The sequence below is a fragment of the Chiloscyllium punctatum genome, chromosome 38 (assembly GCF_047496795.1).
Source record: "Chiloscyllium punctatum isolate Juve2018m chromosome 38, sChiPun1.3, whole genome shotgun sequence".
In the NCBI taxonomy this organism is placed as follows: domain Eukaryota; kingdom Metazoa; phylum Chordata; class Chondrichthyes; order Orectolobiformes; family Hemiscylliidae; genus Chiloscyllium; species Chiloscyllium punctatum.
In genome coordinates, this window is record NC_092776.1 from 65,125,508 (window position 1) to 65,269,686 (window position 144,179).

Genomic DNA, 144,179 nt, shown 5'->3' on the forward strand with positions numbered 1-144,179 from the left:
AGTAGAGGTAATCTCATACATTCAATGTGTAAAGCTCACCGTTTTCATTTAACGAAACAAACTGCATTCTTGATTCATTGAATCAAACTTTAATGATTGATTCAGTGAATCCAACGTTATTCAATCTTTCAATGAAACAAACAACACGCTTATTTCGTGAACGAATCTGCAAGCGTTCATTCAATGAAAGAGGCTTCAAATGTCTATTCAATGAAAAGAGCTCATTTCATTCACTCAATGTGTCAAGCATAAGGCTCTCATTCAATGAAACAAACTGCTTTCATTGAATCATTAAATCAAACTAAAATCATTGATTCAATGCATCAAACCTTATTCCTTGGGTCAATGAAACAAATCTATTTCCCTTATTTTGTGAACCAAGCCGCATACGTTCACTCAATGCAAGACGCTGCATGTTTCTATTCATTGAGCAGAGCTTCTCTCGTTCATTCAATGACTGAATGTAATTCATTAAATTTAATGAAACAAACTGCATTCATTGAATCATTGAATCAAACTACAATAATTGATTCAATGATTCAAACCTTATTCCTTGTTTCAAACGAACAAACCTAACTCACTTATTTAGTGAATCCTACTGCACTCGTTCATTCAATGAAACAGACTGCAGATGATAATTCAATGAGTAGAGTTACTCTTAACACATTGATTCAATCAAACAAATTGCACACGTTTAATTCATGAAGCAAACTACATTTGTCAATTCAATGAATACAGCTACTCATGCATTCAATGTCACAAAAGCTTCACGCATGTCTCAATCAAATTGAACACATTCACTCCATGAACCAAACTTGTAGGTGTTCATTCAATGAGTAGAGCTTCTATCATTCATTCAATGTTTCAAGCATAACGCTTTCATTCAATGAAACAATTCGCATTCTTGATTCATTGAATCAAGCTTTAATGATCGTTTCAATGCATCAAACGTCATTCAATGTTTGAATGAAACAAACTTTAACACGCTGATTTAGTGAATGAAACTGTACACGTTCTTTCAATGAAAGAGGCTGCACTGTCAATTCAATGAGTAGAGCTACTCTCATTCATTCATTGTGTCAAGCTTATCGCTTTCATTCAATGAAACAATCTGCATTCGTTGAATCACTTAATCAATCTATAATCAATAATTCAATGATTCAATCCTTATTCCTTGTTTCAATGGAACAAAACTTTCTCACTTGTTTAATGAACCAAATACGTTCACTTAATGAAAGAGGCTGCACTTTTCTATTCATTGAGTAGAGCTACTCTCATTCATTCAATGGCAAAACTTTCACGCATTGTCTTAATTCAATGAGCAGAGCTTCTCTCATTAATTCAATGTGTCAATTTAATTCATTCAATTAAATAAAAACAAACTGTATTCTTGATTCATTGAATCAAACTTTAATGATTGTTTCAGTCAATCAAATGTTATTCAATGTTTCAATGAAACAAACTTAACACGCTTATTTCGTGAATGAAAATGCAAGCGTTCATTCAATGAAAGAGGCTGCTCTTGTCTATTCAATAAGTAGAGCAACTTTTATTCATTCAATGTGTCAAGCTTAACGCTTTCATTCAATGAAACAAACTGCATTCATTGAATCGTTGAATCGAACGAAAATCAGTGATTCAATGAATCAAACCTTATCCCTTGTTTCAATGAAATAAAGCTATCTCCCTTATTTTGTAAACCTAACTGCATATACGTTCATTCAATAAAAGAGGCTGCACTCATACATTCAATGAGTAGAGCTACTCTCATTCATTCAATGCACAATTTTCACGCATTGTCTCTATCAAATTGCACATGTTCACGACATGAACCAAACTGACCGTCTTAAGTCAATGAGCAGAGCTTTCTCTCATTCATTCAATTTGTCAGTTTAATTCATTCAATTTAATGAAACAATCTGCTTTCATTGAAGCAATGAATCAAGCTGCAATGATTGATTCAATGAATCAAACATTATTCCTTGTTTCAATCGAACAAACCTAACTCACTTATTTAGTGAATCCTACTACACTCGTTCATTCTATGAAACAGACTGCACATGATATTTCAATGAGTAGAGTTACTCTTTAAGCATTGATTCAATCAAACAAATTGCGCATATTTACTTCATGAAGCAAACTTCATTGGTCAATTCAATGAATACAGCCAGTCATTCATTCACTGTCACAAGCTTCACACATTGTCTCAATCAAACTGCACACATTCACTCCATCAAGCAAACTGATGTCCATTCAATGCGTAGAGCATTCAATGTGTCAATCTTATCGCTTTCATTCAATGAAATAATCTGCATTAATTGAATCATTTAATTCAAATACAATCAATGATTCAATCATTCAATCCTCATTCCTTGTTTCAATGGAACAAACCTATCTCCTTAGTGAACCAAACTGCACACGCTCATTTAATGAAAAAGGCTGCACTTGTCTATTCAATGAGCACTCTCGATCATTCAATGGCACAAGTTTCACGCACTGTCTCTATCAAACTGCGCACTATCACGACATGAACCAAATTGACCGTCTTAATTCAATGAGTAGAGGTAATCTCATACTTTCAATGTGTAAAGCTCACCGTTTTCATTTAACGAAACAAACTGCATTCTTGATTCATTGAATCAAACTTTAATGATTGATTCAGTGAATCCAACGTTATTCAATCTTTCAATGAAACAAACTTAACACGCTTATTTCGTGAACGAATCTGCAAGCGTTCATTCAATGAAAGAGGCTGCAATTGTCTATTCAATGAGAAGAGCTCATTTCATTCACTCAATGTGTCAATCTTATCGCTTTCAATGAAACAAACTGCATTCATTGAATCATTAAATCAAACTAAAATCATTGATTCAATGCATCAAACCTTATTCCTTGGGTCAATGAAACAAATCTACCTCCCTTATTTTGTGAACCAAGCTGCATACGTTCACTCAATGCAAGACGCTACATGTTTCTATTCATTGAGCAGAGCTTCTCTCGTTCATTCAATGACTGAATGTAATTCATTAAATTTAATGAAACAAACTGCATTCATTGAATCATTAAATCAAACTACAATAATTGATTCAATGATTCAAACCTTATTCCTCGTTTCAATCGAACAAACCTAACTCACTTATTTAGTGAATCCTACTGCACTCGTTCATTCAATGAAACAGACTGCAGATAATAATTCAATGAGTAGAGTTACTCTTAACATATTGATTCAATCAAACAAATTGCACACATTTAGATCATGAAGCAAACTACATTTGTCAATTCAATGAATACAGCTACTCATTCATTCAATGTCACAAAAGCTTCACTCATGTCTCAATCAAATTGAACACATTCAATCCATGAACCAAACTTGTAGGTCTTCATTCAATGAGTAGAGCTTCTATCATTCATTCGATGTTTCAAGCATAACGCTTTCATTCAATAAAACAATTCGCATTCTTGATTCATTGAATCAAGCTTTAATGATTGTTTCAATGCATCAAACGTTATTCAATGTTTCAATGAAGCAAACTTTAACACGCTGATTTAGTGAATGAAACTGTACACGTTCTTTCAATGAAAGAGGCTGCACTGTCAATTCAATGAGTAGAGCTACTCTCATTCATTCATTGTGTCAAGCTTATCGCTTTCATTCAATGAAACAATCTGCATTCGTTGAATCACTTAATCAATCTACAATCAATAATTCAATGATTCAATCCTTATTCCTTGGTTCAATGGAACAAAAGTTTCTCACTTGTTTAATGAACCAAATACGTTCACTTAATGAAAGAGGCTGCACTTTTCTATTCATTGAGTAGAGCTACCCTCATTCATTCAATGGCAAAACTTTCACGCATTGTCTTAATTCAATGAGCAGAGCTTCTCTCATTAATTCAATGTGTCAATTTAATTCATTCAATTAAATAAAAACAAACTGCATTCTTGATTCATTGAATCAAACTTTAATGATTGTTTCAGTCAATCAAATGTTATTCAATGTTTCAATGAAACAAACTTAACACGCTTATTTCGTGAATGAAAATGCAAGCGTTCATTCAATGAAAGAGGCTGCTCTTGTCTATTCAATAAGTAGAGCAACTTTCATTCATTCAATGTGTCAAGCTTAACGCTTTCATTCAATGAAACAAACTGCATTCATTGAATCGTTGAATCGAACGAAAATCAATGATTCAATGAATCAAACCTTATCCCTTGTTTCAATGAAATAAAGCTATCTCCCTTATTTTGTAAACCAAACTGCATATACGTTCATTCAATAAAAGAGGCTGCACTCATACATTCAATGAGTAGAGCTACTCTCATTCATTTAATGCACAAATTTCACGCATTGTCTCTATCAAATTGCGCATGTTCACGACATGCACCAAACTGTCCGTCTTAATTCAATGAGCAGAGCCTTCTCTCATTCATTCAATTTGTCAGTTTAATTCATTCAATTTAATGAAACAATCTGCTTTCATTGAAGCAATGAATCAAGCTGCAATGATTGATTCAATGAATCAAACATTATACCTTGTTTCAATCGAACAAACCTAACTCACTTATTTAGTGAATCCTACTGCACTCGTTCATTCAATGAAACAGACTGCAGATGATAATTCAATGAGTGGAGTTACTCTTAACATATTGATTCAATCAAACAAATTGCACACGTTTAATTCATGAAGCAAACTACATTTGTCAATTCAATGAATACAGCTACTCATGCATTCAATGTCACAAAAGCTTCACTCATGTCTCAATCAAATTGAACACATTCACTCCATGAACCAAACTTGTAGGTGTTCATTCAATGAGTAGAGCTTCTATCATTCATTCAATGTTTCAAGCATAACGCTTTCATTCAATGAAACAATTCGCATTCTTGATTCATTGAATCAAGCTTTAATGATCGTTTCAATGCATCAAACGTCATTCAATGTTTGAATGAAACAAACTTTAACACGCTGATTTAGTGAATGAAACTGTACACGTTCTTTCAATGAAAGAGGCTGCACTGTCAATTCAATGAGTAGAGCTACTCTCATTCATTCATTGTGTCAAGCTTATCGCTTTCATTCAATGAAACAAACTGCATTCATTGAATCGTTGAATCGAACGAAAATCAGTGATTCAATGAATCAAACCTTATCCCTTGTTTCAATGAAATAAAGCGATCTCCCTTATTTTGTAAACCAAACTGCATATACGTTCATTCAATAAAATAGGCTGCACTCATACATTCAATGAGTAGAGCTACTCTCATTCATTTAATGCACAATTTTCACGCATTGTCTCTATCAAATTGCACATGTTCACGACATGAACCAAACTGTCCGTCTTAATTCAATGAGCAGAGCCTTCTCTCATTCATTCAATTTCTCAGTTTAATTCATTCAATTTAATGAAACAATCTGCTTTCATTGAAGCAATGAATCAAGCTGCAATGATTGATTCAATGAATCAAACATTATTCCTTGTTTCAATCGAACAAACCTAACTCACTTATTTAGTGAATCCTACTGCACTCGTTCATTCAATGAAACAGACTGCAGATGATAATTCAATGAGTAGAGTTACTCTTAACATATTGATTCAATCAAACAAATTGCACACGTTTAGATCATGAAGCAAACTACATTTGTCAATTCAATGAATACAGCTACTCATTCATTCAATGTCACAAAAGCTTCACTCATGTCTCAATCAAATTGAACACATTCACTCCATGAACCAAACTTGTAGGTCTTCATTCAATGAGTAGAGCTTCTATCATTCATTCGATATTTCAAGCATAACGCTTTCATTCAATAAAACAATTCGAATTCTTGATTCATTGAATTAAGCTTTAATGATTGTTTCAATGCATCAAACGTTATTCAATGTTTCAATGAAACAAACTTTAACACGCTGATTTAGTGAATGAAACTGTACACGTTCTTTCAATAAAAGAGGCTGCACTGTCAATTCAATGAGTAGAGCTACTCTCATTCATTCATTGTGTCAAGCTTATCGCTTTCATTCAATGAAACAATCTGCATTCGTTGAATCACTTAATCAATCTACAATCAATAATTCAATGATTCAAACCTTATTCCTTGCAGCAATCCAACAAACCTAACTCACTTATTTAGTGAATTCAACTACACTCGTTCATTCTATGAAACAGACTGCACATGATATTTCTATGAGTAGAGTTACTCTTAAAGCATTGATTCAATCAAACAAATTGCGCATATTTACTTCATGAAGCAAACTAGATTGGTCAATTCAATGAATACAGCCAGTCATTCATTCACTGTCACAAGCTTCACACATTGTCTCAATCAAACTGCACACATTCACTCCATCAAGCAAACTGATGTCCATTCAATGCGTAGAGCATTCAATGTGTCAATCTTATCGCTTTCATTCAATGAAATAATCAGCATTAATTAAATCATTTAATTCAACTCCAATCAATGATTCAATCATTCAATCCTTATTCCTTGTTTAAATGGAACAAACCTATCTCCTTTACTTAGTGAACCAAACTGCACACGCTCATTTAATGAAAAAGGCTGCACTTGTCTATTCAATGAGTACTCTCGATCATTCAATGGCACAAGTTTCACGCACTGTCTCTATCAAACTGCGCACTATCACGACATGAACCAAATTGACCGTCTTAATTCAATGAGTAGAGGTAATCTCATACATTCAATGTGTAAAGCTCACCGTTTTCATTTAACGAAACAAACTGCATTCTTGATTCATTGAATCAAACTTTAATGATTGATTCAGTGAATCCTACGTTATTCAATCTTTCAATGAAACAAACAACACGCTTATTTCGTGAACGAATCTGCAAGCGTTCATTCAATGAAAGAGGCTTCAAATGTCTATTCAATGAGAAGAGCTCATTTCATTCACTCAATGTTTCAAGCATAAGGCTCTCATTCAATGAAACAAACTGCATTCATTGAATCATTAAATCAAACTAAAATCATTGATTCAATGCATCAAACCTTATTCCTTGGGTCAATGAAACAAATCTATTTCCCTTATTTTGTGAACCAAGCCGCATACGTTCACTCAATGCAAGACGCTGCATGTTTCTATTCATTGAGCAGAGCTTCTCTCGTTCATTCAATGACTGAATGTAATTCATTAAATTTAATGAAACAAACTGCATTCATTGAATCATTGAATCAAACTACAATAATTGATTCAATGATTCAAACCTTATTCCTCGTTTCAAACGAACAAACCTAACTCACTTATTTAGTGAATCCTACTGCACTCGTTCATTCAATGAAACAGACTGCAGATGATAATTCAATGAGTAGAGTTACTCTTAACACATTGATTCAATCAAACAAATTGCACACGTTTAATTCATGAAGCAAACTACATTTGTCAATTCAATGAATACAGCTACTCATTCATTCAATGTCACAAAAGCTTCACTCATGTCTCAATCAAATTGAACACATTCAATCCATGAACCAAACTTGTAGGTCTTCATTCAATGAGTAGAGCTTCTATCATTCATTCGATGTTTCAAGCATAACGCTTTCATTCAATAAAACAATTCGCATTCTTGATTCATTGAATCAAGCTTTAATGATTGTTTCAATGCATCAAACGTTATTCAATGTTTCAATGAAGCAAACTTTAACACGCTGATTTAGTGAATGAAACTGTACACGTTCTTTCAATGAAAGAGGCTGCACTGTCAATTCAATGAGTAGAGCTACTCTCATTCATTCATTGTGTCAAGCTTATCGCTTTCATTCAATGAAACAATCTGCATTCGTTGAATCACTTAATCAATCTACAATCAATAATTCAATGATTCAATCCTTATTCCTTGGTTCAATGGAACAAAAGTTTCTCACTTGTTTAATGAACCAAATACGTTCACTTAATGAAAGAGGCTGCACTTTTCTATTCATTGAGTAGAGCTACTCTCATTCATTCAATGGCAAAACTTTCACGCATTGTCTTAATTCAATGAGCAGAGCTTCTCTCATTAATTCAATGTGTCAATTTAATTCATTCAATTAAATAAAAACAAACTGCATTCTTGATTCATTGAATCAAACTTTAATGATTGTTTCAGTCAATCAAATGTTATTCAATGTTTCAATGAAACAAACTTAACACGCTTATTTCGTGAATGAAAATGCAAGCGTTCATTCAATGAAAGAGGCTGCTCTTGTCTATTCAATAAGTAGAGCAACTTTCATTCATTCAATGTGTCAAGCTTAACGCTTTCATTCAATGAAACAAACTGCATTCATTGAATCGTTGAATCGAACGAAAATCAATGATTCAATGAATCAAACCTTATCCCTTGTTTCAATGAAATAAAGCTATCTCCCTTATTTTGTAAACCAAACTGCATATACGTTCATTCAATAAAAGAGGCTGCACTCATACATTCAATGAGTAGAGCTACTCTCATTCATTTAATGCACAAATTTCACGCATTGTCTCTATCAAATTGCGCATGTTCACGACATGCACCAAACTGTCCGTCTTAATTCAATGAGCAGAGCCTTCTCTCATTCATTCAATTTGTCAGTTTAATTCATTCAATTTAATGAAACAATCTGCTTTCATTGAAGCAATGAATCAAGCTGCAATGATTGATTCAATGAATCAAACATTATACCTTGTTTCAATCGAACAAACCTAACTCACTTATTTAGTGAATCCTACTGCACTCGTTCATTCAATGAAACAGACTGCAGATGATAATTCAATGAGTGGAGTTACTCTTAACATATTGATTCAATCAAACAAATTGCACACGTTTAATTCATGAAGCAAACTACATTTGTCAATTCAATGAATACAGCTACTCATGCATTCAATGTCACAAAAGCTTCACTCATGTCTCAATCAAATTGAACACATTCACTCCATGAACCAAACTTGTAGGTGTTCATTCAATGAGTAGAGCTTCTATCATTCATTCAATGTTTCAAGCATAACGCTTTCATTCAATGAAACAATTCGCATTCTTGATTCATTGAATCAAGCTTTAATGATCGTTTCAATGCATCAAACGTCATTCAATGTTTGAATGAAACAAACTTTAACACGCTGATTTAGTGAATGAAACTGTACACGTTCTTTCAATGAAAGAGGCTGCACTGTCAATTCAATGAGTAGAGCTACTCTCATTCATTCATTGTGTCAAGCTTATCGCTTTCATTCAATGAAACAAACTGCATTCATTGAATCGTTGAATCGAACGAAAATCAGTGATTCAATGAATCAAACCTTATCCCTTGTTTCAATGAAATAAAGCGATCTCCCTTATTTTGTAAACCAAACTGCATATACGTTCATTCAATAAAATAGGCTGCACTCATACATTCAATGAGTAGAGCTACTCTCATTCATTTAATGCACAATTTTCACGCATTGTCTCTATCAAATTGCACATGTTCACGACATGAACCAAACTGTCCGTCTTAATTCAATGAGCAGAGCCTTCTCTCATTCATTCAATTTCTCAGTTTAATTCATTCAATTTAATGAAACAATCTGCTTTCATTGAAGCAATGAATCAAGCTGCAATGATTGATTCAATGAATCAAACATTATTCCTTGTTTCAATCGAACAAACCTAACTCACTTATTTAGTGAATCCTACTGCACTCGTTCATTCAATGAAACAGACTGCAGATGATAATTCAATGAGTAGAGTTACTCTTAACATATTGATTCAATCAAACAAATTGCACACGTTTAGATCATGAAGCAAACTACATTTGTCAATTCAATGAATACAGCTACTCATTCATTCAATGTCACAAAAGCTTCACTCATGTCTCAATCAAATTGAACACATTCACTCCATGAACCAAACTTGTAGGTCTTCATTCAATGAGTAGAGCTTCTATCATTCATTCGATATTTCAAGCATAACGCTTTCATTCAATAAAACAATTCGAATTCTTGATTCATTGAATTAAGCTTTAATGATCGTTTCAATGCATCAAACGTCATTCAATGTTTGAATGAAACAAACTTTAACACGCTGATTTAGTGAATGAAACTGTACACGTTCTTTCAATGAAAGAGGCTGCACTGTCAATTCAATGAGTAGAGCTACTCTCATTCATTCATTGCGTCAAGCTTATCGCTTTCATTCAATGAAACAATCTGCATTCGTTGAATCACTTAATCAATCTATAATCAATAATTCAATGATTCAATCCTTATTCCTTGTTTCAATGGAACAAAACTTTCTCACTTGTTTAATGAACCAAATACGTTCACTTAATGAAAGAGGCTGCACTTTTCTATTCATTGAGTAGAGCTACTCTCATTCATTCAATGGCAAAACTTTCACGCATTGTCTTAATTCAATGAGCAGAGCTTCTCTCATTAATTCAATGTGTCAATTTAATTCATTCAATTAAATAAAAACAAACTGTATTCTTGATTCATTGAATCAAACTTTAATGATTGTTTCAGTCAATCAAATGTTATTCAATGTTTCAATGAAACAAACTTAACACGCTTATTTCGTGAATGAAAATGCAAGCGTTCATTCAATGAAAGAGGCTGCTCTTGTCTATTCAATAAGTAGAGCAACTTTTATTCATTCAATGTGTCAAGCTTAACGCTTTCATTCAATGAAACAAACTGCATTCATTGAATCGTTGAATCGAACGAAAATCAGTGATTCAATGAATCAAACCTTATCCCTTGTTTCAATGAAATAAAGCTATCTCCCTTATTTTGTAAACCTAACTGCATATACATTCATTCAATAAAAGAGGCTGCACTCATACATTCAATGAGTAGAGCTACTCTCATTCATTCAATGCACAATTTTCACGCATTGTCTCTATCAAATTGCACATGTTCACGACATGAACCAAACTGCCCGTCTTAAGTCAATGAGCAGAGCTTTCTCTCATTCATTCAATTTGTCAGTTTAATTCATTCAATTTAATGAAACAATCTGCTTTCATTGAAGCAATGAATCAAGCTGCAATGATTGATTCAATGAATCAAACATTATTCCTTGTTTCAATCGAACAAACCTAACTCACTTATTTAGTGAATCCTACTACACTCGTTCATTCTATGAAACAGACTGCACATGATATTTCAATGAGTAGAGTTACTCTTTAAGCATTGATTCAATCAAACAAATTGCGCATATTTACTTCATGAAGCAAACTTCATTGGTCAATTCAATGAATACAGCCAGTCATTCATTCACTGTCACAAGCTTCACACATTGTCTCAATCAAACTGCACACATTCACTCCATCAAGCAAACTGATGTCCATTCAATGCGTAGAGCATTCAATGTGTCAATCTTATCGCTTTCATTCAATGAAATAATCTGCATTAATTGAATCATTTAATTCAAATACAATCAATGATTCAATCATTCAATCCTCATTCCTTGTTTCAATGGAACAAACCTATCTCCTTAGTGAACCAAACTGCACACGCTCATTTAATGAAAAAGGCTGCACTTGTCTATTCAATGAGCACTCTCGATCATTCAATGGCACAAGTTTCACGCACTGTCTCTATCAAACTGCGCACTATCACGACATGAACCAAATTGACCGTCTTAATTCAATGAGTAGAGGTAATCTCATACTTTCAATGTGTAAAGCTCACCGTTTTCATTTAACGAAACAAACTGCATTCTTGATTCATTGAATCAAACTTTAATGATTGATTCAGTGAATCCAACGTTATTCAATCTTTCAATGAAACAAACTTAACACGCTTATTTCGTGAACGAATCTGCAAGCGTTCATTCAATGAAAGAGGCTGCAATTGTCTATTCAATGAGAAGAGCTCATTTCATTCACTCAATGTGTCAATCTTATCGCTTTCAATGAAACAAACTGCATTCATTGAATCATTAAATCAAACTAAAATCATTGATTCAATGCATCAAACCTTATTCCTTGGGTCAATGAAACAAATCTACCTCCCTTATTTTGTGAACCAAGCTGCATACGTTCACTCAATGCAAGACGCTACATGTTTCTATTCATTGAGCAGAGCTTCTCTCGTTCATTCAATGACTGAATGTAATTCATTAAATTTAATGAAACAAACTGCATTCATTGAATCATTAAATCAAACTACAATAATTGATTCAATGATTCAAACCTTATTCCTCGTTTCAATCGAACAAACCTAACTCACTTATTTAGTGAATCCTACTGCACTCGTTCATTCAATGAAACAGACTGCAGATAATAATTCAATGAGTAGAGTTACTCTTAACATATTGATTCAATCAAACAAATTGCACACATTTAGATCATGAAGCAAACTACATTTGTCAATTCAATGAATACAGCTACTCATTCATTCAATGTCACAAAAGCTTCACTCATGTCTCAATCAAATTGAACACATTCAATCCATGAACCAAACTTGTAGGTCTTCATTCAATGAGTAGAGCTTCTATCATTCATTCGATGTTTCAAGCATAACGCTTTCATTCAATAAAACAATTCGCATTCTTGATTCATTGAATCAAGCTTTAATGATTGTTTCAATGCATCAAACGTTATTCAATGTTTCAATGAAGCAAACTTTAACACGCTGATTTAGTGAATGAAACTGTACACGTTCTTTCAATGAAAGAGGCTGCACTGTCAATTCAATGAGTAGAGCTACTCTCATTCATTCATTGTGTCAAGCTTATCGCTTTCATTCAATGAAACAATCTGCATTCGTTGAATCACTTAATCAATCTACAATCAATAATTCAATGATTCAATCCTTATTCCTTGGTTCAATGGAACAAAAGTTTCTCACTTGTTTAATGAACCAAATACGTTCACTTAATGAAAGAGGCTGCACTTTTCTATTCATTGAGTAGAGCTACTCTCATTCATTCAATGGCAAAACTTTCACGCATTGTCTTAATTCAATGAGCAGAGCTTCTCTCATTAATTCAATGTGTCAATTTAATTCATTCAATTAAATAAAAACAAACTGCATTCTTGATTCATTGAATCAAACTTTAATGATTGTTTCAGTCAATCAAATGTTATTCAATGTTTCAATGAAACAAACTTAACACGCTTATTTCGTGAATGAAAATGCAAGCGTTCATTCAATGAAAGAGGCTGCTCTTGTCTATTCAATAAGTAGAGCAACTTTCATTCATTCAATGTGTCAAGCTTAACGCTTTCATTCAATGAAACAAACTGCATTCATTGAATCGTTGAATCGAACGAAAATCAATGATTCAATGAATCAAACCTTATCCCTTGTTTCAATGAAATAAAGCTATCTCCCTTATTTTGTAAACCAAACTGCATATACGTTCATTCAATAAAAGAGGCTGCACTCATACATTCAATGAGTAGAGCTACTCTCATTCATTTAATGCACAAATTTCACGCATTGTCTCTATCAAATTGCGCATGTTCACGACATGCACCAAACTGTCCGTCTTAATTCAATGAGCAGAGCTTTCTCTCATTCATTCAATTTGTCAGTTTAATTCATTCAATTTAATGAAACAATCTGCATTCATTGAAGCAATGAATCAAGCTGCAATGATTGATTCAATGAATCAAACATTATACCTTGTTTCAATCGAACAAACCTAACTCACTTATTTAGTGAATCCTACTGCACTCGTTCATTCAATGAAACAGACTGCAGATGATAATTCAATGAGTGGAGTTACTCTTAACATATTGATTCAATCAAACAAATTGCACACGTTTAATTCATGAAGCAAACTACATTTGTCAATTCAATGAATACAGCTACTCATGCATTCAATGTCACAAAAGCTTCACGCATGTCTCAATCAAATTGAACACATTCACTCCATGAACCAAACTTGTAGGTGTTCATTCAATGAGTAGAGCTTCTATCATTCATTCAATGTTTCAAGCATAACGCTTTCATTCAATGAAACAATTCGCATTCTTGATTCATTGAATCAAGCTTTAATGATCGTTTCAATGCATCAAACGTCATTCAATGTTTGAATGAAACAAACTTTAACACGCTGATTTAGTGAATGAAACTGTACACGTTCTTTCAATGAAAGAGGCTGCACTGTCAATTCAATGAGTAGAGCTACTCTCATTCATTCATTGTGTCAAGCTTATCGCTTTCATTCAATGAAACAATCTGCATTCGTTGAATCACTTAATCAATCTACAATCAATAATTCAATGATTCAATCTTTATTCCTTGTTTCAATGGAACAAAACTTTCTCACTTGTTTAATGAACCAAATACGTTCACTTAATGAAAGAGGCTGCACTTTTCTATTCATTGAGTAGAGCTACTCTCATTCATTCAATGGCAAAACTTTCACGCATTGTCTTAATTCAATGAGCAGAGCTTCTCTCATTAATTCAATGTGTCAATTTAATTCATTCAATTAAATAAAAACAAACTGCATTCTTGATTCATTGAATCAAACTTTAATGATTGTTTCAGTCAATCAAATGTTATTCAATGTTTCAATGAAACAAACTTAACACGCTTATTTCGTGAATGAAAATGCAAGCGTTCATTTAATGAAAGAGGCTGCTCTTGTCTATTCAATAAGTAGAGCAACTTTTATTCATTCAATGTGTCAAGCTTAACGCTTTCATTCAATGAAACAAACTGCATTCATTGAATCGTTGAATCGAACGAAAATCAGTGATTCAATGAATCAAACCTTATCCCTTGTTTCAATGAAATAAAGCGATCTCCCTTATTTTGTAAACCAAACTGCATATACGTTCATTCAATAAAAGAGGCTGCACTCATACATTCAATGAGTAGAGCTACTCTCATTCATTTAATGCACAATTTTCACGCATTGTCTCTATCAAATTGCACATGTTCACGACATGAACCAAACTGTCCGTCTTAATTCAATGAGCAGAGCCTTCTCTCATTCATTCAATTTCTCAGTTTAATTCATTCAATTTAATGAAACAATCTGCTTTCATTGAAGCAATGAATCAAGCTGCAATGATTGATTCAATGAATCAAACATTATTCCTTGTTTCAATCGAACAAACCTAACTCACTTATTTAGTGAATCCTACTGCACTCGTTCATTCAATGAAACACACTGCAGATGATAATTCAATGAGTAGAGTTACTCTTAACATATTGATTCAATCAAACAAATTGCACACGTTTAGATCATGAAGCAAACTACATTTGTCAATTCAATGAATACAGCTACTCATTCATTCAATGTCACAAAAGCTTCACTCATGTCTCAATCAAATTGAACACATTCACTCCATGAACCAAACTTGTAGGTCTTCATTCAATGAGTAGAGCTTCTATCATTCATTCGATATTTCAAGCATAACGCTTTCATTCAATAAAACAATTCGAATTCTTGATTCATTGAATTAAGCTTTAATGATTGTTTCAATGCATCAAACGTTATTCAATGTTTCAATGAAACAAACTTTAACACGCTGATTTAGTGAATGAAACTGTACACGTTCTTTCAATAAAAGAGGCTGCACTGTCAATTCAATGAGTAGAGCTACTCTCATTCATTCATTGTGTCAAGCTTATCGCTTTCATTCAATGAAACAATCTGCATTCGTTGAATCACTTAATCAATCTACAATCAATAATTCAATGATTCAAACCTTATTCCTTGCAGCAATCCAACAAACCTAACTCACTTATTTAGTGAATTCAACTACACTCGTTCATTCTATGAAACAGACTGCACATGATATTTCAATGAGTAGAGTTACTCTTAAAGCATTGATTCAATCAAACAAATTGCGCATATTTACTTCATGAAGCAAACTAGATTGGTCAATTCAATGAATACAGCCAGTCATTCATTCACTGTCACAAGCTTCACACATTGTCTCAATCAAACTGCACACATTCACTCCATCAAGCAAACTGATGTCCATTCAATGCGTAGAGCATTCAATGTGTCAATCTTATCGCTTTCATTCAATGAAATAATCAGCATTAATTAAATCATTTAATTCTACTACAATCAATGATTCAATCATTCAATCCTTATTCCTTGTTTCAATGGAACAAACCTATCTCCTTTACTTAGTGAACCAAATTGCACACGCTCATTTAATGAAAAAGGCTGCACTTGTCTATTCAATGAGTACTCTCGATCATTCAATGGCACAAGTTTCACGCACTGTCTCTATCAAACTGCGCACTATCACGACATGAACCAAATTGACCGTCTTAATTCAATGAGTAGAGGTAATCTCATACATTCAATGTGTAAAGCTCACCGTTTTCATTTAACGAAACAAACTGCATTCTTGATTCATTGAATCAAACTTTAATGATTGATTCAGTGAATCCAACGTTATTCAATCTTTCAATGAAACAAACAACACGCTTATTTCGTGAACGAATCTGCAAGCGTTCATTCAATGAAAGAGGCTTCAAATGTCTATTCAATGAAAAGAGCTCATTTCATTCACTCAATGTGTCAAGCATAAGGCTCTCATTCAATGAAACAAACTGCTTTCATTGAATCATTAAATCAAACTAAAATCATTGATTCAATGCATCAAACCTTATTCCTTGCGTCAATGAAACAAATCTATTTCCCTTATTTTGTGAACCAAGCCGCATACGTTCACTCAATGCAAGACGCTGCATGTTTCTATTCATTGAGCAGAGCTTCTCTCGTTCATTCAATGACTGAATGTAATTCATTAAATTTAATGAAACAAACTGCATTCATTGAATCATTGAATCAAACTACAATAATTGATTCAATGATTCAAACCTTATTCCTTGTTTCAAACGAACAAACCTAACTCACTTATTTAGTGAATCCTACTGCACTCGTTCATTCAATGAAACAGACTGCAGATGATAATTCAATGAGTAGAGTTACTCTTAACACATTGATTCAATCAAACAAATTGCACACGTTTAATTCATGAAGCAAACTACATTTGTCAATTCAATGAATACAGCTACTCATGCATTCAATGTCACAAAAGCTTCACGCATGTCTCAATCAAATTGAACACATTCACTCCATGAACCAAACTTGTAGGTGTTCATTCAATGAGTAGAGCTTCTATCATTCATTCAATGTTTCAAGCATAACGCTTTCATTCAATGAAACAATTCGCATTCTTGATTCATTGAATCAAGCTTTAATGATCGTTTCAATGCATCAAACGTCATTCAATGTTTGAATGAAACAAACTTTAACACGCTGATTTAGTGAATGAAACTGTACACGTTCTTTCAATGAAAGAGGCTGCACTGTCAATTCAATGAGTAGAGCTACTCTCATTCATTCATTGTGTCAAGCTTATCGCTTTCATTCAATGAAACAATCTGCATTCGTTGAATCACTTAATCAATCTATAATCAATAATTCAATGATTCAATCCTTATTCCTTGTTTCAATGGAACAAAACTTTCTCACTTGTTTAATGAACCAAATACGTTCACTTAATGAAAGAGGCTGCACTTTTCTATTCATTGAGTAGAGCTACTCTCATTCATTCAATGGCAAAACTTTCACGCATTGTCTTAATTCAATGAGCAGAGCTTCTCTCATTAATTCAATGTGTCAATTTAATTCATTCAATTAAATAAAAACAAACTGTATTCTTGATTCATTGAATCAAACTTTAATGATTGTTTCAGTCAATCAAATGTTATTCAATGTTTCAATGAAACAAACTTAACACGCTTATTTCGTGAATGAAAATGCAAGCGTTCATTCAATGAAAGAGGCTGCTCTTGTCTATTCAATAAGTAGAGCAACTTTTATTCATTCAATGTGTCAAGCTTAACGCTTTCATTCAATGAAACAAACTGCATTCATTGAATCGTTGAATCGAACGAAAATCAGTGATTCAATGAATCAAACCTTATCCCTTGTTTCAATGAAATAAAGCTATCTCCCTTATTTTGTAAACCTAACTGCATATACGTTCATTCAATAAAAGAGGCTGCACTCATACATTCAATGAGTAGAGCTACTCTCATTCATTCAATGCACAATTTTCACGCATTGTCTCTATCAAATTGCACATGTTCACGACATGAACCAAACTGACCGTCTTAAGTCAATGAGCAGAGCTTTCTCTCATTCATTCAATTTGTCAGTTTAATTCATTCAATTTAATGAAACAATCTGCTTTCATTGAAGCAATGAATCAAGCTGCAATGATTGATTCAATGAATCAAACATTATTCCTTGTTTCAATCGAACAAACCTAACTCACTTATTTAGTGAATCCTACTACACTCGTTCATTCTATGAAACAGACTGCACATGATATTTCAATGAGTAGAGTTACTCTTTAAGCATTGATTCAATCAAACAAATTGCGCATATTTACTTCATGAAGCAAACTTCATTGGTCAATTCAATGAATACAGCCAGTCATTCATTCACTGTCACAAGCTTCACACATTGTCTCAATCAAACTGCACACATTCACTCCATCAAGCAAACTGATGTCCATTCAATGCGTAGAGCATTCAATGTGTCAATCTTATCGCTTTCATTCAATGAAATAATCTGCATTAATTGAATCATTTAATTCAAATACAATCAATGATTCAATCATTCAATCCTCATTCCTTGTTTCAATGGAACAAACCTATCTCCTTAGTGAACCAAACTGCACACGCTCATTTAATGAAAAAGGCTGCACTTGTCTATTCAATGAGCACTCTCGATCATTCAATGGCACAAGTTTCACGCACTGTCTCTATCAAACTGCGCACTATCACGACATGAACCAAATTGACCGTCTTAATTCAATGAGTAGAGGTAATCTCATACTTTCAATGTGTAAAGCTCACCGTTTTCATTTAACGAAACAAACTGCATTCTTGATTCATTGAATCAAACTTTAATGATTGATTCAGTGAATCCAACGTTATTCAATCTTTCAATGAAACAAACTTAACACGCTTATTTCGTGAACGAATCTGCAAGCGTTCATTCAATGAAAGAGGCTGCAATTGTCTATTCAATGAGAAGAGCTCATTTCATTCACTCAATGTGTCAATCTTATCGCTTTCAATGAAACAAACTGCATTCATTGAATCATTAAATCAAACTAAAATCATTGATTCAATGCATCAAACCTTATTCCTTGGGTCAATGAAACAAATCTACCTCCCTTATTTTGTGAACCAAGCTGCATACGTTCACTCAATGCAAGACGCTACATGTTTCTATTCATTGAGCAGAGCTTCTCTCGTTCATTCAATGACTGAATGTAATTCATTAAATTTAATGAAACAAACTGCATTCATTGAATCATTAAATCAAACTACAATAATTGATTCAATGATTCAAACCTTATTCCTCGTTTCAATCGAACAAACCTAACTCACTTATTTAGTGAATCCTACTGCACTCGTTCATTCAATGAAACAGACTGCAGATAATAATTCAATGAGTAGAGTTACTCTTAACATATTGATTCAATCAAACAAATTGCACACATTTAGATCATGAAGCAAACTACATTTGTCAATTCAATGAATACAGCTACTCATTCATTCAATGTCACAAAAGCTTCACTCATGTCTCAATCAAATTGAACACATTCAATCCATGAACCAAACTTGTAGGTCTTCATTCAATGAGTAGAGCTTCTATCATTCATTCGATGTTTCAAGCATAACGCTTTCATTCAATAAAACAATTCGCATTCTTGATTCATTGAATCAAGCTTTAATGATTGTTTCAATGCATTAAACGTTATTCAATGTTTCAATGAAGCAAACTTTAACACGCTGATTTAGTGAATGAAACTGTACACGTTCTTTCAATGAAAGAGGCTGCACTGTCAATTCAATGAGTAGAGCTACTCTCATTCATTCATTGTGTCAAGCTTATCGCTTTCATTCAATTAAACAATCTGCATTCGTTGAATCACTTAATCAATCTACAATCAATAATTCAATGATTCAATCCTTATTCCTTGGTTCAATGGAACAAAAGTTTCTCACTTGTTTAATGAACCAAATACGTTCACTTAATGAAAGAGGCTGCACTTTTCTATTCATTGAGTAGAGCTACTCTCATTCATTCAATGGCAAAACTTTCACGCATTGTCTTAATTCAATGAGCAGAGCTTCTCTCATTAATTCAATGTGTCAATTTAATTCATTCAATTAAATAAAAACAAACTGCATTCTTGATTCATTGAATCAAACTTTAATGATTGTTTCAGTCAATCAAATGTTATTCAATGTTTCAATGAAACAAACTTAACACGCTTATTTCGTGAATGAAAATGCAAGCGTTCATTCAATGAAAGAGGCTGCTCTTGTCTATTCAATAAGTAGAGCAACTTTCATTCATTCAATGTGTCAAGCTTAACGCTTTCATTCAATGAAACAAACTGCATTCATTGAATCGTTGAATCGAACGAAAATCAATGATTCAATGAATCAAACCTTATCCCTTGTTTCAATGAAATAAAGCTATCTCCCTTATTTTGTAAACCAAACTGCATATACGTTCATTCAATAAAAGAGGCTGCACTCATACATTCAATGAGTAGAGCTACTCTCATTCATTTAATGCACAAATTTCACGCATTGTCTCTATCAAATTGCGCATGTTCACGACATGCACCAAACTGTCCGTCTTAATTCAATGAGCAGAGCTTTCTCTCATTCATTCAATTTGTCAGTTTAATTCATTCAATTTAATGAAACAATCTGCATTCATTGAAGCAATGAATCAAGCTGCAATGATTGATTCAATGAATCAAACATTATACCTTGTTTCAATCGAACAAACCTAACTCACTTATTTAGTGAATCCTACTGCACTCGTTCATTCAATGAAACAGACTGCAGATGATAATTCAATGAGTGGAGTTACTCTTAACATATTGATTCAATCAAACAAATTGCACACGTTTAATTCATGAAGCAAACTACATTTGTCAATTCAATGAATACAGCTACTCATGCATTCAATGTCACAAAAGCTTCACTCATGTCTCAATCAAATTGAACACATTCACTCCATGAACCAAACTTGTAGGTGTTCATTCAATGAGTAGAGCTTCTATCATTCATTCAATGTTTCAAGCATAACGCTTTCATTCAATGAAACAATTCGCATTCTTGATTCATTGAATCAAGCTTTAATGATCGTTTCAATGCATCAAACGTCATTCAATGTTTGAATGAAACAAACTTTAACACGCTGATTTAGTGAATGAAACTGTACACGTTCTTTCAATGAAAGAGGCTGCACTGTCAATTCAATGAGTAGAGCTACTCTCATTCATTCATTGTGTCAAGCTTATCGCTTTCATTCAATGAAACAATCTGCATTCGTTGAATCACTTAATCAATCTACAATCAATAATTCAATGATTCAATCTTTATTCCTTGTTTCAATGGAACAAAACTTTCTCACTTGTTTAATGAACCAAATACGTTCACTTAATGAAAGAGGCTGCACTTTTCTATTCATTGAGCAGAGCTACTCTCATTCATTCAATGGCAAAACTTTCACGCATTGTCTTAATTCAATGAGCAGAGCTTCTCTCATTAATTCAATGTGTCAATTTAATTCATTCAATTAAATAAAAACAAACTGCATTCTTGATTCATTGAATCAAACTTTAATGATTGTTTCAGTCAATCAAATGTTATTCAATGTTTCAATGAAACAAACTTAACACGCTTATTTCGTGAATGAAAATGCAAGCGTTCATTTAATGAAAGAGGCTGCTCTTGTCTACTCAATAAGTAGAGCAACTTTTATTCATTCAATGTGTCAAGCTTAACGCTTTCATTCAATGAAACAAACTGCATTCATTGAATCGTTGAATCGAACGAAAATCAGTGATTCAATGAATCAAACCTTATCCCTTGTTTCAATGAAATAAAGCGATCTCCCTTATTTTGTAAACCAAACTGCATATACGTTCATTCAATAAAATAGGCTGCACTCATACATTCAATGAGTAGAGCTACTCTCATTCATTTAATGCACAATTTTCACGCATTGTCTCTATCAAATTGCACATGTTCACGACATGAACCAAACTGTCCGTCTTAATTCAATGAGCAGAGCCTTCTCTCATTCATTCAATTTCTCAGTTTAATTCATTCAATTTAATGAAACAATCTGCTTTCATTGAAGCAATGAATCAAGCTGCAATGATTGATTCAATGAATCAAACATTATTCCTTGTTTCAATCGAACAAACCTAACTCACTTATTTAGTGAATCCTACTGCACTCGTTCATTCAATGAAACAGACTGCAGATGATAATTCAATGAGTAGAGTTACTCTTAACATATTGATTCAATCAAACAAATTGCACACGTTTAGATCATGAAGCAAACTACATTTGTCAATTCAATGAATACAGCTACTCATTCATTCAATGTCACAAAAGCTTCACTCATGTCTCAATCAAATTGAACACATTCACTCCATGAACCAAACTTGTAGGTCTTCATTCAATGAGTAGAGCTTCTATCATTCATTCGATATTTCAAGCATAACGCTTTCATTCAATAAAACAATTCGAATTCTTGATTCATTGAATTAAGCTTTAATGATTGTTTCAATGCATCAAACGTTATTCAATGTTTCAATGAAACAAACTTTAACACGCTGATTTAGTGAATGAAACTGTACACGTTCTTTCAATAAAAGAGGCTGCACTGTCAATTCAATGAGTAGAGCTACTCTCATTCATTCATTGTGTCAAGCTTATCGCTTTCATTCAATGAAACAATCTGCATTCGTTGAATCACTTAATCAATCTACAATCAATAATTCAATGATTCAAACCTTATTCCTTGCAGCAATCCAACAAACCTAACTCACTTATTTAGTGAATTCAACTACACTCGTTCATTCTATGAAACAGACTGCACATGATATTTCTATGAGTAGAGTTACTCTTAAAGCATTGATTCAATCAAACAAATTGCGCATATTTACTTCATGAAGCAAACTAGATTGGTCAATTCAATGAATACAGCCAGTCATTCATTCACTGTCACAAGCTTCACACATTGTCTCAATCAAACTGCACACATTCACTCCATCAAGCAAACTGATGTCCATTCAATGCGTAGAGCATTCAATGTGTCAATCTTATCGCTTTCATTCAATGAAATAATCAGCATTAATTAAATCATTTAATTCTACTACAATCAATGATTCAATCATTCAATCCTTATTCCTTGTTTCAATGGAACAAACCTATCTCCTTTACTTAGTGAACCAAACTGCACACGCTCATTTAATGAAAAAGGCTGCACTTGTCTATTCAATGAGTACTCTCGATCATTCAATGGCACAAGTTTCACGCACTGTCTCTATCAAACTGCGCACTATCACGACATGAACCAAATTGACCGTCTTAATTCAATGAGTAGAGGTAATCTCATACATTCAATGTGTAAAGCTCACCGTTTTCATTTAACGAAACAAACTGCATTCTTGATTCATTGAATCAAACTTTAATGATTGATTCAGTGAATCCAACGTTATTCAATCTTTCAATGAAACAAACAACACGCTTATTTCGTGAACGAATCTGCAAGCGTTCATTCAATGAAAGAGGCTTCAAATGTCTATTCAATGAAAAGAGCTCATTTCATTCACTCAATGTGTCAAGCATAAGGCTCTCATTCAATGAAACAAACTGCTTTCATTGAATCATTAAATCAAACTAAAATCATTGATTCAATGCATCAAACCTTATTCCTTGGGTCAATGAAACAAATCTATTTCCCTTATTTTGTGAACCAAGCCGCATACGTTCACTCAATGCAAGACGCTGCATGTTTCTATTCATTGAGCAGAGCTTCTCTCGTTCATTCAATGACTGAATGTAATTCATTAAATTTAATGAAACAAACTGCATTCATTGAATCATTGAATCAAACTACAATAATTGATTCAATGATTCAAACCTTATTCCTTGTTTCAAACGAACAAACCTAACTCACTTATTTAGTGAATCCTACTGCACTCGTTCATTCAATGAAACAGACTGCAGATGATAATTCAATGAGTAGAGTTACTCTTAACACATTGATTCAATCAAACAAATTGCACACGTTTAATTCATGAAGCAAACTACATTTGTCAATTCAATGAATACAGCTACTCATGCATTCAATGTCACAAAAGCTTCACGCATGTCTCAATCAAATTGAACACATTCACTCCATGAACCAAACTTGTAGGTGTTCATTCAATGAGTAGAGCTTCTATCATTCATTCAATGTTTCAAGCATAACGCTTTCATTCAATGAAACAATTCGCATTCTTGATTCATTGAATCAAGCTTTAATGATCGTTTCAATGCATCAATGTTTGAATGAAACAAACTTTAACACGCTGATTTAGTGAATGAAACTGTACACGTTCTTTCAATGAAAGAGGCTGCACTGTCAATTCAATGAGTAGAGCTACTCTCATTCATTCATTGTGTCAAGCTTATCGCTTTCATTCAATGAAACAATCTGCATTCGTTGAATCACTTAATCAATCTATAATCAATAATTCAATGATTCAATCCTTATTCCTTGTTTCAATGGAACAAAACTTTCTCACTTGTTTAATGAACCAAATACGTTCACTTAATGAAAGAGGCTGCACTTTTCTATTCATTGAGTAGAGCTACTCTCATTCATTCAATGGCAAAACTTTCACGCATTGTCTTAATTCAATGAGCAGAGCTTCTCTCATTAATTCAATGTGTCAATTTAATTCATTCAATTAAATAAAAACAAACTGTATTCTTGATTCATTGAATCAAACTTTAATGATTGTTTCAGTCAATCAAATGTTATTCAATGTTTCAATGAAACAAACTTAACACGCTTATTTCGTGAATGAAAATGCAAGCGTTCATTCAATGAAAGAGGCTGCTCTTGTCTATTCAATAAGTAGAGCAACTTTTATTCATTCAATGTGTCAAGCTTAACGCTTTCATTCAATGAAACAAACTGCATTCATTGAATCGTTGAATCGAACGAAAATCAGTGATTCAATGAATCAAACCTTATCCCTTGTTTCAATGAAATAAAGCTATCTCCCTTATTTTGTAAACCTAACTGCATATACGTTCATTCAATAAAAGAGGCTGCACTCATACATTCAATGAGTAGAGCTACTCTCATTCATTCAATGCACAATTTTCACGCATTGTCTCTATCAAATTGCACATGTTCACGACATGAACCAAACTGCCCGTCTTAAGTCAATGAGCAGAGCTTTCTCTCATTCATTCAATTTGTCAGTTTAATTCATTCAATTTAATGAAACAATCTGCTTTCATTGAAGCAATGAATCAAGCTGCAATGATTGATTCAATGAATCAAACATTATTCCTTGTTTCAATCGAACAAACCTAACTCACTTATTTAGTGAATCCTACTACACTCGTTCATTCTATGAAACAGACTGCACATGATATTTCAATGAGTAGAGTTACTCTTTAAGCATTGATTCAATCAAACAAATTGCGCATATTTACTTCATGAAGCAAACTTCATTGGTCAATTCAATGAATACAGCCAGTCATTCATTCACTGTCACAAGCTTCACACATTGTCTCAATCAAACTGCACACATTCACTCCATCAAGCAAACTGATGTCCATTCAATGCGTAGAGCATTCAATGTGTCAATCTTATCGCTTTCATTCAATGAAATAATCTGCATTAATTGAATCATTTAATTCAAATACAATCAATGATTCAATCATTCAATCCTCATTCCTTGTTTCAATGGAACAAACCTATCTCCTTAGTGAACCAAACTGCACACGCTCATTTAATGAAAAAGGCTGCACTTGTCTATTCAATGAGCACTCTCGATCATTCAATGGCACAAGTTTCACGCACTGTCTCTATCAAACTGCGCACTATCACGACATGAACCAAATTGACCGTCTTAATTCAATGAGTAGAGGTAATCTCATACTTTCAATGTGTAAAGCTCACCGTTTTCATTTAACGAAACAAACTGCATTCTTGATTCATTGAATCAAACTTTAATGATTGATTCAGTGAATCCAACGTTATTCAATCTTTCAATGAAACAAACTTAACACGCTTATTTCGTGAACGAATCTGCAAGCGTTCATTCAATGAAAGAGGCTGCAATTGTCTATTCAATGAGAAGAGCTCATTTCATTCACTCAATGTGTCAATCTTATCGCTTTCAATGAAACAAACTGCATTCATTGAATCATTAAATCAAACTAAAATCATTGATTCAATGCATCAAACCTTATTCCTTGGGTCAATGAAACAAATCTACCTCCCTTATTTTGTGAACCAAGCTGCATACGTTCACTCAATGCAAGACGCTACATGTTTCTATTCATTGAGCAGAGCTTCTCTCGTTCATTCAATGACTGAATGTAATTCATTAAATTTAATGAAACAAACTGCATTCATTGAATCATTAAATCAAACTACAATAATTGATTCAATGATTCAAACCTTATTCCTCGTTTCAATCGACCAAACCTAACTCACTTATTTAGTGAATCCTACTGCACTCGTTCATTCAATGAAACAGACTGCAGATAATAATTCAATGAGTAGAGTTACTCTTAACATATTGATTCAATCAAACAAATTGCACACATTTAGATCATGAAGCAAACTACATTTGTCAATTCAATGAATACAGCTACTCATTCATTCAATGTCACAAAAGCTTCACTCATGTCTCAATCAAATTGAACACATTCAATCCATGAACCAAACTTGTAGGTCTTCATTCAATGAGTAGAGCTTCTATCATTCATTCGATGTTTCAAGCATAACGCTTTCATTCAATAAAACAATTCGCATTCTTGATTCATTGAATCAAGCTTTAATGATTGTTTCAATGCATCAAACGTTATTCAATGTTTCAATGAAGCAAACTTTAACACGCTGATTTAGTGAATGAAACTGTACACGTTCTTTCAATGAAAGAGGCTGCACTGTCAATTCAATGAGTAGAGCTACTCTCATTCATTCATTGTGTCAAGCTTATCGCTTTCATTCAATGAAACAATCTGCATTCGTTGAATCACTTAATCAATCTACAATCAATAATTCAATGATTCAATCCTTATTCCTTGGTTCAATGGAACAAAAGTTTCTCACTTGTTTAATGAACCAAATACGTTCACTTAATGAAAGAGGCTGCACTTTTCTATTCATTGAGTAGAGCTACTCTCATTCATTCAATGGCAAAACTTTCACGCATTGTCTTAATTCAATGAGCAGAGCTTCTCTCATTAATTCAATGTGTCAATTTAATTCATTCAATTAAATAAAAACAAACTGCATTCTTGATTCATTGAATCAAACTTTAATGATTGTTTCAGTCAATCAAATGTTATTCAATGTTTCAATGAAACAAACTTAACACGCTTATTTCGTGAATGAAAATGCAAGCGTTCATTCAATGAAAGAGGCTGCTCTTGTCTATTCAATAAGTAGAGCAACTTTCATTCATTCAATGTGTCAAGCTTAACGCTTTCATTCAATGAAACAAACTGCATTCATTGAATCGTTGAATCGAACGAAAATCAATGATTCAATGAATCAAACCTTATCCCTTGTTTCAATGAAATAAAGCTATCTCCCTTATTTTGTAAACCAAACTGCATATACGTTCATTCAATAAAAGAGGCTGCACTCATACATTCAATGAGTAGAGCTACTCTCATTCATTTAATGCACAAATTTCACGCATTGTCTCTATCAAATTGCGCATGTTCACGACATGCACCAAACTGTCCGTCTTAATTCAATGAGCAGAGCCTTCTCTCATTCATTCAATTTGTCAGTTTAATTCATTCAATTTAATGAAACAATCTGCTTTCATTGAAGCAATGAATCAAGCTGCAATGATTGATTCAATGAATCAAACATTATACCTTGTTTCAATCGAACAAACCTAACTCACTTATTTAGTGAATCCTACTGCACTCGTTCATTCAATGAAACAGACTGCAGATGATAATTCAATGAGTGGAGTTACTCTTAACATATTGATTCAATCAAACAAATTGCACACGTTTAATTCATGAAGCAAACTACATTTGTCAATTCAATGAATACAGCTACTCATGCATTCAATGTCACAAAAGCTTCACTCATGTCTCAATCAAATTGAACACATTCACTCCATGAACCAAACTTGTAGGTGTTCATTCAATGAGTAGAGCTTCTATCATTCATTCAATGTTTCAAGCATAACGCTTTCATTCAATGAAACAATTCGCATTCTTGATTCATTGAATCAAGCTTTAATGATCGTTTCAATGCATCAAACGTCATTCAATGTTTGAATGAAACAAACTTTAACACGCTGATTTAGTGAATGAAACTGTACACGTTCTTTCAATGAAAGAGGCTGCACTGTCAATTCAATGAGTAGAGCTACTCTCATTCATTCATTGTGTCAAGCTTATCGCTTTCATTCAATGAAACAAACTGCATTCATTGAATCGTTGAATCGAACGAAAATCAGTGATTCAATGAATCAAACCTTATCCCTTGTTTCAATGAAATAAAGCGATCTCCCTTATTTTGTAAACCAAACTGCATATACGTTCATTCAATAAAATAGGCTGCACTCATACATTCAATGAGTAGAGCTACTCTCATTCATTTAATGCACAATTTTCACGCATTGTCTCTATCAAATTGCACATGTTCACGACATGAACCAAACTGTCCGTCTTAATTCAATGAGCAGAGCCTTCTCTCATTCATTCAATTTCTCAGTTTAATTCATTCAATTTAATGAAACAATCTGCTTTCATTGAAGCAATGAATCAAGCTGCAATGATTGATTCAATGAATCAAACATTATTCCTTGTTTCAATCGAACAAACCTAACTCACTTATTTAGTGAATCCTACTGCACTCGTTCATTCAATGAAACACACTGCAGATGATAATTCAATGAGTAGAGTTACTCTTAACATATTGATTCAATCAAACAAATTGCACACGTTTAGATCATGAAGCAAACTACATTTGTCAATTCAATGAATACAGCTACTCATTCATTCAATGTCACAAAAGCTTCACTCATGTCTCAATCAAATTGAACACATTCACTCCATGAACCAAACTTGTAGGTCTTCATTCAATGAGTAGAGCTTCTATCATTCATTCGATATTTCAAGCATAACGCTTTCATTCAATAAAACAATTCGAATTCTTGATTCATTGAATTAAGCTTTAATGATTGTTTCAATGCATCAAACGTTATTCAATGTTTCAATGAAACAAACTTTAACACGCTGATTTAGTGAATGAAACTGTACACGTTCTTTCAATAAAAGAGGCTGCACTGTCAATTCAATGAGTAGAGCTACTCTCATTCATTCATTGTGTCAAGCTTATCGCTTTCATTCAATGAAACAATCTGCATTCGTTGAATCACTTAATCAATCTACAATCAATAATTCAATGATTCAAACCTTATTCCTTGCAGCAATCCAACAAACCTAACTCACTTATTTAGTGAATTCAACTACACTCGTTCATTCTATGAAACAGACTGCACATGATATTTCTATGAGTAGAGTTACTCTTAAAGCATTGATTCAATCAAACAAATTGCGCATATTTACTTCATGAAGCAAACTAGATTGGTCAATTCAATGAATACAGCCAGTCATTCATTCACTGTCACAAGCTTCACACATTGTCTCAATCAAACTGCACACATTCACTCCATCAAGCAAACTGATGTCCATTCAATGCGTAGAGCATTCAATGTGTCAATCTTATCGCTTTCATTCAATGAAATAATCAGCATTAATTAAATCATTTAATTCAACTCCAATCAATGATTCAATCATTCAATCCTTATTCCTTGTTTAAATGGAACAAACCTATCTCCTTTACTTAGTGAACCAAACTGCACACGCTCATTTAATGAAAAAGGCTGCACTTGTCTATTCAATGAGTACTCTCGATCATTCAATGGCACAAGTTTCACGCACTGTCTCTATCAAACTGCGCACTATCACGACATGAACCAAATTGACCGTCTTAATTCAATGAGTAGAGGTAATCTCATACATTCAATGTGTAAAGCTCACCGTTTTCATTTAACGAAACAAACTGCATTCTTGATTCATTGAATCAAACTTTAATGATTGATTCAGTGAATCCTACGTTATTCAATCTTTCAATGAAACAAACAACACGCTTATTTCGTGAACGAATCTGCAAGCGTTCATTCAATGAAAGAGGCTTCAAATGTCTATTCAATGAGAAGAGCTCATTTCATTCACTCAATGTGTCAAGCATAAGGCTCTCATTCAATGAAACAAACTGCATTCATTGAATCATTAAATCAAACTAAAATCATTGATTCAATGCATCAAACCTTATTCCTTGGGTCAATGAAACAAATCTATTTCCCTTATTTTGTGAACCAAGCCGCATACGTTCACTCAATGCAAGACGCTGCATGTTTCTATTCATTGAGCAGAGCTTCTCTCGTTCATTCAATGACTGAATGTAATTCATTAAATTTAATGAAACAAACTGCATTCATTGAATCATTGAATCAAACTACAATAATTGATTCAATGATTCAAACCTTATTCCTTGTTTCAAACGAACAAATCTAACTCACTTATTTAGTGAATCCTACTGCACTCGTTCATTCAATGAAACAGACTGCAGATGATAATTCAATGAGTAGAGTTACTCTTAACACATTGATTCAATCAAACAAATTGCACACGTTTAATTCATGAAGCAAACTACATTTGTCAATTCAATGAATACAGCTACTCATGCATTCAATGTCACAAAAGCTTCACGCATGTCTCAATCAAATTGAACACATTCACTCCATGAACCAAACTTGTAGGTGTTCATTCAATGAGTAGAGCTTCTATCATTCATTCAATGTTTCAAGCATAACGCTTTCATTCAATGAAACAATTCGCATTCTTGATTCATTGAATCAAGCTTTAATGATCGTTTCAATGCATCAAACGTCATTCAATGTTTGAATGAAACAAACTTTAACACGCTGATTTAGTGAATGAAACTGTACACGTTCTTTCAATGAAAGAGGCTGCACTGTCAATTCAATGAGTAGAGCTACTCTCATTCATTCATTGTGTCAAGCTTATCGCTTTCATTCAATGAAACAATCTGCATTCGTTGAATCACTTAATCAATCTATAATCAATAATTCAATGATTCAATCCTTATTCCTTGTTTCAATGGAACAAAACTTTCTCACTTGTTTAATGAACCAAATACGTTCACTTAATGAAAGAGGCTGCACTTTTCTATTCATTGAGTAGAGCTACTCTCATTCATTCAATGGCAAAACTTTCACGCATTGTCTTAATTCAATGAGCAGAGCTTCTCTCATTAATTCAATGTGTCAATTTAATTCATTCAATTAAATAAAAACAAACTGTATTCTTGATTCATTGAATCAAACTTTAATGATTGTTTCAGTCAATCAAATGTTATTCAATGTTTCAATGAAACAAACTTAACACGCTTATTTCGTGAATGAAAATGCAAGCGTTCATTCAATGAAAGAGGCTGCTCTTGTCTATTCAATAAGTAGAGCAACTTTTATTCATTCAATGTGTCAAGCTTAACGCTTTCATTCAATGAAACAAACTGCATTCATTGAATCGTTGAATCGAACGAAAATCAGTGATTCAATGAATCAAACCATATCCCTTGTTTCAATGAAATAAAGCTATCTCCCTTATTTTGTAAACCTAACTGCATATACGTTCATTCAATAAAAGAGGCTGCACTCATACATTCAATGAGTAGAGCTACTCTCATTCATTCAATGCACAATTTTCACGCATTGTCTCTATCAAATTGCACATGTTCACGACATGAACCAAACTGCCCGTCTTAAGTCAATGAGCAGAGCTTTCTCTCATTCATTCAATTTGTCAGTTTAATTCATTCAATTTAATGAAACAATCTGCTTTCATTGAAGCAATGAATCAAGCTGCAATGATTGATTCAATGAATCAAACATTATTCCTTGTTTCAATCGAACAAACCTAACTCACTTATTTAGTGAATCCTACTACACTCGTTCATTCTATGAAACAGACTGCACATGATATTTCAATGAGTAGAGTTACTCTTTAAGCATTGATTCAATCAAACAAATTGCGCATATTTACTTCATGAAGCAAACTTCATTGGTCAATTCAATGAATACAGCCAGTCATTCATTCACTGTCACAAGCTTCACACATTGTCTCAATCAAACTGCACACATTCACTCCATCAAGCAAACTGATGTCCATTCAATGCGTAGAGCATTCAATGTGTCAATCTTATCGCTTTCATTCAATGAAATAATCTGCATTAATTGAATCATTTAATTCAAATACAATCAATGATTCAATCATTCAATCCTCATTCCTTGTTTCAATGGAACAAACCTATCTCCTTAGTGAACCAAACTGCACACGCTCATTTAATGAAAAAGGCTGCACTTGTCTATTCAATGAGCACTCTCGATCATTCAATGGCACAAGTTTCACGCACTGTCTCTATCAAACTGCGCACTATCACGACATGAACCAAATTGACCGTCTTAATTCAATGAGTAGAGGTAATCTCATACTTTCAATGTGTAAAGCTCACCGTTTTCATTTAACGAAACAAACTGCATTCTTGATTCATTGAATCAAACTTTAATGATTGATTCAGTGAATCCAACGTTATTCAATCTTTCAATGAAACAAACTTAACACGCTTATTTCGTGAACGAATCTGCAAGCGTTCATTCAATGAAAGAGGCTGCAATTGTCTATTCAATGAGAAGAGCTCATTTCATTCACTCAATGTGTCAATCTTATCGCTTTCAATGAAACAAACTGCATTCATTGAATCATTAAATCAAACTAAAATCATTGATTCAATGCATCAAACCTTATTCCTTGGGTCAATGAAACAAATCTACCTCCCTTATTTTGTGAACCAAGCTGCATACGTTCACTCAATGCAAGACGCTACATGTTTCTATTCATTGAGCAGAGCTTCTCTCGTTCATTCAATGACTGAATGTAATTCATTAAATTTAATGAAACAAACTGCATTCATTGAATCATTAAATCAAACTACAATAATTGATTCAATGATTCAAACCTTATTCCTTGTTTCAATCGAACAAACCTAACTCACTTATTTAGTGAATCCTACTGCACTCGTTCATTCAATGAAACAGACTGCAGATAATAATTCAACGAGTAGAGTTACTCTTAACATATTGATTCAATCAAACAAATTGCACACATTTAGATCATGAAGCAAACTACATTTGTCAATTCAATGAATACAGCTACTCATTCATTCAATGTCACAAAAGCTTCACTCATGTCTCAATCAAATTGAACACATTCAATCCATGAACCAAACTTGTAGGTCTTCATTCAATGAGTAGAGCTTCTATCATTCATTCGATGTTTCAAGCATAACGCTTTCATTCAATAAAACAATTCGCATTCTTGATTCATTGAATCAAGCTTTAATGATTGTTTCAATGCATCAAACGTTATTCAATGTTTCATTGAAGCAAACTTTAACACGCTGATTTAGTGAATGAAACTGTACACGTTCTTTCAATGAAAGAGGCTGCACTGTCAATTCAATGAGTAGAGCTACTCTCATTCATTCATTGTGTCAAGCTTATCGCTTTCATTCAATGAAACAATCTGCATTCGTTGAATCACTTAATCAATCTACAATCAATAATTCAATGATTCAATCCTTATTCCTTGGTTCAATGGAACAAAAGTTTCTCACTTGTTTAATGAACCAAATACGTTCACTTAATGAAAGAGGCTGCACTTTTCTATTCATTGAGTCGAGCTACTCTCATTCATTCAATGGCAAAACTTTCACGCATTGTCTTAATTCAATGAGCAGAGCTTCTCTCATTAATTCAATGTGTCAATTTAATTCATTCAATTAAATAAAAACAAACTGCATTCTTGATTCATTGAATCAAACTTTAATGATTGTTTCAGTCAATCAAATGTTATTCAATGTTTCAATGAAACAAACTTAACACGCTTATTTCGTGAATGAAAATGCAAGCGTTCATTTAATGAAAGAGGCTGCTCTTGTCTACTCAATAAGTAGAGCAACTTTTATTCATTCAATGTGTCAAGCTTAACGCTTTCATTCAATGAAACAAACTGCATTCATTGAATCGTTGAATCGAACGAAAATCAGTGATTCAATGAATCAAACCTTATCCCTTGTTTCAATGAAATAAAGCGATCTCCCTTATTTTGTAAACCAAACTGCATATACGTTCATTCAATAAAATAGGCTGCACTCATACATTCAATGAGTAGAGCTACTCTCATTCATTTAATGCACAATTTTCACGCATTGTCTCTATCAAATTGCACATGTTCACGACATGAACCAAACTGTCCGTCTTAATTCAATGAGCAGAGCCTTCTCTCATTCATTCAATTTCTCAGTTTAATTCATTCAATTTAATGAAACAATCTGCTTTCATTGAAGCAATGAATCAAGCTGCAATGATTGATTCAATGAATCAAACATTATTCCTTGTTTCAATCGAACAAACCTAACTCACTTATTTAGTGAATCCTACTGCACTCGTTCATTCAATGAAACAGACTGCAGATGATAATTCAATGAGTAGAGTTACTCTTAACATATTGATTCAATCAAACAAATTGCACACGTTTAGATCATGAAGCAAACTACATTTGTCAATTCAATGAATACAGCTACTCATTCATTCAATGTCACAAAAGCTTCACTCATGTCTCAATCAAATTGAACACATTCACTCCATGAACCAAACTTGTAGGTCTTCATTCAATGAGTAGAGCTTCTATCATTCATTCGATATTTCAAGCATAACGCTTTCATTCAATAAAACAATTCGAATTCTTGATTCATTGAATTAAGCTTTAATGATTGTTTCAATGCATCAAACGTTATTCAATGTTTCAATGAAACAAACTTTAACACGCTGATTTAGTGAATGAAACTGTACACGTTCTTTCAATAAAAGAGGCTGCACTGTCAATTCAATGAGTAGAGCTACTCTCATTCATTCATTGTGTCAAGCTTATCGCTTTCATTCAATGAAACAATCTGCATTCGTTGAATCACTTAATCAATCTACAATCAATAATTCAATGATTCAAACCTTATTCCTTGCAGCAATCCAACAAACCTAACTCACTTATTTAGTGAATTCAACTACACTCGTTCATTCTATGAAACAGACTGCACATGATATTTCTATGAGTAGAGTTACTCTTAAAGCATTGATTCAATCAAACAAATTGCGCATATTTACTTCATGAAGCAAACTAGATTGGTCAATTCAATGAATACAGCCAGTCATTCATTCACTGTCACAAGCTTCACACATTGTCTCAATCAAACTGCACACATTCACTCCATCAAGCAAACTGATGTCCATTCAATGCGTAGAGCATTCAATGTGTCAATCTTATCGCTTTCATTCAATGAAATAATCAGCATTAATTGAATCATTTAATTCTACTACAATCAATGATTCAATCATTCAATCCTTATTCCTTGTTTCAATGGAACAAACCTATCTCCTTTACTTAGTGAACCAAACTGCACACGCTCATTTAATGAAAAAGGCTGCACTTGTCTATTCAATGAGTACTCTCGATCATTCAATGGCACAAGTTTCACGCACTGTCTCTATCAAACTGCGCACTATCACGACATGAACCAAATTGACCGTCTTAATTCAATGAGTAGAGGTAATCTCATACATTCAATGTGTAAAGCTCACCGTTTTCATTTAACGAAACAAACTGCATTCTTGATTCATTGAATCAAACTTTAATGATTGATTCAGTGAATCCAACGTTATTCAATCTTTCAATGAAACAAACAACACGCTTATTTCGTGAACGAATCTGCAAGCGTTCATTCAATGAAAGAGGCTTCAAATGTCTATTCAATGAAAAGAGCTCATTTCATTCACTCAATGTGTCAAGCATAAGGCTCTCATTCAATGAAACAAACTGCTTTCATTGAATCATTAAATCAAACTAAAATCATTGATTCAATGCATCAAACCTTATTCCTTGGGTCAATGAAACAAATCTATTTCCCTTATTTTGTGAACCAAGCCGCATACGTTCACTCAATGCAAGACGCTGCATGTTTCTATTCATTGAGCAGAGCTTCTCTCGTTCATTCAATGACTGAATGTAATTCATTAAATTTAATGAAACAAACTGCATTCATTGAATCATTGAATCAAACTACAATAATTGATTCAATGATTCAAACCTTATTCCTTGTTTCAAACGAACAAACCTAACTCACTTATTTAGTGAATCCTACTGCACTCGTTCATTCAATGAAACAGACTGCAGATGATAATTCAATGAGTAGAGTTACTCTTAACACATTGATTCAATCAAACAAATTGCACACGTTTAATTCATGAAGCAAACTACATTTGTCAATTCAATGAATACAGCTACTCATGCATTCAATGTCACAAAAGCTTCACGCATGTCTCAATCAAATTGAACACATTCACTCCATGAACCAAACTTGTAGGTGTTCATTCAATGAGTAGAGCTTCTATCATTCATTCAATGTTTCAAGCATAACGCTTTCATTCAATGAAACAATTCGCATTCTTGATTCATTGAATCAAGCTTTAATGATCGTTTCAATGCATCAATGTTTGAATGAAACAAACTTTAACACGCTGATTTAGTGAATGAAACTGTACACGTTCTTTCAATGAAAGAGGCTGCACTGTCAATTCAATGAGTAGAGCTACTCTCATTCATTCATTGTGTCAAGCTTATCGCTTTCATTCAATGAAACAATCTGCATTCGTTGAATCACTTAATCAATCTATAATCAATAATTCAATGATTCAATCCTTATTCCTTGTTTCAATGGAACAAAACTTTCTCACTTGTTTAATGAACCAAATACGTTCACTTAATGAAAGAGGCTGCACTTTTCTATTCATTGAGTAGAGCTACTCTCATTCATTCAATGGCAAAACTTTCACGCATTGTCTTAATTCAATGAGCAGAGCTTCTCTCATTAATTCAATGTGTCAATTTAATTCATTCAATTAAATAAAAACAAACTGTATTCTTGATTCATTGAATCAAACTTTAATGATTGTTTCAGTCAATCAAATGTTATTCAATGTTTCAATGAAACAAACTTAACACGCTTATTTCGTGAATGAAAATGCAAGCGTTCATTCAATGAAAGAGGCTGCTCTTGTCTATTCAATAAGTAGAGCAACTTTTATTCATTCAATGTGTCAAGCTTAACGCTTTCATTCAATGAAACAAACTGCATTCATTGAATCGTTGAATCGAACGAAAATCAGTGATTCAATGAATCAAACCTTATCCCTTGTTTCAATGAAATAAAGCTATCTCCCTTATTTTGTAAACCTAACTGCATATACGTTCATTCAATAAAAGAGGCTGCACTCATACATTCAATGAGTAGAGCTACTCTCATTCATTCAATGCACAATTTTCACGCATTGTCTCTATCAAATTGCACATGTTCACGACATGAACCAAACTGCCCGTCTTAAGTCAATGAGCAGAGCTTTCTCTCATTCATTCAATTTGTCAGTTTAATTCATTCAATTTAATGAAACAATCTGCTTTCATTGAAGCAATGAATCAAGCTGCAATGATTGATTCAATGAATCAAACATTATTCCTTGTTTCAATCGAACAAACCTAACTCACTTATTTAGTGAATCCTACTACACTCGTTCATTCTATGAAACAGACTGCACATGATATTTCAATGAGTAGAGTTACTCTTTAAGCATTGATTCAATCAAACAAATTGCGCATATTTACTTCATGAAGCAAACTTCATTGGTCAATTCAATGAATACAGCCAGTCATTCATTCACTGTCACAAGCTTCACACATTGTCTCAATCAAACTGCACACATTCACTCCATCAAGCAAACTGATGTCCATTCAATGCGTAGAGCATTCAATGTGTCAATCTTATCGCTTTCATTCAATGAAATAATCTGCATTAATTGAATCATTTAATTCAAATACAATCAATGATTCAATCATTCAATCCTCATTCCTTGTTTCAATGGAACAAACCTATCTCCTTAGTGAACCAAACTGCACACGCTCATTTAATGAAAAAGGCTGCACTTGTCTATTCAATGAGCACTCTCGATCATTCAATGGCACAAGTTTCACGCACTGTCTCTATCAAACTGCGCACTATCACGACATGAACCAAATTGACCGTCTTAATTCAATGAGTAGAGGTAATCTCATACTTTCAATGTGTAAAGCTCACCGTTTTCATTTAACGAAACAAACTGCATTCTTGATTCATTGAATCAAACTTTAATGATTGATTCAGTGAATCCAACGTTATTCAATCTTTCAATGAAACAAACTTAACACGCTTATTTCGTGAACGAATCTGCAAGCGTTCATTCAATGAAAGAGGCTGCAATTGTCTATTCAATGAGAAGAGCTCATTTCATTCACTCAATGTGTCAATCTTATCGCTTTCAATGAAACAAACTGCATTCATTGAATCATTAAATCAAACTAAAATCATTGATTCAATGCATCAAACCTTATTCCTTGGGTCAATGAAACAAATCTACCTCCCTTATTTTGTGAACCAAGCTGCATACGTTCACTCAATGCAAGACGCTACATGTTTCTATTCATTGAGCAGAGCTTCTCTCGTTCATTCAATGACTGAATGTAATTCATTAAATTTAATGAAACAAACTGCATTCATTGAATCATTAAATCAAACTACAATAATTGATTCAATGATTCAAACCTTATTCCTCGTTTCAATCGAACAAACCTAACTCACTTATTTAGTGAATCCTACTGCACTCGTTCATTCAATGAAACAGACTGCAGATAATAATTCAATGAGTAGAGTTACTCTTAACATATTGATTCAATCAAACAAATTGCACACATTTAGATCATGAAGCAAACTACATTTGTCAATTCAATGAATACAGCTACTCATTCATTCAATGTCACAAAAGCTTCACTCATGTCTCAATCAAATTGAACACATTCAATCCATGAACCAAACTTGTAGGTCTTCATTCAATGAGTAGAGCTTCTATCATTCATTCGATGTTTCAAGCATAACGCTTTCATTCAATAAAACAATTCGCATTCTTGATTCATTGAATCAAGCTTTAATGATTGTTTCAATGCATCAAACGTTATTCAATGTTTCAATGAAGCAAACTTTAACACGCTGATTTAGTGAATGAAACTGTACACGTTCTTTCAATGAAAGAGGCTGCACTGTCAATTCAATGAGTAGAGCTACTCTCATTCATTCATTGTGTCAAGCTTATCGCTTTCATTCAATGAAACAATCTGCATTCGTTGAATCACTTAATCAATCTACAATCAATAATTCAATGATTCAATCCTTATTCCTTGGTTCAATGGAACAAAAGTTTCTCACTTGTTTAATGAACCAAATACGTTCACTTAATGAAAGAGGCTGCACTTTTCTATTCATTGAGTAGAGCTACTCTCATTCATTCAATGGCAAAACTTTCACGCATTGTCTTAATTCAATGAGCAGAGCTTCTCTCATTAATTCAATGTGTCAATTTAATTCATTCAATTAAATAAAAACAAACTGCATTCTTGATTCATTGAATCAAACTTTAATGATTGTTTCAGTCAATCAAATGTTATTCAATGTTTCAATGAAACAAACTTAACACGCTTATTTCGTGAATGAAAATGCAAGCGTTCATTCAATGAAAGAGGCTGCTCTTGTCTATTCAATAAGTAGAGCAACTTTCATTCATTCAATGTGTCAAGCTTAACGCTTTCATTCAATGAAACAAACTGCATTCATTGAATCGTTGAATCGAACGAAAATCAATGATTCAATGAATCAAACCTTATCCCTTGTTTCAATGAAATAAAGCTATCTCCCTTATTTTGTAAACCAAACTGCATATACGTTCATTCAATAAAAGAGGCTGCACTCATACATTCAATGAGTAGAGCTACTCTCATTCATTTAATGCACAAATTTCACGCATTGTCTCTATCAAATTGCGCATGTTCACGACATGCACCAAACTGTCCGTCTTAATTCAATGAGCAGAGCCTTCTCTCATTCATTCAATTTGTCAGTTTAATTCATTCAATTTAATGAAACAATCTGCTTTCATTGAAGCAATGAATCAAGCTGCAATGATTGATTCAATGAATCAAACATTATACCTTGTTTCAATCGAACAAACCTAACTCACTTATTTAGTGAATCCTACTGCACTCGTTCATTCAATGAAACAGACTGCAGATGATAATTCAATGAGTGGAGTTACTCTTAACATATTGATTCAATCAAACAAATTGCACACGTTTAATTCATGAAGCAAACTACATTTGTCAATTCAATGAATACAGCTACTCATGCATTCAATGTCACAAAAGCTTCACTCATGTCTCAATCAAATTGAACACATTCACTCCATGAACCAAACTTGTAGGTGTTCATTCAATGAGTAGAGCTTCTATCATTCATTCAATGTTTCAAGCATAACGCTTTCATTCAATGAAACAATTCGCATTCTTGATTCATTGAATCAAGCTTTAATGATCGTTTCAATGCATCAAACGTCATTCAATGTTTGAATGAAACAAACTTTAACACGCTGATTTAGTGAATGAAACTGTACACGTTCTTTCAATGAAAGAGGCTGCACTGTCAATTCAATGAGTAGAGCTACTCTCATTCATTCATTGTGTCAAGCTTATCGCTTTCATTCAATGAAACAAACTGCATTCATTGAATCGTTGAATCGAACGAAAATCAGTGATTCAATGAATCAAACCTTATCCCTTGTTTCAATGAAATAAAGCGATCTCCCTTATTTTGTAAACCAAACTGCATATACGTTCATTCAATAAAATAGGCTGCACTCATACATTCAATGAGTAGAGCTACTCTCATTCATTTAATGCACAATTTTCACGCATTGTCTCTATCAAATTGCACATGTTCACGACATGAACCAAACTGTCCGTCTTAATTCAATGAGCAGAGCCTTCTCTCATTCATTCAATTTCTCAGTTTAATTCATTCAATTTAATGAAACAATCTGCTTTCATTGAAGCAATGAATCAAGCTGCAATGATTGATTCAATGAATCAAACATTATTCCTTGTTTCAATCGAACAAACCTAACTCACTTATTTAGTGAATCCTACTGCACTCGTTCATTCAATGAAACAGACTGCAGATGATAATTCAATGAGTAGAGTTACTCTTAACATATTGATTCAATCAAACAAATTGCACACGTTTAGATCATGAAGCAAACTACATTTGTCAATTCAATGAATACAGCTACTCATTCATTCAATGTCACAAAAGCTTCACTCATGTCTCAATCAAATTGAACACATTCACTCCATGAACCAAACTTGTAGGTCTTCATTCAATGAGTAGAGCTTCTATCATTCATTCGATATTTCAAGCATAACGCTTTCATTCAATAAAACAATTCGAATTCTTGATTTATTGAATTAAGCTTTAATGATTGTTTCAATGCATCAAACGTTATTCAATGTTTCAATGAAACAAACTTTAACACGCTGATTTAGTGAATGAAACTGTACACGTTCTTTCAATAAAAGAGGCTGCACTGTCAATTCAATGAGTAGAGCTACTCTCATTCATTCATTGTGTCAAGCTTATCGCTTTCATTCAATGAAACAATCTGCATTCGTTGAATCACTTAATCAATCTACAATCAATAATTCAATGATTCAAACCTTATTCCTTGCAGCAATCCAACAAACCTAACTCACTTATTTAGTGAATTCAACTACACTCGTTCATTCTATGAAACAGACTGCACATGATATTTCAATGAGTAGAGTTACTCTTAAAGCATTGATTCAATCAAACAAATTGCGCATATTTACTTCATGAAGCAAACTAGATTGGTCAATTCAATGAATACAGCCAGTCATTCATTCACTGTCACAAGCTTCACACATTGTCTCAATCAAACTGCACACATTCACTCCATCAAGCAAACTGATGTCCATTCAATGCGTAGAGCATTCAATGTGTCAATCTTATCGCTTTCATTCAATGAAATAATCAGCATTAATTAAATCATTTAATTCAACTCCAATCAATGATTCAATCATTCAATCCTTATTCCTTGTTTAAATGGAACAAACCTATCTCCTTTACTTAGTGAACCAAACTGCACACGCTCATTTAATGAAAAAGGCTGCACTTGTCTATTCAATGAGTACTCTCGATCATTCAATGGCACAAGTTTCACGCACTGTCTCTATCAAACTGCGCACTATCACGACATGAACCAAATTGACCGTCTTAATTCAATGAGTAGAGGTAATCTCATACATTCAATGTGTAAAGCTCACCGTTTTCATTTAACGAAACAAACTGCATTCTTGATTCATTGAATCAAACTTTAATGATTGATTCAGTGAATCCTACGTTATTCAATCTTTCAATGAAACAAACAACACGCTTATTTCGTGAACGAATCTGCAAGCGTTCATTCAATGAAAGAGGCTTCAAATGTCTATTCAATGAGAAGAGCTCATTTCATTCACTCAATGTGTCAAGCATAAGGCTCTCATTCAATGAAACAAACTGCATTCATTGAATCATTAAATCAAACTAAAATCATTGATTCAATGCATCAAACCTTATTCCTTGGGTCAATGAAACAAATCTATTTCCCTTATTTTGTGAACCAAGCCGCATACGTTCACTCAATGCAAGACGCTGCATGTTTCTATTCATTGAGCAGAGCTTCTCTCGTTCATTCAATGACTGAATGTAATTCATTAAATTTAATGAAACAAACTGCATTCATTGAATCATTGAATCAAACTACAATAATTGATTCAATGATTCAAACCTTATTCCTTGTTTCAAACGAACAAATCTAACTCACTTATTTAGTGAATCCTACTGCACTCGTTCATTCAATGAAACAGACTGCAGATGATAATTCAATGAGTAGAGTTACTCTTAACACATTGATTCAATCAAACAAATTGCACACGTTTAATTCATGAAGCAAACTACATTTGTCAATTCAATGAATACAGCTACTCATGCATTCAATGTCACAAAAGCTTCACGCATGTCTCAATCAAATTGAACACATTCACTCCATGAACCAAACTTGTAGGTGTTCATTCAATGAGTAGAGCTTCTATCATTCATTCAATGTTTCAAGCATAACGCTTTCATTCAATGAAACAATTCGCATTCTTGATTCATTGAATCAAGCTTTAATGATCGTTTCAATGCATCAAACGTCATTCAATGTTTGAATGAAACAAACTTTAACACGCTGATTTAGTGAATGAAACTGTACACGTTCTTTCAATGAAAGAGGCTGCACTGTCAATTCAATGAGTAGAGCTACTCTCATTCATTCATTGTGTCAAGCTTATCGCTTTCATTCAATGAAACAATCTGCATTCGTTGAATCACTTAATCAATCTATAATCAATAATTCAATGATTCAATCCTTATTCCTTGTTTCAATGGAACAAAACTTTCTCACTTGTTTAATGAACCAAATACGTTCACTTAATGAAAGAGGCTGCACTTTTCTATTCATTGAGTAGAGCTACTCTCATTCATTCAATGGCAAAACTTTCACGCATTGTCTTAATTCAATGAGCAGAGCTTCTCTCATTAATTCAATGTGTCAATTTAATTCATTCAATTAAATAAAAACAAACTGTATTCTTGATTCATTGAATCAAACTTTAATGATTGTTTCAGTCAATCAAATGTTATTCAATGTTTCAATGAAACAAACTTAACACGCTTATTTCGTGAATGAAAATGCAAGCGTTCATTCAATGAAAGAGGCTGCTCTTGTCTATTCAATAAGTAGAGCAACTTTTATTCATTCAATGTGTCAAGCTTAACGCTTTCATTCAATGAAACAAACTGCATTCATTGAATCGTTGAATCGAACGAAAATCAGTGATTCAATGAATCAAACCATATCCCTTGTTTCAATGAAATAAAGCTATCTCCCTTATTTTGTAAACCTAACTGCATATACGTTCATTCAATAAAAGAGGCTGCACTCATACATTCAATGAGTAGAGCTACTCTCATTCATTCAATGCACAATTTTCACGCATTGTCTCTATCAAATTGCACATGTTCACGACATGAACCAAACTGCCCGTCTTAAGTCAATGAGCAGAGCTTTCTCTCATTCATTCAATTTGTCAGTTTAATTCATTCAATTTAATGAAACAATCTGCTTTCATTGAAGCAATGAATCAAGCTGCAATGATTGATTCAATGAATCAAACATTATTCCTTGTTTCAATCGAACAAACCTAACTCACTTATTTAGTGAATCCTACTACACTCGTTCATTCTATGAAACAGACTGCACATGATATTTCAATGAGTAGAGTTACTCTTTAAGCATTGATTCAATCAAACAAATTGCGCATATTTACTTCATGAAGCAAACTTCATTGGTCAATTCAATGAATACAGCCAGTCATTCATTCACTGTCACAAGCTTCACACATTGTCTCAATCAAACTGCACACATTCACTCCATCAAGCAAACTGATGTCCATTCAATGCGTAGAGCATTCAATGTGTCAATCTTATCGCTTTCATTCAATGAAATAATCTGCATTAATTGAATCATTTAATTCAAATACAATCAATGATTCAATCATTCAATCCTCATTCCTTGTTTCAATGGAACAAACCTATCTCCTTAGTGAACCAAACTGCACACGCTCATTTAATGAAAAAGGCTGCACTTGTCTATTCAATGAGCACTCTCGATCATTCAATGGCACAAGTTTCACGCACTGTCTCTATCAAACTGCGCACTATCACGACATGAACCAAATTGACCGTCTTAATTCAATGAGTAGAGGTAATCTCATACTTTCAATGTGTAAAGCTCACCGTTTTCATTTAACGAAACAAACTGCATTCTTGATTCATTGAATCAAACTTTAATGATTGATTCAGTGAATCCAACGTTATTCAATCTTTCAATGAAACAAACTTAACACGCTTATTTCGTGAACGAATCTGCAAGCGTTCATTCAATGAAAGAGGCTGCAATTGTCTATTCAATGAGAAGAGCTCATTTCATTCACTCAATGTGTCAATCTTATCGCTTTCAATGAAACAAACTGCATTCATTGAATCATTAAATCAAACTAAAATCATTGATTCAATGCATCAAACCTTATTCCTTGGGTCAATGAAACAAATCTACCTCCCTTATTTTGTGAACCAAGCTGCATACGTTCACTCAATGCAAGACGCTACATGTTTCTATTCATTGAGCAGAGCTTCTCTCGTTCATTCAATGACTGAATGTAATTCATTAAATTTAATGAAACAAACTGCATTCATTGAATCATTAAATCAAACTACAATAATTGATTCAATGATTCAAACCTTATTCCTTGTTTCAATCGAACAAACCTAACTCACTTATTTAGTGAATCCTACTGCACTCGTTCATTCAATGAAACAGACTGCAGATAATAATTCAACGAGTAGAGTTACTCTTAACATATTGATTCAATCAAACAAATTGCACACATTTAGATCATGAAGCAAACTACATTTGTCAATTCAATGAATACAGCTACTCATTCATTCAATGTCACAAAAGCTTCACTCATGTCTCAATCAAATTGAACACATTCAATCCATGAACCAAACTTGTAGGTCTTCATTCAATGAGTAGAGCTTCTATCATTCATTCGATGTTTCAAGCATAACGCTTTCATTCAATAAAACAATTCGCATTCTTGATTCATTGAATCAAGCTTTAATGATTGTTTCAATGCATCAAACGTTATTCAATGTTTCATTGAAGCAAACTTTAACACGCTGATTTAGTGAATGAAACTGTACACGTTCTTTCAATGAAAGAGGCTGCACTGTCAATTCAATGAGTAGAGCTACTCTCATTCATTCATTGTGTCAAGCTTATCGCTTTCATTCAATGAAACAATCTGCATTCGTTGAATCACTTAATCAATCTACAATCAATAATTCAATGATTCAATCCTTATTCCTTGGTTCAATGGAACAAAAGTTTCTCACTTGTTTAATGAACCAAATACGTTCACTTAATGAAAGAGGCTGCACTTTTCTATTCATTGAGTAGAGCTACTCTCATTCATTCAATGGCAAAACTTTCACGCATTGTCTTAATTCAATGAGCAGAGCTTCTCTCATTAATTCAATGTGTCAATTTAATTCATTCAATTAAATAAAAACAAACTGCATTCTTGATTCATTGAATCAAACTTTAATGATTGTTTCAGTCAATCAAATGTTATTCAATGTTTCAATGAAACAAACTTAACACGCTTATTTCGTGAATGAAAATGCAAGCGTTCATTCAATGAAAGAGGCTGCTCTTGTCTATTCAATAAGTAGAGCAACTTTCATTCATTCAATGTGTCAAGCTTAACGCTTTCATTCAATGAAACAAACTGCATTCATTGAATCGTTGAATCGAACGAAAATCAATGATTCAATGAATCAAACCTTATCCCTTGTTTCAATGAAATAAAGCTATCTCCCTTATTTTGTAAACCAAACTGCATATACGTTCATTCAATAAAAGAGGCTGCACTCATACATTCAATGAGTAGAGCTACTCTCATTCATTTAATGCACAAATTTCACGCATTGTCTCTATCAAATTGCGCATGTTCACGACATGCACCAAACTGTCCGTCTTAATTCAATGAGCAGAGCTTTCTCTCATTCATTCAATTTGTCAGTTTAATTCATTCAATTTAATGAAACAATCTGCATTCGTTGAAGCAATGAATCAAGCTGCAATGATTGATTCAATGAATCAAACATTATACCTTGTTTCAATCGAACAAACCTAACTCACTTATTTAGTGAATCCTACTGCACTCGTTCATTCAATGAAACAGACTGCAGATGATAATTCAATGAGTGGAGTTACTCTTAACATATTGATTCAATCAAACAAATTGCACACGTTTAATTCATGAAGCAAACTACATTTGTCAATTCAATGAATACAGCTACTCATGCATTCAATGTCACAAAAGCTTCACTCATGTCTCAATCAAATTGAACACATTCACTCCATGAACCAAACTTGTAGGTGTTCATTCAATGAGTAGAGCTTCTATCATTCATTCAATGTTTCAAGCATAACGCTTTCATTCAATGAAACAATTCGCATTCTTGATTCATTGAATCAAGCTTTAATGATCGTTTCAATGCATCAAACGTCATTCAATGTTTGAATGAAACAAACTTTAACACGCTGATTTAGTGAATGAAACTGTACACGTTCTTTCAATGAAAGAGGCTGCACTGTCAATTCAATGAGTAGAGCTACTCTCATTCATTCATTGTGTCAAGCTTATCGCTTTCATTCAATGAAACAATCTGCATTCGTTGAATCACTTAATCAATCTACAATCAATAATTCAATGATTCAATCTTTATTCCTTGTTTCAATGGAACAAAACTTTCTCACTTGTTTAATGAACCAAATACGTTCACTTAATGAAAGAGGCTGCACTTTTCTATTCATTGAGTCGAGCTACTCTCATTCATTCAATGGCAAAACTTTCACGCATTGTCTTAATTCAATGAGCAGAGCTTCTCTCATTAATTCAATGTGTCAATTTAATTCATTCAATTAAATAAAAACAAACTGCATTCTTGATTCATTGAATCAAACTTTAATGATTGTTTCAGTCAATCAAATGTTATTCAATGTTTCAATGAAACAAACTTAACACGCTTATTTCGTGAATGAAAATGCAAGCGTTCATTTAATGAAAGAGGCTGCTCTTGTCTATTCAATAAGTAGAGCAACTTTTATTCATTCAATGTGTCAAGCTTAACGCTTTCATTCAATGAAACAAACTGCATTCATTGAATCGTTGAATCGAACGAAAATCAGTGATTCAATGAATCAAACCTTATCCCTTGTTTCAATGAAATAAAGCGATCTCCCTTATTTTGTAAACCAAACTGCATATACGTTCATTCAATAAAAGAGGCTGCACTCATACATTCAATGAGTAGAGCTACTCTCATTCATTTAATGCACAATTTTCACGCATTGTCTCTATCAAATTGCACATGTTCACGACATGAACCAAACTGTCCGTCTTAATTCAATGAGCAGAGCCTTCTCTCATTCATTCAATTTGTCAGTTTAATTCATTCAATTTAATGAAACAATCTGCTTTCATTGAAGCAATGAATCAAGCTGCAATGATTGATTCAATGAATCAAACATTATTCCTTGTTTCAATCGAACAAACCTAACTCACTTATTTAGTGAATCCTACTACACTCGTTCATTCAATGAAACAGACTGCAGATGATAATTCAATGAGTAGAGTTACTCTTAACATATTGATTCAATCAAACAAATTGCACACGTTTAGATCATGAAGCAAACTACATTTGTCAATTCAATGAATACAGCTACTCATTCATTCAATGTCACAAAAGCTTCACTCATGTCTCAATCAAATTGAACACATTCACTCCATGAACCAAACTTGTAGGTCTTCATTCAATGAGTAGAGCTTCTATCATTCATTCGATATTTCAAGCATAACGCTTTCATTCAATAAAACAATTCGAATTCTTGATTCATTGAATTAAGCTTTAATGATTGTTTCAATGCATCAAACGTTATTCAATGTTTCAATGAAACAAACTTTAACACGCTGATTTAGTGAATGAAACTGTACACGTTCTTTCAATAAAAGAGGCTGCACTGTCAATTCAATGAGTAGAGCTACTCTCATTCATTCATTGTGTCAAGCTTATCGCTTTCATTCAATGAAACAATCTGCATTCGTTGAATCACTTAATCAATCTACAATCAATAATTCAATGATTCAAACCTTATTCCTTGCAGCAATCCAACAAACCTAACTCACTTATTTAGTGAATTCAACTACACTCGTTCATTCTATGAAACAGACTGCACATGATATTTCAATGAGTAGAGTTACTCTTAAAGCATTGATTCAATCAAACAAATTGCGCATATTTACTTCATGAAGCAAACTAGATTGGTCAATTCAATGAATACAGCCAGTCATTCATTCACTGTCACAAGCTTCACACATTGTCTCAATCAAACTGCGCACATTCACTCCATCAAGCAAACTGATGTCCATTCAATGCGTAGAGCATTCAATGTGTCAATCTTATCGCTTTCATTCAATGAAATAATCTGCATTAATTGAATCATTTAATTAAACTACAATCAATGATTCAATCATTCAATCCTTATTCCTTGTTTCAATGGAACAAACCTATCTCCTTTACTTAGTGAACCAAACTGCACACGCTCATTTAATGAAAAAGGCTGCACTTGTCTATTCAATGAGTACTCTCGATCATTCAATGGCACAAGTTTCACGCACTGTCTCTATCAAACTGCGCACTATCACGACATGAACCAAATTGACCGTCTTAATTCAATGAGTAGAGGTAATCTCATACATTCAATGTGTAACGCTCACCGTTTTCATTTAACGAAACAAACTGCATTCTTGATTGATTGAATCAAGCTTTAATGATTGATTCAGTGAATCCAACGTTATTCAATCTTTCAATGAAACAAACTTAACACGCTTATTTCGTGAACGAATCTGCAAGCGTTCATTCAATGAAAGAGGCTGCAATTGTCTATTCAATGGGAAGAGCTCATTTCATTCACTCAATGTGTCAAGCATAAGGCTCTCATTCAATGAAACAAACTGCATTCATTGAATCATTAAATCAAACTAAAATCATTGATTCAATGCATCAAACCTTATTCCTTGGGTCAATGAAACAAATCTATCTCCCTTATTTTGTGAACCAAGCTGCATACGTTCACTCAATGCAAGACGCTGCATGTTTCTATTCATTGAGCAGAGCTTCTCTCGTTCATTCAATGAGTGTCTTTAATTCAATCAATTTAATGAAACAAACTGCATTCATTGAATCATTGAATCAAACTACAATAATTGATTCAATGATTCAAACCTTATTCCTTGTTTCAAACGAACAAACCTAACTCACTTATTTAGTGAATCCTACTGCACTCGTTCATTCAATGAAAGAGGCTGCTCTTGTCTATTCAATAAGTAGAGCAACTTTCATTCATTCAATGTGTCAAGCTTAACGCTTTCATTCAATGAAACAAACTGCATTCATTGAATCGTTGAATCGAACGAAAATCAGTGATTCAATGAATCAAACCTTATCCCCTGTTTCAATGAAATAAAGCTATCTCCCTTATTTTGTAAACCAAACTGCATATACGTTCATTCAATAAAAGAGGCTGCACTCATACATTCAATGAGTAGAGCTACTCTCATTCATTTAATGCACAATTTTCACGCATTGTCTCTATCAAATTGCACATGTTCACGACATGAACCAAACTGTCCGTCTTAATTCAATGAGCAGAGCTTTCTCTCATTCATTCAATTTGTCAGTTTAATTCATTCAATTTAATGAAACAATCTGCATTCATTGAAGCAATGAATCAAGCTGCAATGATTGATTCAATGAATCAAACATTATTCCTTGTTTCAATCGAACAAATCTAACTCACTTATTTAGTGAATCCGACTGCACTCGTTCATTCAATGAAACAGACTACAGATGATAATTCAATGAGTAGAGTTACTCTTAACATATTGATTCAATCAAACAAATTGCACACGTTTAGATCATGAAGCAAACTACATTTGTCAATTCAATGAATACAGCTACTCATTCATTCAATGTCACAAAAGCTTCACTCATGTCTCAATCAAATTGAACACACTCACTCCATGAACCAAACTTGTAGGTCTTCATTCAATGAGTAGAGCTTCTATCATTCATTCGATGTTTCAAGCATAACGCTTTCATTCAATAAAACAATTCGCATTCTTGATTCATTGAATCAAGCTTTAATGATTGTTTCAATGCATCAAACGTTATTCAATGTTTCAATGAAACAAACTTTAACACGCTGATTTAGTGAATGAAACTGTACACGTTCTTTCAATGAAAGAGGCTGCACTGTCAATTCAATGAGTAGAGCTACTCTCATTCATTCATTGTGTCAAGCTTATCGCTTTCATTCAATGAAACAATCTGCATTCGTTGACTCACTTAATCAATCTACAATCAATAATTCAATGATTCAAACCTTATTCCTTGCAACAATCCAACAAACCTAACTTATTTAGTGAATTCAACTACACTCGTTCATTCTATGAAACAGACTGCACATGATATTTCAATGAGTAGAGTTACTCTTTAAGCATTGATTCAATCAAACAAATTGCGCATATTTACTTCATGAAGCAAACTAGATTGGTCAATTCAATGAATACAGCCAGTCATTCATTCACTGTCACAAGCTTCACACATTGTCTCAATCAAACTGCACACATTCACTCCATCAAGCAAACTGATGTCCATTCAATGCGTAGAGCATTCAATGTGTCAATCTTATCGCTTTCATTCAATGAAATAATCTGCATTAATTAAATCATTTCATTCAACTCCAATCAATGATTCAATCATTCAATCCTTATTCCTTGTTTAAATGGAACAAACCTATCTCCTTTACTTAGTGAACCAAACTGCACACGCTCATTTAATGAAAAAGGCTGCACTTGTCTATTCAATGAGTACTCTCGATCATTCAATGGCACAAGTTTCACGTACTGTCTCTATCAAACTGCGCACTATCACGACATGAACCAAATTGAACGTCTTAATTCAATGAGTAGAGGTAATCTCATACATTCAATGTGTAACGCTCACCGTTTTCATTTAACGAAACAAACTGCATTCTTGATTCATTGAATCAAGCTTTAATGATTGTTTCAATGCATCAAACGTTATTCAATGTTTCAATGAAACAAACTTTAACACGCTGATTTAGTGAATGAAACTTTACACGTTCTTTCAATGAAAGAGGCTGCACTGTCAATTCAATGAGTAGAGCTACTCTCATTCATTCATTGTGTCAAGCTTATCGCTTTCATTCAATGAAACAATCTGCATTCGTTGAATCACTTAATCAATCTACAATCAATAATTCAATGATTCAAACCTTATTCCTTGCAACAATCCAACAAACCTAACTCACTTATTTAGTGAATTCAACTACACTCGTTCATTCTATGAAACAGACTGCACATGATATTTCAATGAGTAGAGTTACTCTTTAAGCATTGATTCAATCAAACAAATTGCGCATATTTACTTCATGAAGCAAACTAGATTGGTCACTTCAATGAATACAGCCAGTCATTGATTCACTGTCACAAGCTTCACACATTGTCTCAATCAAACTGCACACATTCACTCCATCAAGCAAACTGATGTCCATTCAATGCGTAGAGCATTCAATGTGTCAATCTTATCGCTTTCATTCAATGAAATAATCTGCATTAATTAAATCATTTCATTCAACTCCAATCAATGATTCAATCATTCAATCCTTATTCCTTGTTTAAATGGAACAAACCTATCTCCTTTACTTAGTGAACCAAACTGCACACGCTCATTTAATGAAATAGGCTGCACTTGTCTATTCAATGAGTACTCTCGATCATTCAATGGCACAAGTTTCACGTACTGTCTCTATCAAACTGCGCACTATCACGACATGAACCAAATTGACCGTCTTAATTCAATGAGTAGAGGTAATCTCATACATTCAATGTGTAACGCTCACCGTTTTCATTTAACGAAACAAACTGCATTCTTGATTCATTGAATCAAACTTTAATGATTGATTCAGTGAATCCAACGTTATTCAATCTTTCAATGAAACAAACTTAACACGCATATTTCGTGAACGAATCTGCAAGCGTTCATTCAATGAAAGAGGCTGCAATTGTCTATTCAATGAGAAGAGCTCATTTCATTCAGTCAATGTGTCAAGCATAAGGCTCTCATTCAATGAAACAAACTGCATTCATTGAATCATTAAATCAAATAAAAATCATTGATTCAATGCATCAAACCTTATTCCTTAGGTCAATGAAACAAATCTATCTCCCTTATTTTGTGAACCAAGCTGCATACGTTCACTCAATGCAAGACGCTGCATGTTTCTATTCATTGAGCAGAGCTTCTCTCGTTCATTCAATGAGTGTATTTAATTCAATCAATTTAATGAAACAAACTGCATTCATTGAATCATTGAATCAAACTACAATAATTGATTCAATGATTCAAACCTTATTCCTTGTTTCAATCGAACAAACCTAACTCACTTATTTAGTGAATCCTACTGCACTCGTTCATTCAATGAAAGAGGCTGCTCTTGTCTATTCAATAAGTAGAGCAACTTTCATTCATTCAATGTGTCAAGCTTAACGCTTTCATTCAATGAAACAAACTGCATTCATTGAATCGTTGAATCGAACGAAAATCAGTGATTCAATGAATCAAACCTTATCCCCTGTTTCAATGAAATAAAGCTATCTCCCTTATTTTGTAAACCAAACTGCATATACGTTCATTCAATAAAAGAGGCTGCACTCATACATTCAATGAGTAGAGCTACTCTCATTCATTTAATGCACAATTTTCACGCATTGTCTCTATCAAATTGCACATGTTCACGACATGAACCAAACTGTCCGTCTTAATTCAATGAGCAGAGCTTTCTCTCATTCATTCAATTTGTCAGTTTAATTCATTCAATTTAATGAAACAATCTGCATTTATTGAAGCAATGAATCAAGCTGCAATGATTGATTCAATGAATCAAACATTATTCCTTGTTTCAATCGAACAAATCTAACTCACTTATTTAGTGAATCCGACTGCACTCGTTCATTCAATGAAACAGACTACAGATGATAATTCAATGAGTAGAGTTACTCTTAACATATTGATTCAATCAAACAAATTGCACACGTTTAGATCATGAAGCAAACTACATTTGTCAATTCAATGAATACAGCTACTCATTCATTCAATGTCACAAAAGCTTCACTCATGTCTCAATCAAATTGAACACATTCACTCCATGAACCAAACTTGTAGGTGTTCATTCAATGAGTAGAGCTTCGATCATTCATTCAATGTTTCAAGCATAACGCTTTCATTCAATGAAACAATTCGCATTCTTGATTCATTGAATCAAGCTTTAATGATCGTTTCAATGCATCAAACGTCATTCAATGTTTGAATGAAACAAACTTTAACACGCTGATTTAGTGAATGAAACTGTACACGTTCTTTCAATGAAAGAGGCTGCACTGTCAATTCAACGAGTAGAGCTACTCTCATTCATTCATTGTGTCAAGCTTATCGCTTTCATTCAATGAAACAATCTGCATTCGTTGAATCACTTAATCAATCTACAATCAATAATTCAATGATTCAATCCTTATTCCTTGTTTCAATGGAACAAAAGTTTCTCACTTGTTTAATGAACCAAATACGTTCACTTAATGAAAGAGGCTGCACTTTTCTATTCATTGAGTAGAGCTACTCTCATTCATTCAATGGCAAAACTTTCACGCATTGTCTTAATTCAATGTGCATAGCTTCTCTCATTAATTCAATGTGTCAATTTAATTCATTCAATTAAATAAAAACAAACTGCATTCTTGATTCATTGAATCAAACTTTAATGATTGTTTCAGTCAATCAAATGTAATTCAATGTTTCAATGAAACAAACTTAACACGCTTATTTCGTGAATGAAAGTGCAAGCGTTCATTCAATGAAAGAGGCTGCTCTTGTCTATTCAATAAGTAGAGCAACTTTCATTCATTCAATGTGTCAAGCTTTACGCTTTCATTCAATGAAATAAACTGCATTCATTGAATCGTTGAATCGAACGAAAATCAGTGATTCAATGAATCAAACCTTATCCCTTGTTTCAATGAAATAAAGCTATCTCCCTTATTTTGTAAACCAAACTGCATATACGTTCATTCAATAAAAGAGGCTGCACTCATACATTCAATGAGTAGAGCTACTCTCATTCATTTAATGCACAATTTTCACGCATTGTCTCTATCAAATTGCACATGTTCATGACATGAACCAAACTGTCTGTCTTAATTCAATGAGCAGAGCTTTCTCTCATTCATTCAATTTGTCAGTTTAATTCATTCAATTTAATGAAACAATCTGCATTCATTGAAGCAATGAATCAAGCTGCAATGATTGATTCAATGAATCAAACATTATTCCTTGTTTCAATCGAACAAACCTAACTCACTTATTTAGTGAATCCTACTGCACTCGTTCATTCAATGAAACAGACTGCAGATGATAATTCAATGAGTAGAGTTACTCTTAACATATTGATTCAATCAAACAAATTGCACACGTTTAGATCATGAAGCAAACTACATTTGTCAATTCAATGAATACAGCTACTCATTCATTCAATGTCACAATAGCTTCACTCATGTCTCAATCAAATTGAACACATTCACTCCATGAACCAAACTTGTAGGTCTTCATTCAATGAGTAGAGCTTCTATCATTCATTCGATGTTTCAAGCATAACGCTTTCATTCAATAAAACAATTCGCATTCTTGATTCATTGAATCAAGCTTTAATGATTGTTTCAATGCATCAAACGTTATTCAATGTTTCAATGAAAGAAACTTTAACACGCTGATTTAGTGAATGAAACTGTACACGTTCTTTCAATGAAAGAGGCTGCACTGTCAATTCAATGAGTAGAGCTACTCTCATTCATTCATTGTGTCAAGCTTATCGCTTTCATTCAATGAAACAATCTGCATTCGTTGAATCACTTAATCAATCTACAATCAATAATTCAATGATTCAAACCTTATTCCTTGCAACAATCCAACAAACCTAACTCACTTATTTAGTGAATTCAACTACACTCGTTCATTCTATGAAACAGACTGCACATGATATTTCAATGAGTAGAGTTACTCTTAAAGCATTGATTCAATCAAACAAATTGCGCATATTTACTTCATGAAGCAAACTAGATTGGTCAATTCAATGAATACAGCCAGTCATTCATTCACTGTCACAAGCTTCACACATTGTCTCAATCAAACTGCGCACATTCACTCCATCAAGCAAACTGATGTCCATTCAATGCGTAGAGCATTCAATGTGTCAATCTTATCGCTTTCATTCAATGAAATAATCTGCATTAATTGAATCATTTAATTAAACTACAATCAATGATTCAATCATTCAATCCTTATTCCTTGTTTCAATGGAACAAACCTATCTCCTTTACTTAGTGAACCAAACTGCACACGCTCATTTAATGAAAAAGGCTGCACTTGTCTATTCAATGAGTACTCTCGATCATTCAATGGCACAAGTTTCACGCACTGTCTCTATCAAACTGCGCACTATCACGACATGAACCAAATTGACCGTCTTAATTCAATGAGTAGAGGTAATCTCATACATTCAATGTGTAACGCTCACCGTTTTCATTTAACGAAACAAACTGCATTCTTGATTGATTGAATCAAGCTTTAATGATTGATTCAGTGAATCCAACGTTATTCAATCTTTCAATGAAACAAACTTAACACGCTTATTTCGTGAACGAATCTGCAAGCATTCATTCAATGAAAGAGGCTGCAATTGTCTATTCAATGAGAAGAGCTCATTTCATTCACTCAATGTGTCAAGCATAAGGCTCTCATTCAATGAAACAAACTGCATTCATTGAATCATTAAATCAAACTAAAATCATTGATTCAATGCATCAAACCTTATTCCTTGGGTCAATGAAACAAATCTATCTCCCTTATTTTGTGAACCAAGCTGCATACGTTCACTCAATGCAAGACGCTGCATGTTTCTATTCATTGAGCAGAGCTTCTCTCGTTCATTCAATGAGTGTCTTTAATTCAATCAATTTAATGAAACAAACTGCATTCATTGAATCATTGAATCAAACTACAATAATTGATTCAATGATTCAAACCTTATTCCTTGTTTCAAACGAACAAACCTAACTCACTTATTTAGTGAATCCTACTGCACTCGTTCATTCAATGAAAGAGGCTGCTCTTGTCTATTCAATAAGTAGAGCAACTTTCATTCATTCAATGTGTCAAGCTTAACGCTTTCATTCAATGAAACAAACTGCATTCATTGAATCGTTGAATCGAACGAAAATCAGTGATTCAATGAATCAAACCTTATCCCCTGTTTCAATGAAATAAAGCTATCTCCCTTATTTTGTAAACCAAACTGCATATACGTTCATTCAATAAAAGAGGCTGCACTCATACATTCAATGAGTAGAGCTACTCTCATTCATTTAATGCACAATTTTCACGCATTGTCTCTATCAAATTGCACATGTTCACGACATGAACCAAACTGTCCGTCTTAATTCAATGAGCAGAGCTTTCTCTCATTCATTCAATTTGTCAGTTTAATTCATTCAATTTAATGAAACAATCTGCATTCATTGAAGCAATGAATCAAGCTGCAATGATTGATTCAATGAATCAAACATTATTCCTTGTTTCAATCGAACAAATCTAACTCACTTATTTAGTGAATCCGACTGCACTCGTTCATTCAATGAAACAGACTACAGATGATAATTCAATGAGTAGAGTTACTCTTAACATATTGATTCAATCAAACAAATTGCACACGTTTAGATCATGAAGCAAACTACATTTGTCAATTCAATGAATACAGCTACTCATTCATTCAATGTCACAATAGCTTCACTCATGTCTCAATCAAATTGAACACATTCACTCCATGAACCAAACTTGTAGGTGTTCATTCAATGAGTAGAGCTTCGATCATTCATTCAATGTTTCAAGCATAACGCTTTCATTCAATGAAACAATTCGCATTCTTGATTCATTGAATCAAGCTTTAATGATCGTTTCAATGCATCAAACGTCATTCAATGTTTGAATGAAACAAACTTTAACACGCTGATTTAGTGAATGAAACTGTACACGTTCTTTCAATGAAAGAGGCTGCACTGTCAATTCAACGAGTAGAGCTACTCTCATTCATTCATTGTGTCAAGCTTATCGCTTTCATTCAATGAAACAATCTGCATTCGTTGAATCACTTAATCAATCTACAATCAATAATTCAATGATTCAATCCTTATTCCTTGTTTCAATGGAACAAAAGTTTCTCACTTGTTTAATGAACCAAATACGTTCACTTAATGAAAGAGGCTGCACTTTTCTATTCATTGAGTCGAGCTACTCTCATTCATTCAATGGCAAAACTTTCACGCATTGTCTTAATTCAATGAGCATAGCTTCTCTCATTAATTCAATGTGTCAATTTAATTCATTCAATTAAATAAAAACAAACTGCATTCTTGATTCATTGAATCAAACTTTAATGATTGTTTCAGTCAATCAAATGTAATTCAATGTTTCAATGAAACAAACTTAACACGCTTATTTCGTGAATGAAAGTGCAAGCGTTCATTCAATGAAAGAGGCTGCTCTTGTCTATTCAATAAGTAGAGCAACTTTCATTCATTCAATGTGTCAAGCTTTACGCTTTCATTCAATGAAATAAACTGCATTCATTGAATCGTTGAATCGAACGAAAATCAGTGATTCAATGAATCAAACCTTATCCCTTGTTTCAATGAAATAAAGCTATCTCCCTTATTTTGTAAACCAAACTGCATATACGTTCATTCAATAAAAGAGGCTGCACTCATACATTCAATGAGTAGAGCTACTCTCATTCATTTAATGCACAATTTTCACGCATTGTCTCTATCAAATTGCACATGTTCATGACATGAACCAAACTGTCTGTCTTAATTCAATGAGCAGAGCTTTCTCTCATTCATTCAATTTGTCAGTTTAATTCATTCAATTTAATGAAACAATCTGCATTCATTGAAGCAATGAATCAAGCTGCAATGATTGATTCAATGAATCAAACATTATTCCTTGTTTCAATCGAACAAACCTAACTCACTTATTTAGTGAATCCTACTGCACTCGTTCATTCAATGAAACAGACTGCAGATGATAATTCAATGAGTAGAGTTACTCTTAACATATTGATTCAATCAAACAAATTGCACACGTTTAGATCATGAAGCAAACTACATTTGTCAATTCAATGAATACAGCTACTCATTCATTCAATGTCACAATAGCTTCACTCATGTCTCAATCAAATTGAACACATTCACTCCATGAACCAAACTTGTAGGTCTTCATTCAATGAGTAGAGCTTCTATCATTCATTCGATGTTTCAAGCATAACGCTTTCATTCAATAAAACAATTCGCATTCTTGATTCATTGAATCAAGCTTTAATGATTGTTTCAATGCATCAAACGTTATTCAATGTTTCAATGAAAGAAACTTTAACACGCTGATTTAGTGAATGAAACTGTACACGTTCTTTCAATGAAAGAGGCTGCACTGTCAATTCAATGAGTAGAGCTACTCTCATTCATTCATTGTGTCAAGCTTATCGCTTTCATTCAATGAAACAATCTGCATTCGTTGAATCACTTAATCAATCTACAATCAATAATTCAATGATTCAAACCTTATTCCTTGCAACAATCCAACAAACCTAACTCACTTATTTAGTGAATTCAACTACACTCGTTCATTCTATGAAACAGACTGCACATGATATTTCAATGAGTAGAGTTACTCTTAAAGCATTGATTCAATCAAACAAATTGCGCATATTTACTTCATGAAGCAAACTAGATTGGTCAATTCAATGAATACAGCCAGTCATTCATTCACTGTCACAAGCTTCACACATTGTCTCAATCAAACTGCGCACATTCACTCCATCAAGCAAACTGATGTCCATTCAATGCGTAGAGCATTCAATGTGTCAATCTTATCGCTTTCATGCAATGAAATAATCTGCATTAATTGAATCATTTAATTAAACTACAATCAATGATTCAATCATTCAATCCTTATTCCTTGTTTCAATGGAACAAACCTATCTCCTTTACTTAGTGAACCAAACTGCACACGCTCATTTAATGAAAAAGGCTGCACTTGTCTATTCAATGAGTACTCTCGATCATTCAATGGCACAAGTTTCACGCACTGTCTCTATCAAACTGCGCACTATCACGACATGAACCAAATTGACCGTCTTAATTCAATGAGTAGAGGTAATCTCATACATTCAATGTGTAACGCTCACCGTTTTCATTTAACGAAACAAACTGCATTCTTGATTGATTGAATCAAGCTTTAATGATTGATTCAGTGAATCCAACGTTATTCAATCTTTCAATGAAACAAACTTAACACGCTTATTTCGTGAACGAATCTGCAAGCGTTCATTCAATGAAAGAGGCTGCAATTGTCTATTCAATGAGAAGAGCTCATTTCATTCACTCAATGTGTCAAGCATAAGGCTCTCATTCAATGAAACAAACTGCATTCATTGAATCATTAAATCAAACTAAAATCATTGATTCAATGCATCAAACCTTATTCCTTGGGTCAATGAAACAAATCTATCTCCCTTATTTTGTGAACCAAGCTGCATACGTTCACTCAATGCAAGACGCTGCATGTTTCTATTCATTGAGCAGAGCTTCTCTCGTTCATTCAATGAGTGTCTTTAATTCAATCAATTTAATGAAACAAACTGCATTCATTGAATCATTGAATCAAACTACAATAATTGATTCAATGATTCAAACCTTATTCCTTGTTTCAAACGAACAAACCTAACTCACTTATTTAGTGAATCCTACTGCACTCGTTCATTCAATGAAAGAGGCTGCTCTTGTCTATTCAATAAGTAGAGCAACTTTCATTCATTCAATGTGTCAAGCTTAACGCTTTCATTCAATGAAACAAACTGCATTCATTGAATCGTTGAATCGAACGAAAATCAGTGATTCAATGAATCAAACCTTATCCCCTGTTTCAATGAAATAAAGCTATCTCCCTTATTTTGTAAACCAAACTGCATATACGTTCATTCAATAAAAGAGGCTGCACTCATACATTCAATGAGTAGAGCTACTCTCATTCATTTAATGCACAATTTTCACGCATTGTCTCTATCAAATTGCACATGTTCACGACATGAACCAAACTGTCCGTCTTAATTCAATGAGCAGAGCTTTCTCTCATTCATTCAATTTGTCAGTTTAATTCATTCAATTTAATGAAACAATCTGCATTCATTGAAGCAATGAATCAAGCTGCAATGATTGATTCAATGAATCAAACATTATTCCTTGTTTCAATCGAACAAATCTAACTCACTTATTTAGTGAATCCTACTGCACTCGTTCATTCAATGAAACAGACTACAGATGATAATTCAATGAGTAGAGTTACTCTTAACATATTGATTCAATCAAACAAATTGCACACGTTTAGATCATGAAGCAAACTACATTTGTCAATTCAATGAATACAGCTACTCATTCATTCAATGTCACAAAAGCTTCACTCATGTCTCAATCAAATTGAACACACTCACTCCATGAACCAAACTTGTAGGTCTTCATTCAATGAGTAGAGCTTCTATCATTCATTCGATGTTTCAAGCATAACGCTTTCATTCAATAAAACAATTCGCATTCTTGATTCATTGAATCAAGCTTTAATGATTGTTTCAATGCATCAAACGTTATTCAATGTTTCAATGAAACAAACTTTAACACGCTGATTTAGTGAATGAAACTGTACACGTTCTTTCAATGAAAGAGGCTGCACTGTCAATTCAATGAGTAGAGCTACTCTCATTCATTCATTGTGTCAAGCTTATCGCTTTCATTCAATGAAACAATCTGCATTCGTTGAATCACTTAATCAATCTACAATCAAAAATTCAATCATTCAAACCTTATTCCTTGCAACAATCCAACAAACCTAACTCACTTATTTAGTGAATTCAACTACACTCGTTCATTCTATGAAACAGACTGCACATGATATTTCAATGAGTAGAGTTACTCTTAAAGCATTGATTCAATCAAACAAATTGCGCATATTTACTTCATGAAGCAAACTAGATTGGTCAATTCAATGAATACAGCCAGTCATTCATTCACTGTCACAAGCTTCACACATTGTCTCAATCAAACTGCACACATTCACTCCATCAAGCAAACTGATGTCCATTCAATGCGTAGAGCATTCAATGTGTCAATCTTATCGCTTTCATTCAATGAAATAATCTGCATTAATTGAATCATTTAATTCAACTACAATCAATGATTCAATCATTCAATCCTTATTCCTTGTTTCAATGGAACAAACCTATCTCCTTTACTTAGTGAACCAAACTGCACACGCTCATTTAATGAAAAAGGCTGCACTTGTCTATTCAATGAGTACTCTCGATCATTCAATGGCACAAGTTTCACGCACTGTCTCTATCAAACTGCGCACTATCACGACATGAACCAAATTGACCGTCTTAATTCAATGAGTAGAGGTAATCTCATACATTCAATGTGTAACGCTCACCGTTTTCATTTAACGAAACAAACTGCATTCTTGATTCATTGAATCAAACTTTAATGATTGATTCAGTGAATCCAACGTTATTGAATCTTTCAATGAAACAAACTTAACACGCTTATTTCGTGAACGAATCTGCAAGCGTTCATTCAATGAAAGAGGCTGCAATTGTCTATTCAATGAGAAGAGCTCATTTCATTCAGTCAATGTGTCAAGCATAAGGCTCTCATTCAATGAAACAAACTGCATTCATTGAATCATTAAATCAAACTAAAATCATTGATTCAATGCATCAAACCTTATTCCTTGGGTCAATGAAACAAATCTATCTCCCTTATTTTGTGAACCAAGCTGCATACGTTCACTCAATGCAAGACGCTGCATGTTTCTATTCATTGAGCAGAGCTTCTCTCGTTCATTCAATGAGTGTATTTAATTCAATCAATTTAATGAAACAAACTGCATTCATTGAATCATTGAATCAAACTACAATAATTGATTCAATGATTCAAACCTTATTCCTTGTTTCAATCGAACAAACCTAACTCACTTATTTAGTGAATCCTACTGCACTCGTTCATTCAATGAAACAGACTGCAGATGATAATTCAATGAGTAGAGTTACTCTTAACACATTGATTCAATCAAACAAATTGCACACGTTTAATTCATGAAGCAAACTACATTTGTCAATTCAATGAATACAGCTACTCATGCATTCAATGTCACAAAAGCTTCACTCATGTCTCAATCAAATTGAACACATTCACTCCATGAACCAAACTTGTAGGTGTTCATTCAATGAGTAGAGCTTCTATCATTCATTCAATGTTTCAAGCATAACGCTTTCATTCAATGAAACAATTCGCATTCTTGATTCATTGAATCAAGCTTTAATGATCGTTTCAATGCATCAAACGTCATTCAATGTTTGAATGAAACAAACTTTAACACGCTGATTTAGTGAATGAAACTGTACACGTTCTTTCAATGAAAGAGGCTGCACTGTCAATTCAATGAGTAGAGCTACTCTCATTCATTCATTGTGTCAAGCTTATCGCTTTCATTCAATGAAACAATCTGCATTCGTTGAATCACTTAATCAATCTACAATCAATAATTCAATGATTCAATCCTTATTCCTTGTTTCAATGGAACAAAACTTTCTCACTTGTTTAATGAACCAAATACGTTCACTTAATGAAAGAGGCTGCACTTTTCTATTCATTGAGTAGAGCTACTCTCATTCATTCAATGGCAAAACTTTCACGCATTGTCTTAATTCAATGAGCAGAGCTTCTCTCATTAATTCAATGTGTCAATTTAATTCATTCAATTAAATAAAAACAAACTGCATTCTTGATTCATTGAATCAAACTTTAATGATTGTTTCAGTCAATCAAATGTAATTCAATGTTTCAATGAAACAAACTTAACACGCTTATTTCGTGAATGAAAGTGCAAGCGTTCATTCAATGAAAGAGGCTGCAATTGTCTATTCAATGAGAAGAGCTCATTTCATTCACTCAATGTGTCAAGCATAAGGCTCTCATTCAATGAAACAAACTGCATTCATTGAATCATTAAATCAAACTAAAATCATTGATTCAATGCATCAAACCTTATTCCTTGGGTCAATGAAACAAATCTATCTCCCTTATTTTGTGAACCAAGCTGCATACGTTCACTCAATGCCAGACGCTGCATGTTTCTATTCATTGAGCAGAGCTTCTCTCGTTCATTCAATGAGTGTCTTTAATTCAATCAATTTAATGAAACAAACTGCATTCATTGAATCATTGAATCAAACTACAATAATTGATTCAATGATTCAAACCTTATTCCTTGTTTCAAACGAACAAACCTAACTCACTTATTTAGTGAATCCTACTGCACTCGTTCATTCAATGAAAGAGGCTGCTCTTGTCTATTCAATAAGTAGAGCAACTTTCATTCATTCAATGTGTCAAGCTTAACGCTTTCATTCAATGAAACAAACTGCATTCATTGAATCGTTGAATCGAACGAAAATCAGTGATTCAATGAATCAAACCTTATCCCCTGTTTCAATGAAATAAAGCTATCTCCCTTATTTTGTAAACCAAACTGCATATACGTTCATTCAATAAAAGAGGCTGCACTCATACATTCAATGAGTAGAGCTACTCTCATTCATTTAATGCACAATTTTCACGCATTGTCTCTATCAAATTGCACATGTTCACGACATGAACCAAACTGTCCGTCTTAATTCAATGAGCAGAGCTTTCTCTCATTCATTCAATTTGTCAGTTTAATTCATTCAATTTAATGAAACAATCTGCATTCATTGAAGCAATGAATCAAGCTGCAATGATTGATTCAATGAATCAAACATTATTCCTTGTTTCAATCGAACAAATCTAACTCACTTATTTAGTGAATCCTACTGCACTCGTTCATTCAATGAAACAGACTACAGATGATAATTCAATGAGTAGAGTTACTCTTAACATATTGATTCAATCAAACAAATTGCACACGTTTAGATCATGAAGCAAACTACATTTGTCAATTCAATGAATACAGCTACTCATTCATTCAATGTCACAAAAGCTTCACTCATGTCTCAATCAAATTGAACACACTCACTCCATGAACCAAACTTGTAGGTCTTCATTCAATGAGTAGAGCTTCTATCATTCATTCGATGTTTCAAGCATAACGCTTTCATTCAATAAAACAATTCGCATTCTTGATTCATTGAATCAAGCTTTAATGATTGTTTCAATGCATCAAACGTTATTCAATGTTTCAATGAAACAAACTTTAACACGCTGATTTAGTGAATGAAACTGTACACGTTCTTTCAATGAAAGAGGCTGCACTGTCAATTCAATGAGTAGAGCTACTCTCATTCATTCATTGTGTCAAGCTTATCGCTTTCATTCAATGAAACAATCTGCATTCGTTGACTCACTTAATCAATCTACAATCAATAATTCAATGATTCAAACCTTATTCCTTGCAACAATCCAACTATCCTTACTTATTTAGTGAATTCAACTACACTCGTTCATTCTATGAAACAGACTGCACATGATATTTCAATGAGTAGAGTTACTCTTAAAGCATTGATTCAATCAAACAAATTGCGCATATTTACTTCATGAAGCAAACTAGATTGGTCAATTCAATGAATACAGCCAGTCATTCATTCACTGTCACAAGCTTCACACATTGTCTCAATCAAACTGCACACATTCACTCCATCAAGCAAACTGATGTCCATTCAATGCGTAGAGCATTCAATGTGTCAATCTTATCGCTTTCATTCAATGAAATAATCTGCATTAATTAAATCATTTCATTCAACTCCAATCAATGATTCAATCATTCAATCCTTATTCCTTGTTTAAATGGAACAAACCTATCTCCTTTACTTAGTGAACCAAACTGCACACGCTCATTTAATGAAAAAGGCTGCACTTGTCTATTCAATGAGTACTCTCGATCAGTCAATGGCACAAGTTTCACGTACTGTCTCTATCAAACTGCGCACTATCACGACATGAACCAAATTGAACGTCTTAATTCAATGAGTAGAGGTAATCTCATACATTCAATGTGTAACGCTCACCGTTTTCATTTAACGAAACAAACTGCATTCTTGATTCATTGAATCAAGCTTTAATGATTGTTTCAATGCATCAAACGTTATTCAATGTTTCAATGAAACAAACTTTAACACGCTGATTTAGTGAATGAAACTTTACACGTTCTTTCAATGAAAGAGGCTGCACTGTCAATTCAATGAGTAGAGCTACTCTCATTCATTCATTGTGTCAAGCTTATCGCTTTCATTCAATGAAACAATCTGCATTCGTTGAATCACTTAATCAATCTACAATCAATAATTCAATGATTCAAACCTTATTCCTTGCAACAATCCAACAAACCTAACTCACTTATTTAGTGAATTCAACTACACTCGTTCATTCTATGAAACAGACTGCACATGATATTTCAATGAGTAGAGTTACTCTTTAAGCATTGATTCAATCAAACAAATTGCGCATATTTACTTCATGAAGCAAACTAGATTGGTCACTTCAATGAATACAGCCAGTCATTGATTCACTGTCACAAGCTTCACACATTGTCTCAATCAAACTGCACACATTCACTCCATCAAGCAAACTGATGTCCATTCAATGCGTAGAGCATTCAATGTGTCAATCTTATCGCTTTCATTCAATGAAATAATCTGCATTAATTAAATCATTTAATTCAACTCCAATCAATGATTCAATCATTCAATCCTTATTCCTTGTTTCAATGGAACAAACCTATCTCCTTTACTTAGTGAACCAAACTGCACACGCTCATTTAATGAAATAGGCTGCACTTGTCTATTCAATGAGTACTCTCGATCATTCAATGGCACAAGTTTCACGTACTGTCTCTATCAAACTGCGCACTATCACGACATGAACCAAATTGACCGTCTTAATTCAATGAGTAGAGGTAATCTCATACATTCAATGTGTAACGCTCACCGTTTTCATTTAACGAAACAAACTGCATTCTTGATTCATTGAATCAAACTTTAATGATTGATTCAGTGAATCCAACGTTATTCAATCTTTCAATGAAACAAACTTAACACGCATATTTCGTGAACGAATCTGCAAGCGTTCATTCAATGAAAGAGGCTGCAATTGTCTATTCAATGAGAAGAGCTCATTTCATTCAGTCAATGTGTCAATCATAAGGCTCTCATTCAATGAAACAAACTGCATTCATTGAATCATTAAATCAAATAAAAATCATTGATTCAATGCATCAAACCTTATTCCTTAGGTCAATGAAACAAATCTATCTCCCTTATTTTGTGAACCAAGCTGCATACGTTCACTCAATGCAAGACGCTGCATGTTTCTATTCATTGAGCAGAGCTTCTCTCGTTCATTCAATGAGTGTATTTAATTCAATCAATTTAATGAAACAAACTGCATTCATTGAATCATTGAATCAAACTACAATAATTGATTCAATGATTCAAACCTTATTCCTTGTTTCAATCGAACAAACCTAACTCACTTATTTAGTGAATCCTACTGCACTCGTTCATTCAATGAAACAGACTGCAGATGATAATTCAATGAGTAGAGTTACTCTTAACACATTGATTCAATCAAACAAATTGCACACGTTTAATTCATGAAGCAAACTACATTTGTCAATTCAATGAATACAGCTACTCATGCATTCAATGTCACAAAAGCTTCACTCATGTCTCAATCAAATTGAACACATTCACTCCATGAACCAAACTTGTAGGTGTTCATTCAATGAGTAGAGCTTCGATCATTCATTCAATGTTTCAAGCATAACGCTTTCATTCAATGAAACAATTCGCATTCTTGATTCATTGAATCAAGCTTTAATGATCGTTTCAATGCATCAAACGTCATTCAATGTTTGAATGAAACAAACTTTAACACGCTGATTTAGTGAATGAAACTGTACACGTTCTTTCAATGAAAAAGGCTGCACTGTCAATTCAACGAGTAGAGCTACTCTCATTCATTCATTGTGTCAAGCTTATCGCTTTCATTCAATGAAACAATCTGCATTCGTTGAATCACTTAATCAATCTACAATCAATAATTCAATGATTCAATCCTTATTCCTTGTTTCAATGGAACAAAACTTTCTCACTTGTTTAATGAACCAAATACGTTCACTTAATGAAAGAGGCTGCACTTTTCTATTCATTGAGTAGAGCTACTCTCATTCATTCAATGGCAAAACTTTCACGCATTGTCTTAATTCAATGAGCAGAGCTTCTCTCATTAATTCAATGTGTCAATTTAATTCATTCAATTAAATAAAAACAAACTGCATTCTTGATTCATTGAATCAAACTTTAATGATTGTTTCAGTCAATCAAATGTAATTCAATGTTTCAATGAAACAAACTTAACACGCTTATTTCGTGAATGAAAGTGCAAGCGTTCATTCAATGAAAGAGGCTGCTCTTGTCTATTCAATAAGTAGAGCAACTTTCATTCATTCAATGTGTCAAGCTTTACGCTTTCATTCAATGAAACAAACTGCATTCATTGAATCGTTGAATCGAACGAAAATCAGTGATTCAATGAATCAAACCTTATCCCTTGTTTCAATGAAATAAAGCTATCTCCCTTATTTTGTAAACCAAACTGCATATACGTTCATTCAATAAAAGAGGCTGCACTCATACATTCAATGAGTAGAGCTACTCTCATTCATTTAATGCACAATTTTCACGCATTGTCTCTATCAAATTGCACATGTTCATGACATGAACCAAACTGTCCGTCTTAATTCAATGAGCAGAGCTTTCTCTCATTCATTCAATTTGTCAGTTTAATTCATTCAATTTAATGAAACAATCTGCATTCATTGAAGCAATGAATCAAGCTGCAATGATTGATTCAATGAATCAAACATTATTCCTTGTTTCAATCGAACAAACCTAACTCACTTATTTAGTGAATCCTACTGCACTCGTTCATTCAATGAAACAGACTGCAGATGATAATTCAATGAGTAGAGTTACTCTTAACATATTGATTCAATCAAACAAATTGCACACGTTTAGATCATGAAGCAAACTACATTTGTCAATTCAATGAATACAGCTACTCATTCATTCAATGTCACAATAGCTTCACTCATGTCTCAATCAAATTGAACACATTCACTCCATGAACCAAACTTGTAGGTCTTCATTCAATGAGTAGAGCTTCTATCATTCATTCGATGTTTCAAGCATAACGCTTTCATTCAATAAAACAATTCGCATTCTTGATTCATTGAATCAAGCTTTAATGATTGTTTCAATGCATCAAACGTTATTCAATGTTTCAATGAAACAAACTTTAACACGCCGATTTAGTGAATAAAACTGTACACGTTCTTTCAATGAAAGAGGCTGCACTGTCAATTCAATGAGTAGAGCTACTCTCATTCATTCATTGTGTCAAGCTTATCGCTTTCATTCAATGAAACAATCTGCATTCGTTGAATCACTTAATCAATCTACAATCAATAATTCAATGATTCAAACCTTATTCCTTGCAACAATCCAACAAACCTAACTCACTTATTTAGTGAATTCAACTACACTCGTTCATTCTATGAAACAGACTGCACATGATATTTCAATGAGCAGAATTACTCTTTAAGCATTGATTCAATCAAACAAATTGCGCATATTTACTTCATGAAGCAAACTAGATTGGTCAATTCAATGAATACAGCCAGTCATTCATTCACTGTCACAAGCTTCACACATTGTCTCAATCAAACTGCACACATTCACTCCATCAAGCAAACTGATGTCCATTCAATGCGTAGAGCATTCAATGTGTCAATCTTATCGCTTTCATTCAATGAAATAATCTGCATTAATTAAATCATTTCATTCAACTCCAATCAATGATTCAATCATTCAATCCTTATTCCTTGTTTAAATGGAACAAACCTATCTCCTTTACTTAGTGAACCAAACTGCACACGCTCATTTAATGAAAAAGGCTGCACTTGTCTATTCAATGAGTACTCTCGATCATTCAATGGCACAAGTTTCACGTACTGTCTCTATCAAACTGCGCACTATCACGACATGAACCAAATTGAACGTCTTAATTCAATGAGTAGAGGTAATCTCATACATTCAATGTGTAACGCTCACCGTTTTCATTTAACGAAACAAACTGCATTCTTGATTCATTGAATCAAGCTTTAATGATTGTTTCAATGCATCAAACGTTATTCAATGTTTCAATGAAACAAACTTTAACACGCTGATTTAGTGAATGAAACTTTACACGTTCTTTCAATGAAAGAGGCTGCACTGTCAATTCAATGAGTAGAGCTACTCTCATTCATTCATTGTGTCAAGCTTATCGCTTTCATTCAATGAAACAATCTGCATTTGTTGAATCACTTAATCAATCTACAATCAATAATTCAATGATTCAAACCTTATTCCTTGCAACAATCCAACAAACCTAACTCACTTATTTAGTGAATTCAACTACACTCGTTCATTCTATGAAACAGACTGCACATGATATTTCAATGAGTAGAGTTACTCTTAAAGCATTGATTCAATCAAACAAATTGCGCATATTTACTTCATGAAGCAAACTAGATTGGTCACTTCAATGAATACAGCCAGTCATTGATTCACTGTCACAAGCTTCACACATTGTCTCAATCAAACTGCACACATTCACTCCATCAAGCAAACTGATGTCCATTCAATGCGTAGAGCATTCAATGTGTCAATCTTATCGCTTTCATTCAATGAAATAATCTGCATTAATTAAATCATTTCATTCAACTCCAATCAATGATTCAATCATTCAATCCTTATTCCTTGTTTAAATGGAACAAACCTATCTCCTTTACTTAGTGAACCAAACTGCACACGCTCATTTAATGAAATAGGCTGCACTTGTCTATTCAATGAGTACTCTCGATCATTCAATGGCACAAGTTTCACGTACTGTCTCTATCAAACTGCGCACTATCACGACATGAACCAAATTGACCGTCTTAATTCAATGAGTAGAGGTAATCTCATACATTCAATGTGTAACGCTCACCGTTTTCATTTAACGAAACAAACTGCATTCTTGATTCATTGAATCAAACTTTAATGATTGATTCAGTGAATCCAACGTTATTCAATCTTTCATTGAAACAAACTTAACACGCATATTTCGTGAACGAATCTGCAAGCGTTCATTCAATGAAAGAGGCTGCAATTGTCTATTCAATGAGAAGAGCTCATTTCATTCAGTCAATGTGTCAAGCATAAGGCTCTCATTCAATGAAACAAACTGCATTCATTGAATCATTAAATCAAATAAAAATCATTGATTCAATGCATCAAACCTTATTCCTTAGGTCAATGAAACAAATCTATCTCCCTTATTTTGTGAACCAAGCTGCATACGTTCACTCAATGCAAGACGCTGCATGTTTCTATTCATTGAGCAGAGCTTCTCTCGTTCATTCAATGAGTGTATTTAATTCAATCAATTTAATGAAACAAACTGCATTCATTGAATCATTGAATCAAACTACAATAATTGATTCAATGATTCAAACCTTATTCCTTGTTTCAATCGAACAAACCTAACTCACTTATTTAGTGAATCCTACTGCACTCGTTCATTCAATGAAACAGACTGCAGATGATAATTCAATGAGTAGAGTTACTCTTAACACATTGATTCAATCAAACAAATTGCACACGTTTAATTCATGAAGCAAACTACATTTGTCAATTCAATGAATACAGCTACTCATGCATTCAATGTCACAAAAGCTTCACTCATGTCTCAATCAAATTGAACACATTCACTCCATGAACCAAACTTGTAGGTGTTCATTCAATGAGTAGAGCTTCGATCATTCATTCAATGTTTCAAGCATAACGCTTTCATTCAATGAAACAATTCGCATTCTTGATTCATTGAATCAAGCTTTAATGATCGTTTCAATGTATCAAACGTCATTCAATGTTTGAATGAAACAAACTTTAACACGCTGATTTAGTGAATGAAACTGTACACGTTCTTTCAATGAAAGAGGCTGCACTGTCAATTCAACGAGTAGAGCTACTCTCATTCATTCATTGTGTCAAGCTTATCGCTTTCATTCAATGAAACAATCTGCATTCGTTGAATCACTTAATCAATCTACAATCAATAATTCAATGATTCAATCCTTATTCCTTGTTTCAATGGAACAAAACTTTCTCACTTGTTTAATGAACCAAATACGTTCACTTAATGAAAGAGGCTGCACTTTTCTATTCATTGAGTAGAGCTACTCTCATTCATTCAATGGCAAAACTTTCACGCATTGTCTTAATTCAATGAGCAGAACTTCTCTCATTAATTCAATGTGTCAATTTAATTCATTCAATTAAATAAAAACAAACTGCATTCTTGATTCATTGAATCAAACTTTAATGATTGTTTCAGTCAATCAAATGTAATTCAATGTTTCAATGAAACAAACTTAACACGCTTATTTCGTGAATGAAAGTGCAAGCGTTCATTCAATGAAAGAGGCTGCTCTTGTCTATTCAATAAGTAGAGCAACTTTCATTCATTCAATGTGTCAAGCTTTACGCTTTCATTCAATGAAACAAACTGCATTCATTGAATCGTTGAATCGAACGAAAATCAGTGATTCAATGAATCAAACCTTATCCCTTGTTTCAATGAAATAAAGCTATCTCCCTTATTTTGTAAACCAAACTGCATATACGTTCATTCAATAAAAGAGGCTGCACTCATACATTCAATGAGTAGAGCTACTCTCATTCATTTAATGCACAATTTTCAAGCATTGTCTCTATCAAATTGCACATGTTCATAACATGAACCAAACTGTCCGTCTTAATTCAATGAGCAGAGCTTTCTCTCATTCATTCAATTTGTCAGTTTAATTCATTCAATTTAATGAAACAATCTGCATTCATTGAAACAATGAATCAAGCTGCAATGATTGATTCAATGATTCAAACCTTATTCCTTGTTTCAATCGAACAAACCTAACTCACTTATTTAGTGAATCCTACTGCACTCGTTCATTCAATGAAACAGACTGCAGATGATAATTCAATGAGTAGAGTTACTCTTAACATATTGATTCAATCAAACAAATTGCACACGTTTAGATCATGAAGCAAACTACATTTGTCAATTCAATGAATACAGCTACTCATTCATTCAATGTCACAATAGCTTCACTCATGTCTCAATCAAATTGAACACATTCACTCCATGAACCAAACTTGTAGGTCTTCATTCAATGAGTAGAGCTTCTATCATTCATTCGATGTTTCAAGCATAACGCTTTCATTCAATAAAACAATTCGCATTCTTGATTCATTGAATCAAGCTTTAATGATTGTTTCAATGCATCAAACGTTATTCAATGTTTCAATGAAACAAACTTTAACACGCTGATTTAGTGAATGAAACTGTACACGTTCTTTCAATGAAAGAGGCTGCACTGTCAATTCAATGAGTAGAGCTACTCTCATTCATTCATTGTGTCAAGCTTATCGCTTTCATTCAATGAAACAATCTGCATTCGTTGAATCACTTAATCAATCTACAATCAATAATTCAATCATTCAAACCTTATTCCTTGCAACAATCCAACAAACCTAACTCACTTATTTAGTGAATTCAACTACACTCGTTCATTCTATGAAACAGACTGCACATGATATTTCAATGAGTAGAGTTACTCTTAAAGCATTGATTCAATCAAACAAATTGCGCATATTTACTTCATGAAGCAAACTAGATTGGTCAATTCAATGAATACAGCCAGTCATTCATTCACTGTCACAAGCTTCACACATTGTCTCAATCAAACTGTGCACATTCACTCCATCAAGCAAACTGATGTCCATTCAATGCGTAGAGCATTCAATGTGTCAATCTTATCGCTTTCATTCAATGAAATAATCTGCATTAATTGAATCATTTAATTCAACTACAATCAATGATTCAATCATTCAATCCTTATTCCTTGTTTCAATGGAACAAACCTATCTCCTTTACTTAGTGAACCAAACTGCACACGCTCATTTAATGAAAAAGGCTGCACTTGTCTATTCAATGAGTACTCTCGATCATTCAATGGCACAAGTTTCACGCACTGTCTCTATCAAACTGCGCACTATCACGACATGAACCAAATTGACCGTCTTAATTCAATGAGTAGAGGTAATCTCATACATTCAATGTGTAACGCTCACCGTTTTCATTTAACGAAACAAACTGCATTCTTGATTGATTGAATCAAGCTTTAATGATTGATTCAGTGAATCCAACGTTATTCAATCTTTCAATGAAACAAACTTAACACGCATATTTCGTGAACGAATCTGCAAGCGTTCATTCAATGAAAGAGGCTGCAATTGTCTATTCAATGAGAAGAGCTCATTTCATTCAGTCAATGTGTCAAGCATAAGGCTCTCATTCAATGAAACAAACTGCATTCATTGAATCATTAAATCAAACTAAAATCATTGATTCAATGCATCAAACCTTATTCCTTGGGTCAATGAAACAAATCTATCTCCCTTATTTTGTGAACCAAGCTGCATACGTTCACTCAATGCAAGACGCTGCATGTTTCTATTCATTGAGCAGAGTTTCTCTCGTTCATTCAATGAGTGTCTTTAATTCAATCAATTTAATGAAACAAACTGCATTCATTGAATCATTGAATCAAACTACAATAATTGATTCAATGATTCAAACCTTATTCCTTGTTTCAAACGAACGAACCTAACTCACTTATTTAGTGAATCCTACTGCACTCGTTCATTCAATGAAAGAGGCTGCTCTTGTCTATTCAATAAGTAGAGCAACTTTCATTCATTCAATGTGTCAAGCTTAACGCTTTCATTCAATGAAACAAACTGCATTCATTGAATCGTTGAATCGAACGAAAATCAGTGATTCAATGAATCAAACCTTATCCCCTGTTACAATGAAATAAAGCTATCTCCCTTATTTTGTAAACCAAACTGCATATACGTTCATTCAATAAAAGAGGCTGCACTCATACATTCAATGAGTAGAGCTACTCTCATTCATTTAATGCACAATTTTCACGCATTGTCTCTATCAAATTGCACATGTTCACGACATGAACCAAACTGTCCGTCTTAATTCAATGAGCAGAGCTTTCTCTCATTCATTCAATTTGTCAGTTTAATTCATTCAATTTAATGAAACAATCTGCATTCATTGAAACAATGAATCAAGCTGCAATGATTGATTCAATGAATCAAACATTATTCCTTGTTTCAATCGAACAAATCTAACTCACTTATTTAGTGAATCCTACTGCACTCGTTCATTCAATGAAACAGACTGCAGATGATAATTCAATGAGTAGAGTTACTCTTAACATATTGATTCAATCAAACAAATTGCACACGTTTAGATCATGAAGCAAACTACATTTGTCAATTCAATGAATACAGCTACTCATTCATTCAATGTCACAAAAGCTTCACTCATGTCTCAATCAAATTGAACACACTCACTCCATGAACCAAACTTGAAGGTCTTCATTCAATGAGTAGAGCTTCTATCATTCATTCGATGTTTCAAGCATAACGCTTTCATTCAATAAAACAATTCGCATTCTTGATTCATTGAATCAAGCTTTAATGATTGTTTCAATGCATCAAACGTTATTCAATGTTTCAATGAAACAAACTTTAACACGCTGATTTAGTGAATGAAACTGTACACGTTCTTTCAATGAAAGAGGCTGCACTGTCAATTCAATGAGTAGAGCTACTCTCATTCATTCATTGTGTCAAGCTTATCGCTTTCATTCAATGAAACAATCTGCATTCGTTGAATCACTTAATCAATCTACAATCAAAAATTCAATCATTCAAACCTTATTCCTTGCAACAATCCAACAAACCTAACTCACTTATTTAGTGAATTCAACTACACTCGTTCATTCTATGAAACAGACTGCACATGATATTTCAATGAGTAGAGTTACTCTTAAAGCATTGATTCAATCAAACAAATTGCGCATATTTACTTCATGAAGCAAACTAGATTGGTCAATTCAATGAATACAGCCAGTCATTCATTCACTGTCACAAGCTTCACACATTGTCTCAATCAAACTGCACACATTCACTCCATCAAGCAAACTGATGTCCATTCAATGCGTAGAGCATTCAATGTGTCAATCTTATCGCTTTCATTCAATGAAATAATCTGCATTAATTGAAGCATTTAATTCAACTACAATCAATGAATCAATCATTCAATCCTTATTCCTTGTTTCAATGGAACAAACCTATCTCCTTTACTTAGTGAACCAAACTGCACACGCTCATTTAATGAAAAAGGCTGCACTTGTCTATTCAATGAGTACTCTCGATCATTCAATGGCACAAGTTTCACGCACTGTCTCTATCAAACTGCGCACTATCACGACATGAACCAAATTGACCGTCTTAATTCAATGAGTAGAGGTAATCTCATACATTCAATGTGTAACGCTCACCGTTTTCATTTAACGAAACAAACTGCATTCTTGATTCATTGAATCAAACTTTAATGATTGATTCAGTGAATCCAACGTTATTGAATCTTTCAATGAAACAAACTTAACACGCTTATTTCGTGAACGAATCTGCAAGCGTTCATTCAATGAAAGAGGCTGCAATTGTCTATTCAATGAGAAGAGCTCATTTCATTCAGTCAATGTGTCAAGCATAAGGCTCTCATTCAATGAAACAAACTGCATTCATTGAATCATTAAATCAAACTAAAATCATTGATTCAATGCATCAAACCTTATTCCTTGGGTCAATGAAACAAATCTATCTCCCTTATTTTGTGAACCAAGCTGCATACGTTCACTCAATGCAAGACGCTGCATGTTTCTATTCATTGAGCAGAGCTTCTCTCGTTCATTCAATGAGTGTATTTAATTCAATCAATTTAATGAAACAAACTGCATTCATTGAATCATTGAATCAAACTACAATAATTGATTCAATGATTCAAACCTTATTCCTTGTTTCAATCGAACAAACCTAACTCACTTATTTAGTGAATCCTACTGCACTCGTTCATTCAATGAAACAGACTGCAGATGATAATTCAATGAGTAGAGTTACTCTTAACACATTGATTCAATCAAACAAATTGCACACGTTTAATTCATGAAGCAAACTACATTTGTCAATTCAATGAATACAGCTACTCATGCATTCAATGTCACAAAAGCTTCACTCATGTCTCAATCAAATTGAACACATTCACTCCATGAACCAAACTTGTAGGTGTTCATTCAATGAGTAGAGTTTCTATCATTCATTCAATGTTTCAAGCATAACGCTTTCATTCAATGAAACAATTCGCATTCTTGATTCATTGAATCAAGCTTTAATGATCGTTTCAATGCATCAAACGTCATTCAATGTTTGAATGAAACAAACTTTAACACGCTGATTTAGTGAATGAAACTGTACACGTTCTTTCAATGAAAGAGGCTGCACTGTCAATTCAATGAGTAGAGCTACTCTCATTCATTCATTGTGTCAAGCTTATCGCTTTCATTCAATGAAACAATCTGCATTCGTTGAATCACTTAATCAATCTACAATCAATAATTCAATGATTCAATCCTTATTCCTTGTTTCAATGGAACAAAACTTTCTCACTTGTTTAATGAACCAAATACGTTCACTTAATGAAAGAGGCTGCACTTTTCTATTCATTGAGTAGAGCTTCTCTCATTCATTCAATGGCAAAACTTTCACGCATTGTCTTAATTCAATGAGCAGAGCTTCTCTCATTAATTCAATGTGTCAATTTAATTCATTCAATTAAATAAAAACAAACTGCATTCTTGATTCATTGAATCAAACTTTAATGATTGTTTCAGTCAATCAAATGTAATTCAATGTTTCAATGAAACAAACTTAACACGCTTATTTCGTGAATGAAAGTGCAAGCGTTCATTCAATGAAAGAGGCTGCTCTTGTCTATTCAATAAGTAGAGCAACTTTCATTCATTCAATGTGTCAAGCTTTACGCTTTCATTCAATGAAACAAACTGCATTCATTGAATCGTTGAATCGAAAGAAAATCAGTGATTCAATGAATCAAACCTTATCCCTTGTTTCAATGAAATAAAGCTATCTCCCTTATTTTGTAAACCAAACTGCATATACGTTCATTCAATAAAAGAGGCTGCACTCATACATTCAATGAGTAGAGCTACTCTCATTCATTTAATGCACAATTTTCACGCATTGTCTCTATCAAATTGCACATGTTCATGACATGAACCAAACTGTCCGTCTTAATTCAATGAGCAGAGCTTTCTCTCATTCATTCAATTTGTCAGTTTAATTCATTCAATTTAATGAAACAATCTGCATTCATTGAAGCAATGAATCAAGCTGCAATGATTGATTCAATGAATCAAACATTATTCCTTGTTTCAATCGAACAAACCTAACTCACTTATTTAGTATATCCTACTGCACTCGTTCATTCAATGAAACAGACTGCAGATGATAATTCAATGAGTAGAGTTACTCTTAACATATTGATTCAATCAAACAAATTGCACACGTTTAGATCATGAAGCAAACTACATTTGTCAATTCAATGAATACAGCTACTCATTCATTCAATGTCACAAAAGCTTCACTCATGTCTCAATCAAATTGAACACATTCACTCCATGAACCAAACTTGTAGGTCTTCATTCAATGAGTAGAGCTTCTATCATTCATTCGATGTTTCAAGCATAACGCTTTCATTCAATAAAACAATTCGCATTCTTGATTCATTGAATCAAGCTTTAATGATTGTTTCAATGCATCAAACGTTATTCAATGTTTCAATGAAACAAACTTTAACACGCTGATTTAGTGAATAAAACTGTACACGTTCTTTCAATGAAAGAGGCTGCACTGTCAATTCAATGAGTAGAGCTACTCTCATTCATTCATTGTGTCAAGCTTATCGCTTTCATTCAATGAAACAATCTGCATTCGTTGAATCACTTAATCAATCTACAATCAATAATTCAATGATTCAAACCTTATTCCTTGCAACAATCCAACAAACCTAACTTATTTAGTGAATTCAACTACACTCGTTCATTCTATGAAACAGACTGCACATGATATTTCAATGAGTAGAGTTACTCTTTAAGCATTGATTCAATCAAACAAATTGCGCATATTTACTTCATGAAGCAAACTAGATTGGTCAATTCAATGAATACAGCCAGTCATTCATTCAGAGTCACAAGCTTCACACATTGTCTCAATCAAACTGCACACATTCACTCCATCAAGCAAACTGATGTCCATTCAATGCGTAGAGCATTCAATGTGTCAATCTTATCGCTTTCATTCAATGAAATAATCTGCATTAATTAAATCATTTCATTCAACTCCAATCAATGATTCAATCATTCAATCCTTATTCCTTGTTTAAATGGAACAAACCTATCTCCTTTACTTAGTGAACCAAACTGCACACGCTCATTTAATGAAAAAGGCTGCACTTGTCTATTCAATGAGTACTCTCGATCATTCAATGGCACAAGTTTCACGTACTGTCTCTATCAAACTGCGCACTATCACGACAAAAACCAAATTGACCGTCTTAATTCAATGAGTAGAGGTAATCTCATACATTCAATGTGTAACGCTCACCGTTTTCATTTAACGAAACAAACTGCATTCTTGATTCATTGAATCAAGCTTTAATGATTGTTTCAATGCATCAAACGTTATTCAATGTTTCAATGAAGCAAACTTTAACACGCTGATTTAGTGAATAAAACTGTACACGTTCTTTCAATGAAAGAGTCTGCACTGTCAATTCAATGAGTAGAGCTACTCTCATTCATTCATTGTGTCAAGCTTATCGCTTTCATTCAATGAAACAATCTGCATTCGTTGAATCACTTAATCAATCTACAATCAATAATTCAATGATTCAAACCTTATTCCTTGCAACAATCCAACAAACCTAACTCACTTATTTAGTGAATTCAACTACACTCGTTCATTCTATGAAACAGACTGCACATGATATTTCAATGAGTAGAGTTACTCTTAAAGCATTGATTCAATCAAACAAATTGCGCATATTTACTTCATGAAGCAAACTAGATTGGTCACTTCAATGAATACAGCCAGTCATTGATTCACTGTCACAAGCTTCACACATTGTCTCAATCAAACCGCACACATTCACTCCATCAAGCAAACTGATGTCCATTCAATGCGTAGAGCATTCAATGTGTCAATCTTATCGCTTTCATTCAATGAAATAATCTGCATTAATTAAATCATTTAATTCAACTCCAATCAATGATTCAATCATTCAATCCTTATTCCTTGTTTAAATGGAACAAACCTATCTCCTTTACTTAGTGAACCAAACTGCACACGCTCATTTAATGAAATAGGCTGCACTTGTCTATTCAATGAGTACTCTCGATCATTCAATGGCACAAGTTTCACGTACTGTCTCTATCAAACTGCGCACTATCACGACATGAACCAAATTGACCGTCTTAATTCAATGAGTAGAGGTAATCTCATACATTCAATGTGTAACGCTCACCGTTTTCATTTAACGAAACAAACTGCATTCTTGATTGATTGAATCAAGCTTTAATGATTGATTCAGTGAATCCAACGTTATTCAATCTTTCAATGAAACAAACTTAACACGCATATTTCGTGAACGAATCTGCAAGCGTTCATTCAATGAAAGAGGCTGCAATTGTCTATTCAATGAGAAGAGCTCATTTCATTCAGTCAATGTGTCAAGCATAAGGCTCTCATTCAATGAAACAAACTGCATTCATTGAATCATTAAATCAAACTAAAATCATTGATTCAATGCATCAAACCTTATTCCTTGGGTCAATGAAACAAATCGATCTCCCTTATTTTGTGAACCAAGCTGCATACGTTCACTCAATGCAAGACGCTGCATGTTTCTATTCATTGAGCAGAGCTTCTCTCGTTCATTCATTGAGTGTATTTAATTCAATCAATTTAATGAAACAAACTGCATTCATTGAATCATTGAATCAAACTACAATAATTGATTCAATGATTCAAACCTTATTCCTTGTTTCAATCGAACAAACCTAACTCACTTATTTAGTGAATCCTACTGCACTCGTTCATTCAATGAAACAGACTGCAGATGATAATTCAATGAGTAGAGTTACTCTTAACACATTGATTCAATCAAACAAATTGCACACGTTTAATTCATGAAGCAAACTACATTTGTCAATTCAATGAATACAGCTACTCATGCATTCAATGTCACAAAAGCTTCACTCATGTCTCAATCAAATTGAACACATTCACTCCATGAACCAAACTTGTAGGTGTTCATTCAATGAGTAGAGCTTCGAACTGAAACTGAAACTTCAATGTTTCAAGCATAACGCTTTCATTCAATGAAACAATTCGCATTCTTGATTCATTGAATCAAGCTTTAATGATTGTTTCAATGCATCAAACGTCATTCAATGTTTGAATGAAACAAACTTTAACACGCTGATTTAGTGAATGAAACTGTACACGTTCTTTCAATGAAAGAGGCTGCACTGTCAATTCAATGAGTAGAGCTACTCTCATTCATTCATTGTGTCAAGCTTATCGCTTTCATTCAATGAAACAATCTGCATTCGTTGAATCACTTAATCAATCTACAATCAATAATTCAATGATTAAATCCTTATTCCTTGTTTCAATGGAACAAAACTTTCTCACTTGTTTAATGAACCAAATACGTTCACTTAATGAAAGAGGCTGCACTTTTCTATTCATTGAGTAGAGCTACTCTCATTCATTCAATGGCAAAACTTTCACGAATTGTCTTAATTCAATGAGCAGAGCTTCTCTCATTAATTCAATGTGTCAATTTAATTCATTCAATTAAATAAAAACAAACTGCATTCTTGATTCATTGAATCAAACTTTAATGATTGTTTCAGTCAATCAAATGTAATTCAATGTTTCAATGAAACAAACTTAACACGCTTATTTCGTGAATGAAAGTGCAAGCGTTCATTCAATGAAAGAGGCTGCTCTTGTCTATTCAATAAGTAGAGCAACTTTCATTCATTCAATGTGTCAAGCTTAACGCTTTCATTCAATGAAAAAAACTGCATTCATTGAATCGTTGAATCGAAAGAAAATCAGTGATTCAATGAATCAAACCTTATCCCTTGTTTCAATGAAATAAAGCTATCTCCCTTATTTTGTAAACCAAACTGCATATACGTTCATTCAATAAAAGAGGCTGCACTCATACATTCAATGAGTAGAGCTACTCTCATTCATTTAATGCACAATTTTCACGCATTGTCTCTATCAAATTGCACATGTTCATGACATGAACCAAACTGTCCGTCTTAATTCAATGAGCAGAGCTTTCTCTCATTCATTCAATTTGTCAGTTTAATTCATTCAATTTAATGAAACAATCTGCATTCATTGAAGCAATGAATCAAGCTGCAATGATTGATTCAATGAATCAAACATTATTCCTTGTTTCAATCGAACAAACCTAACTCACTTATTTAGTATATCCTACTGCACTCGTTCATTCAATGAAACAGACTGCAGATGATAATTCAATGAGTAGAGTTACTCTTAACATATTGATTCAATCAAACAAATTGCACACGTTTAGATCATGAAGCAAACTACATTTGTCAATTCAATGAATACAGCTACTCATTCATTCAATGTCACAAAAGCTTCACTCATGTCTCAATCAAATTGAACACATTCACTCCATGAACCAAACTTGTAGGTCTTCATTCAATGAGTAGAGCTTCTATCATTCATTCGATGTTTCAAGCATAACGCTTTCATTCAATAAAACAATTCGCATTCTTGATTCATCGAATCAAGCTTTAATGATTGTTTCAATGCATGAAACGTTATTCAATGTTTCAATGAAACAAACTTTAACCCGCTGATTTAGTGAATGAAACTGTACACGTTCTTTCAATGAAAGAGGCTGCACTGTCAATTCAATGAGTAGAGCTACTCTCATTCATTCATTGTGTCAAGCTTATCGCTTTCATTCAATGAAACAATCTGCATTCGTTGAATCACTTAATCAATCTACAATCAATAATTCAATGATTCAAACCTTATTCCTTGCAACAATCCAACAAACCTAACTCACTTATTTAGTGAATTCAACTACACTCGTTCATTCTATGAAACAGACTGCACATGATATTTCAATGAGTAGAGTTACTCTTTAAGCATTGATTCAATCAAACAAATTGCGCATATTTACTTCATGAAGCAAACTAGATTGGTCAATTCAATGAATACAGCCAGTCATTCATTCACTGTCACAAGCTTCACACATTGTCTCAATCAAACTGCACACATTCACTCCATCAAGCAAACTGATGTCCATTCAATGCGTAGAGCATTCAATGTGTCAATCTTATCGCTTTCATTCAATCAAATAATCTGCATTAATTAAATCATTTCATTCAACTCCAATCAATGATTCAATCATTCAATCCTTATTCCTTGTTTAAATGGAACAAACCTATCTCCTTTACTTAGTGAACCAAACTGCACACGCTCATTTAATGAAAAAGGCTGCACTTGTCTATTCAATGAGTACTCTCGATCATTCAATGGCACAAGTTTCACGCACTGTCTCTATCAAACTGCGCACTATCACGACATGAACCAAATTGACCGTCTTAATTCAATGAGTAGAGGTAATCTCATACATTCAATGTGTAACGCTCAACGTTTTCATTTAACGAAACAAACTGCATTCTTGATTGATTGAATCAAGCTTTAATGATTGATTCAGTGAATCCAACGTTATTCAATCTTTCAATGAAACAAACTTAACACGCTTATTTCGTGAACGAATCTGCAAGCGTTCATTCAATGAAAGAGGCTGCTATTGTCTATTCAATGAGAAGAGCTCATTTCATTCAGTCAATGTGTCAAGCATAAGGCTCTCATTCAATGAAACATACTGCATTCATTGAATCATTAAATCAAACTAAAATCATTGATTCAATGCATCAAACCTTATTCCTTGGGTCAATGAAACAAATCTATCTCCCTTATATTGTGAACCAAGCTGCATACGTTCACTCAATGCAAGACGCTGCATGTTTCTATTCATTGAGCAGAGCTTCTCTCGTTCATTCAATGAGTGTCTTTAATTCAATCAATTTAATGAAACAAACTGCATTCATTGAATCATTGAATCAAACTACAATAATTATTTCAATGATTCAAACCTTATTCCTTGTTTCAAACGAACAAACCTAACTCACTTATTTAGTGAATCCTACTGCACTCGTTCATTCAATGAAAGAGGCTGCTCTTGTCTATTCAATAAGTAGAGCAACTTTCATTCATTCAATGTGTCAAGCTTAACGCTTTCATTCAATGAAACAAACTGCATTCATTGAATCGTTGAATCGAACGAAAATCAGTGATTCAATGAATCAAACCTTATCCCCTGTTTCAATGAAATAAAGCTATCTCCCTTATTTTGTAAACCAAACTGCATATACGTTCATTCAATAAAAGAGGCTGCACTCATACATTCAATGAGTAGAGCTACTCTCATTCATTTAATGCACAATTTTCACGCATTGTCTCTATCAAATTGCACATGTTCACGACATGAACCAAACTGTCCGTCTTAATTCAATGAGCAGAGCTTTCTCTCATTCATTCAATTTGTCAGTTTAATTCATTCAATTTAATGAAACAATCTGCATTCATTGAAGCAATGAATCAAGCTGCAATGATTGATTCAATGAATCAAACATTATTCCTTGTTTCAATCGAACAAATCTAACTCACTTATTTAGTGAATCCTACTGCACTCGTTCATTCAATGAAACAGACTACAGATGATAATTCAATGAGTAGAGGTACTCTTAACATATTGATTCAATCAAACAAATTGCACACGTTTAGATCATGAAGCAAACTACATTTGTCAATTCAATGAATACAGCTACTCATTCATTCAATGTCACAAAAGCTTCACTCATGTCTCAATCAAATTGAACACACTCACTCCATGAACCAAACTTGTAGGTCTTCATTCAATGAGTAGAGCTTCTATCATTCATTCGATGTTTCAAGCATAACGCTTTCATTCAATAAAACAATTCGCATTCTTGATTCATTGAATCAAGCTTTAATGATTGTTTCAATGCATCAAACGTTATTCAATGTTTCAATGAAACAAACTTTAACACGCTGATTTAGTGAATGAAACTGTACACGTTCTTTCAATGAAAGAGGCTGCACTGTCAATTCAATGAGTAGAGCTACTCTCATTCATTCATTGTGTCAAGCTTATCGCTTTCATTCAATGAAACAATCTGCATTCGTTGAATCACTTAATCAATCTACAATCAAAAATTCAATCATTCAAACCTTATTCCTTGCAACAATCCAACAAACCTAACTCACTTATTTAATGAATTCAACTACACTCGTTCATTCTATGAAACAGACTGCACATGATATTTCAATGAGTAGATTTACTCTTAAAGCATTGATTCAATCAAACAAATTGCGCATATTTACTTCATGAAGCAAACTAGATTGGTCAATTCAATGAATACAGCCAGTCATTCATTCACTGTCACAAGCTTCACACATTGTCTTAATCAAACTGCACACATTCACTCCATCAAGCAAACTGATGTCCATTCAATGCGTAGAGCATTCAATGTGTCAATCTTATCGCTTTCATTCAATGAAATAATCTGCATTAATTGAATCATTTAATTCAACTCCAATCAATGATTCAATCATTCAAACCTTATTCCTTGTTTCAATGGAACAAACCTATCTCCTTTACTTAGTGAACCAAACTGCACACGCTCATTTAATGAAAAAGGCTGCACTTGTCTATTCAATGAGTACTCTCGATCATTCAATGGCACAAGTTTCACGCACTGTCTCTATCAAACTGCGCACTATCACGACATGAACCAAATTGACCGTCTTAATTCAATGAGTAGAGGTAATCTCATACATTCAATGTGTAACGCTCACCGTTTTCATTTAACGAAACAAACTGCATTCTTGATTCATTGAATCAAACTTTAATGATTGATTCAGTGAATCCAACGTTATTCAATCTTTCAATGAAACAAACTTAACACGCTTATTTCGTGAACGAATCTGCAAGCGTTCATTCAATGAAAGAGGCTGCAATTGTCTATTCAATGAGAAGAGCTCATTTCATTCAGTCAATGTGTCAAGCATAAGGCTCTCATTCAATGAAACAAACTGCATTCATTGAATCATTAAATCAAACTAAAATCATTGATTCAATGCATCAAACCTTATTCCTTGGGTCAATGAAACAAATCTATCTCCCTTATTTTGTGAACCAAGCTGCATACGTTCACTCAATGCAAGACGCACCATGTTTCTATTCATTGAGCAGAGCTTCTCTCGTTCATTCAATGAGTGTATTTAATTCAATCAATTTAATGAAACAAACTGCATTCATTGAATCATTGAATCAAACTACAATAATTGATTCAATGATTCAAACCTTATTCCTTGTTTCAATCGAACAAACCTAACTCACTTATTTAGTGAATCCTACTGCACTCGTTCATTCAATGAAACAGACTGCAGATGATAATTCAATGAGTAGAGTTACTCTTAACACATTGATTCAATCAAACAAATTGCACACGTTTAATTCATGAAGCAAACTACATTTGTCAATTCAATGAATACAGCTACTCATGCATTCAATGTCACAAAAGCTTCACTCATGTCTCAATCAAATTGAACACATTCACTCCATGAACCAAACTTGTAGGTGTTCATTCAATGAGTAGAGCTTCTATCATTCATTCAATGTTTCAAGCATAACGCTTTCATTCAATGAAACAATTCGCATTCTTGATTCATTGAATCAAGCTTTAATGATCGTTTCAATGCATCAAACGTCATTCAATGTTTGAATGAAACAAACTTTAACACGCTGATTTAGTGAATGAAACTGTACACGTTCTTTCAATGAAAGAGGCTGCACTGTCAATTCAATGAGTAGAGCTACTCTCATTCATTCATTGTGTCAAGCTTATCGCTTTCATTCAATGAAACAATCTGCATTCGTTGAATCACTTAATCAATCTACAATCAATAATTCAATGATTCAATCCTTATTCCTTGTTTCAATGGAACAAAACTTTCTCACTTGTTTAATCAACCAAATACGTTCACTTAATGAAAAAGGCTGCACTTTTCTATTCATTGAGTAGAGCTACTCTCATTCATTCAATGGCAAAACTTTCACGCATTGTCTTAATTCAATGAGCAGAGCTTCTCTCATTAATTCAATGTGTCAATTTAATTCATTCAATTAAATAAAAACAAACTGCATTCTTGATTCATTGAATCAAACTTTAATGATTGTTTCAGTCAATCAAATGTTATTCAATGTTTCAATGAAACAAACTTAACACGCTTATTTCGTGAATGAAAGTGCAAGCGTTCATTCAATGAAAGAGGCTGCTCTTTGTCTATTCAATAAGTAGAGCAACTTTCATTCATTCAATGTGTCAAGCTGAACGCTTTCATTCAATGAAACAAACTGCATTCATTGAATCGTTGAATCGAACGAAAATCAGTGATTCAATGAATCAAACCTTGTTTCAATGAAATAAAGCTATCTCCCTTATTTTGTCAACCAAACTGCATATACGTTCATTCAATAAAAGAGGCTGCACTCATACATTCAATGAGTAGAGCTACTCTCATTCATTTAATGCACAATTTTCACGCATTGTCTCTATCAAATTGCACATGTTCATGACATGAACCAAACTGTCCGTCTTAATTCAATGAGCAGAGCTTTCTCTCATTCATTCAATTTGTCAGTTTAATTCATTCAATTTAATGAAACAATCTGCATTCATTGAAGCAATGAATCAAGCTGCAATGATTGATTCAATGAATCAAACATTATTCCTTGTTTCAATCGAACAAACCTAACTCACTTATTTAGTATATCCTACTGCACTCGTTCATTCAATGAAACAGACTGCAGATGATAATTCAATGAGTAGAGTTACTCTTAACATATTGATTCAATCAAACAAATTGCACACGTTTAGATCATGAAGCAAACTACATTTGTCAATTCAATGAATACAGCTACTCATTCATTCAATGTCACAAAAGCTTCACTCATGTCTCAATCAAATTGAACACATTCACTCCATGAACCAAACATGTAGGTCTTCATTCAATGAGTAGAGCTTCTATCATTCATTCGATGTTTCAAGCATAACGCTTTCATTCAATAAAACAATTCGCATTCTTGATTCATTGAATCAAGCTTTAATGATTGTTTCAATGCATCAAACGTTATTCAATGTTTCAATGAAACAAACTTTAACACGCTGATTTAGTGAATAAAACTGTACACGTTCTTTCAATGAAAGAGGCTGCACTGTCAATTCAATGAGTAGAGCTACTCTCATTCATTCATTGTGTCAAGCTTATCGCTTTCATTCAATGAAACAATCTGCATTCGTTGAATCACTTAATCAATCTACAATCAATAATTCAATGATTCAAACCTTATTCCTTGCAACAATCCAACAAACCTAACTCACTTATTTAGTGAATTCAACTACACTCGTTCATTCTATGAAACAGACTGCACATGATATTTCAATGAGTAGAGTTACTCTTTAAGCATTGATTCAATCAAACAAATTGCGCATATTTACTTCATGAAGCAAACTAGATTGGTCAATTCAATGAATACAGCCAGTCATTCATTCACTGTCACAAGCTTCACACATTGTCTCAATCAAACTGCACACATTCACTCCATCAAGCAAACTGATGTCCATTCAATGCGTAGAGCATTCAATGTGTCAATCTTATCGCTTTCATTCAATGAAATAATCTGCATTAATTAAATCATTTCATTCAACTCCAATCAATGATTCAATCATTCAATCCTTATTCCTTGTTTAAATGGAACAAACCTATCTCCTTTCCTTAGTGAACCAAACTGCACACGCTCATTTAATGAAAAAGGCTGCACTTGTCTATTCAATGAGTACTCTCGATCATTCAATGGCACAAGTTTCACGTACTGTCTCTATCAAACTGCGCACTATCACGACATGAACCAAATTGACCGTCTTAATTCAATGAGTAGAGGTAATCTCATACATTCAATGTGTAACGCTCACCGTTTTCATTTAATGAAACAAACAGCATTCTTGATTCATTGAATCAAGCTTTAATGATTGTTTCAATGCATCAAACGTTATTCAATGTTTCAATGAAACAAACTTTAACACGCTGATTTAGAGAATGAAACTTTACACGTTCTTTCAATGAAAGAGGCTGCACTGTCAATTCAATGAGTAGAGCTACTCTCATTCATTCATTGTGTCAAGCTTATCGCTTTCATTCAATGAAACAATCTGCATTCGTTGAATCACTTAATCAATCTACAATCAATAATTCAATGATTCAAACCTTATTCCTTGCAACAATCCAACAAACCTAACTCACTTATTTAGTGAATTCAACTACACTCGTTCATTCTATGAAACAGACTGCACATGATATTTCAATGAGTAGAGTTACTCTTAAAGCATTGATTCAATCAAACAAATTGCGCATATTTACTTCATGAAGCAAACTAGATTGGTCACTTCAATGAATACAGCCAGTCATTCATTCACTGTCACAAGCTTCACACATTGTCTCAATCAAACTGCACACATTCACTCCATCAAGCAAACTGATGTCCATTCAATGCGTAGAGCATTCAATGTGTCAATCTTATCGCTTTCATTCAATGAAATAATCTGCATTAATTAAATCATTTAATTCAACTCCAATCAATGATTCAATCATTCAATCCTTATTCCTTGTTTCAATGGAACAAACCTATCTCCTTTACTTTGTGAACCAAACTGCACACGCTCATTTAATGAAAAAGGCTGCACTTGTCTATTCAATGAGTACTCTCGATCATTCAATGGCACAAGTTACACGTACTGTCTCTATCAAACTGCGCACTATCACGACATGAACCAAATTGACCGTCTTAATTCAATGAGTAGAGGTAATCTCATACATTCAATGTGTAACGCTCACCGTTTTCATTTAACGAAACAAACTGCATTCTTGATTGATTGAATCAAACTTTAATGATTGATTCAGTGAATCCAACGTTATTCAATCTTTCAATGAAACAAACTTAACACGCTTATTTCGTGAACGAATCTGCAAGCGTTCATTCAATGAAAGAGGCTGCAATTGTCTATTCAATGAGAAGGGCTCATTTCATTCAGTCAATGTGTCAAGCAAAAGGCTCTCATTCAATGAAACAAACTGCATTCATTGAATCATTAAATCAAATAAAAATCATTGATTCAATGCATCAAACCTTATTCCTTAGGTCAATGAAACAAATCTATCTCCCTTATTTTGTGAACCAAGCTGCATACGTTCACTCAATGCAAGACGCTGCATGTTTCTATTCATTGAGCAGAGCTTCTCTCGTTCATTCAATGAGTGTATTTAATTCAATCAATTTAATGAAACAAACTGCATTCATTGAATCATTGAATCAAACTACAATAATTGATTCAATGATTCAAACCTTATTCCTTGTTTCAATCGAACAAACCTAACTCACTTATTTAGTGAATCCTACTGCACTCGTTCATTCAATGAAACAGACTGCAGATGATAATTCAATGAGTAGAGTTACTCTTAACACATTGATTCAATCAAACAAATTGCACACGTTTAATTCATGAAGCAAACTATATTTGTCAATTCAATGAATACAGCTACTCATGCATTCAATGTCACAAAAACTTCACTCATGTCTCAATCAAATTGAACACATTCACTCCATGAACCAAACTTGCAGGTGTTCATTCAATGAGTAGAGCTTCTATCATTCATTCAATGTTTCAAGCATAACGCTTTCATTCAATGAAACAATTCGCATTCTTGATTCATTGAATCAAGCTTTAATGATCGTTTCAATGCATCAAACGTCATTCAATGTTTGAATGAAACAAACTTTAACACGCTGATTTAATGAATGAAACTGTACACGTTCTTTCAATGAAAGAGGCTGCACTGTCAATTCAATGAGTAGAGCTACTCTCATTCATTCATTGTGTCAAGCTTATCGCTTTCATTCAATGAAACAATCTGCATTCGTTGAATCACTTAATCAATCTACAATCAATAATTCAATGATTCAATCCTTATTCCTTGTTTCAATGGAACAAAACTTTCTCACTTGTTTAATGAACCAAATACGTTCACTTAATGAAAGAGGCTGCACTTTTCTATTCATTGAGTAGAGCTACTCTCATTCATTCAATGGCAAAACTTTCACGCATTGTCTTAATTCAATGAGCAGAGCTTCTCTCATTAATTCAATGTGTCAATTTAATTCATTCAATTAAATAAAAACAAACTGCATTCTTGATTCATTGAATCAAACTTTAATGATTGTTTCAGTCAATCAAATGTTATTCAATGTTTCAATGAAACAAACTTAACACGCTTATTTCGTGAATGAAAGTGCAAGCGTTCATTCAATGAAAGAGGCTGCTCTTGTCTATTCAATAAGTAGAGCAACTTTCATTCATTCAATGTGTCAAGCTTAACGCTTTCATTCAATGAAACAAACTGCATTCATTGAATCGTTGAATCGAACGAAAATCAGTGAATCAATGAATCAAACCTTATCCCTTGTTTCAATGAAATAAAGCTATCTCCCTTATTTTGTAAACCAAACTGCATATACGTTCATTCAATAAAAGAGGCTGCACTCATACATTCAATGAGTAGAGCTACTCTCATTCATTTAATGCACAATTTTCACGCATTTTCTCTATCAAATTGCACATGTTCATGACATGAACCAAACTGTCGGTCTTAATTCAATGAGCAGAGCTTTTTCTCATTCATTCAATTTGTCAGTTTAATTCATTCAATTTAATGAAACAATCTGCATTCATTGAAGCAATGAATCAAGCTGCAATGATTGATTCAATGATTCAAACCTTATTCCTTGTTTCAAACGAACAAACGTAACTCACTTATTTAGTGAATCCTACTGCACTCGTTCATTCAATGAAACAGACTGCAGATGATAATTCAATGAGTAGAGTTACTCTTAACACATTGATTCAATCAAACAAATTGCACACGTTTAATTCATGAAGCAAACTACATTTGTCAATTCAATGAATACAGCTACTCATGCATTCAATGTCACAAAAGCTTCACTCATGTCTCAATCAAATTGAACACATTCACTCCATGAACCAAACTTGTAGGTGTTCATTCAATGAGTAGAGCTTCTATCATTCATTCAATGTTTCAAGCATAACGCTTTCATTCAATGAAACAATTCGCATTCTTGATTCATTGAATCAAGCTTTAATGATCGTTTCAATGCATCAAACGTCATTCAATGTTTGAATGAAACAAACTTTACACGCTGATTTAGTGAATGAAACTGTACACGTTCTTTCAATGAAAGAGGCTGCACTGTCAATTCAATGAGTAGAGCTACTCTCATTCATTCATTGTGTCAAGCTTATCGCTTTCATTCAATGAAACAATCTGCATTCGTTGAATCACTTAATCAATCTACAATCAATAATTCAATGATTCAATCCTTATTCCTTGTTTCAATGGAACAAAACTTTCTCACTTGTTTAATGAACCAAATACGTTCACTTAATGAAAGAGGCTGCACTTTTCTATTCATTGAGCAGAGCTACTCTCATTCATTCAATGGCAAAACTTTAACGCATTGTCTTAATTCAATGAGCAGAGCTTCTCTCATTAATTCAATGTGTCAATTTAATTCATTCAATTAAATAAAAACAAACTGCATTCTTGATTCATTGAATCAAACTTTAATGATTGTTTCAGTCAATCAAATGTTATTCAATGTTTCAATGAAACAAACTTAACACGCTTATTTCGTGAATGAAAGTGCAAGCGTTCATTCAATGAAAGAGGCTGCTCTTGTCTATTCAATAAGTAGAGCAACTTTCATTCATTCAATGTGTCAAGCTTAACGCTTTCATTCAATGAAACAAACTGCATTCATTGAATCGTTGAATCGAACGAAAATCAGTGATTCAATGAATCAAACCTTATCCCTTGTTTCAATGAAATAAAGCTATCTCCCTTATTTTGTAAACCAAACTGCATATACGTTCATTCAATAAAAGAGGCTGAACTCATACATTCAATGAGTAGAGCTACTCTCATTCATTTAATGCACAATTTTCACGCATTTTCTCTATCAAATTGCACATGTTCATGACATGAACCAAACTGTCGGTCTTAATTCAATGAGCAGAGCTTTCTCTCATTCATTCAATTTGTCAGTTTAATTCATTCAATTTAATGAAACAATCTGCATTCATTGAAGCAATGAATCAAGCTGCAATGATTGATTCAATGATTCAAACCTTATTCCTTGTTTCAAACGAACAAACGTAACTCACTTATTTAGTGAATCCTACTGCACTCGTTCATTCAATGAAACAGACTGCAGATGATAATTCAATGAGTAGAGTTACTCTTAACACATTGATTCAATCAAACAAATTGCACACGTTTAATTCATGAAGCAAACTACATTTGTCAATTCAATGAATACAGCTACTCATGCATTCAATGTCACAAAAGCTTCACTCATGTCTCAATCAAATTGAACACATTCACTCCATGAACCAAACTTGTAGGTGTTCATTCAATGAGTAGAGCTTCTATCATTCATTCAATGTTTCAAGCATAACGCTTTCATTCAATGAAACAATTCGCATTCTTGATTCATTGAATCAAGCTTTAATGATCGTTTCAATGCATCAAACGTCATTCAATGTTTGAATGAAACAAACTTTACACGCTGATTTAGTGAATGAAACTGTACACGTTCTTTCAATGAAAGAGGCTGCACTGTCAATTCAATGAGTAGAGCTACTCTCATTCATTCATTGTGTCAAGCTTATCGCTTTCATTCAATGAAACAATCTGCATTCGTTGAATCACTTAATCAATCTACAATCAATAATTCAATGATTCAATCCTTATTCCTTGTTTCAATGGAACAAAACTTTCTCACTTGTTTAATGAACCAAATACGTTCACTTAATGAAAGAGGCTGCACTTTTCTATTCATTGAGCAGAGCTACTCTCATTCATTCAATGGCAAAACTTTCACGCATTGTCTTAATTCAATGAGCAGAGCTTCTCTCATTAATTCAATGTGTCAATTTAATTCATTCAATTAAATAAAAACAAACTGCATTCTTGATTCATTGAATCAAACTTTAATGATTGTTTCAGTCAATCAAATGTTATTCAATGTTTCAATGAAACAAACTTAACACGCTTATTTCGTGAATGAAAGTGCAAGCGTTCATTCAATGAAAGAGGCTGCTCTTGTCTATTCAATAAGTAGAGCAACTTTCATTCATTCAATGTGTCAAGCTTAACGCTTTCATTCAATGAAACAAACTGCATTCATTGAATCGTTGAATCGAACGAAAATCAGTGATTCAATGAATCAAACCTTATCCCTTGTTTCAATGAAATAAAGCTATCTCCCTTATTTTGTAAACCAAACTGCATATACGTTCATTCAATAAAAGAGGCTGCACTCATACATTCAATGAGTAGAGCTACTCTCATTCATTCATTGTGTCAAGCTTATCGCTTTCATTCAATGAAACAATCTGCATTCGTTGAATCACTTAATCAATCTACAATCAATAATTCAATGATTCAATCCTTATTCCTTGTTTCAATGGAACAAAACTTTCTCACTTGTTTAATGAACCAAATACGTTCACTTAATGAAAAAGGCTGCACTTCTCTATTCATTGAGTAGAACTACTCTCATTCATTCAATGGCAAAACTTTCACGCATTGTCTTAATTCAATGAGCAGAGCTTCTCTCATTAATTCAATGTGTCAATTTAATTCATTCAATTAAATAAAAACAAACTGCATTCTTGATTCATTGAATCAAACTTTAATGATTGTTTCAGTCAATCAAATGTTATTCAATGTTTCAATGAAACAAACTTAACACGCTTATTTCGTGAATGAAAGTGCAAGCGTTCATTCAATGAAAGAGGCTGCTCTTTGTCTATTCAATAAGTAGAGCAACTTTCATTCATTCAATGTGTCAAGCTGAACGCTTTCATTCAATGAAACAAACTGCATTCATTGAATCGTTGAATCGAACGAAAATCAGTGATTCAATGAATCAAACCTTGTTTCAATGAAATAAAGCTATCTCCCTTATTTTGTCAACCAAACTGCATATACGTTCATTCAATAAAAGAGGCTGCACTCATACATTCAATGAGTAGAGCTACTCTCATTCATTTAATGCACAATTTTCACGCATTGTCTCTATCAAATTGCACATGTTCATGACATGAACCAAACTGTCCGTCTTAATTCAATGAGCAGAGCTTTCTCTCATTCATTCAATTTGTCAGTTTAATTCATTCAATTTAATGAAACAATCTGCATTCATTGAAGCAATGAATCAAGCTGCAATGATTGATTCAATGAATCAAACATTATTCCTTGTTTCAATCGAACAAACCTAACTCACTTATTTAGTATATCCTACTGCACTCGTTCATTCAATGAAACAGACTGCAGATGATAATTCAATGAGTAGAGTTACTCTTAACATATTGATTCAATCAAACAAATTGCACACGTTTAGATCATGAAGCAAACTACATTTGTCAATTCAATGAATACAGCTACTCATTCATTCAATGTCACAAAAGCTTCACTCATGTCTCAATCAAATTGAACACATTCACTCCATGAACCAAACTTGTAGGTCTTCATTCAATGAGTAGAGCTTCTATCATTCATTCGATGTTTCAAGCATAACGCTTTCATTCAATAAAACAATTCGCATTCTTGATGCATTGAATCAAGCTTTAATGATTGTTTCAATGCATCAAACGTCATTCAATGTTTCAATGAAACAAACTTTAACACGCTGATTTAGTGAATAAAACTGTACACGTTCTTTCAATGAAAGAGGCTGCACTGTCAATTCAATGAGTAGAGCTACTCTCATTCATTCATTGTGTCAAGCTTATCGCTTTCATTCAATGAAACAATCTGCATTCGTTGAATCACTTAATCAATCTACAATCAATAATTCAATGATTCAAACCTTATTCCTTGCAACAATCCAACAAACCTAACTCACTTATTTAGTGAATTCAACTACACTCGTTCATTCTATGAAACAGACTGCACATGATATTTCAATGAGTAGAGTTACTCTTTAAGCATTGATTCAATCAAACAAATTGCGCATATTTACTTCATGAAGCAAACTAGATTGGTCAATTCAATGAATACAGCCAGTCATTCATTCACTGTCACAAGCTTCACACATTGTCTCAATCAAACTGCACACATTCACTCCATCAAGCAAACTGATGTCCATTCAATGCGTAGAGCATTCAATGTGTCAATCTTATCGCTTTCATTCAATCAAATAATCTGCATTAATTAAATCATTTCATTCAACTCCAATCAATGATTCAATCATTCAATCCTTATTCCTTGTTTAAATGGAACAAACCTATCTCCTTTCCTTAGTGAACCAAACTGCACACGCTCATTTAATGAAAAAGGCTGCACTTGTCTATTCAATGAGTACTCTCGATCATTCAATGGCACAAGTTTCACGTACTGTCTCTATCAAACTGCGCACTATCACGACATGAACCAAATTGACCGTCTTAATTCAATGAGTAGAGGTAATCTCATACATTCAATGTGTAACGCTCACCGTTTTCATTTAACGAAACAAACAGCATTCTTGATTCATTGAATCAAGCTTTAATGATTGTTTCAATGCATCAAACGTTATTCAATGTTTCAATGAAACAAACTTTAACACGCTGATTTAGAGAATGAAACTTTACACGTTCTTTCAATGAAAGAGGCTGCACTGTCAATTCAATGAGTAGAGCTACTCTCATTCATTCATTGTGTCAAGCTTATCGCTTTCATTCAATGAAACAATCTGCATTCGTTGAATCACTTAATCAATCTACAATCAATAATTCAATGATTCAAACCTTATTCCTTGCAACAATCCAACAAACCTAACTCACTTATTTAGTGAATTCAACTACACTCGTTCATTCTATGAAACAGACTGCACATGATATTTCAATGAGTAGAGTTACTCTTAAAGCATTGATTCAATCAAACAAATTGCGCATATTTACTTCATGAAGCAAACTAGATTGGTCACTTCAATGAATACAGCCAGTCATTCATTCACTGTCACAAGCTTCACACATTGTCTCAATCAAACTGCACACATTCACTCCATCAAGCAAACTGATGTCCATTCAATGCGTAGAGCATTCAATGTGTCAATCTTATCGCTTTCATTCAATGAAATAATCTGCATTAATTAAATCATTTAATTCAACTCCAATCAATGATTCAATCATTCAATCCTTATTCCTTGTTTAAATGGAACAAACCTATCTCCTTTACTTTGTGAACCAAACTGCACACGCTCATTTAATGAAAAAGGCTGCACTTGTCTATTCAATGAGTACTCTCGATCATTCAATGGCACAAGTTACACGTACTGTCTCTATCAAACTGCGCACTATCACGACATGAACCAAATTGACCGTCTTAATTCAATGAGTAGAGGTAATCTCATACATTCAATGTGTAACGCTCACCGTTTTCATTTAACGAAACAAACTGCATTCTTGATTGATTGAATCAAACTTTAATGATTGATTCAGTGAATCCAACGTTATTCAATCTTTCAATGAAACAAACTTAACACGCTTATTTCGTGAACGAATCTGCAAGCGTTCATTCAATGAAAGAGGCTGCAATTGTCTATTCAATGAGAAGGGCTCATTTCATTCAGTCAATGTGTCAAGCATAAGGCTCTCATTCAATGAAACAAACTGCATTCATTGAATCATTAAATCAAATAAAAATCATTGATTCAATGCATCAAACCTTATTCCTTAGGTCAATGAAACAAATCTATCTCCCTTATTTTGTGAACCAAGCTGCATACGTTCACTCAATGCAAGACGCTGCATGTTTCTATTCATTGAGCAGAGCTTCTCTCGTTCATTCAATGAGTGTATTTAATTCAATCAATTTAATGAAACAAACTGCATTCATTGAATCATTGAATCAAACTACAATAATTGATTCAATGATTCAAACCTTATTCCTTGTTTCAATCGAACAAACCTAACTCACTTATTTAGTGAATCCTACTGCACTCGTTCATTCAATGAAACAGACTGCAGATGATAATTCAATGAGTAGAGTTACTCTTAACACATTGATTCAATCAAACAAATTGCACACGTTTAATTCATGAAGCAAACTACATTTGTCAATTCAATGAATACAGCTACTCATGCATTCAATGTCACAAAAGCTTCACTCATGTCTCAATCAAATTGAACACATTCACTCCATGAACCAAACTTGTAGGTGTTCATTCAATGAGTAGAGCTTCTATCATTCATTCAATGTTTCAAGCATAACGCTTTCATTCAATGAAACAATTCGCATTCTTGATTCATTGAATCAAGCTTTAATGATCGTTTCAATGCATCAAACGTCATTCAATGTTTGAATGAAACAAACTTTACACGCTGATGTAGTGAATGAAACTGTACACGTTCTTTCAATGAAAGAGGCTGCACTGTCAATTCAATGAGTAGAGCTACTCTCATTCATTCATTGTGTCAAGCTTATCGCTTTCATTCAATGAAACAATCTGCATTCGTTGAATCACTTAATCAATCTACAATCAATAATTCAATGATTCAAACCTTATTCCTTGCAACAATCCAACAAACCTAACTCACTTATTTAGTGAATTCAACTACACTCGTTCATTCTATGAAACAGACTGCACATGATATTTCAATGAGTAGAGTTACTCTTAAAGCATTGATTCAATCAAACAAATTGCGCATATTTACTTCATGAAGCAAACTAGATTGGTCACTTCAATGAATACAGCCAGTCATTCATTCACTGTCACAAGCTTCACACATTGTCTCAATCAAACTGCACACATTCACTCCATCAAGCAAACTGATGTCCATTCAATGCGTAGAGCATTCAATGTGTCAATCTTATCGCTTTCATTCAATGAAATAATCTGCATTAATTAAATCATTTAATTCAACTCCAATCAATGATTCAATCATTCAATCCTTATTCCTTGTTTAAATGGAACAAACCTATCTCCTTTACTTTGTGAACCAAACTGCACACGCTCATTTAATGAAAAAGGCTGCACTTGTCTATTCAATGAGTACTCTCGATCATTCAATGGCACAAGTTTCACGTACTGTCTCTATCAAACTGCGCACTATCACGACATGAACCAAATTGACCGTCTTAATTCAATGAGTAGAGGTAATCTCATACATTCAATGTGTAACGCTCACCGTTTTCATTTAACGAAACAAACTGCATTCTTGATTGATTGAATCAAACTTTAATGATTGATTCAGTGAATCCAACGTTATTCAATCTTTCAATGAAACAAACTTAACACGCTTATTTCGTGAACGAATCTGCAAGCGTTCATTCAATGAAAGAGGCTGCAATTGTCTATTCAATGAGAAGGGCTCATTTCATTCAGTCAATGTGTCAAGCATAAGGCTCTCATTCAATGAAACAAACTGCATTCATTGAATCATTAAATCAAATAAAAATCATTGATTCAATGCATCAAACCTTATTCCTTAGGTCAATGAAACAAATCTATCTCCCTTATTTTGTGAACCAAGCTGCATACGTTCACTCAATGCAAGACGCTGCATGTTTCTATTCATTGAGCAGAGCTTCTCTCGTTCATTCAATGAGTGTATTTAATTCAATCAATTTAATGAAACAAACTGCATTCATTGAATCATTGAATCAAACTACAATAATTGATTCAATGATTCAAACCTTATTCCTTGTTTCAATCGAACAAACCTAACTCACTTATTTAGTGAATCCTACTGCACTCGTTCATTCAATGAAACAGACTGCAGATGATAATTCAATGAGTAGAGTTACTCTTAACACATTGATTCAATCAAACAAATTGCACACGTTTAATTCATGAAGCAAACTACATTTGTCAATTCAATGAATACAGCTACTCATGCATTCAATGTCACAAAAGCTTCACTCATGTCTCAATCAAATTGAACACATTCACTCCATGAACCAAACTTGTAGGTGTTCATTCAATGAGTAGAGCTTCTATCATTCATTCAATGTTTCAAGCATAACGCTTTCATTCAATGAAACAATTCGCATTCTTGATTCATTGAATCAAGCTTTAATGATCGTTTCAATGCATCAAACGTCATTCAATGTTTGAATGAAACAAACTTTACACGCTGATTTAGTGAATGAAACTGTACACGTTCTTTCAATGAAAGAGGCTGCACTGTCAATTCAATGAGTAGAGCTACTCTCATTCATTCATTGTGTCAAGCTTATCGCTTTCATTCAATGAAACAATCTGCATTCGTTGAATCACTTAATCAATCTACAATCAATAATTCAATGATTCAATCCTTATTCCTTGTTTCAATGGAACAAAACTTTCTCACTTGTTTAATGAACCAAATACGTTCACTTAATGAAAGAGGCTGCACTTTTCTATTCATTGAGCAGAGCTACTCTCATTCATTCAATGGCAAAACTTTCACGCATTGTCTTAATTCAATGAGCAGAGCTTCTCTCATTAATTCAATGTGTCAATTTAATTCATTCAATTAAATAAAAACAAACTGCATTCTTGATTCATTGAATCAAACTTTAATGATTGTTTCAGTCAATCAAATGTTATTCAATGTTTCAATGAAACAAACTTAACACGCTTATTTCGTGAATGAAAGTGCAAGCGTTCATTCAATGAAAGAGGCTGCTCTTGTCTATTCAATAAGTAGAGCAACTTTCATTCATTCAATGTGTCAAGCTTAACGCTTTCATTCAATGAAACAAACTGCATTCATTGAATCGTTGAATCGAACGAAAATCAGTGATTCAATGAATCAAACCTTATCCCTTGTTTCAATGAAATAAAGCTATCTCCCTTATTTTGTAAACCAAACTGCATATACGTTCATTCAATAAAAGAGGCTGCACTCATACATTCAATGAGTAGAGCTACTCTCATTCATTCATTGTGTCAAGCTTATCGCTTTCATTCAATGAAACAATCTGCATTCGTTGAATCACTTAATCAATCTACAATCAATAATTCAATGATTCAATCCTTATTCCTTGTTTCAATGGAACAAAACTTTCTCACTTGTTTAATGAACCAAATACGTTCACTTAATGAAAAAGGCTGCACTTTTCTATTCATTGAGTAGAGCTACTCTCATTCATTCAATGGCAAAACTTTCACGCATTGTCTTAATTCAATGAGCAGAGCTTCTCTCATTAATTCAATGTGTCAATTTAATTCATTCAATTAAATAAAAACAAACTGCATTCTTGATTCATTGAATCAAACTTTAATGATTGTTTCAGTCAATCAAATGTTATTCAATGTTTCAATGAAACAAACTTAACACGCTTATTTCGTGAATGAAAGTGCAAGAGTTCATTCAATGAAAGAGGCTGCTCTTTGTCTATTCAATAAGTAGAGCAACTTTCATTCATTCAATGTGTCAAGCTGAACGCTTTCATTCAATGAAACAAACTGCATTCATTGAATCGTTGAATCGAACGAAAATCAGTGATTCAATGAATCAAACCTTGTTTCAATGAAATAAAGCTATCTCCCTTATTTTGTCAACCAAACTGCATATACGTTCATTCAATAAAAGAGGCTGCACTCATACATTCAATGAGTAGAGCTACTCTCATTCATTTAATGCACAATTTTCACGCATTGTCTCTATCAAATTGCACATGTTCATGACATGAACCAAACTGTCCGTCTTAATTCAATGAGCAGAGCTTTCTCTCATTCATTCAATTTGTCAGTTTAATTCATTCAATTTAATGAAACAATCTGCATTCATTGAAGCAATGAATCAAGCTGCAATGATTGATTCAATGAATCAAACATTATTCCTTGTTTCAATCGAACAAACCTAACTCACTTATTTAGTATATCCTACTGCACTCGTTCATTCAATGAAACAGACTGCAGATGATAATTCAATGAGTAGAGTTACTCTTAACATATTGATTCAATCAAACAAATTGCACACGTTTAGATCATGAAGCAAACTACATTTGTCAATTCAATGAATACAGCTACTCATTCATTCAATGTCACAAAAGCTTCACTCATGTCTCAATCAAATTGAACACATTCACTCCATGAACCAAACTTGTAGGTCTTCATTCAATGAGTAGAGCTTCTATCATTCATTCGATGTTTCAAGCATAACGCTTTCATTCAATAAAACAATTCGCATTCTTGATTCATTGAATCAAGCTTTAATGATTGTTTCAATGCATCAAACGTTATTCAATGTTTCAATGAAACAAACTTTAACACGCTGATTTAGTGAATAAAACTGTACACGTTCTTTCAATGAAAGAGGCTGCACTGTCAATTCAATGAGTAGAGCTACTCTCATTCATTCATTGTGTCAAGCTTATCGCTTTCATTCAATGAAACAATCTGCATTCGTTGAATCACTTAATCAATCTACAATCAATAATTCAATGATTCAAACCTTATTCCTTGCAACAATCCAACAAACCTAACTCACTTATTTAGTGAATTCAACTACACTCGTTCATTCTATGAAACAGACTGCACATGATATTTCAATGAGTAGAGTTACTCTTTAAGCATTGATTCAATCAAACAAATTGCGCATATTTACTTCATGAAGCAAACTAGATTGGTCAATTCAATGAATACAGCCAGTCATTCATTCACTGTCACAAGCTTCACACATTGTCTCAATCAAACTGCACACATTCACTCCATCAAGCAAACTGATGTCCATTCAATGCGTAGAGCATTCAATGTGTCAATCTTATCGCTTTCATTCAATCAAATAATCTGCATTAATTAAATCATTTCATTCAACTCCAATCAATGATTCAATCATTCAATCCTTATTCCTTGTTTAAATGGAACAAACCTATCTCCTTTCCTTAGTGAACCAAACTGCACACGCTCATTTAATGAAAAAGGCTGCACTTGTCTATTCAATGAGTACTCTCGATCATTCAATGGCACAAGTTTCACGTACTGTCTCTATCAAACTGCGCACTATCACGACATGAACCAAATTGACCGTCTTAATTCAATGAGTAGAGGTAATCTCATACATTCAATGTGTAACGCTCACCGTTTTCATTTAACGAAACAAACAGCATTCTTGATTCATTGAATCAAGCTTTAATGATTGTTTCAATGCATCAAACGTTATTCAATGTTTCAATGAAACAAACTTTAACACGCTGATTTAGAGAATGAAACTTTACACGTTCTTTCAATGAAAGAGGCTGCACTGTCAATTCAATGAGTAGAGCTACTCTCATTCATTCATTGTGTCAAGCTTATCGCTTTCATTCAATGAAACAATCTGCATTCGTTGAATCACTTAATCAATCTACAATCAATAATTCAATGATTCAAACCTTATTCCTTGCAACAATCCAACAAACCTAACTCACTTATTTAGTGAATTCAACTACACTCGTTCATTCTATGAAACAGACTGCACATGATATTTCAATGAGTAGAGTTACTCTTAAAGCATTGATTCAATCAAACAAATTGCGCATATTTACTTCATGAAGCAAACTAGATTGGTCACTTCAATGAATACAGCCAGTCATTCATTCACTGTCACAAGCTTCACACATTGTCTCAATCAAACTGCACACATTCACTCCATCAAGCAAACTGATGTCCATTCAATGCGTAGAGCATTCAATGTGTCAATCTTATCGCTTTCATTCAATGAAATAATCTGCACTAATTAAATCATTTAATTCAACTCCAATCAATGATTCAATCATTCAATCCTTATTCCTTGTTTAAATGGAACAAACCTATCTCCTTTACTTTGTGAACCAAACTGCACACGCTCATTTAATGAAAAAGGCTGCACTTGTCTATTCAATGAGTACTCTCGATCATTCAATGGCACAAGTTACACGTACTGTCTCTATCAAACTGCGCACTATCACGACATGAACCAAATTGACCGTCTTAATTCAATGAGTAGAGGTAATCTCATACATTCAATGTGTAACGCTCACCGTTTTCATTTAACGAAACAAACTGCATTCTTGATTGATTGAATCAAACTTTAATGATTGATTCAGTGAATCCAACGTTATTCAATCTTTCAATGAAACAAACTTAACACGCTTATTTCGTGAACGAATCTGCAAGCGTTCATTCAATGAAAGAGGCTGCAATTGTCTATTCAATGAGAAGGGCTCATTTCATTCAGTCAATGTGTCAAGCATAAGGCTCTCATTCAATGAAACAAACTGCATTCATTGAATCATTAAATCAAATAAAAATCATTGATTCAATGCATCAAACCTTATTCCTTAGGTCAATGAAACAAATCTATCTCCCTTATTTTGTGAACCAAGCTGCATACGTTCACTCAATGCAAGACGCTGCATGTTTCTATTCATTGAGCAGAGCTTCTCTCGTTCATTCAATGAGTGTATTTAATTCAATCAATTTAATGAAACAAACTGCATTCATTGAATCATTGAATCAAACTACAATAATTGATTCAATGATTCAAACCTTATTCCTTGTTTCAATCGAACAAACCTAACTCACTTATTTAGTGAATCCTACTGCACTCGTTCATTCAATGAAACAGACTGCAGATGATAATTCAATGAGTAGAGTTACTCTTAACACATTGATTCAATCAAACAAATTGCACACGTTTAATTCATGAAGCAAACTATATTTGTCAATTCAATGAATACAGCTACTCATGCATTCAATGTCACAAAAACTTCACTCATGTCTCAATCAAATTGAACACATTCACTCCATGAACCAAACTTGTAGGTGTTCATTCAATGAGTAGAGCTTCTATCATTCATTCAATGTTTCAAGCATAACGCTTTCATTCAATGAAACAATTCGCATTCTTGATTCATTGAATCAAGCTTTAATGATCGTTTCAATGCATCAAACGTCATTCAATGTTTGAATGAAACAAACTTTAACACGCTGATTTCGTGAATGAAACTGTACACGTTCTTTCAATGAAAGAGGCTGCACTGTCAATTCAATGAGTAGAGCTACTCTCATTCATTCATTGTGTCAAGCTTATCGCTTTCATTCAATGAAACAATCTGCATTCGTTGAATCACTTAATCAATCTACAATCAATAATTCAATGATTCAATCCTTATTCCTTGTTTCAATGGAACAAAACTTTCTCACTTGTTTAATGAACCAAATACGTTCACTTAATGAAAGAGGCTGCACTTTTCTATTCATTGAGTAGAGCTACTCTCATTCATTCAATGGCAAAACTTTCACGCATTGTCTTAATTCAATGAGCAGAGCTTCTCTCATTAATTCAATGTGTCAATTTAATTCATTCAATTAAATAAAAACAAACTGCATTCTTGATTCATTGAATCAAACTTTAATGATTGTTTCAGTCAATCAAATGTTATTCAATGTTTCAATGAAACAAACTTAACACGCTTATTTCGTGAATGAAAGTGCAAGCGTTCATTCAATGAAAGAGGCTGCTCTTGTCTATTCAATAAGTAGAGCAACTTTCATTCATTCAATGTGTCAAGCTTAACGCTTTCATTCAATGAAACAAACTGCATTCATTGAATCGTTGAATCGAACGAAAATCAGTGAATCAATGAATCAAACCTTATCCCTTGTTTCAATGAAATAAAGCTATCTCCCTTATTTTGTAAACCAAACTGCATATACGTTCATTCAATAAAAGAGGCTGCACTCATACATTCAATGAGTAGAGCTACTCTCATTCATTTAATGCACAATTTTCACGCATTTTCTCTATCAAATTGCACATGTTCATGACATGAACCAAACTGTCGGTCTTAATTCAATGAGCAGAGCTTTCTCTCATTCATTCAATTTGTCAGTTTAATTCATTCAATTTAATGAAACAATCTGCATTCATTGAAGCAATGAATCAAGCTGCAATGATTGATTCAATGATTCAAACCTTATTCCTTGTTTCAAACGAACAAACGTAACTCACTTATTTAGTGAATCCTACTGCACTCGTTCATTCAATGAAACAGACTGCAGATGATAATTCAATGAGTAGAGTTACTCTTAACACATTGATTCAATCAAACAAATTGCACACGTTTAATTCATGAAGCAAACTACATTTGTCAATTCAATGAATACAGCTACTCATGCATTCAATGTCACAAAAGCTTCACTCATGTCTCAATCAAATTGAACACATTCACTCCATGAACCAAACTTGTAGGTGTTCATTCAATGAGTAGAGCTTCTATCATTCATTCAATGTTTCAAGCATAACGCTTTCATTCAATGAAACAATTCGCATTCTTGATTCATTGAATCAAGCTTTAATGATCGTTTCAATGCATCAAACGTCATTCAATGTTTGAATGAAACAAACTTTACACGCTGATTTAGTGAATGAAACTGTACACGTTCTTTCAATGAAAGAGGCTGCACTGTCAATTCAATGAGTAGAGCTACTCTCATTCATTCATTGTGTCAAGCTTATCGCTTTCATTCAATGAAACAATCTGCATTCGTTGAATCACTTAATCAATCTACAATCAATAATTCAATGATTCAATCCTTATTCCTTGTTTCAATGGAACAAAACTTTCTCACTTGTTTAATGAACCAAATACGTTCACTTAATGAAAGAGGCTGCACTTTTCTATTCATTGAGCAGAGCTACTCTCATTCATTCAATGTGTCAATTTAATTCATTCAATTAAATAAAAACAAACTGCATTCTTGATTCATTGAATCAAACTTTAATGATTGTTTCAGTCAATCAAATGTTATTCAATGTTTCAATGAAACAAACTTAACACGCTTATTTCGTGAATGAAAGTGCAAGCGTTCATTCAATGAAAGAGGCTGCTCTTGTCTATTCAATGAGTAGAGCTACTCTCATTCATTCAATGCACAATTTTCACGCATTGTCTCTATCAAATTGCACATGTTCACGACATGAACCAAACTGCCCGTCTTAATTCAATGAGCAGAGCTTTCTCACATTCATTCAATTTGTCAGTTTAATTCATTCAATTTAATGAAACAATCTGCTTTCATTGAAGCATTGAATCAAGCTGCAATGATTGATTCAATGAATCAAACATTATTCCTTGTTTCAATTGAACAAACCTAACTCACTTATTTAGTGAATCCTACTACACTCGTTCATTCTATGAAACAGACTGCACATGATATTTCAATGAGTAGAGTTACTCTTTAAGCATTGATTCAATCAAACAAATTGCGCATATTTACTTCATGAAGCAAACTGGATTGGTCAATTCAATGAATACAGCCAGTCATTCATTCACTGTCACAAGCTTCACACATTGTCTCAATCAAACTGCACACATTCACTCCATCAAGCAAGCTGTTGTCCATTCAATGCGTAGAGCATTCAATGTGTCAATCTTATCGCTTTCATTCAATGAAATAATCTGCATTAATTGAATCATTTAATTAAACTACAATCAATGATTCAATCATTCAATCCTTATTCCTTGTTTCAATGGAACAAACCTATCTCCTTTACTTAGTGAACCAAACTGCACACGCTCATTTAATGAAAAAGGCTGCACTTGTCTATTCAATGAGTACTCTCGATCATTCAATGGCACAAGTTTCACGCACTGTCTCTATCAAAATGCGCACTATCACGACATGAACCAAATTGACCGTCTTAATTCAATGAGTAGAGGTAATCTCATACATTCAATGTGTAACGCTCACCGTTTTCATTTAACGAAACAAACTGCATTCTTGATTGATTGTATCAAGCTTTAATGATTGATTCAGTGAATCCAACGTTATTCAATCTTTCAATGAAACAAACTTTAACACGCTGATTTAGTGAATGAAACTTTACACGTTCTTTCAATGAAAGAGGCTGCACTGTCAATTCAATGAGTAGAGCTACTCTCATTCATTCATTGTGTCAAGCTTATCGCTTTCATTCAATGAAACAATCTGCATTCGTTGAATCACTTAATCAATCTACAATCAATAATTCAATGATTCAAACCTTATTCCTTGCAACAATCCAACAAACCTAACTCACTTATTTAGTGAATTCAACTACACTCGTTCATTCTATGAAACAGACTGCACATGATATTTCAATGAGTAGAGTTACTCTTAAAGCATTGATTCAATCAAACAAATTGCACACGTTTAATTCATGAAGCAAACTACATTTGTCAATTCAATGAATACAGCTACTCATGCATTCAATGTCACAAAAGCTTCACTCATGTCTCAATCAAATTGAACACATTCACTCCATGAACCAAACTTGTAGGTGTTCATTCAATGAGTAGAGCTTCTATCATTCATTCAATGTTTCAAGCATAACGCTTTCATTCAATGAAACAATTCGCATTCTTGATTCATTGAATCAAGCTTTAATGATCGTTTCAATGCATCAAACGTCATTCAATGTTTGAATGAAACAAACTTTAACACGCTGATTTAGTGAATGAAACTGTACACGTTCTTTCAATGAAAGAGGCTGCACTGTCAATTCAATGAGTAGAGCTACTCTCATTCATTCATTGTGTCAAGCTTATCGCTTTCATTCAATGAAACAATCTGCATTCGTTGAATCACTTAATCAATCTACAATCAATAATTCAATGATTCAATCCTTATTCCTTGTTTCAATGGAACAAAACTTTCTCACTTGTTTAATGAACCAAATACGTTCACTTAATGAAAGAGGCTGCACTTTTCTATTCATTGAGTAGAGCTACTCTCATTCATTCAATGGCAAAACTTTCACGCATTGTCTTAATTCAATGAGCAGAGCTTCTCTCATTAATTCAATGTGTCAATTTAATTCATTCAATTAAATAAAAACAAACTGCATTCTTGATTCATTGAATCAAACTTTAATGATTGTTTCAGTCAATCAAATGTTATTCAATGTTTCAATGAAACAAACTTAACACGCTTATTTCGTGAATGAAAGTGCAAGCGTTCATTCAATGAAAGAGGCTGCTCTTGTCTATTCAATAAGTAGAGCAACTTTCATTCATTCAATGTGTCAAGCTTAACGCTTTCATTCAATGAAACAAACTGCATTCATTGAATCGTTGAATCGAACGAAAATCAGTGATTCAATGAATCAAACCTTATCCCTTGTTTCAATGAAATAAAGCTATCTCCCTTATTTTGTAAACCAAACTGCATATACGTTCATTCAATAAAAGAGGCTGCACTCATACATTCAATGAGTAGAGCTACTCTCATTCATTCAATGCACAATTTTCACGCATTGTCTCTATCAAATTGCACATGTTCACGACATGAACCAAACTGCCCGTCTTAATTCAATGAGCAGAGCTTTCTCACATTCATTCAATTTGTCAGTTTAATTCATTCAATTTAATGAAACAATCTGCTTTCATTGAAGCATTGAATCAAGCTGCAATGATTGATTCAATGAATCAAACATTATTCCTTGTTTCAATTGAACAAACCTAACTCACTTATTTAGTGAATCCGACTACACTCGTTCATTCTATGAAACAAACTGCACATGATATTTCAATGAGTAGAGTTACTCTTTAAGCATTGATTCAATCATACAAATTGCGCATATTTACTTCATGAAGCAAACTGGATTGGTCAATTCAATGAATACAGCCAGTCATTCATTCACTGTCACAAGCTTCACACATTGTCTCAATCAAACTGCACACATTCACTCCATCAAGCAAACTGATGTCCATTCAATGCGTAGAGCATTCAATGTGTCAATCTTATCGCTTTCGTTCAATGAAATAATCTGCATTAATTGAATCATTTAATTCAACTCCAATCAATGATTCAATCATTCAATCCTTATTCCTTGTTTCAATGGAACAAACCTATCTCCTTTACTTAGTGAACCAAACTGCACACGCTCATTTAATGAAAAAGGCTGCACTTGTCTATTCAATGAGAACTCTCGATCATTCAATGGCACAAGTTTCACGCACTGTCTCTATCAAACTGCGCACTATCACGACATGAACCAAATTGACCGTCTTAATTCAATGAGTAGAGGTAATCTCATACATTCAATGTGTAACGCTCACCGTTTTCATTTAACGAAACAAACTGCATTCTTGATTCATTGAATCAAACTTTAATGATTCAGTGAATCCAACGTTATTCAATCTTTCAATGAAACAAACTTAACACGCTTATTTCGTGAACGAATATGCAAGCGTTCATTCAATGAAAGAGGCTGCAATTGTCTATTCAATGAGAAGAGCTCATTTCATTCAGTCAATGTGTCAAGCATAAGGCTCTCATTCAATGAAACAAACTGCATTCATTGAATCATTAAATCAAACTAAAATCATTGATTCAATGCATCAAACCTTATTCCTTGGGTCAATGAAACAAATCTATCTCCCTTATTTTGTGAACCAAGCTGCATACGTTCACTCAATGCAAGACGCTGCATGTTACTATTCATTGAGCAGAGCTTCTCTCGTTCATTCAATGAGTGTATTTAATTCAATCAATTTAATGAAACAAACTGCATTCATTGAATCATTGAATCAAACTACAATAATTGATTCAATGATTCAAACCTTATTCCTTGTTTCAATCGAACAAACCTAACTCACTTATTTAGTGAATCCTACTGCACTCGTTCATTCAATGAAACAGACTGCAGATGATAATTCAATGAGTAGAGTTACTCTTAACACATTGATTCAATCAAACAAATTGCACACGTTTAGATCATGAAGCAAACTACATTTGTCAATTCAATGAATACAGCTACTCATTCATTCAATGTCACAAAAGCTTCACTCATGTCTCAATCAAATTGAACACATTCACTCCATGAACCAAACTTGTAGGTCTTCATTCAATGAGTAGAGCTTCTATCATTCATTCGATGTTTCAAGCATAACGCTTTCATTCAATGAGACAATTCGCATTCTTGATTCATCGAATCAAGCTTTAATGATTGTTTCAATGCATCAAACGTTATTCAATGTTTCAATGAAACAAACTTTAACCCGCTGATTTAGTGAATGAAACTGTACACGTTCTTTCAATGAAAGAGGCTGCACTGTCAATTCAATGAGTAGAGCTACTCTCATTCATTCATTGTGTCAAGCTTATCGCTTTCATTCAATGAAACAATCTGCATTCGTTGAATCACTTAATCAATCTACAATCAATAATTCAATCATTCAAACCTTATTCCTTGCAACAATCCAACAAACCTAACTCACTTATTTAGTGAATTCAACTACACTCGTTCATTCTATGAAACAGACTGCACATGATATTTCAATGAGTAAAGTTACTCTTAAAGCATTGATTCAATCAAACAAATTGCGCATATTTACTTCATGAAGCAAACGAGATTGGTCAATTCAATGAATACAGCCAGTCATTCATTCACTGTCACAAGCTTCACACATTGTCTCAATCAAACTGCACACATTCACTCCATCAAGCAAACTGATGTCCATTCAATGCGTAGAGCATTCAATGTGTCAATCTTATCGCTTTCATTCAATGAAATAATCTGCATTAATTGAATCATTTAATTTAACTACAATCAATGATTCAATCATTCAATCCTTATTCCTTGTTTCAATGGAACTAACTTATCTCCTTTACTTAGTGAACCAAACTGCACACGCTCATTTAATGAAAAAGGCTGCACTTGTCTATTCAATGAGTACTCTCGATCATTCAATGGCACAAGTTTCACGCACTGTCTCTATCAAACTGCGCACTATCACGACATGAACCAAATTGACCGTCTTAATTCAATGAGTAGAGGTAATCTCATACATTCAATGTGTAACGCTCACCGTTTTCATTTAACGAAACAAACTGCATTCTTGATTGATTGAATCAAGCTTTAATGATTGATTCAGTGAATCCAACGTTATTCAATCTTTCAATGAAACAAACTTAACACGCTTATTTCGTGAACGAATCTGCAAGCGTTCATTCAATGAAAGAGGCTGCAATTGTCTATTCAATGAGAAGAGCTCATTTCATTCAGTCAATGTGTCAAGCATAACGCTCTCATTCAATGAAACAAACTGCATTCATTGAATCATTAAATCAAACTAAAATCATTGATTCAATGCATCAAACCTTATTCCTTGGGTCAATGAAACAAATCTATCTCCCTTATTTTGTGAACCAAGCTGCATACGTTCACTCAATGCAAGACGCTGCATGTTTCTATTCATTGAGCAGAGCTTCTCTCGTTCATTCAATGAGTGTATTTAATTCAATCAATTTAATGAAACAAACTGCATTCATTGAATCATTGAATCAAACTACAATAATTGATTCAATGATTCAAACCTTATTCCTTGTTTCAATCGAACAAACCTAACTCACTTATTTAGTGAATCCTACTGCACTCGTTCATTCAATGAAACAGACTGCAGATGATAATTCAATGAGTAGAGTTACTCTTAACACATTGATTCAATCAAACAAATTGCACACGTTTAATTCATGAAGCAAACTACATTTGTCAATTCAATGAATACAGCTACTCATGCATTCAATGTCACAAAAGCTTCACTCATGTCTCAATCAAATTGAACACATTCACTCCATGAACCAAACTTGTAGGTGTTCATTCAATGAGTAGAGCTTCTATCATTCATTCAATGTTTCAAGCATAACGCTTTCATTCAATGAAACAATTCGCATTCTTGATTCATTGAATCAAGCTTTAATGATCGTTTCAATGCATCAAACGTCATTCAATGTTTGAATGAAACAAACTTTAACACGCTGATTTAGTGAATGAAACTGTACACGTTCTTTCAATGAAAGAGGCTGCACTGTCAATTCAATGAGTAGAGCTACTCTCATTCATTCATTGTGTCAAGCTTATCGCTTTCATTCAATGAAACAATCTGCATTCGTTGAATCACTTAATCAATCTACAATCAATAATTTTATGAATCAATCCTTATTCCTTGTTTCAATGGAACAAAACTTTCTCACTTGTTTAATGAACCAAATACGTTCACTTAATGAAAAAGGCTGCACTTTTCTATTCATTGAGTAGAGCTACTCTCATTCATTCAATGGCAAAACTTTCACGCATTGTCTTAATTCAATGAGCAGAGCTTCTCTCATTAATTCAATGTGTCAATTTAATTCATTCAATTAAATAAAAACAAACTGCATTCTTGATTCATTGAATCAAACTTTAGTGATTGTTTCAGTCAATCAAATGTTATTCAATGTTTCAATGAAACAAACTTAACACGCTTATTTCGTGAATGAAAGTGCAAGCGTTCATTCAATGAAAGAGGCTGCTCTTGTCTATTCAATAAGTCGAGCAACTTTCATTCATTCAATGTGTCAAGCTTAACGCTTTCATTCAATGAAACAAACTGCATTCATTGAATCGTTGAATCGAACGAAAATCAGTGATTCAATGAATCAAACCTTGTTTCAATGAAATAAAGCTATCTCCCTTATTTTGTCAACCAAACTGCATATACGTTCATTCAATAAAAGAGGCTGCACTCATACATTCAATGAGTAGAGCTACTCTCATTCATTTAATGCACAATTTTCACGCATTGTCTCTATCAAATTGCACATGTTCATGACATGAACCAAACTGTCCGTCTTAATTCAATGAGCAGAGCTTTCTCTCATTCATTCAATTTGTCAGTTTAATTCATTCAATTTAATGAAACAATCTGCATTCATTGAAGCAATGAATCAAGCTGCAATGATTGATTCAATGAATCAAACATTATTCCTTGTTTCAATCGAACAAACCTAACTCACTTATTTAGTATATCCTACTGCACTCGTTCATTCAATGAAACAGACTGCAGATGATAATTCAATGAGTAGAGTTACTCTTAACATATTGATTCAATCAAACAAATTGCACACGTTTAGATCATGAAGCAAACTACATTTGTCAATTCAATGAATACAGCTACTCATTCATTCAATGTCACAAAAGCTTCACTCATGTCTCAATCAAATTGAACACATTCACTCCATGAACCAAACTTGTAGGTCTTCATTCAATGAGTAGAGCTTCTATCATTCATTCGATGTTTCAAGCATAACGCTTTCATTCAATAAAACAATTCGCATTCTTGATTCATTGAATCAAGCTTTAATGATTGTTTCAATGCATCAAACGTTATTCAATGTTTCAATGAAACAAACTTTAACACGCTGATTTAGTGAATAAAACTGTACACGTTCTTTCAATGAAAGAGGCTGCACTGTCAATTCAATGAGTAGAGCTACTCTCATTCATTCATTGTGTCAAGCTTATCGCTTTCATTCAATGAAACAATCTGCATTCGTTGAATCACTTAATCAATCTACAATCAATAATTCAATGATTCAAACCTTATTCCTTGCAACAATCCAACAAACCTAACTCACTTATTTAGTGAATTCAACTACACTCGTTCATTCTATGAAACAGACTGCACATGATATTTCAATGAGTAGAGTTACTCTTTAAGCATTGATTCAATCAAACAAATTGCGCATATTTACTTCATGAAGCAAACTAGATTGGTCAATTCAATGAATACAGCCAGTCATTCATTCACTGTCACAAGCTTCACACATTGTCTCAATCAAACTGCACACATTCACTCCATCAAGCAAACTGATGTCCATTCAATGCGTAGAGCATTCAATGTGTCAATCTTATCGCTTTCATTCAATGAAATAATCTGCATTAATTAAATCATTTCATTCAACTCCAATCAATGATTCAATCATTCAATCCTTATTCCTTGTTTAAATGGAACAAACCTATCTCCTTTCCTTAGTGAACCAAAATGCACACGCTCATTTAATGAAAAAGGCTGCACTTGTCTATTCAATGAGTACTCTCGATCATTCAATGGCACAAGTTTCACGCACTGTCTCTATCAAACTGCGCACTATCACGACATGAACCAAATTGACCGTCTTAATTCAATGAGTAGAGGTAATCTCATACATTCAATGTGTAACGCTCACCGTTTTCATTTAACGAAACAAACTGCATTCTTGATTCATTGAATCAAGCTTTAATGATTGTTTCAATGCATCAAACGTTATTCAATGTTTCAATGAAACAAACTTTAACACGCTGATTTAGAGAATGAAACTTTACACGTTCTTTCAATGAAAGAGGCTGCACTGTCAATTCAATGAGTAGAGCTACTCTCATTCATTCATTGTGTCAAGCTTATCGCTTTCATTCAATGAAACAATCTGCATTCGTTGAATCACTTAATCAATCTACAATCAATAATTCAATGATTCAAACCTTATTCCTTGCAACAATCCAACAAACCTAACTCACTTATTTAGTGAATTCAACTACACTCGTTCATTCTATGAAACAGACTGCACATGATATTTCAATGAGTAGAGTTACTCTTAAAGCATTGATTCAATCAAACAAATTGCGCATATTTACTTCATGAAGCAAACTAGATTGGTCACTTCAATGAATACAGCCAGTCATTCATTCACTGTCACAAGCTTCACACATTGTCTCAATCAAACTGCACACATTCACTCCATCAAGCAAGCTGATGTCCATTCAATGCGTAGAGCATTCAATGTGTCAATCTTATCGCTTTCATTCAATGAAATAATCTGCATTAATTAAATCATTTAATTCAACTCCAATCAATGATTCAATCATTCAATCCTTATTCCTTGTTTAAATGGAACAAACCTATCTCCTTTACTTTGTGAACCAAAATGCACACGCTCATTTAATGAAAAAGGCTGCACTTGTCTATTCAATGAGTACTCTCGATCATTCAATGGCACAAGTTACACGTACTGTCTCTATCAAACTGCGCACTATCACGACATGAACCAAATTGACCGTCTTAATTCAATGAGTAGAGGTAATCTCATACATTCAATGTGTAACGCTCACCGTTTTCATTTAACGAAACAAACTGCATTCTTGATTGATTGAATCAAACTTTAATGATTGATTCAGTGAATCCAACGTTATTCAATCTTTCAATGAAACAAACTTAACACGCTTATTTCGTGAACGAATCTGCAAGCGTTCATTCAATGAAAGAGGCTGCAATTGTCTATTCAATGAGAAGGGCTCATTTCATTCAGTCAATGTGTCAAGCATAAGGCTCTCATTCAATGAAACAAACTGCATTCATTGAATCATTAAATCAAATAAAAATCATTGATTCAATGCATCAAACCTTATTCCTTAGGTCAATGAAACAAATCTATCTCCCTTATTTTGTGAACCAAGCTGCATACGTTCACTCAATGCAAGACGCTGCATGTTTCTATTCATTGAGCAGAGCTTCTCTCGTTCATTCAATGAGTGTATTTAATTCAATCAATTTAATGAAACAAACTGCATTCATTGAATCATTGAATCAAACTACAATAATTGATTCAATGATTCAAACCTTATTCCTTGTTTCAATCGAAGAAACCTAACTCACTTATTTAGTGAATCCTACTGCACTCGTTCATTCAATGAAACAGACTGCAGATGATAATTCAATGAGTAGAGTTACTCTTAACACATTGATTCAATCAAACAAATTGCACACGTTTAATTCATGAAGCAAACTATATTTGTCAATTCAATGAATACAGCTACTCATGCATTCAATGTCACAAAAACTTCACTCATGTCTCAATCAAATTGAACACATTCACTCCATGAACCAAACTTGTAGGTGTTCATTCAATGAGTAGAGCTTCTATCATTCATTCAATGTTTCAAGCATAACGCTTTCATTCAATAAAACAATTCGCATTCTTGATTCATTGAATCAAGCTTTAATGATCGTTTCAATGCATCAAACGTCATTCAATGTTTGAATGAAACAAACTTTAACACGCTGATTTAGTGAATGAAACTGTACACGTTCTTTCAATGAAAGAGGCTGCACTGTCAATTCAATGAGTAGAGCTACTCTCATTCATTCATTGTGTCAAGCTTATCGCTTTCATTCAATGAAACAATCTGCATTCGTTGAATCACTTAATCAATCTACAATCAATAATTCAATGATTCAATCCTTATTCCTTGTTTCAATGGAACAAAACTTTCTCACTTGTTTAATGAACCAAATACGTTCACTTAATGAAAGAGGCTGCACTTTTCTATTCATTGAGTAGAGCTACTCTCATTCATTCAATGGCAAAACTTTCACGCATTGTCTTAATTCAATGAGCAGAGCTTCTCTCATTAATTCAATGTGTCAATTTAATTCATTCAATTAAATAAAAACAAACTGCATTCTTGATTCATTGAATCAAACTTTAATGATTGTTTCAGTCAATCAAATGTTATTCAATGTTTCAATGAAACAAACTTAACACGCTTATTTCGTGAATGAAAGTGCAAGCGTTCATTCAATGAAAGAGGCTGCTCTTGTCTATTCAATAAGTAGAGCAACTTTCATTCATTCAATGTGTCAAGCTTAACGCTTTCATTCAATGAAACAAACTGCATTCATTGAATCGTTGAATCGAACGAAAATCAGTGAATCAATGAATCAAACCTTATCCCTTGTTTCAATGAAATAAAGCTATCTCCCTTATTTTGTAAACCAAAATGCATATACGTTCATTCAATAAAAGAGGCTGCACTCATACATTCAATGAGTAGAGCTACTCTCATTCATTTAATGCACAATTTTCACGCATTTTCTCTATCAAATTGCACATGTTCATGACATGAACCAAACTGTCGGTCTTAATTCAATGAGCAGAGCTTTCTCTCATTCATTCAATTTGTCAGTTTAATTCATTCAATTTAATGAAACAATCTGCATTCATTGAAGCAATGAATCAAGCTGCAATGATTGATTCAATGATTCAAACCTTATTCCTTGTTTCAAACGAACAAACGTAACTCACTTATTTAGTGAATCCTACTGCACTCGTTCATTCAATGAAACAGACTGCAGATGATAATTCAATGAGTAGAGTTAGTCTTAACACATTGATTCAATCAAACAAATTGCACACGTTTAATTCATGAAGCAAACTACATTTGTCAATTCAATGAATACAGCTACTCATTCATTCAATGTCACAAAAGCTTCACTCATGTCTCAATCAAATTGAACACATTCACTCCATGAACCAAACTTGTAGGTGTTCATTCAATGAGTAGAGCTTCTATCATTCATTCAATGTTTCAAGCATAACGCTTTCATTCAATGAAACAATTCGCATTCTTGATTCATTGAATCAAGCTTTAATGATCTTTACAATGCATCAAACGTCATTCAATGCTTGAATGAAACAAACTTTAACACGCTGATTTAGTGAATGAAACTGTACACGTTCTTTCAATGAAAGAGGCTGCACTGTCAATTCAATGAGTAGAGCTACTCTCATTCATTCATTGTGTCAAGCTTATCGCTTTCATTCAATGAAACAATCTGCATTCGTTGAATCACTTAATCAATCTACAATCAATAATTCAATGATTCAATCCTTATTCCTTGTTTCAATGGAACAAAACTTTCTCACTTGTTTAATGAACCAAATACGTTCACTTAATGAAAAAGGCTGCACTTTTCTATTCATTGAGCAGAGCTACTCTCATTCATTCAATGGCAAAACTTTCACGCATTGTCTTAATTCAATGAGCAGAGCTTCTCTCATTAATTCAATGTGTCAATTTAATTCATTCAATTAAATAAAAACAAACTGCATTCTTGATTCATTGAATCAAACTTTAATGATTGTTTCAGTCAATCAAATGTTATTCAATGTTTCAATGAAACAAACTTAACACGCTTATTTCGTGAATGAAAGTGCAAGCGTTCATTCAATGAAAGAGGCTGCTCTTGTCTATTCAATAAGTAGAGCAACTTTCATTCATTCAATGTGTCAAGCTTAACGCTTTCATTCAATGAAACAAACTGCATTCATTGAATCGTTGAATCGAACGAAAATCAGTGATTCAATGAATCAAACCTTATCCCTTGTTTCAATGAAATAAAGCTATCTCCCTTATTTTGTAAACCAAACTGCATATACGTTCATTCAATAAAAGAGGCTGCACTCATACATTCAATGAGTAGAGCTACTCTCATTCATTCAATGCACAATTTTCACGCATTGTCTCTATCAAATTGCACATGTTCACGACATGAACCAAACTGCCCGTCTTAATTCAATGAGCAGAGCTTTCTCACATTCATTCAATTTGTCAGTTTAATTCATTCAATTTAATGAAACAATCTGCTTTCATTGAAGCATTGAATCAAGCTGCAATGATTGATTCAATGAATCAAACATTATTCCTTGTTTCAATTGAACAAACCTAACTCACTTATTTAGTGAATCCTACTACACTCGTTCATTCTATGAAACAGACTGCAGATGATATTTCAATGAGTAGAGTTACTCTTTAAGCATTGATTCAATCAAACAAATTGCGCATATTTACTTCATGAAGCAAACTGGATTGGTCAATTCAATGAATACAGCCAGTCATTCATTCACTGTCACAAGCTTCACACATTGTCTCAATCAAACTGCACACATTCACTCCATCAAGCAAGCTGATGTCCATTCAATGCGTAGAGCATTCAATGTGTCAATCTTATCGCTTTCATTCAATGAAATAATCTGCATTAATTGAATCATTTAATTCAACTACAATCAATGATTCAATCATTCAATCCTTATTCCTTGTTTCAATGGAACAAACCTATCTCCTTTACTTAGTGAACCAAACTGCACACGCTCATTTAATGAAAAAGGCTGCACTTGTCTATTCAATGAGTACTCTCGATCATTCAATGGCACAAGTTTCACGCACTGTCTCTATCAAACTGCGCACTATCACGACATGAACCAAATTGACCGTCTTAATTCAATGAGTAGAGGTAATCTCATACATTCAATGTGTAACGCTCACCGTTTTCATTTAACGAAACAAACTGCATTCTTGATTGATTGAATCAAGCTTTAATGATTGATTCAGTGAATCCAACGTTATTCAATCTTTCAATGAAACAAACTTAACACGCTTATTTCGTGAACGAATCTGCAAGCGTTCATTCAATGAAAGAGGCTGCAATTGTCTATTCAATGAGAAGAGCTCATTTCATTCAGTCAATGTGTCAAGCATAAGGCTCTCATTCAATGAAACAAACTGCGTTCCTTGAATCATTAAATCAAACTAAAATCATTGATTCAATGCATCAAACCTTATTCCTTGAATCAATGAAACAAATCTATCTCCCTTATTTTGTGAACCAAGCTGCATACGTTCACTCAATGCAAGACGCTTCATGTTTCTATTCATTGAGCAGAGCTTCTCTCGTACATTCAATGAGTGTCTTTAATTCAATCAATTTAATGAAACAAACTGCATTCATTGAATCATTGAATCAAACTACAATAATTGATTCAATGATTCAAACCTTATTCCTTGTTTCAAACGAACAAACCTAACTCACTTATTTAGTGAATCCTACTGCACTCGTTCATTCAATGAAAGAGGCTGCTCTTGTCTATTCAATAAGTAGAGCAACTTTCATTCATTCAATGTGTCAAGCTTAACGCTTTCATTCAATGAAACAAACTGCATTCATTGAATCGTTGAATCGAACGAAAATCAGTGATTCAATGAATCAAACCTTATCCCTTGTTTCAATGAAATAAAGCTATCTCCCTTATTTTGTAAACCAAACTGCATATACGTTCATTCAATAAAAGAGGCTGCACTCATACATTCAATGAGTAGAGCTACTCTCATTCATTTAATGCACAATTTTCACGCATTGTCTCTATCAAATTGCACATGTTCACGACATGAACCAAACTGTCCGTCTTAATTCAATGAGCAGAGCTTTCTCTCATTCATTCAATTTGTCAGTTTAATTCATTCAATTTAATGAAACAATCTGCATTCATTGAAGCAATGAATCAAGCTGCAATGATTGATTCAATGAATCAAACATTATTCCTTGTTTCAATCGAACAAACCTAACTCACTTATTTAGTGAATCCTACTGCACTCGTTCATTCAATTAAACAGACTACAGATGATAATTCAATGAGTAGAGTTACTCTTAACACATTGATTCAATCAAACAAATTGCACACGTTTAGATCATGAAGCAAACTACATTTGTCAATTCAATGAATACAGCTACTCATTCATTCAATGTCACAAAAGCTTCACTCATGTCTCAATCAAATTGAACACATTCACTCCATGAACCAAACTTGGAGGTCTTCATTCAATGAGTAGAGCTTCTATCATTCATTCGATGTTTCAAGCATAACGCTTTCATTCAATGAAACAATTCGCATTCTTGATTCATCGAATCAAGCTTTAATGATTGTTTCAATGCATCAAACGTTATTCAATGTTTCAATGAAACAAACTTTAACCCGCTGATTTAGTGAATGAAACTGTACACGTTCTTTCAATGAAAGAGGCTGCACTGTCAATTCAATGAGTAGAGCTACTCTCATTCATTCATTGTGTCAAGCTTATCGCTTTCATTCAATGAAACAATCTGCATTCGTTGAATCACTTAATCAATCTACAATCAATAATTCAATCATTCAAACCTTATTCCTTGCAACAATCCAACAAACCTAACTCACTTATTTAGTGAATTCAACTACACTCGTTCATTCTATGAAACAGACTGCACATGATATTTCAATGAGTAGAGTTACTCTTAAAGCATTGATTCAATCAAACAAATTGCGCATATTTACTTCATGAAGCAAACGAGATTGGTCAATTCAATGAATACAGCCAGTCATTCATTCACTGTCACAAGCTTCACACATTGTCTCAATCAAACTGCACACATTCACTCCATCAAGCAAACTGATGTCCATTCAATGCGTAGAGCATTCAATGTGTCAATCTTATCGCTTTCATTCAATGAAATAATCTGCATTAATTGAATCATTTAATTCAACTACAATCAATGATTCAATCATTCAATCCTTATTCCTTGTTTCAATGGAACAAACCTATCTCCTTAGTGAACCAAACTGCACACGCTCATTTAATGAAAAAGGCTGCACTTGTCTATTCAATGAGTACTCTCGATCATTCAATGGCACAAGTTTCACGCACTGTCTCTATCAAACTGCGCACTATCACGACATGAACCAAATTGACCGTCTTAATTCAATGAGTAGAGGTAATCTCATACATTCAATGTGTAACGCTCACCGTTTTCATTTAACGAAACAAACTGCATTCTTGATTGATTGAATCAAGCTTTAATGATTGATTCAGTGAATCCAACCTTATTCAATCTTTCAATGAAACAAACTTAACACGCTTATTTCGTGAACGAATCTGCAAGCGTTCATTCAATGAAAGAGGCTGCAATTGTCTATTCAATGAGAAGAGCTCATTTCATTCAGTCAATGTGTCAAGCATAAGGCTCTCATTCAATGAAACAAACTGCATTCATTGAATCATTAAATCAAACTAAAATCATTGATTCAATGCATCAAACCTTATTCCTTGGGTCAATGAAACAAATCTATCTCCCTTATTTTGTGAACCAAGCTGCATACGTTCACTCAATGCAAGACGCTGCATGTTTCTATTCATTGAGCAGAGCTTCTCTCATTCATTCAATGGCAAAACTTTCACGCATTGTCTTAATTCAATGAGCAGAGCTTCTCTCATTAATTCAATGTGTCAATTTAATTCATTCAATTAAATAAAAACAAACTGCATTCTTGATTCATTGAATCAAACTTTAATGATTGTTTCAGTCAATCAAATGTTATTCAATGTTTCAATGAAACAAACTTAACACGCTTATTTCGTGAATGAAAGTGCAAGCGTTCATTCAATGAAAGAGGCTGCTCTTGTCTATTCAATAAGTAGAGCAACTTTCATTCATTCAATGTGTCAAGCTTAACGCTTTCATTCAATGAAACAAACTGCATTCATTGAATCGTTGAATCGAACGAAAATCAGTGATTCAATGAATCAAACCTTATCCCTTGTTTCAATGAAATAAATCTATCTCCCTTATTTTGTAAACCAAACTGCATATACGTTCATTCAATAAAAGAGGCTGCACTCATACATTCAATGAGTAGAGCTACTCTCATTCATTTAATGCACAATTTTCACGCATTGTCTCTATCAAATTGCACATGTTCATGACATGAACCAAACTGTCCGTCTTAATTCAATGAGCAGAGCTTTCTCTCATTCATTCAATTTGTCAGTTTAATTCATTCAATTTAATGAAACAATCTGCATTCATTGAAGCAATGAATCAAGCTGCAATGATTGATTCAATGAATCAAACATTATTCCTTGTTTCAATCGAACAAACCTAACTCACTTATTTAGTATATCCTACTGCACTCGTTCATTCAATGAAACAGACTGCAGATGATAATTCAATGAGTAGAGTTACTCTTAACATATTGATTCAATCAAACAAATTGCACACGTTTAGATCATGAAGCAAACTACATTTGTCAATTCAATGAATACAGCTACTCATTCATTCAATGTCACAAAAGCTTCACTCATGTCTCAATCAAATTGAACACATTCACTCCATGAACCAAACTTGTAGGTCTTCATTCAATGAGTAGAGCTTCTATCATTCATTCGATGTTTCAAGCATAACGCTTTCATTCAATAAAACAATTCGCATTCTTGATTCATTGAATCAAGCTTTAATGATTGTTTCAATGCATCAAACGTTATTCAATGTTTCAATGAAACAAACTTTAACACGCTGATTTAGTGAATAAAACTATACACGTTCTTTCAATGAAAGAGGCTGCACTGTCAATTCAATGAGTAGAGCTACTCTCATTCATTCATTGTGTCAAGCTTATCGCTTTCATTCAATGAAACAATCTGCATTCGTTGAATCACTTAATCAATCTACAATCAATAATTCAATGATTCAAACCTTATTCCTTGCAACAATCCAACAAACCTAACTCACATATTTAGTGAATTCAACTACACTCGTTCATTCTATGAAACAGACTGCACATGATATTTCAATGAGTAGAGTTACTCTTAAAGCATTGATTCAATCAAACAAATTGCGCATATTTACTTCATGAAGCAAACTAGATTGGTCAATTCAATGAATACAGCCAGTCATTCATTCACTGTCACAAGCTTCACACATTGTCTCAATCAAACTGCACACATTCACTCCATCAAGCAAACTGATGTCCATTCAATGCGTAGAGCATTCAATGTGTCAATCTTATCGCTTTCATTCAATGAAATAATCTGCATTAATTGAATCATTTAATTCAACTCCAATCAATGATTCAATCATTCAATCCTTATTCCTTGTTTCAATGGAACAAACCTATCTCCTTTACTTAGTGAACCAAACTGCACACGCTCATTTAATGAAAAAGGCTGCACTTGTCTATTCAATGAGTACTCTCGATCATTCAATGGCACAAGTTTCACGCACTGTCTCTATCAAACTGCGCACTATCACGACATGAACCAAATTGACCGTCTTAATTCAATGAGTAGAGGTAATCTCATACATTCAATGTGTAACGCTCACCGTTTTCATTTAACGAAACAAACTGCATTCTTGATTCATTGAATCAAACTTTAATGATTGATTCAGTGAATCCAACGTTATTCAATCTTTCAATGAAACAAACTTAACACGCTTATTTCGTGAACGAATCTGCAAGCGTTCATTCAATGAAAGAGGCTGCAATTGTCTATTCAATGAGAAGAGCTCATTTCATTCAGTCAATGTGTCAAGCATAAGGCTCTCATTCAATGAAACAAACTGCATTCATTGAATCATTAAATCAAACTAAAATCATTGATTCAATGCATCAAACCTTATTCCTTGGGTCAATGAAACAAATCTATCTCCCTTATTTTGTGAACCAAGCTGCATACGTTCACTCAATGCAAGACGCTGCATGTTACTATTCATTGAGCAGAGCTTCTCTCGTTCATTCAATGAGTGTATTTAATTCAATCAATTTAATGAAACAAACTGCATTCATTGAATCATTGAATCAAACTACAATAATTGATTCAATGATTCAAACCTTATTCCTTGTTTCAATCGAACAAACCTAACTCACTTATTTAGTGAATCCTACTGCACTCGTTCATTCAATGAAACAGACTGCAGATGATAATTCAATGAGTAGAGTTACTCTTAACACATTGATTCAATCAAACAAATTGCACACGTTTAGATCATGAAGCAAACTACATTTGTCAATTCAATGAATACAGCTACTCATTCATTCAATGTCACAAAAGCTTCACTCATGTCTCAATCAAATTGAACACATTCACTCCATGAACCAAACTTGTAGGTCTTCATTCAATGAGTAGAGCTTCTATCATTCATTCGATGTTTCAAGCATAACGCTTTCATTCAATGAAACAATTCGCATTCTTGATTCATCGAATCAAGCTTTAATGATTGTTTCAATGCATCAAACGTTATTCAATGTTTCAATGAAACAAACTTTAACCCGCTGATTTAGTGAATGAAACTGTACACGTTCTTTCAATGAAAGAGGCTGCACTGTCAATTCAATGAGTAGAGCTACTCTCATTCATTCATTGTGTCAAGCTTATCGCTTTCATTCAATGAAACAATCTGCATTCGTTGAATCACTTAATCAATCTACAATCAATAATTCAATCATTCAAACCTTATTCCTTGCAACAATCCAACAAACCTAACTCACTTATTTAGTGAATTCAACTACACTCGTTCATTCTATGAAACAGACTGCACATGATATTTCAATGAGTAAAGTTACTCTTAAAGCATTGATTCAATCAAACAAATTGCGCATATTTACTTCATGAAGCAAACGAGATTGGTCAATTCAATGAATACAGCCAGTCATTCATTCACTGTCACAAGCTTCACACATTGTCTCAATCAAACTGCACACATTCACTCCATCAAGCAAACTGATGTCCATTCAATGCGTAGAGCATTCAATGTGTCAATCTTATCGCTTTCATTCAATGAAATAATCTGCATTAATTGAATCATTTAATTTAACTACAATCAATGATTCAATCATTCAATCCTTATTCCTTGTTTCAATGGAACTAACTTATCTCCTTTACTTAGTGAACCAAACTGCACACGCTCATTTAATGAAAAAGGCTGCACTTGTCTATTCAATGAGTACTCTCGATCATTCAATGGCACAAGTTTCACGCACTGTCTCTATCAAACTGCGCACTATCACGACATGAACCAAATTGACCGTCTTAATTCAATGAGTAGAGGTAATCTCATACATTCAATGTGTAACGCTCACCGTTTTCATTTAACGAAACAAACTGCATTCTTGATTGATTGAATCAAGCTTTAATGATTGATTCAGTGAATCCAACGTTATTCAATCTTTCAATGAAACAAACTTAACACGCTTATTTCGTGAACGAATCTGCAAGCGTTCATTCAATGAAAGAGGCTGCAATTGTCTATTCAATGAGAAGAGCTCATTTCATTCAGTCAATGTGTCAAGCATAAGGCTCTCATTCAATGAAACAAACTGCATTCATTGAATCATTAAATCAAACTAAAATCATTGATTCAATGCATCAAACCTTATTCCTTGGGTCAATGAAACAAATCTATCTCCCTTATTTTGTGAACCAAGCTGCATACGTTCACTCAATGCAAGACGCTGCATGTTTCTATTCATTGAGCAGAGCTTCTCTCATTCATTCAATGGCAAAACTTTCACGCATTGTCTTAATTCAATGAGCAGAGCTTCTCTCATTAATTCAATGTGTCAATTTAATTCATTCAATTAAATAAAAACAAACTGCATTCTTGATTCATTGAATCAAACTTTAATGATTGTTTCAGTCAATCAAATGTTATTCAATGTTTCAATGAAACAAACTTAACACGCTTATTTCGTGAATGAAAGTGCAAGCGTTCATTCAATGAAAGAGGCTGCTCTTGTCTATTCAATAAGTAGAGCAACTTTCATTCATTCAATGTGTCAAGCTTAACGCTTTCATTCAATGAAACAAACTGCATTCATTGAATCGTTGAATCGAACGAAAATCAGTGATTCAATGAATCAAACCTTATCCTTTGTTTCAATGAAATAAATCTATCTCCCTTATTTTGTAAACCAAACTGCATATACGTTCATTCAATAAAAGAGGCTGCACTCATACATTCAATGAGTAGAGCTACTCTCATTCATTTAATGCACAATTTTCACGCATTGTCTCTATCAAATTGCACATGTTCATGACATGAACCAAACTGTCCGTCTTAATTCAATGAGCAGAGCTTTCTCTCATTCATTCAATTTGTCAGTTTAATTCATTCAATTTAATGAAACAATCTGCATTCATTGAAGCAATGAATCAAGCTGCAATGATTGATTCAATGAATCAAACATTATTCCTTGTTTCAATCGAACAAACCTAACTCACTTATTTAGTATATCCTACTGCACTCGTTCATTCAATGAAACAGACTGCAGATGATAATTCAATGAGTAGAGTTACTCTTAACATATTGATTCAATCAAACAAATTGCACACGTTTAGATCATGAAGCAAACTACATTTGTCAATTCAATGAATACAGCTACTCATTCATTCAATGTCACAAAAGCTTCACTCATGTCTCAATCAAATTGAACACATTCACTCCATGAACCAAACTTGTAGGTCTTCATTCAATGAGTAGAGCTTCTATCATTCATTCGATGTTTCAAGCATAACGCTTTCATTCAATAAAACAATTCGCATTCTTGATTCATTGAATCAAGCTTTAATGATTGTTTCAATGCATCAAACGTTATTCAATGTTTCAATGAAACAAACTTTAACACGCTGATTTAGTGAATAAAACTATACACGTTCTTTCAATGAAAGAGGCTGCACTGTCAATTCAATGAGTAGAGCTACTCTCATTCATTCATTGTGTCAAGCTTATCGCTTTCATTCAATGAAACAATCTGCATTCGTTGAATCACTTAATCAATCTACAATCAATAATTCAATGATTCAAACCTTATTCCTTGCAACAATCCAACAAACCTAACTCACATATTTAGTGAATTCAACTACACTCGTTCATTCTATGAAACAGACTGCACATGATATTTCAATGAGTAGAGTTACTCTTAAAGCATTGATTCAATCAAACAAATTGCGCATATTTACTTCATGAAGCAAACTAGATTGGTCAATTCAATGAATACAGCCAGTCATTCATTCACTGTCACAAGCTTCACACATTGTCTCAATCAAACTGCACACATTCACTCCATCAAGCAAACTGATGTCCATTCAATGCGTAGAGCATTCAATGTGTCAATCTTATCGCTTTCATTCAATGAAATAATCTGCATTAATTGAATCATTTAATTCAACTCCAATCAATGATTCAATCATTCAATCCTTATTCCTTGTTTCAATGGAACAAACCTATCTCCTTTACTTAGTGAACCAAACTGCACACGCTCATTTAATGAAAAAGGCTGCACTTGTCTATTCAATGAGTACTCTCGATCATTCAATGGCACAAGTTTCACGCACTGTCTCTATCAAACTGCGCACTATCACGACATGAACCAAATTGACCGTCTTAATTCAATGAGTAGAGGTAATCTCATACATTCAATGTGTAACGCTCACCGTTTTCATTTAACGAAACAAACTGCATTCTTGATTCATTGAATCAAACTTTAATGATTGATTCAGTGAATCCAACGTTATTCAATCTTTCAATGAAACAAACTTAACACGCTTATTTCGTGAACGAATATGCAAGCGTTCATTCAATGAAAGAGGCTGCAATTGTCTATTCAATGAGAAGAGCTCATTTCATTCAGTCAATGTGTCAAGCATAAGGCTCTCATTCAATGAAACAAACTGCATTCATTGAATCATTAAATCAAACTAAAATCATTGATTCAATGCATCAAACCTTATTCCTTGGGTCAATGAAACAAATCTATCTCCCTTATTTTGTGAACCAAGCTGCATACGTTCACTCAATGCAAGACGCTGCATGTTACTATTCATTGAGCAGAGCTTCTCTCGTTCATTCAATGAGTGTATTTAATTCAATCAATTTAATGAAACAAACTGCATTCATTGAATCATTGAATCAAACTACAATAATTGATTCAATGATTCAAACCTTATTCCTTGTTTCAATCGAACAAACCTAACTCACTTATTTAGTGAATCCTACTGCACTCGTTCATTCAATGAAACAGACTGCAGATGATAATTCAATGAGTAGAGTTACTCTTAACACATTGATTCAATCAAACAAATTGCACACGTTTAGATCATGAAGCAAACTACATTTGTCAATTCAATGAATACAGCTACTCATTCATTCAATGTCACAAAAGCTTCACTCATGTCTCAATCAAATTGAACACATTCACTCCATGAACCAAACTTGTAGGTCTTCATTCAATGAGTAGAGCTTCTATCATTCATTCGATGTTTCAAGCATAACGCTTTCATTCAATGAAACAATTCGCATTCTTGATTCATCGAATCAAGCTTTAATGATTGTTTCAATGCATCAAACGTTATTCAATGTTTCAATGAAACAAACTTTAACCCGCTGATTTAGTGAATGAAACTGTACACGTTCTTTCAATGAAAGAGGCTGCACTGTCAATTCAATGAGTAGAGCTACTCTCATTCATTCATTGTGTCAAGCTTATCGCTTTCATTCAATGAAACAATCTGCATTCGTTGAATCACTTAATCAATCTACAATCAATAATTCAATCATTCAAACCTTATTCCTTGCAACAATCCAACAAACCTAACTCACTTATTTAGTGAATTCAACTACACTCGTTCATTCTATGAAACAGACTGCACATGATATTTCAATGAGTAAAGTTACTCTTAAAGCATTGATTCAATCAAACAAATTGCGCATATTTACTTCATGAAGCAAACGAGATTGGTCAATTCAATGAATACAGCCAGTCATTCATTCACTGTCACAAGCTTCACACATTGTCTCAATCAAACTGCACACATTCACTCCATCAAGCAAACTGATGTCCATTCAATGCGTAGAGCATTCAATGTGTCAATCTTATCGCTTTCATTCAATGAAATAATCTGCATTAATTGAATCATTTAATTTAACTACAATCAATGATTCAATCATTCAATCCTTATTCCTTGTTTCAATGGAACTAACTTATCTCCTTTACTTAGTGAACCAAACTGCACACGCTCATTTAATGAAAAAGGCTGCACTTGTCTATTCAATGAGTACTCTCGATCATTCAATGGCACAAGTTTCACGCACTGTCTCTATCAAACTGCGCACTATCACGACATGAACCAAATTGACCGTCTTAATTCAATGAGTAGAGGTAATCTCATACATTCAATGTGTAACGCTCACCGTTTTCATTTAACGAAACAAACTGCATTCTTGATTGATTGAATCAAGCTTTAATGATTGATTCAGTGAATCCAACGTTATTCAATCTTTCAATGAAACAAACTTAACACGCTTATTTCGTGAACGAATCTGCAAGCGTTCATTCAATGAAAGAGGCTGCAATTGTCTATTCAATGAGAAGAGCTCATTTCATTCAGTCAATGTGTCAAGCATAAGGCTCTCATTCAATGAAACAAACTGCATTCATTGAATCATTAAATCAAACTAAAATCATTGATTCAATGCATCAAACCTTATTCCTTGGGTCAATGAAACAAATCTATCTCCCTTATTTTGTGAACCAAGCTGCATACGTTCACTCAATGCAAGACGCTGCATGTTTCTATTCATTGAGCAGAGCTTCTCTCGTTCATTCAATGAGTGTATTTAATTCAATCAATTTAATGAAACAAACTGCATTCATTGAATCATTGAATCAAACTACAATAATTGATTCAATGATTCAAACCTTATTCCTTGTTTCAATCGAACAACCGTAACTCACTTATTTAGTGAATCCTACTGCACTCGTTCATTCAATGAAACAGACTGCAGATGATAATTCAATGAGTAGAGTTACTCTTAACACATTGATTCAATCAAACAAATTGCACACGTTTAATTCATGAAGCAAACAACATTTGTCAATTCAATGAATACAGCTTCTCATGCATTCAATGTCACAAAAGCTTCACTCATGTCTCAATCAAATTGAACACATTCACTCCATGAACCAAACTTGTAGGTGTTCATTCAATGAGTAGAGCTTCTATCATTCATTCAATGTTTCAAGCATAACGCTTTCATTCAATGAAACAATTCGCATTCTTGATTCATTGAATCAAGCATTAATGATCGTTTCAATGCATCAAACGTCATTCAATGTTTCAATGAAACAAATTTAACACGCTGATTTAGTGAATGAAACTGTACACGTTCTTTCAATGAAAGAGGCTGCACTGTCAATTCAACGAGTAGAGCTACTCTCATTCATTCATTGTGTCAAGCGTATCGCTTTCATTCAATGAAACAATCTGCATTCGTTGAATCACTTAATCAATCTACAATCAATAATTCAATGATTCAATCCTTATTCCTTGTTTTAATGGAACAAAAGTTTCTCACTTGTTTAATGAACCAAATACGTTCACTTAATGAAAGAGGCTGCACTTTTCTATTCATTGAGCAGAGCTACTCTCATTCATTCAATGGCAAAACTTTCACGCATTGTCTTAATTCAATGAGCAGAGCTTCTCTCATTAATTCAATGTGTCAATTTAATTCATTCAATTAAATAAAAACAAACTGCATTCTTGATTCATTGAATCAAACTTTAATGATTGTTTCAGTCAATCAAATGTTATTCAATGTTTCAATGAAACAAACTTAACACGCTTATTTCGTGAATGAAAGTGCAAGCGTTCATTCAATGAAAGAGGCTGCTCTTGTCTATTCAATAAGTAGAGCAACTTTCATTCATTCAATGTGTCAAGCTTAACGCTTTCATTCAATGAAACAAACTGCATTCATTGAATCGTTGAATCGAACGAAAATCAGTGATTCAATGAATCAAACCTTATCCCTTGTTTCAATGAAATAAAGCTATCTCCCTTATTTTGTAAACCAAACTGCATATACGTTCATTCAATAAAAGAGGCTGCACTCATACATTCAATGGGTAGAGCTACTCTCATTCATTTAATGCACAATTTTCACGCATTGTCTCTATCAAATTGCACATGTTCATGACATGAACCAAACTGTCCGTCTTAATTCAATGAGCAGAGCTTTCATTCAATTTGTCAGTATAATTCATTCAATTTAATGAAACAATCTGCATTCATTGAAGCAATGAATCAAGCTGCAATGATTGATTCAATGAATCAAACATGATTCCTTGTTTCAATCGAACAAACCTAACTCACTTCTTTAGTGAATCCTACTGCACTCGTTCATTCAATGAAACAGACTGCAGATGATAATTCAATGCGTAGAGCTACTCTCATTCATTCATTGTGTCAAGCTTATCGCTTTCATTCAATGAAACAATCTGCATTCGTTGAATCACTTAATCAATCTACAATCAATAATTCAATCATTCAAACCTTATTCCTTGCAACAATCCAACAAACCTAACTCACTTATTTAGTGAATTCAACTACACTCGTTCATTCTATGAAACAGACTGCACATGATATTTCAATGAGTAAAGTTACTCTTAAAGCATTGATTCAATCAAACAAATTGCGCATATTTACTTCATGAAGCAAACGAGATTGGTCAATTCAATGAATACAGCCAGTCATTCATTCACTGTCACAAGCTTCACACATTGTCTCAATCAAACTGCACACATTCACTCCATCAAGCAAACTGATGTCCATTCAATGCGTAGAGCATTCAATGTGTCAATCTTATCGCTTTCATTCAATGAAATAATCTGCATTAATTGAATCATTTAATTTAACTACAATCAATGATTCAATCATTCAATCCTTATTCCTTGTTTCAATGGAACTAACTTATCTCCTTTACTTAGTGAACCAAACTGCACACGCTCATTTAATGAAAAAGGCTGCACTTGTCTATTCAATGAGTACTCTCGATCATTCAATGGCACAAGTTTCACGCACTGTCTCTATCAAACTGCGCACTATCACGACATGAACCAAATTGACCGTCTTAATTCAATGAGTAGAGGTAATCTCATACATTCAATGTGTAACGCTCACCGTTTTCATTTAACGAAACAAACTGCATTCTTGATTGATTGAATCAAGCTTTAATGATTGATTCAGTGAATCCAACGTTATTCAATCTTTCAATGAAACAAACTTAACACGGTTATTTCGTGAACGAATCTGCAAGCGTTCATTCAATGAAAGAGGCTGCAATTGTCTATTCAATGAGAAGAGCTCATTTCATTCAGTCAATGTGTCAAGCATAAGGCTCTCATTCAATGAAACAAACTGCATTCATTGAATCATTAAATCAAACTAAAATCATTGATTCAATGCATCAAACCTTATTCCTTGGGTCAATGAAACAAATCTATCTCCCTTATTTTGTGAACCAAGCTGCATACGTTCACTCAATGCAAGACGCTGCATGTTTCTATTCATTGAGCAGAGCTTCTCTCGTTCATTCAATGAGTGTATTTAATTCAATCAATTTAATGAAACAAACTGCATTCATTGAATCATTGAATCAAACTACAATAATTGATTCAATGATTCAAACCTTATTCCTTGTTTCAATCGAACAAACCTAACTCACTTATTTAGTGAATCCTACTGCACTCGTTCATTCAATGAAACAGACTGCAGATGATAATTCAATGAGTAGAGTTACTCTTAACACATTGATTCAATCAAACAAATTGCACACGTTTAATTCATGAAGCAAACTACATTTGTCAATTCAATGAATACAGCTACTCATGCATTCAATGTCACAAAAGCTTCACTCATGTCTCAATCAAATTGAACACATTCACTCCATGAACCAAACTTGTAGGTGTTCATTCAATGAGTAGAGCTTCTATCATTCATTCAATGTTTCAAGCATAACGCTTTCATTCAATGAAACAATTCGCATTCTTGATTCATTGAATCAAGCTTTAATGATCGTTTCAATGCATCAAACGTCATTCAATGTTTGAATGAAACAAACTTTAACACGCTGATTTAGTGAATGAAACTGTACACGTTCTTTCAATGAAAGAGGCTGCACTGTCAATTCAATGAGTAGAGCTACTCTCATTCATTCATTGTGTCAAGCTTATCGCTTTCATTCAATGAAACAATCTGCATTCGTTGAATCACTTAATCAATCTACAATCAATAATTCAATGAATCAATCCTTATTCCTTGTTTCAATGGAACAAAACTTTCTCACTTGTTTAATGAACCAAATACGTTCACTTAATGAAAAAGGCTGCACTTTTCTATTCATTGAGTAGAGCTACTCTCATTCATTCAATGGCAAAACTTTCACGCATTGTCTTAATTCAATGAGCAGAGCTTCTCTCATTAATTCAATGTGTCAATTTAATTCATTCAATTAAATAAAAACAAACTGCATTCTTGATTCATTGAATCAAACTTTAGTGATTGTTTCAGTCAATCAAATGTTATTCAATGTTTCAATGAAACAAACTTAACACGCTTATTTCGTGAATGAAAGTGCAAGCGTTCATTCAATGAAAGAGGCTGCTCTTGTCTATTCAATAAGTCGAGCAACTTTCATTCATTCAATGTGTCAAGCTTAACGCTTTCATTCAATGAAACAAACTGCATTCATTGAATCGTTGAATCGAACGAAAATCAGTGATTCAATGAATCAAACCTTGTTTCAATGAAATAAAGCTATCTCCCTTATTTTGTCAACCAAACTGCATATACGTTCATTCAATAAAAGAGGCTGCACTCATACATTCAATGAGTAGAGCTACTCTCATTCATTTAATGCACAATTTTCACGCATTGTCTCTATCAAATTGCACATGTTCATGACATGAACCAAACTGTCCGTCTTAATTCAATGAGCAGAGCTTTCTCTCATTCATTCAATTTGTCAGTTTAATTCATTCAATTTAATGAAACAATCTGCATTCATTGAAGCAATGAATCAAGCTGCAATGATTGATTCAATGAATCAAACATTATTCCTTGTTTCAATCGAACAAACCTAACTCACTTATTTAGTATATCCTACTGCACTCGTTCATTCAATGAAACAGACTGCAGATGATAATTCAATGAGTAGAGTTACTCTTAACATATTGATTCAATCAAACAAATTGCACACGTTTAGATCATGAAGCAAACTACATTTGTCAATTCAATGAATACAGCTACTCATTCATTCAATGTCACAAAAGCTTCACTCATGTCTCAATCAAATTGAACACATTCACTCCATGAACCAAACTTGTAGGTCTTCATTCAATGAGTAGAGCTTCTATCATTCATTCGATGTTTCAAGCATAACGCTTTCATTCAATAAAACAATTCGCATTCTTGATTCATTGAATCAAGCTTTAATGATTGTTTCAATGCATCAAACGTTATTCAATGTTTCAATGAAACAAACTTTAACACGCTGATTTAGTGAATAAAACTGTACACGTTCTTTCAATGAAAGAGGCTGCACTGTCAATTCAATGAGTAGAGCTACTCTCATTCATTCATTGTGTCAAGCTTATCGCTTTCATTCAATGAAACAATCTGCATTCGTTGAATCACTTAATCAATCTACAATCAATAATTCAATGATTCAAACCTTATTCCTTGCAACAATCCAACAAACCTAACTCACTTATTTAGTGAATTCAACTACACTCGTTCATTCTATGAAACAGACTGCACATGATATTTCAATGAGTAGAGTTACTCTTTAAGCATTGATTCAATCAAACAAATTGCGCATATTTACTTCATGAAGCAAACTAGATTGGTCAATTCAATGAATACAGCCAGTCATTCATTCACTGTCACAAGCTTCACACATTGTCTCAATCAAACTGCACACATTCACTCCATCAAGCAAACTGATGTCCATTCAATGCGTAGAGCATTCAATGTGTCAATCTTATCGCTTTCATTCAATGAAATAATCTGCATTAATTAAATCATTTCATTCAACTCCAATCAATGATTCAATCATTCAATCCTTATTCCTTGTTTAAATGGAACAAACCTATCTCCTTTCCTTAGTGAACCAAAATGCACACGCTCATTTAATGAAAAAGGCTGCACTTGTCTATTCAATGAGTACTCTCGATCATTCAATGGCACAAGTTTCACGCACTGTCTCTATCAAACTGCGCACTATCACGACATGAACCAAATTGACCGTCTTAATTCAATGAGTAGAGGTAATCTCATACATTCAATGTGTAACGCTCACCGTTTTCATTTAACGAAACAAACTGCATTCTTGATTCATTGAATCAAGCTTTAATGATTGTTTCAATGCATCAAACGTTATTCAATGTTTCAATGAAACAAACTTTAACACGCTGATTTAGAGAATGAAACTTTACACGTTCTTTCAATGAAAGAGGCTGCACTGTCAATTCAATGAGTAGAGCTACTCTCATTCATTCATTGTGTCAAGCTTATCGCTTTCATTCAATGAAACAATCTGCATTCGTTGAATCACTTAATCAATCTACAATCAATAATTCAATGATTCAAACCTTATTCCTTGCAACAATCCAACAAACCTAACTCACTTATTTAGTGAATTCAACTACACTCGTTCATTCTATGAAACAGACTGCACATGATATTTCAATGAGTAGAGTTACTCTTAAAGCATTGATTCAATCAAACAAATTGCGCATATTTACTTCATGAAGCAAACTAGATTGGTCACTTCAATGAATACAGCCAGTCATTCATTCACTGTCACAAGCTTCACACATTGTCTCAATCAAACTGCACACATTCACTCCATCAAGCAAGCTGATGTCCATTCAATGCGTAGAGCATTCAATGTGTCAATCTTATCGCTTTCATTCAATGAAATAATCTGCATTAATTAAATCATTTAATTCAACTCCAATCAATGATTCAATCATTCAATCCTTATTCCTTGTTTAAATGGAACAAACCTATCTCCTTTACTTTGTGAACCAAAATGCACACGCTCATTTAATGAAAAAGGCTGCACTTGTCTATTCAATGAGTACTCTCGATCATTCAATGGCACAAGTTACACGTACTGTCTCTATCAAACTGCGCACTATCACGACATGAACCAAATTGACCGTCTTAATTCAATGAGTAGAGGTAATCTCATACATTCAATGTGTAACGCTCACCGTTTTCATTTAACGAAACAAACTGCATTCTTGATTGATTGAATCAAACTTTAATGATTGATTCAGTGAATCCAACGTTATTCAATCTTTCAATGAAACAAACTTAACACGCTTATTTCGTGAACGAATCTGCAAGCGTTCATTCAATGAAAGAGGCTGCAATTGTCTATTCAATGAGAAGGGCTCATTTCATTCAGTCAATGTGTCAAGCATAAGGCTCTCATTCAATGAAACAAACTGCATTCATTGAATCATTAAATCAAATAAAAATCATTGATTCAATGCATCAAACCTTATTCCTTAGGTCAATGAAACAAATCTATCTCCCTTATTTTGTGAACCAAGCTGCATACGTTCACTCAATGCAAGACGCTGCATGTTTCTATTCATTGAGCAGAGCTTCTCTCGTTCATTCAATGAGTGTATTTAATTCAATCAATTTAATGAAACAAACTGCATTCATTGAATCATTGAATCAAACTACAATAATTGATTCAATGATTCAAACCTTATTCCTTGTTTCAATCGAAGAAACCTAACTCACTTATTTAGTGAATCCTACTGCACTCGTTCATTCAATGAAACAGACTGCAGATGATAATTCAATGAGTAGAGTTACTCTTAACACATTGATTCAATCAAACAAATTGCACACGTTTAATTCATGAAGCAAACTATATTTGTCAATTCAATGAATACAGCTACTCATGCATTCAATGTCACAAAAACTTCACTCATGTCTCAATCAAATTGAACACATTCACTCCATGAACCAAACTTGTAGGTGTTCATTCAATGAGTAGAGCTTCTATCATTCATTCAATGTTTCAAGCATAACGCTTTCATTCAATAAAACAATTCGCATTCTTGATTCATTGAATCAAGCTTTAATGATCGTTTCAATGCATCAAACGTCATTCAATGTTTGAATGAAACAAACTTTAACACGCTGATTTAGTGAATGAAACTGTACACGTTCTTTCAATGAAAGAGGCTGCACTGTCAATTCAATGAGTAGAGCTACTCTCATTCATTCATTGTGTCAAGCTTATCGCTTTCATTCAATGAAACAATCTGCATTCGTTGAATCACTTAATCAATCTACAATCAATAATTCAATGATTCAATCCTTATTCCTTGTTTCAATGGAACAAAACTTTCTCACTTGTTTAATGAACCAAATACGTTCACTTAATGAAAGAGGCTGCACTTTTCTATTCATTGAGTAGAGCTACTCTCATTCATTCAATGGCAAAACTTTCACGCATTGTCTTAATTCAATGAGCAGAGCTTCTCTCATTAATTCAATGTGTCAATTTAATTCATTCAATTAAATAAAAACAAACTGCATTCTTGATTCATTGAATCAAACTTTAATGATTGTTTCAGTCAATCAAATGTTATTCAATGTTTCAATGAAACAAACTTAACACGCTTATTTCGTGAATGAAAGTGCAAGCGTTCATTCAATGAAAGAGGCTGCTCTTGTCTATTCAATAAGTAGAGCAACTTTCATTCATTCAATGTGTCAAGCTTAACGCTTTCATTCAATGAAACAAACTGCATTCATTGAATCGTTGAATCGAACGAAAATCAGTGAATCAATGAATCAAACCTTATCCCTTGTTTCAATGAAATAAAGCTATCTCCCTTATTTTGTAAACCAAAATGCATATACGTTCATTCAATAAAAGAGGCTGCACTCATACATTCAATGAGTAGAGCTACTCTCATTCATTTAATGCACAATTTTCACGCATTTTCTCTATCAAATTGCACATGTTCATGACATGAACCAAACTGTCGGTCTTAATTCAATGAGCAGAGCTTTCTCTCATTCATTCAATTTGTCAGTTTAATTCATTCAATTTAATGAAACAATCTGCATTCATTGAAGCAATGAATCAAGCTGCAATGATTGATTCAATGATTCAAACCTTATTCCTTGTTTCAAACGAACAAACGTAACTCACTTATTTAGTGAATCCTACTGCACTCGTTCATTCAATGAAACAGACTGCAGATGATAATTCAATGAGTAGAGTTAGTCTTAACACATTGATTCAATCAAACAAATTGCACACGTTTAATTCATGAAGCAAACTACATTTGTCAATTCAATGAATACAGCTACTCATTCATTCAATGTCACAAAAGCTTCACTCATGTCTCAATCAAATTGAACACATTCACTCCATGAACCAAACTTGTAGGTGTTCATTCAATGAGTAGAGCTTCTATCATTCATTCAATGTTTCAAGCATAACGCTTTCATTCAATGAAACAATTCGCATTCTTGATTCATTGAATCAAGCTTTAATGATCTTTACAATGCATCAAACGTCATTCAATGCTTGAATGAAACAAACTTTAACACGCTGATTTAGTGAATGAAACTGTACACGTTCTTTCAATGAAAGAGGCTGCACTGTCAATTCAATGAGTAGAGCTACTCTCATTCATTCATTGTGTCAAGCTTATCGCTTTCATTCAATGAAACAATCTGCATTCGTTGAATCACTTAATCAATCTACAATCAATAATTCAATGATTCAATCCTTATTCCTTGTTTCAATGGAACAAAACTTTCTCACTTGTTTAATGAACCAAATACGTTCACTTAATGAAAAAGGCTGCACTTTTCTATTCATTGAGCAGAGCTACTCTCATTCATTCAATGGCAAAACTTTCACGCATTGTCTTAATTCAATGAGCAGAGCTTCTCTCATTAATTCAATGTGTCAATTTAATTCATTCAATTAAATAAAAACAAACTGCATTCTTGATTCATTGAATCAAACTTTAATGATTGTTTCAGTCAATCAAATGTTATTCAATGTTTCAATGAAACAAACTTAACACGCTTATTTCGTGAATGAAAGTGCAAGCGTTCATTCAATGAAAGAGGCTGCTCTTGTCTATTCAATAAGTAGAGCAACTTTCATTCATTCAATGTGTCAAGCTTAACGCTTTCATTCAATGAAACAAACTGCATTCATTGAATCGTTGAATCGAACGAAAATCAGTGATTCAATGAATCAAACCTTATCCCTTGTTTCAATGAAATAAAGCTATCTCCCTTATTTTGTAAACCAAACTGCATATACGTTCATTCAATAAAAGAGGCTGCACTCATACATTCAATGAGTAGAGCTACTCTCATTCATTCAATGCACAATTTTCACGCATTGTCTCTATCAAATTGCACATGTTCACGACATGAACCAAACTGCCTGTCTTAATTCAATGAGCAGAGCTTTCTCACATTCATTCAATTTGTCAGTTTAATTCATTCAATTTAATGAAACAATCTGCTTTCATTGAAGCATTGAATCAAGCTGCAATGATTGATTCAATGAATCAAACATTATTCCTTGTTTCAATTGAACAAACCTAACTCACTTATTTAGTGAATCCTACTACACTCGTTCATTCTATGAAACAGACTGCAGATGATATTTCAATGAGTAGAGTTACTCTTTAAGCATTGATTCAATCAAACAAATTGCGCATATTTACTTCATGAAGCAAACTGGATTGGTCAATTCAATGAATACAGCCAGTCATTCATTCACTGTCACAAGCTTCACACATTGTCTCAATCAAACTGCACACATTCACTCCATCAAGCAAGCTGATGTCCATTCAATGCGTAGAGCATTCAATGTGTCAATCTTATCGCTTTCATTCAATGAAATAATCTGCATTAATTGAATCATTTAATTCAACTACAATCAATGATTCAATCATTCAATCCTTATTCCTTGTTTCAATGGAACAAACCTATCTCCTTTACTTAGTGAACCAAACTGCACACGCTCATTTAATGAAAAAGGCTGCACTTGTCTATTCAATGAGTACTCTCGATCATTCAATGGCACAAGTTTCACGCACTGTCTCTATCAAACTGCGCACTATCACGACATGAACCAAATTGACCGTCTTAATTCAATGAGTAGAGGTAATCTCATACATTCAATGTGTAACGCTCACCGTTTTCATTTAACGAAACAAACTGCATTCTTGATTGATTGAATCAAGCTTTAATGATTGATTCAGTGAATCCAACGTTATTCAATCTTTCAATGAAACAAACTTAACACGCTTATTTCGTGAACGAATCTGCAAGCGTTCATTCAATGAAAGAGGCTGCAATTGTCTATTCAATGAGAAGAGCTCATTTCATTCAGTCAATGTGTCAAGCATAAGGCTCTCATTCAATGAAACAAACTGCGTTCCTTGAATCATTAAATCAAACTAAAATCATTGATTCAATGCATCAAACCTTATTCCTTGAATCAATGAAACAAATCTATCTCCCTTATTTTGTGAACCAAGCTGCATACGTTCACTCAATGCAAGACGCTTCATGTTTCTATTCATTGAGCAGAGCTTCTCTCGTACATTCAATGAGTGTCTTTAATTCAATCAATTTAATGAAACAAACTGCATTCATTGAATCATTGAATCAAACTACAATAATTGATTCAATGATTCAAACCTTATTCCTTGTTTCAAACGAACAAACCTAACTCACTTATTTAGTGAATCCTACTGCACTCGTTCATTCAATGAAAGAGGCTGCTCTTGTCTATTCAATAAGTAGAGCAACTTTCATTCATTCAATGTGTCAAGCTTAACGCTTTCATTCAATGAAACAAACTGCATTCATTGAATCGTTGAATCGAACGAAAATCAGTGATTCAATGAATCAAACCTTATCCCTTGTTTCAATGAAATAAAGCTATCTCCCTTATTTTGTAAACCAAACTGCATATACGTTCATTCAATAAAAGAGGCTGCACTCATACATTCAATGAGTAGAGCTACTCTCATTCATTTAATGCACAATTTTCACGCATTGTCTCTATCAAATTGCACATGTTCACGACATGAACCAAACTGTCCGTCTTAATTCAATGAGCAGAGCTTTCTCTCATTCATTCAATTTGTCAGTTTAATTCATTCAATTTAATGAAACAATCTGCATTCATTGAAGCAATGAATCAAGCTGCAATGATTGATTCAATGAATCAAACATTATTCCTTGTTTCAATCGAACAAACCTAACTCACTTATTTAGTGAATCCTACTGCACTCGTTCATTCAATGAAACAGACTACAGATGATAATTCAATGAGTAGAGTTACTCTTAACACATTGATTCAATCAAACAAATTGCACACGTTTAGATCATGAAGCAAACTACATTTGTCAATTCAATGAATACAGCTACTCATTCATTCAATGTCACAAAAGCTTCACTCATGTCTCAATCAAATTGAACACATTCACTCCATGAACCAAACTTGGAGGTCTTCATTCAATGAGTAGAGCTTCTATCATTCATTCGATGTTTCAAGCATAACGCTTTCATTCAATGAAACAATTCGCATTCTTGATTCATCGAATCAAGCTTTAATGATTGTTTCAATGCATCAAACGTTATTCAATGTTTCAATGAAACAAACTTTAACCCGCTGATTTAGTGAATGAAACTGTACACGTTCTTTCAATGAAAGAGGCTGCACTGTCAATTCAATGAGTAGAGCTACTCTCATTCATTCATTGTGTCAAGCTTATCGCTTTCATTCAATGAAACAATCTGCATTCGTTGAATCACTTAATCAATCTACAATCAATAATTCAATCATTCAAACCTTATTCCTTGCAACAATCCAACAAACCTAACTCACTTATTTAGTGAATTCAACTACACTCGTTCATTCTATGAAACAGACTGCACATGATATTTCAATGAGTAGAGTTACTCTTAAAGCATTGATTCAATCAAACAAATTGCGCATATTTACTTCATGAAGCAAACGAGATTGGTCAATTCAATGAATACAGCCAGTCATTCATTCACTGTCACAAGCTTCACACATTGTCTCAATCAAACTGCACACATTCACTCCATCAAGCAAACTGATGTCCATTCAATGCGTAGAGCATTCAATGTGTCAATCTTATCGCTTTCATTCAATGAAATAATCTGCATTAATTGAATCATTTAATTCAACTACAATCAATGATTCAATCATTCAATCCTTATTCCTTGTTTCAATGGAACAAACCTATCTCCTTAGTGAACCAAACTGCACACGCTCATTTAATGAAAAAGGCTGCACTTGTCTATTCAATGAGTACTCTCGATCATTCAATGGCACAAGTTTCACGCACTGTCTCTATCAAACTGCGCACTATCACGACATGAACCAAATTGACCGTCTTAATTCAATGAGTAGAGGTAATCTCATACATTC